At 36.9% G+C, this 144,179-nt stretch overlaps 1 pseudogene; it reads left to right on the forward strand.

Annotated features, from left to right (window-relative positions):
- Positions 1–17,500: 17,500 nt before the first annotated feature.
- On the forward strand, positions 17,501–108,473 carry LOC122739591 (annotated as a pseudogene).
- The last annotated feature ends 35,706 nt before the right edge of the window (positions 108,474–144,179 follow it).

Below are 144,179 nucleotides of genomic sequence, written 5' to 3' on the forward strand. Positions count from 1 at the left end.
TATGATCTTATGACCCCACAATTATAGCAAAACTAGGAAAATCAGGAAAGGCTTATTTTTTAAAAGTGGCATATGAGATGGATCTTGAAGAGAGTTTGACATTCTAAGAGGCAGGACTGAGTAGGGAGAAGTTTTCAGGCATGGGGGACAGTCTGTGCAAAGACAAAATGGTGGGAGCAGGCTTTTCTTATGTGGGAAATAATAGGGTATTTTGACTGCATATTGAGGTATATAAGGTAGAGGAACATGATATAAGTGTGTACCTGTAGTTTAGAGTTAGATTGTAAAAGATTTTAAATGCCAAACAAAGGAATCTGTATTTTATCCTAGGGGAAATAGGGAGATCTCAAGTCTTCTTGAACAGAGGAAGCAAGATGACTCAAGATGAGATGACCATTCTCGAGAATGTTGGGGACAGCTAGGTGGCACAGTGATTAAAGCACTGGCCCTGGATTCAGGAGGACCTGAGTTAAAATCTGTCCTTAGACACTTGACACTTACAAGCTCTGTGACCCTGGACAAGTCACTTAATCCTCATTGCCCTGCACCCCCCCCCCAAAAAAAAGAATGTATTGTACGAAATAGAGTCCACTTGTCATGTGGCCAATGAAGGGTATGCTATTGAAGTAAAAGAAGGGTTCTGGAAATGGTGCTCTCCTTGCCTTCTAAATTTCAGAACCCTGGATTACAATCCAAACTTCACCACCTGAGTTATGCCACTTACTGTCAGACTAATTAAACTACTTTTAATTGAAGCATTTTTCTAAAAGGAATATTATTAAAATTTAGCCAGCTGTTTTGATAATGATCAAGATAATAATGGTAATTTCACATCAACCAAAGGCAGGATTTGACATAATTTTTGAGATAATTGATGTCATTATTTTTGAGTAGTATTTCCCTTTATGTTCATTTCAAATATAATTGGTTTTTAATATTTTTTTTTAAATGACTAATAATTGATTCGACATAAAAATCAAAATAGAACTAGGGCAAGTCTTTTGTGGACCATAAGAAAGGTTAAGTACTTGGTTACCTTGAGTATTGGCATCCTTCATATAATTTGAATCTTCTTTTTTAATCCTTGTGACTTCACTTATCAGAAAGGAAGTGTTTTAGCACTAACATTCAGGCTTTTCTAGAAATTAGAAAAAAAGTCTGTTGTTGTTCCACCTTCTCCTAACTCTTCTGCCATGGATTGTGTCCTAGGAAGTTCCCTACCTTTTGTGTCCCTAGTCTTGGCTTTGCATTCAAACACAAATTCCTAATGAAGGTCATGCGACTTTAGGGAGAGGGAATTCTGTGTGTCCTTTGAATGAGATTTAAGGGTCTCCCTTGTTTCTTTTGAATAGGCTGTCCTTGATGCCAAGAATCCTTTCTCTCTTTATCTTTTACTCATGGGTTTCCTAGCTCCTTCTCAGGCTTAGGCTCAAGTATGACCTCCTTAAGAAGATTTTTTCTATTTCCTCCAGTTTTTAGTGTCTCTCCAAACAGGTTATATTAACATTGTATCTATCCTGTATTTGCTTATCTGTCAACAATTTGCAACATTCTAGTAGGATTTAAGTTCATTGAGGATAGGGAATATCTCTCTTTTGTAATATATACCCAGTGATTAGCTCAGTCCACTGTAAGCACTTAAATTGCAGAGGTAGAAGGGGCCTTAGTAGCCACATGAAAGTAACTATTACTCTTAAATACCCAACAAGTGGTTATTCAGCCATTGTTGGAAGATGTCCAAGGAGGGGGAACCCATCATCTCCAATGCAATCAACAAATGTTTGTTGACAAATTGATTGATTATAGTCCCTATCAGGATAAATTTGGAATATAAGATTCACACCATTTTCCTTGGTTCCCCTCTGGACTAACATTCTCAATACCCTTTAGAAATGGTAACTTACCATAGAAGTGTGTATATGGGTACCTATAGGGAGACATGAACATCTAAGGATCATAAGCTGACATCTCTAACCAGACAGACTGGCTGAAATAGAGAGGACAATGAATAGAAGAATGAGGAAAAGCAGCATAACTTTTTTGTTGTTGTTGTTGTTTTTGTGAGGGGCAATTGGGGTTAAGTGACTTGCCCAGGGTCACATGGCTAGTAAGCGTCGAGTATCTAAGGTCACATTTGAACTCAGGGCCTCCTGAATCCAGGGCCAGTGCTTTATCCACTCCACCACATAGCTGCCCCTAGCATAATGGTTTTGAAAGAGCCTTGGATTTGGAATCAGAAGGCTTGAGTTCAAATCCTACCCATGATACTAACTTCATGACATTTGATGAATTCCTTTACTTCTCTGTGCTTGAATTTTCTCCTCTGTAAAGTTAAGTGGCTGGAAAAGATGTTTCCTGACATCTCTAAATCTATGGTCATAAGGACTTGGAGTTGAAGTGGATCTCAGAGACCATACAATACAACCCATATCTGAAAAAACAACAACAATCACACATCAAAATATGCTCAACATGGAATAATAATAACAATAAATTAATAATGAATAATAAAGTTCTATATTTCTTTAAGGGTTACAAAGTATATACTTATATATAATGTGTATATCTATATATGCATATATCATACACATGCATATTAACATACAAATACACACATATGCATACACATACATACACATATATATACACAGTATACATGCATATACATATCCATAGTATATAAAACATATACAGAAATACAAATATGTGCATATACACACATACACTTATATATGTATATATATACACATACACACACATATACATACACACACACATATATACACACACTCGATCCTTACAACAATACTGGGGTGATATGTTCTATTATTATCCCTATTTTACATATGAGAAAACAGATATTGAGAAGTAAGGTGACTTGCCCAGTGTCACACATAGAAGTGAGACAAGATTTAAATTCAAGTTTTCCTGACTCCAAATAAGTACATTCATTGAACCACTCAGCAGTAGGCATCTAGTCTTTGTGTAAATAACAAACAGTGAAGAGGAACCCACTACTTCTTTTTTTTTTTTAACATATAAGGTATTTTATTTTTTCCATTACATGCAAAGATAGTTCCCAACTTTTGTCTATACAAGCTTTCCAATTTCAGATTTTTCTCCCTCCCTCCCCTCCCTCCCCCGTCCCCTAGACAGCAGGTAATCTGATATAGGTTATATCTATATATCTATTACATATACATACATATATATATATATATACACACACATATATATAGCCATAATAACATTAATCCTATTTCTGCATTAACACTCGATCTGCATACACACACTCGATCCTTACAACAATACTGGCAAAAAAAAAAAAAAAAGTAAAGAAAAAGATTGAGAAGAGATTTCTTATAACCTGGCAATCCTAGCCTTTTTTTATTATTATTATTTTGGTGAGGCAATTGGGGTTAAGTGAATTGCCCATGGTCACACAGCTAGTAAGTGTCAAGTGTCTGAGGCCGGATTTGAACTCAGGTACTCCTGAATCCAGGGGCAGTGCTTTATCCACTGCGCCATCTAGCTGCCCCAATCCTAGCCTTCTTAATATCCCACTTCTGAAGTTCCCTGCCACCATGCTGATGTCTTTCAGCCAAAGAGGAAGCATAGTCCCAGCAGCATTTCCTTCCTCCTTCATGTCCTCCTCCCAGAAATGGGAGACTCCTCAAGTTGATTGGCTGGTAGCCTTGATAGACAGTACCCACGAACAAATGTCACTTCCTGACACAAAGGAACTTGACCGCATGTCTTGCCCTCAGAGGTCTTCTCCTCATGGTGGAGCTTTTCTACAGTAACTCTCCAGCAGGTGGCATCATTCCAATCATCACAGATGTCCATTACATAGCAATCAGATCTCATTGCTTATCATGATTTGGAGGTGTGTTATATTGAAATGAGTTTGGGGATACATGACTCAGGTCACTCAACTCTTGGTAAGAATGACATCAGAGAAAAAATGCAAGACCCCCACCCAAGCAGATCAGAGCAAAAGAGTTTCCACAGAGGTGAGGTTTGCGCAGGCCAAATCTCATCAGTAAAGTCCTTTAGCTATCTAGACAAAAGGGATCCATCACCAAGACTCCTTTGTAAACTTTGGCTGGGTTGGACACAATTGAATAGTACTTTTTAAGGACAGATGTGCCTTTAGAGGGGAGGGGAAGGGATAAGGACTAAGGAAAGGAAGGGAAGAATATTGGATCCCCCAAGATATTGGTTATTTTATTACGCATTTCTCACAATTTTTATATGACATAAATCAAAGATTTTAATGTCCTTTGTAGCTCTACCTTCACAGATCTCCAGCGTACCATTAAATCCTTTCTAAAATGTGGTTCCCAGAATTGAATACAGTATTTAGCTGTAGGTAGTCTGTGGTAGAGTAGAGCAAAACGCTCACTTACTTATGCCTGCAGAATTATGGTTATGGAAGGATAATTGAGGACATGCGCTGAGGTCCCATGGTAAGGAATATTATCATGAAAACTAAATCACTGCAGACTGCATTCTCTGACAGTCTGGGGGACTGCAGCAGCCACATATTCACTCCCCATGGTATCAATGTTAATTTTGAGACTTCTTTCTCATGAGGATATTCCACCTATCATTTCATCTAGTTCTTTATACCTTCTAGCATCTGAGAAAATAATAATAATAATAATAATAATAATTTTGAAAAAATCAATGATCAAACACTTATTAAATACCTACTATGTGACAGGTGCTGTGCAAGGTGCTAAACCACTCCAGCGTCTTTGCCAAGAAAATCCCAAATGGTTTCAGGAAGAGTCAAATAGGACAGAAAATGATTGACCAAAAAGAATTTGTAAAGGGGTATAATGTGTATTTGCCTGTGAAGGTCTGTTGGGACCAGGTTGTGAAAGGATTTAGGGGCTAATCAGAAGAAATTGTATTTGATCCTAGAAGTAATAGGGAGTGACCACAATTTATGACATGGTTATGCCCATGCTTTTGGAAAATCACTTTGGCAGCTATGTGGAGGGTGAAGTGGATAGTGGGAAGACTTAAGGCAGGGAGACTAATTAAGAAACTGTTCAAGTTGTCTATGTAAGGGGTAATGAAAGCTCCTACTTGGTTGGTAGCTGTGTGAGTGGAGAGAAGAGGACAAATACTATTAATGCTGTGGAGGTAGAAACAAGATTTTGGCAGCTGATTGGATATGTGGGATGAATAACAACAACAAGACAAGGGTGACATCACTACATTCAACAAAGTGTTTAGAATCAATTTGATTTCCAATGACTACTGAAAAATAATACCTCCAGGGTAGAAAATAAATCTTGATCTTCAGCCATCACTCTGGCCTCCTGAAATGGGTTGGCGTTGATAGCTTATGCAAGTTTTCTTTGTGTCCTTCCTGGATGGCTCAGTGAACTCAACCTTCATAAAGAAAACCATTTATTCTTGCCATTTATATTACATGGAGTTTCCTTCAGGGTCACCAAAAGAATATATATATATATATATATATATATACACACATACACATACACATATATATACATACACATTTATAGTATACACACACATATCTATATCTATATCTATATCTATATCTATATCTATATCTATATCTATATCTATATCTATATCTATATCTATATCTATATCTATATCTATCTATCTATCTATCTATCTATCTATCTATCTATCTATCTATCTATCTATCTATCTATCTATATCTATCTATCTATATATATATTCCCCCCTTAGATCCAAGGAAACATCTGATTTGTTTGGCTGTTATAAACCTGTAGGCATCATGTACAGCACAATATCAAAATAAATTCTCCCTTTTATGAAAAGAAAAAGTGAGCTAGTCAGTTATCAAGGAGAAGACATCTGTCTGGATGATAAAAACAATTATTTTTGGCAAACGTTTGGCTTTATTTAATCCAACTATCACTTTAAGCTAGAAAGTGCTACAAGGAAATTTAATTAGAAAACACCAAAGGTCAGAGAAGGCCTAATAAATGGGCAACTGTCAGCAAAAGCACAGGAGCCCTTTATAATGGCTGTAAAGGCAGAAATGCAGTGGGGCTTGGGTTTCATCAATCTTGATACACAAATAGCTGAGGAGAGGCAAAGCTTTCTATAACTACCATGACTATCTGGCTTCAGCATGGTGCTAGATTCCATGGTTGACTGCTTAGATTTCCATCTTTCCATGGAGCTTGACCTGTGCTGTTAGTTGTTTTGTCCCTGGCAGCTAAAAACTTTAGTGGTGTTATTGTTCATGGATGTAACTATAAATTGGATTAATAATAGTAGGCAGCATTAATATAGCACTTGAAGGTTTGTAAGGCACTTTACAAAAAATATTTTATCCTCACAATGACTGTGGGCAATAGGAGCTATTATTATATGCATTTTTACAGATGGGGGTATTGTAGCAAGCAGAAGTTACATTATTTGCCTAGAATCACTAGCTAGTAAGGGTCTGAGGCAGTATTTAGTCTCATGTCTTCCTGACTTGAAGTCCAACATTCTATACATTATATTCAATTCACCACCTAACTGCCTAGGAGAGTATGACTCTAGCAATTTGACCTTGGACAAACCATGCCCTGGTCCTTAATTTAGTCATTTCTAAAATAAGTGGTTTGTACTTAACAACTTCTAAGGTGAATTGCAGTTCAGAAATTCTATGATTATATGTCCAACTGAGGTAGGCTTTTTGGCACGGAAGGTCCTCTCTATAGCTTTTAGCAAACTGAATCGCTGGATCATTGGAGCATAGATTTAGAGTTGTAAGGGACCTCAGTGGAGCAGCAGAAAGAATTCTAGACTTGAAGCCAGGAATACCAGAGTTCAAATACTGCTTTATATACCAATTACCTGTGTGATCCTGGCAAGTCATTTCATCTTTTGCAACTTCAATTTCCTCATCTTTAAAAAAATGAGGTGGGCAGCTAGGTGGCGCGGTGGATAAAGCACCGGCCCTGGAGTCAGGAGTAACTGAGTTCAAATCCAGCCTCAGACACTTAACACTTACTAGCTGTGTGACCCTAGGCAAGTCACTTAACCCCAAGTGCCTCACTAAAGAAAAAAAAAATGAGGACAGTAGTAGTACCAACATCCCAAGGTTCCTGTGAGAATCAAATAAAAGAATATCTGTAAAACAAATTGAAAAATCTAAAAGAATTTTATGAATCCATCTTCTGGTTGCTGTTGTTGTTGTTCTCCTTCCTTCTTCTCTTTCGTTTTTTTCTTCTTTGTTTTTTTTTTTTCTCCTTATCATCATCCCCCTCATTCTCATCAATCATTGATATTCTTTTCAACCACTCATTTGCCAGATAAGGACAATGAGACCACTATTCCATGCTTCCTTTCTGCCATCTCCTTCTTTCACAGATGAATACGAAGAGGCTTAGGGAATTTAGATGATTTTCCAATGTCCCATGGGTCATAAGCACAGAAAGCAGTGTAGCACAGTAGATAATGGTTGTCCTGGAGTCAAGAAGACCTGAGTTTGATTCTCACCTCTCATTCTTATTAGCCGTGACATCATGAAAGTCACCTACTGTCTCCATTCCTCAGTTTTTAAATCTAGAAAATGACTCTAATAAAAGGACTATTACCTAGCAATGGCAGCTAGGTGGCACAGTGAATAGACAGCTGAGCTTAGAATCAGAAAGATTTCTATTCCAGAGTTCAAATTTGGCCTCAGATACTTACTAGCTGAGTGACCCTGGTCAAGTCACTTTACTCCATTTTTCTAAGTTTCCTCATCTGTAAAATGAGTTGTAGAAGGACATGGCAAACCACTCCAGTATCTTTGCCAAGAAAACCCAAATAGGGTCACAAATAGTCAGACATGACTGAAAATGACTGAACAAGAACAAATATGCTTTAATACTACAAGGGTAATCCCAGGAAAAGAAAACTATTTCTGTAGAGACATATTGTGTTGTTATCATTCAGTCATTTAAGTTGTGAACACACGTTTGTGTGTGTGTGTGTGTGTGTATGTGTGTATGTATACCTCCGAAGCATTTTTATAAGCCTTATTGTGAGAATTTTTCAAAGTCAAACCAAAAACAACAACAACAAGAAAAACCAAATGCTGAAGTATTGAATCTTTATCACTTCAAAAACTTGTCCAAAATAGAAAAAAATGAATTTCTTTGAAAAAATTAGGGAATAGCTTTGTTCTCTGAAAAAATATTTGTCAAAGGTTAGCAGCCCCATTCCTTTATTCATGGATAGACATCTTGAACCCTCAAACAAGGGTCATTCCTGGCATAATTCCAAGAATGATAAGGGGTTCTTCAGGACTCTATAGTTTTTTTGCATCTCTTAATGTGAGGTTTTGCAAAGTCAAGTCAAAATAATTCAATCCTGTGTCCAGTCCTTGCCAATTTTCTCCTGCCAAAAGAGGGATTGTGAGAAATTAGGGAGAAATGTGGTCAATCCCTTCCTGGTATAACATTGATAAATCAATATAAGCTTATCCAAAATGTCTATAGTAATGTTTCAACATTACAACCTATAGTTAAGAATTTTTTAGAGTTTTCCTTATTTTCCCCCCAAGGGAATGTGGGTGCTGAGAAGCACCTTTTCTCAAAGGTATTTAAAAAAACACAACAACAACAGATAAATGCATTTCTTTGTAAAAACTGGGGGAATATTTTTGTTCACTGAGGACAGTAAAAAAAAAATTTATTAGTCTATTAAAATAAATCTGTAAGTGTGTTCCCTTAAAAACAAATAAAATCATTGATACATTGGTTCAAAATAAGTGTTCAAAGTACAGTAGCTCCTACCCCCTGAGAAGTAGACATCTTGAAACCTGGAACCCTTGGCACAAGGATCACTCTTGGCAGGATCTCAGGAATCATAAGGGAATTGTCACCCCACTATACTATTTTTTCACCCCTCAGTGTGAAGTTTTGCAAAGTTAAGCCAAAAGAACTGAATCCTGAGCTGAATCCTTGCCATTTTCTTAGTGCTAGGAAGGTCATTAATTTAAAATGAAGAGACTTGCAGAGAAGTTGTGGCCTGTCCAATCTGGCAAGGTATTTTTCTTGTTCAGGCTACTTAATGATATGGGTTTAATGTCTTATTTTATGATGTATTTTAAGAATTTTAATTTTTTCCCAAAGAGCTAGGAGTTCTGGGAAGTATTATTTTCAAAAAGTAGTTTAAAATAGAGAAATGCTTTTCTTCATATAAATAAGGGAATAAACTTATTTTCTGAAAAATAAATAAATAAATTCATTGAAACAAATCAATAAATTTGTTCATTTAAAATCAGAAATCAACAATCCATTGCTTCAAGGAAAATATTGGCAAAATACATCAAATGTTCCCCCCCTCCCCACTATCCCTTTGGTTTGTGCAATGTGGTTGAATATCTTGTGCCTTGGAACCCATGTCACAAAAGTTATTCCTTTAATCATCACAGGACTCATAAGCATAAGCCATAGCCGCTTAGTAACATCAATTTAATGATAAGTTTGGTGAGGGTAATTTTAGATTAAATGTGTTTCTCTATATGTATGTGTGTGTACATATATATGTGTGTGTGTTATACATGTGCATATATGTATATGTATACATACATACAAACACACATATACACACATATTGTTGTTGCTGAGTCATTTGAGTCATGTCTGATTCACTGTGACACAATTTAGAGTTATCTTGGTAAAGATACTGGAGTGGCTTGTCATTTCATTCTCTGGTTCATTTTATTGATGGAGGTTTGAGGCAAACAAGGTTAAGTGACTTGCCTAGGGTCACATGGTTGCTACCTATCTGAAGCTGGATTTTAACTCAGATTTTCTTTTCCCTAGGACTGACTCTCTATGCATTGTGCCACCTAGCTGCCCACAAATATGCATATATACTATATATATATATATATATATATATGTGTGTGTGTGTGTGTGTATGCACACATATACATATATGTAAATATATGTGTGTATATACACACATGCATATGTACATATTTTAATACATCTATATTATATGGACTGGCAATACACTAATAGCTGTTGGAGACAATAAAGATGATGTGGCCGGTGAATCTTGAGCTAAGTCTTCAAGGAGACAAGTGATTTGAAGAGGGAGTGCCTTCCAAGCCTTGAGGATTGTGAGTACAAAGCCAAGTGAAAAAAAAAAATTGCCATCCATTAGGAGCAGTAAAATGTTCCATTTAATGTACAGTATAGTGTGTGAGGAGAAGTAATGGTTAATGAAAGTTACAGAAGTCTGGAGATAAGTTGAGGCTTAAAGGAGTCATATATCATATAAATATAGTATATAGTAAAAGTATATACATGTATTTATATGTGCGTATACACACACACCATACATACATAAATACATTTATTTGTGGGTACATCTGTGTCTACACACACACATTTCAGATTTTAATAAGAAGTATCATCTGTCCATTTGCATTCATTAGTTTAGGGAACTTTCCACTGTTGCAAATAGCCATCAGTTCTGCTCTTCATAGGATTAGAGTATCCTGGGGCACAGAGAGGATATGTGAGGTCCTCAGTTTGCACAGCTAAGATGTTAAGAGATAGGACTTGAACCCATACCTTCCTGACTCAGAAACCATCATTCTCTCTGAAATAGCACACTTCCTACAGCTAGGTGCACATATAGATTTGGCATCTGTGAGGTTGGAGTTTGGAGAGGGGCAACAGACCTTTGGTTTTATTGAGCATGGGTAGCTGTGACAAAGTCAAGTAAAACCCCCCTAAACTGTACATACAAACCTTATATACTGCATATTTACTTAGTTTAAAATGTAATTTTATCTATGTCTTATTGTATTTTTATTTATTATTTATTTTAAATTTTTAGTGAGGCAATTGGGGTTAAGTGACTTGCCCAGGGTCACACAGCTAGTAAGTGTTAAGTGTCTGAGGCCGGATTAGAAGTCAGGTACTCCTGACTCCAGGGCCGGTGCTCTATCCACTGTGCCAACTAGCTGCCCTCTGTATTTTTATTTATTTTTTAAGAATTTCCAATTCCATTTTAATTTGGCTCTGGTGGATCACATATTTGACTCTTCTGGTAGAAGGAATTCCTTTTGAGGAAACTACAACTAACAAGGAAGATCAGTAAATTAAAAGCTCTGCAAATTATAGTCACAGAAAGTTGCCTTTGTCACTGAGAGGTTAAGTTGTTGTTGTTCAGTCATGTCCAACTCTTCATGACTCCATTTAGGGTTTTATGGGAAGAAATACTATAATAGTTTGTCATTTCCAGTTCATTTTACAGATGAGGAAACTGAAGTAAACAATGTGAAGTGACTTTCCTAGGGTCACACAGTGTTTGAGGCCAGATTTGAACTCAGGAAGATAAGTCTTCCAGACTCCAGGCACAGCAGTGTATCCACTGCCCTAGATGTGCAAAATCACATAGCTGTTGTGTCTGACAGAGGAATTGACAATGGTTCTTCCTGACTCTGAAGCCAACTCTTTTTCATGACAACGTGTAATTTCAAATGAGAAGGCTTGAGGCACCATAGTATCATCAATGGAGCACCAGACAGAATCAGGAAGAACTGGGATCAAATCCTGCCTTTGACATTTAATGGCTGTCTATGCTGGGTAAGTCATTGTTTCCTCAACTGTAAAATTAGCGAATCAGACCAGATGACTTTTAAGGTCGATTCAGACTCTCAATCTATAATGGAATGATCCTAAAATATTGCATGGAAGAATATTAGAGGTACAAAGAAATGAAATGGTTAATGTCTGTGAAGGAATTCCAAATCCAGAAAGACCATTTTCATATGAATTACAATTTAAAATGGGAAAATGAACATAGCGAGCTGTGGTCTTTTACAATAGGAAAGGAAGTCAGACAAGTCTATACCCAATATAACATTTTATAACTACTATCTATCTAGGGTAGAGACAAAGCACTCCACAATGTAATAAAATTTTTGCTCTCTCCCAGAGCTGGGGAACATCATTTTGTCCTCATTTTTTCCGTACACCGACATCCCCAAACGAAATCCCCCTTCTTATACCATTTCTTTTATCTGTCATTTCAAGTCTATTACCTGTGGTTTTGCACCTAAAAATAACCTCAGTCTCATGATAAGTTCTAAGGATACTAACAGATTGTATTTCTTCTCTGATCCAATCTTTTCCTTTGCCTTGATTGCTATTTCACAGGAGAATTTAAATTTTTTCCCTGTCATTTCTCCTTTTAAAACCAGGGAGGAAGCTTGGTAGAACAGAAAGAATTTTGCACTTGGACACAGAAGAGCAAAGATGAAGTCCTGACTATGCTACCTTTGTCCTTGATAAGACACTTAAACTTAATTAGATTTAATTTCCTCATCCATAAAATTAATTTAATAAATCCTGCAGAAGGAGGAGGAGGAGGAGGAGGAGAAGATCAATGAGATCATATCTACCTTGGAAATGCACATGGCTTTATATATCATCACCATCCTCATCTCTTGCGAAATAGCTTATGTTTGCACCATTTCCTAGAAAGCTAGGGGATTTCAGTTAGACTAGCAAAGGACCTAGGTGTTTCCTGCTGAAATCTGAATAGTTTAATGAAAGTTTCATTTTAAGAAGATGGCGAGGACTGGCAGGTGACCCTGCAAGCTCCAGATAAAGCATCCACTCACTCCCAAATAATGCCATAAAAAACCCCAACCAAACCAAACCAAACCAAACAAATAAACAAACAAAAACAGAGCAACCTAACACACATAAGAACAAGGCGAGACTATTTTTCAGCAAAAGATTGAAATTGGGATCACCTGCTGATCAGGCTGAGAGTGGAGCTCAGTGTGTAGTCCAGACCCAGCCAGGAACAGACAGTGCTTCCAGCACCTCAGAGTCTTCCCCACCTATAGCTTCTTCTGAGGCTCGGCTCTCAGACTTGAAGGGCTTTTGTGGTTGGCCTGGGTGAAGTAGCTGCAGTCTCTGCTGGAGTTGAGGCTAAGCACCCTGGTTCTGAACCAGTGGCCTGAATCAAGTGGTGGAAGCCCAGTGGAGGAGGGACACAGGCACGCCAAGCTTCTGACAATAGAGAATCAGATTTCAATCAGACATCTGCTTCCTGGCTGATATGACTAAGCAAAGGAAAAAAAAGCAGACAATAGAGAGCTTCTTTTGGAAAGGGGTAGACCAGAGTATACCCTCAGAAGAAGATAATAACAAAGTCAAAGTTCCAACATCCAAACCTTCCAAGAAAAATATGAATTGGTCTCAGGCAATGGAAGCTCTCAAAAGGGACTTTGAAGAGAAAGTAGGAGAGATAGAAGAAAGATTTAGAGAGATGGATGAAAGAATGGAAGGAGAAATGGGAGCAGGGCAGCTGGGTGGCACAATGGATAGAGAGAGAAATGAGAGCAATGCAGGAGAGTCATGAGAAAAAAGTCAACAGCTTGAAAAGCCAAATGTGAAAGGAGATAAAATAGTTCTCTGAAGAAAATAATTGCCTAAGAATTAGGATTGAACTAATGGAAGCAAGTGACTTTATGAGAAACCAAGACACAGTAAAGCAAATCCAACTGAATAAAAAATAAAGGGCAAAATGAAATATTTCCTTGGAAAAACAGCTGCCCTGGAAAATATATCCAGGAGAGATAATTTGAAAATCACTGAACTACCTGAAAGCCATGATGAAAAAGGAGCCTAGACATCATCTTCCAAGAAATTATCAGGGAAAATCGCTCTGATGTTCTAGAAGGAAAAGGTAAAATATAAATTGAAAGGATCCATTGATCACCTCCAGAAAGAGATCCCAAAAGGAAAACCTCCAGGAATATTATAGCCAAATTCCAGAGATTCCAGGTCAAGGAGAAAATATTGCAAGCAGCTAGAAAAAAGGAATTCAAATACTGTGGAGCTACAATCAGGCTAAAACAAGATCTAACAGCTTCTACATTAAAGGACTGGAGGGCATGGAATATGATATTCCAGAGGGCAAGGGAACTGTGACTATAACCAAAAATCATCCACCCAGCAAAACTGATTACAATCGTTCAGGGGGGAAATGGGACTTTAACGAAAAAGAGGACTTTGAGGCATATGAGATTAAAAGACCTGAACTGAATAGAGAATTTGACTTTCAAATACAAGATCCTAGAGAAGCATAAAAAGGTAAACAGGAAAAAGAAATCATGAGGGATATTAAGAGATTAAACTGTTTACATTCCTACATGGGAAGATATACATGGGAAGTCATAAGATCTTTCTCAGTATTATGTTTCATCAAGGAAACATACCGTTTCTTGAGGAAACAAAGCGGGGAACTGTAACGATTCGAATAACGCCACCTGCTGGAGACTTACTGTAGAAGAGTTCCGCCCATGAAGCGAAGATCTTTGAGGGCAAGACCAGGAGTCTTTTCTTTGTGTCAGAAGTGACGCGGGCTAGGTGGGAGGAGGAAGGAAGAGAACTGGCGCTCTTCTGACACTCTTTCCGGGGACTCTGGTGGAGAAGGGAGCTAGAAATGTGCTCTCTCTTAATAGATGGAATCTAGGGCCTTTCTCTCTCTCTTTACCAAATTCTTATTCTCCTAATAAATGCTTAAAAGCCTAACTCTTGCTAAAGCTTATAATTTATTGGCGACCACTCATTAGATATTTTAGATTAGCTAGAATTTTAGCCTTAACATTAGGCAGCTGAAAGGAATATACTTAGACAGAGGGCACAGGTATGAATGAATATGATGGGATTATATCTGTAAAGCATTTATTTTTTGTTTATCCTTGTTTTTGTGTGGGCAGTCAGGGTGGGTGGCTTACATCTGGGGCAAGATGTGGGCTTGGGGGCCTCCTGGATCCATGGCTGGTCCTTTGTCCACTGTATCACCTAGCTGGCCCATGATGATATATTTAAAATAAAGATAAGGTCTAAGAGGAGTGCAATGGAAGAAAGGCAAAGGGAGAGGTAGAAGAAGGTAAAGTAGCTCACATAAAAGAAATGAGAAAAAGCTTATGGAGTAGAGGGGAAGATGGGGAAGGAGCAGTCAAGTGAGTGAGCCTAACTCTCATCAGAATTGGTTCAAAGAAGGAACAGCATACACACTCAAGAGGGGATAGCAATATATCTTGCCAGGTGGGGAAGTGGGAGGGGAAGGGGATAAGGGGACGGGGTAGAGGCAGTGGAAGAAGGGCAAATTGGGGAAGGGGGTAGTAAAAAGCAAAACACTTTTGAGGACGGATAGTGGTTTTGTTATTGATATGGTTAATTATGCTGATATTTTTCCTAATATTGGACCAGCCCTGCATTCTTGGTATAATTCCCACCTGCTCATAGTATATGATCTATGTGATATATTTCTCTAATTTCCTTGTTATTATTTTATGTACATTTTGCATCAAAATGAATCGGAGAAATTGGTCTATAATTTTCTTTCTGTTTTTGCTCTTCCTGGTTTAGGCGTCAGTATCATATTTGTGGTAAAAAGAATTGGTAGGACTCCTTTGCTTATTTTTCCAAGTATATTATATGGTATTTCAATTAAATTGATCTTTAAATGTTTGGTAGAATTTACTAGTGAATTCATCTGGCTATGGGGATTTTTCTTAGGGAGGTCATTGATGGTTTGTTCAATTTCCTATTATAAAATTGGGTTATTTAAGTTTTCTATTTCTTCTCTTAAACTATCTTATTTATATTTTTCTAAATATTCATCTATTTCATTTATTTTGTGACACTTAGACTATCAGGTTTATAGGCATAAACTGGGTAAAATAGCTCTTAATTGTTTTAATTTCTTGTTCATTGATGGTAGGTTTACCTTTTCATTTTTGATACCAATAATTTGTTTTTATTTCTTTTAAAAATCAAATTAACCAATGGTTTATGTATTTTGTTTTTTTCATAAAGTCAGCTTCTAGTTTTGTTTATTAGGTTAATGGTTTTCATACTTTCAATTTTATTAATCTCTCTTTCGATTTTCAGGATTTCCCATTTGTTTTTTAATTGGGGATTTTTAATTTGTTCTTTTCCTAGTTCTTTTTAGTTGCATGCCTGATTCATTGATGTATTTTTTCTATCTTATTGATATAAACATTTAAAGCTATAAAATTTCTACCTAAGTACTGCTTTGACTACACAAATTTTGGTATGTTGTCTTACTATTGTCATTCTCTTTAGTAAAATTATTGATCATTTCTATAATTTTCTTTGACCCACTCACTCTTTTAGGCTTAGATTATTTATTTCTATTTATTAATTTTTGTTTCCATAGGTCTTTATTGAATGCAATTTTTATTGCATTATGATCTGAAAACAATTCATTTGATATCTCTGCTTTCCTGCATTTGCTTGTGGGGTTTTCATTCCCTAATACATGGTCAATCTTTATGCAGTTGCCATGTACCCGAGAAAAAGGTATTGCCCTTTCTATTCCCATCCAGTTTTTTCCAGAAGTCTATCATATCTATCTTTTCTAAAATTTTATTTGTACCTTCTAATCTTATTCAATGACCAAGATCGCTGAGAGATTAATGCTTAGCCACAGTTGGAAAGCCAGTATTTGTCAGAAGCAAAACTTGAACCTAGGTTTTCCTGGCTCTGAAGTTAGCTTTCTTTCCACTTTGCCAAGCTGCCTGTTGCTTGGTATTCTATATTTGACTATTGATAGACTGACTATATGCATTCATGTATTCCTTAATTACAGATCATTTAAAAATATTCTTCCCCTAATTCTTCTAGCATTATCTGATATTTCTGGGTCATCTGGCCAGTGGTGTTACTTGGATATAGTGAATCTCAATACCTAAATCATGGAAGGTTGATTACTAAGGGAATAAGCTTTAGAACAGTCAGGTAAACTCATTTGATTTCAGGGAAGTCAGGTAACAAGGCATAGTTTTTATTGTAAAGGTTCCATTTTATCTAAGGTATCTGTAACGGGGCAATATCAGGTATTAGTTTTCAGGGAGTGAATCAGCAAACATTAGACTTTGTGGATGTAGCAGTAAAGAGATGTTTTCTAGAGTAGTGGCTCCAATAGCTACACTGAAAGGTGCTATTGCATTTTGAGACAGGGTCAATTAGGAGTCCCCTCTCACACCTTCTTGAGCATGTTTTAAAATTGGAAATTCTGAGCTCTTCTCAATAGCTTATCTTGCTGTTGATACTCCTTTCTGAAACTGATAGGGAACCTGCCTAGAGGCCCAGGTGATTTGGGACCTCAGGCAAGCATCAATCTGCTGGCCTAGCTAAAGCACAGGATGTGGTTGTTATGACAGGAAGTTTACACATTCTTGAACGAATGAAATCCTTGTCCTCTTCACAAACATGGCGTATCGGTGAATATACTAATGTTTTCTTTGGTAAACAGTCCAGTGGGGACACTTGCCTGTCATAAGATGTAGTTGATGATCCTTACTCTTATGTTTCTTGATGTGTCATAGTAGACATGTCACTGGACCTCTTCAGGTGTCAATTTCCTCATGTGTAAAAGAAGCAGTTTGGGACTTTATGGCTTCTGAGGTCTCACTCAGATCTCATTTGAAATGTATGAACTTGCACACAGACAGGAACGTACTATTACTACCACTACCACTACTACCACCGCCACTACTACCACCGCCACTACTACAACCACTACAACTACTACCAATATCACTACCACTACCACTAGCACCCCCCACTACCCAACTACTATCGTAATTCCATATAGTGCTTTAAGGTCTGTAATGGGTTTTATAAGCATTATCTCATTTTTCTTTCATAACAACACCTGCAAGGTAGATGCTATTTTTTTTTGTGAGGCAATTGGGGTTAAGTGACTTGCCCAGAGTCACACAGCTAGTAAGTATTAAGTGTCTGAGGCTGGATTTGAACTCAGGTCCTCCTGAATCCAGGTCCAGTGCTCTATCTACTGCAGCACCTAGCTGCCCCAGGTAGATGCTATTTTTAATCCCCATTTATAGATGAGGAAACTGAGGTAAACATGGTTTAAATGACATACCCAAGGTTAGTGAATGTTAGCAATGTCTCAGGCTGGATTTGTACTCATCCTCCTGACTCTGAGTCTAGTATTCTCTCCACTGCACTACCTATCTGCCTGTAGGCAACTGCTGGGTTGCATGATGTTGTTGGCTCCTAATATTTTCTAGAGTTATCTATTGAATCTATATAATAATCCTTTGAGAAAGAGAACAAAAATAATTTTTACTCCCATTTTTGAATAGTGAAACTGAGTTCAGAGACAGTTTCACAGCTGTAAAATAGAATTCAAATGTAGATCATAAGATTACAGGGATTAAAGGACATCAAGTCCAAACTTCTCATTTTGTAGATGAAGAAATTTAGGTCCAGTGAGATCAAATAATTTAGAGGTTATTTTTTTGGGGGGGGAGCAGGGCAATGACAGTTAAGTGACTTGCTCAGAGTCATACAACTAGTAAGTGTCAATGGTTTGAAGTCAAATTTGAACTCAGGTCCTCCTGAATCCCAGGGCACCAATGCTTTATCTCCACTATGCCCACCTAGCTCCAGGTGATCTTAGATGGCCATACACAGCTACCAAGTATCTAAGGTAGGATTTTATCACATGTTCTTCCTGTCTCTATCTGGCAACTAGGTGATATTATAGTTCAGCAGTGCCAGGCCTGGAGTTCAGGAAGACTGGACTATCTAAATTCAAATCTAGTCCAGAAACTTACTAAGCTGGGTGACCCTGATATAAATCACTTCATCCCATTTGTCTTCATTCTCCCCATTTGTAAAATGAGCTAGAGAAGGACATCGCCAAACGATTCCAGTATCTTTGCCAAGAAACCTCAAATAGAGTCAGAAGTGTCAGACATGACTGCCTAAACAACTAAACAATGACAGCTTCCTGTTCCATGTCCAGTGCTCTATCCACCATACCATGTTGCCTCTGTGTCTTCTTACTTGAATAATAACTCCAGTCTAGAGTGCTTTATGCTCTACCATAATCCTAAATTTTAGATGAAGCAATAATATAATTCTTATTTTCCCAAGGTGGGAAAATGGGGACTCAGAGCAATTACTTCCCCCTTCCATGACCATACCCATAGAATCCTGATGTCTCACATCTGGACTCTCTAATGACCCTACAGTATACACCTACACATGTGTTGACAAATGCAACCTTCTCTCACTTGGTGTTCAAAGCCTTCCATAAACTGGTGCTACCTGACTGCTATATAACTTTCTCCAATAATTCTTTCTACAATTCTATGTTTCTGATGAATCAGAGTGCTCCCTGCCCCTACCACATTCTATCCCCTGTCTGCCACCACCCACAGATACATCTCGCACTGTCCTGGTTCAAACTAGATCTTTTGCTTAGGCCATCATCCCTTTCAGAGGGGCTAAGTGACCTGTCCACGGTCACAAAGATATACCTTCAAAGACAGAATTTGAACTCATTTCCTTGGTTCCTCCATTCCAGATCATGCACCATTGCTCCACTCATTTTTGCTTGGCCGAAACTCATCTTCTTTCATCACAGAAGCAGAGAGTTCAGGGGACAAGAGGTGATGAGGACTAAGCCGGGAAGTGGACATTATTGGAAAACCCAGGTGGACCTGACTCCAACATTGCCTGCTTTCTTTTTTTTTTCTTTTGCTGGCCTATTGATTTTTTTTGCGGGGTGGGGGGACAATTTGAAATGTTTCTCTCGAGTATGTGATTGAGAAGATTTTTGAGCAAAGCTGCAGAGAAGACACGTTTATAGGTGACACTGTGTCATTCTGTAGTTTATGGTACATGTTAAGGAAGATTTTTTCAACATCCCTTTCAGTGTTGGCATTTACCAGCCAGAGAGGGGCCTCTACGATGATGTGGCCCTCACCCTCCTTTTATGTTTTTGAAAGACAATAGCAGTTTTCAACAGCCATTTGAAATTAGAGCTCATTGTTCCTATTAATCATAGTGATTACAGGGGTATGTTCTTTCCTAACTCTGTCTCCCTGGAAGACCCTGGGAGATGAAAAGGTCTCATCTCCATGGCCGGGAACAATCTCGGGCCCTCTCAGACAAGGGCAGGTGACCTACAAGAGGAGACATAAGGTCTCTGCAATAGTTAATAGTTTCTTCAAACTGTAGGAGGTGGGTCTTAGTGGCCTGGACAAGTTCATCACTTTTCCTCAGTCCTCTTTCCCTTTCTGATGATTCTCACCTGGGAAATTAGAATTGTTTTTGACCCTTTCCCCCTCGATTCATCTTTCAAAGTTGCCTGTGATTTAAAGCATTCCTCCACTAGTCAGGGCTGCCAGACCTGTAATGTCTTTGACCAGGGATTGTGGAGAGAAACATTGCTCTAGGTGACACGGGAAAAGGGAGGGGAGGGGAGAGGAGAGCCAGTAGTATAGTATAGCTTCCTATCCTTTCCTCACCTCTTTATTGAAAAGTAGGCCAGTCACTGTTCTTATTCCAGTCATTTAAGCTGCTTCCTCTTCATGCTCTCCAAACTTACATGAGATGATGAACAGAAAGGGCTTCGAAAAACATGGATACTTATTAGCTGTGTGACCCTGGGCAAGTCACTTAATGATACACTTGTCTGTGCATCAATTCTTTCACTGTAAATTAAGGGGGTGGTTGTGGTGGTCCCTTTCTAAATCTAAACATCTAAATCTAACATCCTATGATAGGACAAGAGTCAGATATAATAATCACTTGAGTTTTAAAGTTCAATAGCTTAAAACTACACTAAGACTTTTGGGATGCCCTGTAGAAATGTCAAACTGTTATTATGAATAGCAGAGATGTTGGAACCCTGGAAAATAGGTGCTAAGGGTCATAAGATATTTGATATTTAGGATTAACTTCTGGGCCTAATAAGACTGGGGTGATTTTCCTTTCCCTCTCCACTGAGAACTTCCTTAGAGTTTTGGACCCATGTATGTGTAATCAAACTATGTATTCTGTCATAGGGGGTGAGTCCTAACCACCTTGAAGAAGATCCAGGCTCTCCTCACAATTATCTTTAAGACTTTGCCCCTTCCACTACAGAACGGTTGATAAAATCCCTTAAAACTTCAGTTTTGGTTTATTTCTAGAGTTTCCCCAAAAGTTGGAGTAGAAAGGTATTTGAGGGGCAGCTAGGTGGCACAGTGGATAAAGCACCAGCCCTGGGTTCAGGAGGACCTGAGTTCAAATTTGGTCTCAGACATTTGACACTTACTAGCTGTGTGACCCTGGGAAAGCAACAACTCTCATTGCCCTGAAAAAAAAAGAAAAAGAAAAAAAGAAAAAAATGGCATTCAATATACAATATAAATCAGGTATTTATTTCCTCCACACAAACGAAATCCTAAAGCACACATATACCCACACACACACAACTCACAACACACAGACAAAAGCTTAAAGGAGCAAACTAACTAATAAATAGCATTAGACTGTTCTGGGAAGTTGAGACTTGCACATCAGAACCTGAAATGCTTTTCTGTTCTATGGAGTAGGCATTTTGTATTTTATTTTGGTTCAGCTCTATATAAACAAAGTCCTACAATTTCTTCCTGTAAGCCAAGTGCAGGGACTGGGCTCATCCTCTGACCAATGGTCATCTTTTCCTTCGAGAAGATCTTAAAGGATACAGAGAAGGCACTTCCCATATTAAATAAGGGCTTAGGAACTTTGGACATCTTGAACTCAGCTCAAGGCAGCCTGCAAGGCTGGATGAAATGCATCCTGGGAAAACTGCTCCATCACCTGAAATCAGGAAAGAAATACTAAGTGGAGGAAACAAACAGAGATGCGGTTTCCAGTTAGTTGATGTAGGGCAGGTAGTTTAGTTTCCATGTGCTCATAGCTGGCATGTGGCTGTGCTGGGGGTGGGGGAGAAGTCCCAGCTCCTCCTACTTCAGTGATAGGTTCAAATGGTTTTACAATGATCTTCAGACACAAAGAAAAGAACCTCCATGGGTAATGTCACAGTCTTTTAAATCTCCACTGATGATATCAGGTCTCAAACAGTACAACAAAGAAAGCTGCGATCCTTAAAATCATCTGGTACTTGCTGTAAAAAAAATGGTCAGTAAGTGGGACAGATTAGGAATATAACAAACAGAAGCACACAGGAAGCATAGTGTCTGATAAACCCAAAGATCCCAGGTATTGCAGGAAAGACTATTTAAAGAAACAACACCAGGGGCAGCTAGGTGGCACAGTGGATAGAGTACTGGTCCTGGATTCAGGAAGACCTGAGTTCAAATCCGGCATCAGACACTTGACACTTACTAGCTGTGTGACCTTGGGCAAGTCATTTAACCCCCATTGCCCCACAAAAACAAAACAAACAAAAACGTGCGCGCGCATGTGTGTGTGCGCACGCGCACACACACACACACACACACACACAAAACAAAACAAAACAAAACAAAACCAAAAACATGACAATAACAGAAACCACAACCACCACCACCACCTCTGGGAAAACTAGAGGATAGGAGCCTGGAAGAAAGTAGGTTTAGAGTAACACCTTAGACCATAAGCTAAGAGAACTTCCAAAATGGATATGAAAGGCCACCCTAAAAACAAATGAGAGGAGCAAGGAATAAATTACCCGTTAGTCTTCTATTTTTTATTGTTTAATTTATTTGTACAAAAAATTGAAAATTTTAATATATTAAAATTTTCCAATTTAACTTTGTGCAATTATTTTTATAATTCATGGAACCCACTGATTTTTTGATATCTGTCATCAAAACTTCTACTCTCTCAGCAGTAACTATCAAACAATACGATTGCCCCAAATCAACCTCGCATGAGCTCAGGGAGTGCCTGTTCCAAGTCTGGTACCTGAACTAAGCTCTACATTGTGCTGACATTCACAGGGGTGGCTGTGAGCCTCCAGGGCAGAAGAGAGTCCCTGCCCAGCAGGCTGAGATGCATCAGAAAAGATGAATCTGAGTTGAAAGCCTTCCCAAATATTTCCAGTCCTTCAGTCCCTTTCCTTTGTAACAAACCTGTTGTCTTTTTCCTTGTTCGAATTTAGTCAGTCTGTTCAGAGTATGAAATGATTCTCCAGGCGAGGTGTGGTGCCAGTTATCTTAGATAATTAGATCTATATCAAGAAGTTAGTCTCTGGCTATCAATCCAAGTGATTTTCAAAGTTAATTACTTTTACATTGTATACATACATATACATATACATGCATACATGCACACACACATACATGCATACAAATGGGCATAAACCCTTCCTTCCTTCCTTCCTTCCTTCCTTCCTTCCTTCCTTCCTTCCTTCCTTCCTTCCTTCCTTCCTTCCTTCCTTCCTTCCTTCCCTCCTTCCTTCCTTCCTTCCTTCCTCTGTCTCTCTTGCTCTCATCATCTATCATCCACCATCTACTTATATATCATATTTCTATACTTCTGTCTATCCATCTATCTATCTATCATTTATATATATATATATACATATATATATATATATATATATATATATATATATATATATATATATATATATATATATATATATATATATTTAACTGAACAGGGCAGGGGAGGATTCGGCAGATAACTTCAAACCATCTTTAAATTTCCATAGCTTTTTCACCAGGATCTAGAATATAGTTGATGTTCTAGGTCAAGAATAACCAATGAGATCAAATCATCTAGTGTCTCTGGGAGCAACCATTTTTTTTTAGTAGATAGTTCTGTCACTTGTTAACTGTGTGACCTTGGGTGAACCCCTTAATATCCATAGACTTCAATTTTCTCATTGATAAACATGCTTCTAATATTGCTTCAAGATCATTTCTAGCTTGAAATATATGAATTTTTGTACTAAACATTTGCCTATGTACCCATTGCTGACCTTGATAATGGAAGAAGACAAAAAGGATTATCACAATGCTGGGCTCAAAGTACACCATATCCAATTGTGTCTGATCAGATCAATACAACCTTAGAATGTTCTACCACAGCTTGGGCACAAATAGTCCGTATGATCATCTGGGAGGGACATGTCTCTAAATTTGTGCATTTTCCATTCCTTTTGAACTGCTGGGATTTTGCTTTGCTCATAGAGCACAGGAGCTTCTTTGATAGGAGCACAGCTTGCTGAATGGTTGTGTGTCCATATTTCCCATGTCTTACAATTGATCCCAAGGTTCTTCAGAGAGACCTTGTGCGTATCCCTGTATTACTTCTTCTGATCTTTATTTGAGGTCAGAATGCACTCAGGGATGGATTGAATAGCTAGCAGTAATGAATCCAGGAGGGAAATGATGACTCAGGATCCCAGACTTAGAAGGAGGTACAGCAGTAATTCCCATTTCTTAAACATAACAAAAAACATCCATCCATTCATAAATACATACATTCCTCTCTCTCTCTCTCTCTCTCTCTCTCTCTCTCTCTCTCTCTCTCTCTCTCTCTCTCTCTCTTTCTCTCTGTCTGTCTGTCTGTCTGTCTGTCTCTGTCTCTGTCTCTGTCTCTGTCTCTCTCTCTCTCCCTTCTCTCCCCCTGTCCCCCCTCCTCCTCTCTCTCTGATTATTTAACTGTCCCTCCCACCAACCCCTTCTCCTCATCAAGCAAACAACCTGCCTCACCTCAAATAAAATCCTCAAGACATAGTTTCGTCACCTGGCAAAACAAATTCCCACTTAGACTATATCTAAAAATGAGTGTTGCTTTCTGAAATTGAGCTTCTTCACCTTTCTGCCAGGAAGTGAGTGTTGTTTTTTTTTTTTTTTAACCTCCATTATTTCAGACTCATGGTTTATCATTGTATTGATCAGATATCTAAAGACTTTCAAAGTTTCTTTTGGCTGTAATGTTATCATTGTACATTATTCTCCCAGTTCTGCTTATCTTGCCTTGCATCAGTCCATAGAGCCCTTTCTCATTTCTTCTAAAATTGTCCATTTCAACATTAATTATGCCACAAAATATTCCTTACATTCACGTGCTACATGAATGTAGCATCCCCCAATTGGAGGGAACATTCACCAATAGGAGGGAGCCTCCTTAGTTCCCAAATCTTGACTGTCATACTATATATCAATAAGAAACCCCTCTACAACTGGTCCAATGCTATTTCCCCACTCTGTGCTTCCCACTGGCTGTTCCTCATTCCTGGAGGGCTTTTTCCTCTCATCTCCACCTCTTAGTTTTCTAGACTTGTTTTAAGCCTAAGCTTAAATCCCACCTTCTACCGGTTATCGTTCCCAGTTCTCGCATCTGCTACTTCCCTCCTCCCCTCAGATGATCTCCCATCTACCCTATAAATTTGATGTACCTAGTTATTCTATGTGGTGTATCCACCATTAGAATGAGACTCTTTGATGAAAAGAGCTCTTTTTTATTTTTCTTTGTTTCCCTAGGACTTAGCAAATTGCCTGGCAAATTGGAAGTGCTTAATTATTGCTGACTGACTGAGGAATTAAGATGGGTCAGTCATGTTTTAAAGCAAAAGAGTGACCAGTGAAATATCCAGAATGCTTTTTTGGGTAGTGATTCAATACACAGAGACATAGAGTATACCCACTTATGACTCCAGGGCTACCTCTGTGGAGGATTTCCACCACAGGAACCCCCAGGCTAAGGGGGCACAGATGTGGTTTGATGTATCCCTTTGGAAGTAACACACATTAATGAGATCAACAGTTTCATCCACAAATAAGCAGAAAAATGTATAATTTAAATACTTATCAGGTTTGCAGAAGATCAGGAAGTGAGAGGGAACATCAAACCACTGAGTGACAGTCAGGATAGTAATAGGGAATAATTAGAATGTAGAAAGAGCTTTTATAGACAGCTAGGTGTTGCAGTAGATAGACGGCTGGACCTGGAGTGGGGTGATGTGAGTTTAAATTTGATCTCTGAAACTTTCTTGCTTTGTGACCCTGGGCAAATCAAGTAACCCTGTTTGCCTTAGTTTCCTCATCTGTAAAATGAGCTGGAGAAGGAAATGGCAAACCATTCCAGTGTCTTTGTAAAGTAAACCTAAAAAGGGATCAAGCAGAGTCAGACTTGATGGAAAAAGACTAAACACAACAACAATATATAGTGTTTTAAGGTTTACAAAATGGTTTAGGGGCAGCTAGGTGGTGCAGTGGATAAAGCACTGGCCTTGGATTCAGGAGGACCTGAGTTCAAATCCAGCCTCAAACACTTGACAATTACTAGCTGTATGACCCTGGGCAAGTCACTTAACACTCATTGCCCCACAAAAACAAAACAAAACAAAACAAAAATAAACAAAAACAAACAACAAAAACCCAAATGCTTTACAAATAGTATTTTATTCTCATAAAAACAAGTAGATAGTTTTTAATATAAAATTATACAAATTTTACAGATGAAGAAATAGAGGCAGACTGCAGTTAAGTCACTTGCTCATAGTTACCCAGCTAGTGAATGTTTCAGATCAGATTTGAACTCAGTTCTTCCTTATTCCAGGTCCAGTACTCTAAAGCTTTTGACAACTCAAACTATTGGGTACAACTCAATAATGTGAAATTTAATATTGTAAAGCCCTATTCTTGGATTCCAGAAATGAGTTTCATAAGTAAAATGGGGTAAGTATGGCTAGATAACAGTTTATATGAAAGAAACAAACAAAAAAAACCTCTGAGGCAGCAAACTCAATATGAGTCAATGATGTGAAATGGTAGCCAAAAATGCTAATGGGAACTTAATTTCAATTGGAGAAGGCATACTTCCCAGTCCAGGGAATGTTTTAGTCCTCTTGGGCTTTACCTTGAACTCAGTCTTAGTGATCTTAAATCTGGAGAATTGTGTTCAGTTCGGAGCCTCACAATTTTGGAAGGACATTGGCAAGCTGAGAATTTTCTGGAGGGAATTTTCCATGATGAGGAGGAATATGTTAGATGAGCACTTGAAGGAGACAAGGATGCAAAGTGTGGAGATAGAGGAAGAGGGAGCTGGAGGACCTGTAGGCCATGCACACACTGCATTGAAAAGATCGTTTTGAGTCCCTTCACTTCTCACCATCTAAGGACAAGGTTGTGAAGTCTGCACTCATTGGAAATTCAGGACATCCCTAGGGATGTGATAAGCAAGGATTTACTGATTCAGAGACAAGGTTAGAACTGTTTGCTTTCTCTTCTCTTCCCTATTCCTAACTTTTGGTAATTTATATCAACAAAAATCAAACGCTGAATTTGTGCATAGTCACTGAAGAATGTTGCAGAGAGGGACTGGGGAAAACTGGTTCTTTCATCAATGACTGGAAAGTTCTCACTTTCAGCTCTCTTTTTGCCTAGGATTTAAAATAAGCATCTTTAGAGAGCAAACCCCAAACAAAATATTTCTCTATTTCTCCCTTTCATTAGCCCTACAATCCCCCATTTCCATCCTAGTATTAGATGCCCCCACTATTCCCTCTTCTTAAGTTCCCTTCTTTTATGTTCTCTGGAGCCCCCACAACTAAGTGGTACTTAAGCTGAACCTTCAAGCATAGCTTCTAAGAGGCAGAGGTGAGGGAAAAGAGCATGCCAAACAAGGTTCAGACTATGCTGAGGCAAAAATGTGGGAGATGGGAGACATTCAGGAAACAGCAGGAAGAACAGTATTGTTAGATGACTATGTGGAAAAGAATGGTATGAAATTACACTTGCAAAGGTAAGTACAAACCAGATTGAAACGGGCTTTACATTTAAATGCAAAGTTGATTAGTTTATATTCTTTTCTTATCTTTTTTCTTTCTTTCTTTTTTTTTTTTTAGTTTATATTCTTTTCTTACAGTCAATTGGGAGCTACTAGATATGTATTGGCAGCTAGATGGATCTGGAAGACCTGAATTCATATATAGGCTTCAGGCATTTACTAGCTGGACAAGTCACTTAACCCCATTTGCCTCAGTTTCCTCATCTGTAAAATAAGCTGGAGGACGAAATACCAAATCACTCCAGTATCTTTGCCAAGAAAACCCCAAATAGGTTCACGAAGTGTCAGAAACAACAGAAGACAAAACAAAAAGTTGGAAGATTCTTTTTTCTTTTGTGGTGATGGGGGTTAAGTGACTTGCCCAAGGTCACACAGCTAGTAAATGTCAAGGGTCTGAGGCTGTATTTGAACTCAGGTACTCCTGAATCCAGGGCCGGTACTTTATCCACTGCACCACCTAACTGCCCCAGGTGGAAGATTCTTGAACAAAGAAATGATATGGTTTATGAATTCCTTCCTCATTCTCTGATTCAGTATAGAAAATGTAATAAAGAATATTGCCCAGCTCAGGCCCAAATAAATATGCGGTATTTACTCTGAAGCATCTCTAAGTGTCCATTCTACCTACAAGCAAGAAAAACCTGGGCCATTCCTTTGTTATTTGGGACTGGAGATGTCCAGGGTTTTCTGTACATTATAGGCATAGGATTGAATGCCCCTAGTTTCTAGTTATACCTCATCTTTCCAGCTGTTTGTAGTGAGTGGTCCATCAATTCCAATTTAAATGAGTATACTTGTTCAGCAACTTCTCGTGCCTACCATCTGTAAGACCACATTTTTCTAACCCTTTGTTGGCCTGACTCTTTAATCAATAGAAATATGTCCAAGGTCATCATTAATTCTCATTCACCCATCCCTCTTGGCTTCATTTTTCTTGTAAAGACAGCTTTTTAAATGAACAGCTCATGAGCTCAGCCACTTTGCATGATGGATTTAATCTCCTTCTACATTTATTAATGACCTTACTTTTCTTCAACTCTCTTCTGTCCATGAGAGGTCCATAAAAGTATGTAGCGATTACAAGAGCCACGTTTACAGAAATTTCCGTCTTCAGTTTCACTTTAGTGGGATTAATTATACAGCTATCTCACTTCCATACCACTACCCTAACCGTCCAAATGCTGAAAAAAAAGATAACCACTTCAGTCCTTCAGTCAATCAATAAACATGTATTAAGCTCTTCTTCTTAGCCAGATATTGTGATTTTAAACATCCCAGACACTTGGTATTTAAAAAAAAAAAGCAAAAGACAATTCCAACTCTCCATTTAATGGGTAAGACAGCATTCAAACAACTATGCACATACAAAATGCATAAATGATAAATTGGAGACAATCAACAGAAGGAAGGCACAGACATTAAGGGCGATCAGGAAAGTCTTCTTGTAGAATCTGAGATTTTATGCTTAGCCTGAAAATCAAAGCCTGATTGATCTGACACATATATGATATCCTAGCTTTATTTCTTAATGCTCCCCTATGTCAAACATATCTCATGAATTGGGAACCATAGGTTATTAGTTCAATTTCCCATATTTTAGATGACGATAATTGTCTCTGTTTTACTTAAGCGCCCATCTTAGAACTGATTAGGAACCTCTAAAGTCAAACTCAAACAGACTAGCAGACAATGCTAGTCAGAAATCAGAAAGCCAAGCATTTAAATGGGAAAGTATTATCAGGGAAATAAAAAAGGAAATTCAAAGAGGTTTTCTTGCCCCAAATATATAGATACAATTTCCCATGACCAAGTGTTTGGGAAAGGGTGTAGGTGCCAGTGTAGTCTGCTTTGATTTGCACTTAGAGCACATCTCCTTTATATAACTCTTAAATGTCTCTCTTAAATTAATTAGACATCTCCACTCATTTTTGACAAAGGCAGACATCATTCTACCCTCTCCCTTGAAGTGCCGTCTTCCCCTGGCTATATCTTGGCCCTCGTGTATAGGATGAGATGGGATGTCATATTCTGGGTGGTTACAGGAAAATCCTTACTTCTGTTATCCTATAAAAAATCCTGGGGCAGCTAGGTGGTGCAATGGATAAAGCACTGGCCTTGGATTCAGGAGGACCTGAGTTCAAATCCAGCCTTAGACACTTGACACTTACTAGCTGTGTGACCATGGGCAAGTCACTTAACCCTCATTGCCCCACAAAATTGAAAAAAAAATCCTTCAGACCTGTTTTTTTTTTTTAAAGCTTCATTTCATTCAAACCTTCAAGGAAGGTTTCCAAAATATTTTATTTTTTTGGGGGGGATAATGAAGGTTAAGTGACTTGCCAAGTGTCACATAGCTAGTAAGTATCAAGTGTCTAAAGCTGGATTTGAACTTAGGTCCTTCTGAATCCAGGGCTAGTGCTTTATGCAGTGTGCCACCTAGCTGCCCCCATTGAGGGGTTTCTACTTCACATTCATGATGAGGGGTAGAAAGTATAGAGCCGAATAGTATTCTTCTTAATATAATAATCTTTATAATGGAAGAGAGATGATTTAGAAGGAAAAAGGAAAACTCTGTGTCTGTAAATGTACATAATAAAGGTAGGAATGTAGTCTAGAGATGGAAAGATGGTGGTGCTGCCTTGGCTCTTATTCTTACTCAACTTCACTTTAACATTTAGAAATGGGGAGCTAAATATTCTTCTTGGGTCTCTAAAATTTTTCTGTGTGTTTCTTGTCAGATCCATGAAAGGGGTTTTGAAGGCATAGGCTCTGAATTAGGGGTTTAAAGGGTTTAAATCCTGACTCAGATACTTAATACGTGTATAGTCTTGGGCCACATCACTGAACTTCTAAACTTCAGTTTCATCACCTAAAAATGGGGATAATAATAACACGTACTTCCTGGGGTTGTTGTAAGGATCAAATGAGATACTATTAGCAAAGCATTTTTCAAACATTAAAGTGCTTTTTCTCTGTCTCTGTCCATCTGTCTATCTGTCTCTATCTCTGTGTGCGCACATGTGCGATATTATCAACTTTAGTCAGACTATCAGTCAGTCATCACAGACTTCAAATCCACTCTAGACATAGGCAGTCAAAAGAACAAATGGAATGTCAACCTGGAGAAATTTTCCTAGTTCTACTGATTGAATTTAATTAGGTGTGGGGACTGATAGAGCTAACTAGTGTGTCAAGATAATGTAACTCAGGGGTTCACCTGGAGATTCATCTGGGTTGATTGAGTTGGGGAAGAGTGACTGACTGGCATACTAGATTGTAATCATGTCTGGCTGGTACTTAAGGGTACTTAATGATTTTGAATGACACTAGCCAATCAGCTTGAGGAACCTCCCATTTCTGGGAGGGGAGCAATGAAGCAGGAAGCAGACACTGGAGGAAGGTTCTTCCTTTTTGGCTTCTAAACATCTGTGTGTTGGCAGGGAACTTCACAGGGGAGTTTAGGAAGACAAGGATTTCAGGCTATAAGAAACCTGTTCTCAATCTTTCTTTTTCTTTTCCTATCTTTCAATAAACCCTTACAAAATCTAAACTCATTTATCAGTGATTTTAGTCAGTTTCCCCCCAAAACAGGGGGACAGATTAGAATCTACATTTAGAAATTTAAATTACAAACTAGTAACTAAAACAGTTATGAACCCAGACTTTATAGGGAAAGATATGTTAATTATTCAACCATAACAAGTAAGAGCCAAAAGACCAGTAGATGACTCTGAAGAATGGAAAACAAGAAGATAACAGTAGGAAGAAGCTTGGTGATCTCAAGACTAGTGGAAAAGACTATCAGAGACCCTATTACATGCAGGACAGATAACATTCCAGGTGGAAAGTCATGTGACCTGAGATTATTAAGAGCTCTGCAATATTGGTAATGTGAATTGCATTTCCTTGGGTGTATGCAAGCCACATGGGCTCCTGGACTATGCTATTTACATGTATTTCCTCTCCACTTCTGTTCCTAATAGGTGCTTCTTCTCTGGTTATCTTCTTTCTGCCCATATATCCTCTTACCACTGGTGATATGATGATCTATGGAAGAATAAACCCCACGTGTGCAAAAGGGGACTCTTTTTTGTGGGGCAATGGGGGTTAAGTGACTTGCTCAGGGTCACATACCTAGTAAGTGTCAAGTTTCTGAGGCCTCATTTGAACTCAGGTCTTCTTGAATCTAGGGCTGGTGCTTTATCCACTGTGCCACCTAGCTACCACCCCCCCCCCCGGACTTATTATCTTAATAACTACATTCTTTAATTGCTATTTCCTTCTTTGAATTAACATGTGCTCTGGATGAAGGGTAAAAATAAACCCGTTGATAGTAGACAATGGGCTCTATTTTGTGGATGCTGTTCCACAGAATGTCTTCAAATGATGAAAGCTTTGGGAGGTGCATATGAGAGAGTGCCCTCTCTACTAAAAGGTAAAAGCAAAGAAAAGAAATGTGATGTGACAGAAGAAGAGGAAGACACCATGTTTATTATATCATTCCTTGCTAAGGACAATACATGTTCCTATTGTTTATTCCATCGTTTTAAATTCCATTATATGATTTGAAAGTTCTCCATAAATTTCCCCTATCCTACTATCTAAACTTATTTCTTATTATTTTTCAAGAAATACCCTCTTCTCTACTTGTTGTTATTTATTTTCATATGCTATAGTCATTTTTTTCCATGTCTATTTGGTTCTTCTCCTCTTAACTAGATTGACTGTTGTTCTGGTGTTCCAGCTCTCTAAATCCTATCTCTTCTACAGGATACAGGTCAAATTCTCTTTGCCACAAAGCATTTACCAACTTAGAACATCCCTCAGGACCTGGGACCTTCTCACCTCTAACCAAACAATCTTTCAATTAACCTTCTCACCATGTAATATCCCTCATGTTACAGAGGGATATCACCCATTGGTGATTATTAGTGATCATTTTGAGGAGGGTCTGAGGCTAGGCAATCTTCATTCCTTTCTCAGCTGTGCTTCATATTTTACTGATTTCAACACCACGATTTAGCAGAAGTCTTGCTCTTGTCTTCTATAAGAATCTATTGGAACATCTACTACTGCTTCAATTTTCCCACTCTGTAATTTTGCTTTTACAAGATTTGTGCTTTCTCCCATTGATCAGTTTCTCCTTTGCCTCCATTTTGGGGAACAGCTCAGGTGGGACAACCTTCATTTCTCTCTTGGCAATGCTTCTGACTTTCTGGACTGCAACTCCACATTCCTACATTGCTCACTTTCCCCCATCCCCTTTCCAGTAGTTTTTTGTGTGCTGTCTTTTATTCCCCTCAATACTATTTTTTTCCAATTACATGTAAAGATAATTTTCAACACTAATTTTTGTAAGAATTTTCAGTTCCAAAATTTTCTCCCTCCTCAGTACAGCAAGCAATCTGATATAGGTTATGCATGCACAATCATGTCAAACACATGTCCATATTAGTTTTGTTGTGAAAGAAGAATCAGAAAAGGGGAAAGCCACAAGAAATAAGAAACAACAGAACAACAACAACAAGCAACAACAACAACAACAAAATTGAAAATAGTATGCTTCAATCTGCATTCATACTCCATGGTTCTTTTTTCTCATATGGAAAACATTTTCCATCATGAATCCTTTGGGATTATCTTGGATCATTGTATTGCTGAGGAGAGGTATGTCTATCACAGTTGATCATCACACAATGTTGCTGTTGCTGTATACAAAGTTCTCATGGTTCTGCTCACTTCACTCAGTATCCATTCATGTAAGTCTTTCCAGGTTTTTCTGAAATCTGCCTGCTCATAATTTCTTATAGCACAATAGTATCCCATTACCTTCATACACCACAACTTGTTCAGCCATTCCCCAATTGATGGGCATCCTCTCAAATTCCAATTCTTTGCCACTGTAAAAGAGCTGCTATAAATATTTTTGTCCATGTGGGTGCTTTTCCATTTTTTATGATCTATTTGGGATATAGTGGTATTGCTTGACAAAAGGGTATGCATAGCCCCATAGCCCTTTGGGCATAGTTACAAATTGATCTTCAGAATGGTTGGATCAGTTCACAACCCCTATATGCTTTCTTAATCCATTTAACTCCTTCATGGTATAGGTCATCTTTCTTTTTACTTGTATTCATTTCCCAGGTGCTTAGCACAATACCCCGAACACAGTAAGCTCTTTGTAAATATCTGTTGCCTGTATACCTATCCAGTTTCCTCTGTATTACCCCTTCTTTCAGATATTATTGGACTTAACCAATACCACTCATGTTAATTATTTTCTAATTGTTTTTTGTATGTTAACTGTGTCTCTCCAGGTAGATTTTGAACTCATAAGGACAAGTACTGACCCCTGTACTTTTCTCTGCAAACATAATCAGAAACTCTATATATTGTAAAGGAAATAATAGTTGCCTGGATCACTGAGAACTCAGGCAACTTGCCTGCAGTCATAAGGTGAGTATGTGTTGGAGATGGGACTGGAGCCAGGCATTTTTCTTTAGAAGGGGGTTGCTCTGTGCATTATATCACAGTTACCCTTTAAGATAAGATTTCAAATGAAGTGTTAATTAATGTCACGAGTTCATCATCAGGAACTCCCTAACCTGATGACAGAATAGGTATATGAAATAACAATTGTGTTTTTGATTTGTATGAATTTCTACTTTTTAAATTACTTTAACATTTGCCACTTTTTAAAGATGATAATCATTAGCCCCAATTGACAAAATGGGAAGCTAAAATCCCCATTTTTTTTGTCTTTTTTTCTCTTCTTTAGGGATTGCATGACAATCTTATAAAGAAAAACAAAAAGTTCAATGGGACCCTTCCCTGAACAGAAATGAACAGATACTGAAATCCCCAGGCAATTGTGGGGACCAATTTTTAATTGGGGAGTGCTAGCTAAGCCGTTCGCCGCAATATTGGAGCAAGGAAGGAGACCAACAGCCTCCCTCAAAACAGAACAAGATTTATTTTAACAAGTACGAACTTAAAAAAAAAAAACAGGATCAGTAGGATCAAGGGAAAGGAAATAAAATGGGGAAAGGGGAATTATAATACCTGAAAAAATACCACTACCCAGGAATCAGCTGAAAAAACGCAGCAGAATGCCTGTCGCTTTCCAGCTTCCACCTAGAATGCCCAATTCTCCTCCCCCAAACCTAGAAACACCCCACACAGCCCCAGCCAATGGGATGGCTGCTCTGACAGTCACATGACTGCCCTCACTAGGCTTCCAATCATTATAATTTTGCCAGGCCCATGTAGGCATTGGATGGATGGATGGGCGGATGGATGGATAGATGATGATATATATAGATAGAGAAATCAATAGATAACGATAAACATATGTATACATACTTGGATTAACACATAGAATAACAAATATACAGACAGAAAAATAGATAAGTAAATTTGGTAGATAGATACACAGATACACACATACCTAGTTTGAAACATAGCTACACATATCAACAGACAGGCAGAAAAAATAACTAGGTAGGTAGATGGAAATGGATTAGATAGATAGATGGATGGATGGATGGATTGATAGATAGATAGATAGACAGACAGATAGATAAAATGGGCTCACTCTGCCAATTCCCATTGTCACAGAGAGATTGGATCACCAAAGAGCTATGACTCCTTTTCTCCATAAAAATTTAGGGTCACCCCTGAGGTGTTAAGATTGTTTTTAATACTATATATACCCAGACCATCTTCATTCTGCTGAACATGAACCCTCACCTGAAGTTCATATTATCGATTATTCAGTCATTTTTCAGTAGTGTCTGACTCTTCGTGACTGTAATTGGGATTTTCTTGGCAAAGAAACTGGAGTCGTTTACCATTGCTTTCTCCAGCTCATTTTACTGGTGAGAAACCTGTGTCAAAAATGGTTAAGTGATTTGTCCAAGGTCATACAGCTGGTAAGTGTTTGAAGCCAGATTTGAACGCAGGAAGATGAGTCTTCTTGACTCCAGGCCTGGCACTGTACCACACCACCTATTTTCCCTACATGGTTGATTAGCCAGTTGATATAAATTAGCCAGAGTTAATAAGTTTGTTTACATAAGTTTGTATAAGGAGAACTGCTACCAAACCTTCCCCTCAAAGACCTGTGATGGTCTCTCCCATGAGCACAGAATCCAGGGTAAAGCAAGCTCAAGCTTAGAAAGCACATGTGTCAAAAAGAAACTCCTGATTTCTGGTTGAATGGAAGTCCTTTTCTTACTTCTTGAAGTCCACAGGAAGTCCCTTTTTCATAGTGCTAGCTCTCATTCAGGCTCGAAAGACTGGGGTTTTTGTTAAGTTTCTCTTTTCCACAATGAGCTCATGTTCTTGAATCTGCCTTTCCTCAGGGAGTCTAATTTGTTCCCTCTCAGCTTCTACTTGAATACAAGGTTATTTAATGGTCTAATTTCTCCCAGGACATAGTCAATATGAGGATCTCCATTCTGGTTAAAACTATATAGCTTCCTTCACCCACCTTCTGCTGCCACCTGTTTATAAGTGAAAGGGTCTGGCTCTTTAAAGTGTAGCTCCATTTTAGCTGTTTTCCTGCTTGAAATTCTTCTTTGATCTACCTATATTTAAAGGTATGTATGAGTTTTTCCAGACAACCTCAATAATTTCCTCTCACCTGATTTCATCTAATGGCTCAAAACTTCAATCCTTGTATTTAGCTTAACTCTTTGATTAATAGATTCAAGAGAAGTGGTCTGGGGATTTTTTATATGTAATTCACACATTTGATTTATTGATTCTCTAATTCAAAGAGGCATCTCACTTAGGGAAATATCATAGCAAACTATGTTAGTTATATTAAATTCCTTTGGGAGGGGACTTAAAATATTCCTTTGACAGAAAGATGGACATACACATAGTGAGACAGAGAGAAAGATAGTGTGTGAACAATGACAGATGAAAATTGGCCATTGTTTGGCTAATAAAAGTAGTAGAGAGATGTTATATAAGGATACCTTGAGTGCATAGGTAGAAAGATAACATTAATAGATAAATGATGAATAGCAGATAGATAAAGAAATATATATTATGACTATGTCTTTAAATGTAGATATTTATATTGATAGAAATGTTTATATATATGTATATATATCTATATCTATATATACACACATTTAAAATGTATCTACCTACAGGTACAGATATGTTATATATATATGTGTGTGTGTGTGTATGTGTATGTATATTTATATGTATATATATATATATATACACACACACACACACACACACACACACACACATTTCTTCTAATAGGGAGAGTCCAGGGTTACCAACAATGAGCTTTTGTACTCCACTGGTAAAGATTTCCAGAATACTGGATAGAGAACAGACCTAAAGAAGAGAGTTAGCGAAGAGACCTAAAGGTCATCAGAATGCTAGGCAGACCCTCAAGGAAAGTATATCTATATATCTGTATCTATCAATATAGATAGATAATAGATCAACAGGTAGATTGATAAATTAAAACACTAGAGAAATTCTAGGTAATAAATAGATTTTTAAAAATCAGACCAATGATTTTATTATCAGTGGGATCTTACACGAAATTTCCTTTACCATTGCTGGACAGTGACATCTCTAAAACTGATAGTATTAGAGATGGCCTATGGCCCAGCTTTTTAAACTCTGCGTCATAACACTGAATGTGGGGGTCACAAAAAATTGGCAACAGTAAAATGTTATGTAATACCTACTTTATATACTGATATACATGTGGTTGCAAAAAATTTCTCTGGCAAAAAAGGGGCTATGAGCAGAAAAAAATTAAGAAGCCCTGGCCTTGGGTACTGAAATGTGAGAGAATTCCCTCAAAGTCACAAAGCCAGTATATGGAAGAGGCATGATTAGAAAACATTTCATTGAAATTATTCCTGTTCATTATATTATTTTGACTTTCAGATAGATGTTATGTGATAAATGGCAGATATATAAGTAGAAATATGAACAAGTAGACCCACTGACTGAGGGAAGATCTGTGTTCCATTATCTTTTCCTTAAATAAAAATGCATACATGATGGATAGTTCTCTCTGTCCCTGTGTGCATGTATTTGTATGTCTGTATGTGTATAAAAATATATAAAAGAGGGAGACAAAGATATCAATAGATATCAATATATTTTTTTTTTAGTGAGGCAATTGGGGTTAAGTGACTTGCCCAGGGTCACACAGCTAGTAAGAGTTAAGTGTCTGAGGCCGGATTTGAACTCAGGTACTCCTGAATCCAGGGCCGGTGCTCTATCCACTGCACCACCTAGCTGCCCCAATAGATATCAATATTTAACTCTCCATCTCCTCTCTCTTTTTTCTCTCCCCTCTCCCTATCTTTGATTTCTCTCACTGCTTTTGTCTCTGTCTCTTTTTTAATTGTTCATACTGAAGTATGCAACCTGCAGTTTTTCCCTACAAATAAGATAATCATGGTAATGGTTGATTAAAGAGGTGGTATCTCTGGTTGTATGAACTACCCTTATTTCAAAATTTCAGTGTATCTGTAATCTTATTGAAGTGGATGGTCCAAGAGATTAATTGTGTTTTCTTTGGCCTCAAAGGGCTGAACCAAGAGAGATGGAAGTAGAAAAGAGGAAGGTTTAGACTTAATGTTAGGGAAAGAAATTTTAAAAAGCAAATAAATAAAAATTAAAAAAAAACAAAAACAAGCTTGCTAAGAATTATGTATCCTAAAGTGGAACATTTTGCCCTTGTTTTCCTTTTCGCATTAGAAGTCTTCAGTGAGAGAATAGATCATCTTGCTGGACATCTCCAGAGGTTTCTTTATTTGGCCTTCACCTCTGATCTCTCTTCACCAGAAAGTTGGACTCTACCTCTGGAATAGCCCTGTGCTTTGATGGGCCAACTTTGGCCTTATTATGGTTGATTTCAGGCCTTCATAAAGGATTCTTTTTACCTGGGAATTCCCTCTAGCAATGAAATCATGGGTCTAGTCCCCTACAGCTTTGAAGACTAGATTCTAGTTCAGGTGACATGGTGGATAGAGTATTGGGCTTAGAGTCAGGAAGATCTGAATTCAAATCTGGTCTTACAAGCTATGTAACACTGGGCAAACCACTTAACCCTCTTTGTTTCAGTTTCTTAAAAAAACAAACCAACAAGCAAAACAACAACAACAATAACAACAAAACTTCCAAATGGGGACACAAGAACCACACATACAATTGAAATGAGTGAACAAGTGGTAGAATAGATGTGATTAATGAAGAGCATTATCCCTTGGTATCTTCTCCATTCCCTATCTTTTATGATACAGAGATCCATGTAAGCAATGGCTACATTAGTCATCTTCCCTCTGGTAATCCGTGATTATTCCTATTTAAAGTCAAACCCCACAAAAGGGGAGCAATCAGAATGGCGCTGCATCACATCACTGAATTTGGCTGGGCATGGGAGAAATTATATGGAAGTAGGTTAATGTCTTTTGATAGACAAATTATCTATGCAAATGAGGAGAATGGAATTGAGTGTGTCATTAGCAGAAACCTTTGATGTTGCTAGAAGAACTTAGGAGAATGGTTGTAATTTGTCTTTAGGAGCAAAAAGAACATTCAAGATGATGAGAATAAGATGATATGGGGATAAGAAGAGCCATTATATAGCACTTCTCATTTTAAGATGATCTCTAAGGTCCTTTCCAGCTCCAAACCCTAAACCAAACCCTGATAACATTAGTTGTTACCAGAGACAGGTTTATATGAAGACTGAACATGGGGTGTCAGGGCTTCCAGAAAGGGGCTGCACCACAGTATATAATCCCTACTTGTTAGCAGCTGATACCTAAAGTTCTCTCATTAGAGATTCATTCCTTTGAATTTTTCCTAGGCATTTAGCACAGTGTCTGGCCCATCATAAATACTTAATGCATGCTTATTAAAAAATAATATCTAGCATTTAAATAGGTTTTTAAGGTTTTGAAAAGTACTTTAGAAATTATCTCATTTTATCCTCACAACAACCCTGGGTGGTAGATGTTATTACTTTTGCCATTTCAGAGATGAAGAAAGTGAGGAATATAGATGTTAAGTGACAACCAGGGGTACACAACTAATAAGTGTCTGAGACAGGTTTTGAACTTGTGACTTGTCTATCACTCTTTCCAGTGCATCACCTAGCTGTCTTTTTTTATTAACTGTCTATTTTATTTTTATTAGTGTGAGACGCATATACAACCCTATTAAAATATGACAGACAATGGAAAAAAAACTCCTAAAAGATGCCTTGGAAGTAAGTTCTGATATTGGAAAGGGAATAATCAGAGAATGGTGGGAGGTGAGAGTTGGAAAGTCTTTAGAAGCCAATTAGTCCAGCCTGTGCCTGAATAAGACTTGAAAATAAAAGCAGACTTCAAATCTTTGAATGAAAGGACAACCCACTGTTTTATGACACAGCCCATTCTACTTTTGGATGGTTCTAGCAGTTGTAAACAATTTCTTTACTTCTCTATTTATTTTATTTTTATTTGAACGTTTAATGTTTTAAATTTTTTGTGGGGGAATTAGGGTTATGTGACTTGCCCAGGGTCAGACAGCTAGTAAGTGTCAAGTGTCTGAGGCCACATTTGAACTCAGGTCCTCCTGAATCCAGGGCTGGTGCTTTATCCACTTCAACATCTAGCTGTCTTTGCAGGTCTCCTGCCTAGCATAGCTTTTGTCACATAGTAGGTCCTGAATAAATGCTTCTTGATTGATTTACCTATATACATTTTGTACATCTAAGTTATAGGAATAATACATATTTTGTAACATTTTAGGTTTATAAAGTGCTTCCTAGATAGAAAGTCCAGTTATTATTATACCCATTTTAAAGATGAGGATAGTAGGGGTACGAGAGGCATCAGAATAGTGTAGTAGTGGTCCTTTGTTGCTTGGCTGATTTGGCGGGGTTGTATGGGTTGGGATGGATAATCATAAAGATCCCTTCCAATTCTGAAATAATGGGACTGTATCTTTACTTGTTCCATACCTAGAACAATTCTTGATATACAGTAAATGTTTAGTAATACTTTTTGAGTTGAATTGTATAGTGTCTGAGGGCAGGTTCCTCCACCTTTCACAGGTGAAATGGGAAATAGGATGGAGGGTAATTCTCTTTGTAGATGTCTCACAGTGAAGAAAAACATGTTGTTCATTTGAAACTTTCAAAGTTCACATGGGTGTGTGCCATATTTGGGAATGAGTTTCTGAGTCTTGCCAAACCTGCCACATTTTATAAGAAGTGATCATTTAAAGGGTTTTACCTTTAGTGGCCACATTATAAACACTTCCTATCTCACTTGTGCTCTACTTTCATGATTCTCATACTGAAGGACTTTCTATGTGTACAAGGAAAATACCCAAAGGCTTCCGGTCTATGCTGTGAGTAACATCTGTCAATTTTACCCAGTGCATTGAGGGAAATGGATCACCTGTTAAATTATCTTTAATGCTCTTTGCTTAATTACTAGTGGAATGATTCCAGGGTGCAATCGTTTGCCATCTGGTGGTTTCTGGCCATTTTTAACTTAAAACAGAAACTTTTATCTCATGAATTATGCTCCAAGAAAAGGATAGCAATTTCTCACTAGTTTTCCCTTTTCCTACTCCCTCTGTCTTTATTTCTCTGTTTCTCTCTCTCTCTCTCTCTCTCTCTCTCTCTCTCTCTCTCTCTCGCTCTCTCTCTCTCTCTCGCTCTCTCTCGCTCTCTCGCTCTCTCGCTCTCTCGCTCTCTCGCTCTCTCGCTCTCTCGCTCTCGCTCTCACTCTCGCTCTCGCTCTCGCTCTCACTTCCTGTCCCTTGATTCCATCTCCTCTATTTTGGACAAGAGGATGTTCGCTAAAGAAATTCCTTTCTAAGTAGTACAGCTCAACACATTAGAAGAAACTGCAGCCATCAAAAAAGAATCCTCCCTCTGCCACTTGGGTTGTCTTGAGCAAGCTACTTAACCACTTTAAGCCACAGTTTCCTTGGTTATAAAATGGGGATCAGAATAATTGTGCCAGTCTCACAGTTGAGAGCTCCTAATTAGATTGTACTTTAACTGCAGAAAGAAATTAACTTGTAGTATCTCATTTGTTGTATTAATTTTTTTGTAAATGTTGAAATATTATACAAATTATATGAATGCCTGTTCTAATCATCTTTTTTAAACATGATCTATTACTATGGAAAGGGAAGACTACATAGGGTCATAGAGTTAGAAGGGACCTCAGAAATAATCTAGTCCTGATCTCTCATTTTACCAATAAAGACAAGAGACTAGGTGGCTTTCCCAAGGTCACAAAACTAGTAAGCAGTGGACTTCTGCCTATAACATACATGACTATTGGTCACTCAGCCTTTGCTTGAGGACCTCCATTGAGGGAAAATCTCAAGTCGACACATTCTAGGACTTGGTAGACAAACACTGGACTTCAATGTTAGGAAGACCGAAGTTTAAATCCATCCTCTGAGACTTTCTAGCTATATGAACCTGGGCAAGACCAGGAAGAATAAAAACCAAATCCTTCTCAGCCTCAATTTCCTCATCTGTAAGAGAACATCATAATGGCACTTGCCTCACAGGTTTGTTGTAAAGATCATGAGTCAACATATATAAATTGCTCTTCAAACATTGGAAAGTTATATAAATATCCATGATGGAGATGATGTTAATGATGCGATCAAGCTCTCTCAATACCCCCTCTCCAAAACAACCTAAAATGTAGCAAAACAAATTCTGGCCAGGACAGGCAATTAAAAGTTATATGAGCCATTTTTCCAAGCCAGAGTAACTTAAGAAAAAAGAAGATACTTGATGACATTGGGTTGGGCTGATCAAAAGAATGTGGCACAGCAAAAGTATCACCAGGGGTGGTATCACTGGGCAAAGATAGAAGTGCATAGAGAATAGCCCAATACTCAGGGATGATAAGGAAACTGAATAGTTGGACAGAAAAAAGATCCCATACAACCCCTCTCCTAGCACTAATTGTGTAAATAGGGGCCCATTGGCAGCTCTATCACCCATTTTCCACTTCTGGGTCATATTTCCCAGACAGAGAGAAGTAAGCACTGTCATGAGGGAGCTAGGGCCCTAACTGGGAAAGGATCAGAGAGCAAATCAAGAGGGTTGTGACCAAGCCTCTCTCTGGGTCATACCACATTGAAAACATTGAAAACTTATACGTCTTCAGTACATAGATGAGATCTCAGTCCAGATATCTTCCTCACCCTCATAGGTGAACAGATCTCAAGTCGAACATAAAGTCCAAAATCAAGAAAGAACATGAAAAAATTATCAAAGAACAACAAAAAGAACTTGACCATAAAAGTCTTCTAGGGTGACAAAGAAGCTCAAGAGACAAAGAAAGGGGACAATGACTTGAAAACATCTATAAGGGCCAGCTAGGTGGCTCAGTGGATAAAGCACTGGCCCTGGATTCAGGAAGACCTGAGTTCAAATTCAGCCTCAGAAACTTGACACTTACTAGCTGTGTGACCTTGGGCAAGTCACTTAACCCCCATTGCCCTGCCAAAAAAACAAAAACAAAAACAAAACATCTCTAAGCAAAGCTTCAAAAATTGCAGATTGGACACAAGTCCAAAACAAATTCCTAAAAGAGTTAAAGAGACAAAAAAGAACAAAAAATAAATAACAGTAGAGGAAAATAGGAAAACAAATGATAGTAATATAGGAAAATTATGAAAAGTGAAAAGACACCTTTTTAAAAGAGGCACAAAAGAAAAGTGAGGAAATCAAGCCCTTAAAATAATAATTAATCATCACCTGGTAAAAGACATACACAGCCTCCCTGAAGAAAGTTACTGAGATATCTCTTCTACATGCTCTCTCATCCAAAATAAACATTCAATTACTTCAAATGATTTTTAATTTGACTTTTTTCTTAATTTCATTTTTCAAAATATAAGGGAAGTAATATGGATACTGCAATGCCAGACCTGATTCTGACTGGCATAAAATATCTGATTGCTAGGACAAGACAAACAAACGAATGAATGAAAAACCCAGGAACCTTGGGAGTCATCAACCTCACTATTCTAGAGTATAAGACTTAGCTGTGTAAAAAGGCAAGGTAGGAAAAGCCCTAAGGTGATGTTTGTCAATAATTCACATCTTTGTCATTTATTTGTTGTGGAAAATCTCTTAACTGACATGGACTACATTCCCTCTGTGTCTTACCAGATGGTCTTTCAGAATTGATGTTATAGAAATATTCAGACCTGCAGGTCACCCTGTTGATAGGCAACCCTGAAGTTAATAATTCATCATCTGATATAGCTACGTGATAGAGTGAATAAAGAGCTGGATTTAGAATCAGAAATAATAACTAGCACTTATAAAGTGTTTCTTATGGTTTACAAAGCACGTCACACATTTTATCCTTACAACAATCCTATATGGCAAGTGCTATTAATAACCCCATATTAAGGATGAAGAAACTGAAACATATATTAAAGTACTTTCCCAGGATTACAGTGTGATTAAGTGTATTAGGCCAGATTTGAAATAAGGAAGACTTCACTGAGCCTCTGGACCAGTCACTTAGCTTCTTGAAGCCTTAATTTCCTCATCTGTAAAATGGGGATAGTAACAGTTCCTACTTTGTAGGATGGTTTTGAGAATCAAATAAGATAATATAAATGAAGTATTTCTTACATCTTACTATGCCTGTAGTATATTATTATTAATTATAACTATTAATTTGGCACTAGACATACATTCCATCACAGACTAGGTTGGTATCTACCAACCCACTAGGAGCTTTCAAATATTGTTGTCTGTTAACATAGCTTCTGTGAGGCCAAGTTCACCTTCACACTGTGAGAAAATAATGGGCTTTTGGCACTCCCAGAAGCCCCTGCTCGAAGGCCAACCCAGAAAGCATTCCCTGAACTTTTAAGCCTGGCCCAGAATCAGTCAAGTTGGACTTTGGACTGTGAATGCAGACAATTGAAGTTACCTCATTCAAACACACACAGACCTGAAGGCATTTTCCCCTTGGAGGGCTCCATACTCTGACATCAGCATGCACTGAGCTGAACCACCCTCAAATGCAATAAATCAATAGATTTGAATGATGCTAACCAATTAGCTTTGAGCAATGTGTAAGGATGGACTCTTCTCTGGCCTGCAGGAAGCTTAGACAGTCATGGGCTCTCTTGGCTTGGAATGCTCAAGGAGGCAGGACACAGATGATTCTCTCCCTTCTATCCAAGATAGGCCTTCTGATCTTTCTAAGCAATGTGTGCTCTCTCTCTCCCTCCACCGCCCTCTCTCTTTACTAATATTTAATATGCTTTAATGAATTCTTAATGCCCCAAACTGGTACAGTAGCCTCTAATTTCTAAGTAACAAATATATAATAAACCCCAGCTAATTTTCCCTAAAACATGGGACAATAGTAGGACAATCCCATTTAATTTTAATCACCACAACATAATGGTGAGGTATTAGAATATGACTTCTGGGGCAGCTAGGTGGCGCAGTGGATAAAACACCGGCCCTGGATTCAGGAGTACCTGAGTTCAAATCCGGCCTCAGACACTTGACACTTACTAGCTGTGTGACCCTGAGCAAGTCACTTAACCCCCATTGCCCTGCAAAAAAAAAAAAAAAAAAGAATATGACTTCAGTGATCTTAAATTAATAGAACCATAGTAAGCAAAACATAGAAACTTATCGTCTGGCTATGATGTACCATTCACAGAATGCATGTGAATTTTGATATTTAGTACCAATTGCCATGTTTTAGGAGATATATTGTTTAGCTAGAATACAAGAGAGTCAGGATGTGGTTAGTAAAGTGTAGGTTGAAACATGTCAGTGAATTATGTCTTTTGATAGAATTGGAGTCACTTAACCTGGATAAGAGAAAGTTTAGGAGGAGAATTAGATACGTTCAAATATTGTAAGGGCTAAAATGTGGAAGATTTATTAAACTTTTTTTCATTTTGTTCTAGAGGGCAGGAATAGGAACAATGGTTGGAAGATACAGTCAAGATTTGTTTCAATGCTACAAGGAAAAAGACAATGGTGGCACAGAAAAGAATTGCTGAAATTCAAGAATGAATAAATGAATGAATGAATGAATGAATGAATAAGATGCTTATTAAGTGTTTATTCTATGCCAGGAGCTGTAGTGAACACTGGGAATATAAATACAAACTATCAAGATGATCCCTGACCTTAAAGAACATGATTTTTTTTTTTTAGGCAATGGGGGTTAAGTGACTTGCCCATGGTCACACAGCTAGTAAGTGTCAAGTGTCTGAGGCTGGATTTGAACTCAGGTACTCCTGACTCCAGGGCCGGTGCTCTATCCACTGCACCACCTAGCTGCCCCAAGAACAGGAATTCTAATGAGAGAAAAGAACAAATAAAGGAACTGGGAAGTACGTGGGTAGGTCTAGTGGAATGGTCTGCTAATGTCTGGGAAGTAACTTGAAAATCTCATTCTGGGCAAAGAAAGATGCAAGCTTTGCTAACTAAGGCAAGGGATTCTGGGATGGAGTCCAGGATTTGGTAGGACAAGGATGAAGAAGATGAGAATGTCTGGGATACAGGAAGATTTGGTTCAAGTGACACCACTCCTATATACTTTCTAGATGTCACTGGATAAATCAGGATTTCACAGTGTACCAAGCTTTTCTCTAAAATTATAAGGTACAAAACAACTGTCAGTTTATGTTGAGAAAAGGAGTTTCTTCCATGGAAGGTCTGTATACTATTGAAAATATGAGACCACATTCTGCCTCACCAAAACAACAAGAACAAAACAAAACAAAACCAAAAACAACAAAAATACAAATAAAAAATAAAGAAAAGAAAAGGAGGAATAATTGAAACAATTATAGAACATTTAAAGGTTTTCAATGTGTTACACACACACATAGAATCTCATTTAAATCTAAAACCAAATCTCTATGTTAAGTGCTTGTGGTGTCTAAATATTATAAATGGAGACATTGAGACTGAAAGAAATTTATAATAGAAGTACCCAGAAGTGTAAAAGACTTCTTTAGAAGTGTCCAGTGGTGAGTTCCTTAACAATGAATGTCTGTAAGTAGAAGTTAGATGCCCGTTTATTTGGTATGTTTTACCAACAACAACAAAAAAAAAAGTACAACTTTAACCTGGCTAACATTGATTACCCTTCAGTTCTGATATTTGATAAATTGATGTCTTCATGCCAATAATCTCTGCTCTCTAAAATCAAACAACAACAAGAACAAAACAAAAACAAAACAAACAAAAGCAACCATTCAAAGAACAACAACAACAAACCAACCAAAAAGAAGCAACTAGCCAATGGTGATTTCCATTTAGCAGAGGTCTTGTTGTGCTAGTAATCATTGACGATTCGTTTTGGTTTGGATTCATTAGGGGAAGATTGTGTTTTAGTTGAGTGAAATTCAAGTTTGTGAACGTAGGCTTTAAACAAAAAGGAGCTAAAGATTCCCAGATGGTGTAGAGTTACACATTAGACATATAACTGCCACAATCAAGCTGAGCGCTTTAAGATAATTTTATAGGTGACGCATTCCCCACGATTCATGAGAGATAATCGACAGATGTCCCATCAACTTACAGGCCTCCCCTATTCTTCATCTGTAATTCTCATGGCTGTCAGTAGGCATTACAAGAAGCAGGGCTCTGGACCAGTCAAGGAATGAATGCAACAGTGTGTTGAGTTTGCATTTCTCATCAATCACCATGGACAGATGGCTGTCATGCCTTGGAAAATATATTGCATTCCTTTCAAATTGCAAGAGAATGTAAATTAGCTCGAAAATCATCTAGGGCAACCATGGGTAACAAATGGATTTTAGGGAAGTCAGCTGATTTGATACAAAGGAGTACTCAACAGACTTTACCTCTTCTACTTCATCCACATACTTTCCATTTTATTCATAATAATAATCTAATCTTTGCATGCTCTGAAATACATTTTCCATGTGTTATTTGATAAGTTGTCAAATTTATAATCCTTCCTTCCCTGCCCCTCTTCTTTCCTTGCTTCTTCTCTACTTCTAACCCTTGTTTTTCCCTCCCTCCATCTCTTTTTCTTTTCCTCCCTCCCTCCCTTCCTTCCTCCCTTCTTTCCTTCCTTCCTTCTTCCCTTCCTTCATTCCTTCCTTCCTTTGATCCCTTCTCCTTTCCTTCCATCCTTTGTCTCTCCTTCCCTCCTTCCACCGTTACTCTTACACTTCTTCCTTCTTTCCTTCCATTCTTCTTTTCTCAATTTATTACTTACCAGTTATATGAAGACTACTGTGTTAGGCACTGAGGTGATATAAAAATAAATTAGAAAAGTTTTTGCCTTCAAGGAACAGACAATTTAGCACAATCCTAATATATAGTAGAGAACATATTATCTAATTAGGACTCTCTAATTGGTAGGGAAATAAACCTCTCTTTAGGTAGAGTAGGCATCTGTCAAACATATGGATTTGCAGTTGTGCTCACAGGTAGGGGACTGGCCTCAAGAAAAGCTTTTCAGATGTAATCCATGGATTACTGCTTGTATTAAAAATATAGGAACTTTGTAGTTTACCTAGACTAAGCCTTATTCAGAGCATTCATCCCCTTTTCAATATTACTAATAAGTATGTTTGTAAACTCTGGTTTACTACAAATAGTGACACACAATTTCCCATCCAGTGAGGCAGCTTATTCCATTTTTAGAAAACTAATTGTTGGGAAGATAGACATAATTTGTTTCCCTCTGGTTTCAAGTTATTGTTCACAATTCTGAAGCTAAAGAAAATCAGATTTTTCATCACTGTCTTAAACAAAGGTTATAGATATCTGTATTTTTTGTCCCCAGTACCTTGTACAATATATTTAAATGTAATAGTATTTGCTAATTGCTTGTTAGATTGGACTGCTTGTGGCTGTAAGTGGTGTGCAGAGGATATACCTTATTGGCATTTCTTTCACTGTGATATAACACTCTAATTCTGGATAGGTGAGAGATGAGGATATTGAAAAATGGTAGTGGGAACAAAAGATTATCCTTTGTTTATTTCTAATTTGCCAAGGGGATCCAAAACTGAAGCGAAAATAATAATTATCCCATAATTAGATTAGTAAATTGAATTTCCACAATTTAGCAAACATCCTTCACATTTGCTTTGGCTCTGCCTAGATGGTGCATGTCATCTCCTCTCCCCAATCTCTTTACTTCCTTCTGCTATTCTTCCTATCACTGTATTAGAGAACACAGGAGATACATCAGAAACAAAGAGCTCTGAATTTCCCTGTAGGGCATTTTGTCCATAGGCATGAAAATAATAATTACTTACAATATGAATAATTATATATTCTGAATCATAATACATAGCATTATATCATGTTTTACGTTTTGCCAAGAACTTTAATGCATTTGTGATAGAGGGTAAGAGGTGCAGTGACACTGATACAGTCAGGGTCCCTTATTTAGGAAGTGTCTGAGGTTGGCTTTAAACTTAAGTATTCCTGACTCCAAGACCAGACCCATCTACTTGAGCACCTAGCTTCCTCTAGACCAAGAAGAAAAAGTGGGTTTAATTTAGAAGGTCTACGTTTCATTATATTCAGACAAGTCCCTCTTTTTTTAAGGCTTCTTTATTCCCAACCTTCCCTGCTCATTTTCTTACTGGATTTTCTATATTATGTATGGCCATAGAGCAGCCCTTGCAGACTCTAAGACTGTCTGACACATGGCATTATTTAAAATGGAGTTATTCTCTGGTTTTCCATGTGTGTTCTTTCATCTATATTTGAGTCAGAACTGTTGATTAGAGACATTCATTTCCTCCAGGCCAAGGCAACTTTGGTCAGAATTTAAAATCCCACAGGATTTTACAAAATCAATTTACAATAGTACAATGATTTCAACAAACTTCAGGCTGTATGAGTGATGGTATATGTCCTCCCAAACATTCATTCCATTTAGTATATTCTAAATAAGAGAAACAGAATAGTATACTGTCTAAAGAATTGATCTCAAAGTCACAAATGATTAGGTTTGATTCCTGCCTCTGTCACATACTGGTAACCATTTAACCCCTCCATCATCTAGAAAACTCTGTATGACTATGTAAGTTACAGAAAAGATGCTGACTTTCATTGACAGAGTGATTTTCCTCCTCTGGGAGATCTCTATACAATTGAAATCACAGGAAAAATCCCTAACTCCTTCTTCTACCCAAGAAGTAATAATTGCCTTCTTAAACCAAGACTTTCAGATCATGCGAGCAATAGGATGACAGATTAAATGTTTTCTCTGATGTTCATGACATATAAAACATTCCCAAAGTGGAAATTATGCACCAAAGATAAAGCACTTTCAGAACTTTGCATGGTAAAACAAGGTAAAAAATAGCCCAAACCCAAACCCAGAAACTAAAATTCACTGAATTGGAGCTGGCTCTTCACCCTTCTCCCACTTCCCAGGCTATGAGCAGTAAGGTTGCACCAGCAGACCCAAGGACATGACACAGACTTAGATCAAAACTCATTCATTTTTTTCCCCTCCCTTTTCCAGTCCTGTAGAGACCCTGGATCCAAAGTGAAGAAGTTTTATTGGGCCTTGATAGCTAGTTTGGTTAGAGCTCTTCAAGAGGAACAGTCTACCAAGGGCTGCAGCCTGGAAGCAGCAACAATGAAAAGTCCTGCACTGTCAATGGCTCTGAAATTGGCTCTGAACTCCATCCTTCTGTTTCCAGTCCTTTTTTTTTTTTTTTTTTTTACTATAAGGAGACACCTTGTTTTCTAGAGCTAAGGCCCAACAAGCAAGCTGTGCATAAAAACAATCCTTTGTTCTTACCTTCTGAAGGAACTCTGATACAACTAAATTACAGAACCAGTGGTCCCTGAGCTTGGGCAAGCTAGACCCAGTTATGAAGCCTTACTATAAATAGACTTTTTGTCACTAGGCAACCCTGCTTCACTATAGCTGTTGTGCTTCACCACTGTTGTTACACCTTAGTATTGATTATTTGTATAGCCACACTTGTGTGTGTGTGTGTATGCCAAAGTTTAGCCTCACTGCAGTGGGTCTCCTCAGAATTAGAGCAGCCACCAGCACATGTATCTAGTTTCCCCCCTCCAATGCAATTAAAAAAATCTTTTTGCTTATAACTACACTTAGCTCCTTGGTTTTATTTTATTTTTCAGAATTAACAGTTAGGGTATTAATTGTGTGAACTCTTTGGAATTTTTAGAGTTAATGCTGGTCACATAACCTCTGTGACTCTGTAGTCATTTATTTTCAAGGTTTGAATCAGAAGGAAAGGAGTCAGAAATGAGAAGGAAAATAATTGAGAAGGGAGAAGACTGAAAATACAAGAGCTTCCTTGAAGAAGAAATCTCAAAACCTTGAACATAGAGATATAAAGCAACAGGAAAAACAGTAACAACAGAAGGAAATATGGCTTTCAGATCAAGTAAATGAGTTTCTATGAATAAATACTGCAAAATGAAAGAAAATGATCTAACAGTTGATGAGACAGAGGAAGTGGAAGCTGAGGAAAACATAGAACCACAACATGCTGTTTCTGTATAGTTTAAAAGAGAAACTAGAATTATGAAAGCATAATTTATATCCTGTACAACAAAAATAATGAGCAGAACCCTTGAATCTGCAGTGGTAAGCCTCATCAAAGAAACAAAAGACAATAAATTGGGAAAGTACATTCACCAAAGTGAAAGAAAATCTAGAAGGGAAGAAGGAAAGAAGAGAAGGGGAAAAGAAGGAAAGAAGAGAAGGAAAGAGAAGGGATAAAAACCAAGAATATTTTTTTAAAAAGTACTTATTGTGCAAACAAAACATATAGATCTCAAAGACAGAAAGCACAGAGACACCTTAAGGATCATAGAACTTCCAGAAGACCATGACAAGACAAACAAACAAATGAACAAAAACTCTTGAAAACATAAATTAAAGAAATAATAAGAGACCTGCCCAGAATTTATGAACATTAACAATGAAATTCCAATACAAATAATTCACAGATTGCTTTAGGGGGGGAAACAGAAACAAAAGCCAAGGCTGCGAACTCCCAGTCACATAGTCATCAAATACTAAGGAAAGGACATTTGAATAATTCAAGACTATTTCATACTCTGTAGAAAAAGGATGGAATGGAATAATGTATTCTGAAGTACAATGGAGTTTAGGATGTAGTCCAGAGTAGCCTATCCTGAAAATCTGAGTATAATCATGCAGAACAAAGATGGGACTCAACAATAAAGAATAGTTTCAAACTTTTTATAAGGAAAATTAGAACTGAAGAAATTATCTGTATCTTTAATACTCCCCCCAAAAAACAGGAGGTGTTGAATAAAGGCAGACAGTAACATGAACAGAGTAACAATAGAAAGAACAATAAGAGTCTTCTTTCTAAATTTACACAAGGAGACAGTTTTGAAGGCAGAAATCAGGGAGAGACATCAGTGAAGAGGTGGATAGAGGGCATGATGGATAGGACCTGGAAACCCTGACTACAAGTGATTATTTCTTTTGTGGGACTACATCACAATTTGGTAGCATACATGAAAAGGTGGGAAAGGAGTAGGGGGATAGAAAAAACTGAGTGATGTGCTGGGATTAAATCAAGGGTTCTACTGAGGGGAAGGCAATCTTTGTGGTCTCAGAAAAAAGAAGAGTATACTGGGAAGTAAGTGAAGAGGATAGAGAGAAAGATAGAAAAGAGGAGGAAAGGAAGGAGGCATTTTTTTTTTGGCAGTTGGGGGCTAGGTGTTTCCATTGAGGAATATTCCTATTCAAGGGAAAGTACTTTATACTGGATAAAACTTAAGGATTTTGGTGCCTGAGAGGTCTACTTGTCCCTGAGGGAAGTTGGAACCCTTGGGGGTCAATAGACATCTGGAGGAGTAGGAGGACATGGACCTAGGGAGGAAATATACCAGCAAATGTAGAAAAAAATCAACTAGAGAGGGTATAGATCAATGATAAATGTGTGGGGGATACCTTTCCATTGGGCTGTGTCCTCTCTGAGACTTGCAATATTTGCTACTGTTCTAAGAGTGAAAAAATAAAAGAATCCATGGGGTAAGTCATACAAGGCAGTGGCAGAAAGTATCTAGATGGCAGAGCCTAGAATGGATGCATTGGAAATTTCGATTATACGAAGAATAGAGTGAAAGGGGAGACTAAATGAATATAAAGGCCATGAATCAAAGAATAAGAGTCTGGAACAAACTGAAAGAGTATATGGGTAAAGAGCAGTAAAAAAAAAAAATCTTTTTCTGAAGAGGTAAAAAAACACAAACCAAACAAACCTAATGAATAGGACTAGTAATAGGGGAGAAGAGGGAGAGGGAAACTTTCTAAAAGGAAATGATTGGGTAGAAATTTATAACCAGATAAAAACAAGGGAGAAAAGCTAATTGACCAAATCTTAAAAATAAAGGAGTAGCAAATGATTACGGAGGATGAGGTGTGAGGGGAAGAGAGCCAGAGAGTAAAGGCTACTTAAAAAAAAAAAAAAGATTAAAGTAACTGGAGGATCATAATACTATATTTACAGTAGAAGAGGGAGAAAACACAACTTGAAAAAAATTAGAGATAAATAGAAAAAAATATAAAACTAGCTCCTAACTTTAAATGTGAATGGATTAAACCATCCAGTAAAATGAAAAAAGTGACAAATGGGATAAGGAAACAAAACCCTACAATCTGCTGTCTATTAGAAACACATTTGTAAAACAAAGAAATAAACAAATTAAAACTGATGACTTGGAAAAAAATATTTACTAGCATCATATAACTCTAAAAAGCAGGAATCATCATTATCCTAGCAGATAAAGCAAAAACAAACATTCAGAAAATGAAAAAGGATAAACAGAAAAATATACTGAAAGAAACCATAGAGAGTAATACAATAGTAACAGGAAACTTCAATATCAAACTATCATTTTTGAATAAGTCTAAGAGAAAAACAAACAAAAATGGAAAATATGAATGTGACCAAATTTGTGAAGAAATGTAAAAGACTTATGGTAACTTTTAAATGGAAAAGCAAAGGAATATAAATATTTATTTATGCACATGCCGCTTTTGTTTGTTTGTTTGTTGTTTTGCTTTTGCGGGGCAATGGGGGTTAACTGACTTGCCCAGGGTCACACAGCTAGTAAGTGTTAAGTGTGTGAGGCTGGATTTGAACTCAGGTACTCCTGAATCCAGGGCCAGTGCTTTATCCACTGCGCCACCTAGCCACCCCCCACATGCCATTTTTACAAAAATTGACTATATACTCTAGTGCAGAGATATTGCAAACAAATGTAAGAAGTCAAAAAATAATCAATACATTCTTCACAGACTATAAAGCAATAAGCATAGAAATTGCATTCAAGAGAACACAAGCAAAAGATACAGACCCAAATGAAGACTTAGCAATGAAATCTTATACAATGAATGGGTTAAGGAACAAATAGAACAATTAAGTACTCTGAGAAAGAAAATGATAATGATGAAACAACATACCGCAAATTTCCAGATGCAGCTAAAACAGTCTTCTGGAGGAAAATCATAACCTTTTATTCATACAACTGGCCAAAGTACAAAAAAAAAACTTTTATACATTGAATTCATAGTATTTCTTAAAGAATTAAAAATGTAGAGGGCAGCTAGGTGGCTCAGTGGATAAAGCACTGGCCCTGGATTCATTAAGACCTGAGTTCAAATCTGGCCTCATACACTTGACACTAGTTGTGTGACCATGGGCAAGTGGTCGCTTAATCCTCATTACCCCCCCACACACACATACACAAAGAATTAAAAAGCAACCTAAATAGCTAAATGACATTTGAGTTTTCATGTCTAGGGCATATCAATTGAATAAAAGTGACAATACTGCCAAAATTAATTTCTTTTTAAAATACTACATCAATCAAATTAAAAGGAGAACACATAAACACATTACATCTATTTTCTCAATGTATCCATCAGTTATACTGACTTTCCCCTCCTTTCTAAACAAAAAAAACTATATTTGTCAGAAAGGATGGCTGTTAAGGAGAGGGAGAGATGCATGTGAAACCATATTGATGTAAGAAACAGAAAGCAACGATAAAGTTATTTAAAATAATAAAACAAGTATTGGCGCTAGTTTTCTCTGTTTGTAACTGATGCAGTTAAATGTCAGTGGGTAGAGAATTGGATATGTAGTTAAGGAAATCTGACTTTAAATCCAGTGTCAGACATTTTCTAGCTGTGTGATTCTAGGCAACTCTCTTTGCCTCAGTTCCTTCAACTCTGAAATGGAAATAATAACAGCACTCACCTCAGGGTTCTTGTGAGGAGTAAATGATGTAATATTTGCAAAGCACTTAACCCAGTGATTGGCAGAAAGGAGGTATTATTTAAATGCTTTCCCGACTTCCTTCCCTCCCTTTTGCATTTATATCTACATAAGAATTAGTTGAAGGAAGCAGGGACATTTTTCCCAGAGAACACATAGTGTACATATGTTAGCTGTCTTCAAGTGTTTGAAGAATTGTCATATGGAAAAGACATTAGAGTTATTACTCTTGTCCCCAGAGGGATGAACAAGGAGGAAGAGATGTTAATTGCTAGAACATATCATGTAATTGAGCAAGAATTTATTAATACTTGTAATGTGCTAGACTCTGTACTAAGTGATTGAAACTGAAAGATCAAACCAACAAAACAAAAGAAAATGAAACCAAGAAAAAATAACAACAAAAACACAAACAAGAAAACAAGGTCTTATACTGAATGGATTTACTTTTTAATAGAGGAAAACAATATGAACATGACTTCAAAAAAAGGAATACAAAAGGATTTAGTTGGGTAGGGTGCGGAACATTAACTCCTGGAGGAATCAGGAAAAGCTACTTCTTGTAGGAGGTAGCACATCAGCAGACCTAGAAAAGATCTAAGCATTTGAAAAGGCCAGTGTCCTTTCCTTTTTGGTGGGGAAGGGGTGAGTGGCTACTCCCTGTGATTTCATTGTTTCAGGGGGGTCCAGATGAGGACAAAAGCAGATCTACCAAGACAGATAAGCAACTGATCTATAAAGTATAGCCTCAGAAATTTGCCTAAGGGTACTGATAGATTATTTTGTTTGCCCAAGGTCTCAAAGCCAGTATAGGTCAGAAGGGGGATTTGAAACAATTGTTTTCTTGATTCTAACATTGATCATCTCTATCTCTGCTCCACCATATTGCCCTGTATGTAGTGAGTACTTAATAAATGTTTGTTGAATTTAATTTAAATACTTCATAGATGTGTGACCCTCAGTAAATCCTTTAAACTCTGTCTCAATTTATTCATCTATAAAATGGGGAAAATAATAGCACTTACCTCCCAGGGTTGTGAGGATCATGTTTATAAAGCACTTTGCAAACCTTAAAGAACTGTGGAAATCCTGCTGCTCCTGCTTCTTCTTCTTCTTCTTTTACTACTACTACTACTACTACTACTACCACCACCACCACCACCATTACTACTACCACATCAATTACTGTATCAATGTAGATTAATTCCCACCTTTAGATATCATTGAGGGGACAAAGTAGATGTACACATGTAACTGCTTTGCAAAGCAGATTGTGGTAAGTGCAAAAGTCTTATAAAGACAAGGAACTCTGTGAGTTGAGAGGAGGGTAAGACACTGGGACGTGACAGATAAACTCATTTCAAATCTGACCCCAAACATGAGGAAGGATGTGTATTTAGGTGTGCTCAGGCAGTTCTGTCAGAATCTTGGCTCTTAAAGTTCTACATGGGTCACCTTCACTGATAACCTCTTGTATTTCACTAGGGGTTAAAGTTGTTACAAGTATATTGGTTTTTAAATAAATTGCTTGAGTGAATTCAACATCAGTCATGGATTATAAGACCTTGTAAATTCACCCCCAGCTCTAAATGAGAATGTAGGATTATGAAAAAGGAATAAAATATGAAGGAAAAAAATGAACCATGTGGAGGAAGGGAAGGGGAAGGAAGGAAAAAAAAAGAGGGAAAGGAATAAACATTTTTATAGTACCTACTATGGCTTAGGCAGTGTGCTGTGTTTTACAAATACCCTATTTGATCCTCACAACAACCCTGAAAACTGGATGCCATTATTATCCTCATCTTACAACTAAGAAAACTGAAGTAGACATAGGTTAAGTGAATTGTCCAAGGTCACACAGCTAGTAATTTGTGAGGCCAGATTTGAACTTGGGTCTTGCTGATTCCAGTCCCAGAACTCTCTCCACTGTGCATCAAAAGAAGGTAATATAATGGACTTGAGGTCAGGGACACATGGGTTCCAATCTTGACTCAGGCATTTATTCAGTCAGGTCATAGAGCTAGAAGGGAGCTTAGATCTTATATAGTCCAACCCCCTCATTTTATCAATGAGGAATACATTTTTCTCATCTGTCCATTTCACCAGACTAAGCCTTCACATGCTTGGGGAAGACAGCTTTCTAATTCACCCTCATAAAAGAATAACAAAAATATTCTAATTAGAAGGAAATAGAAGGGTTGGAAATTATAGACCTGTTTATTTCTTACTATCATGAATTTACAGCTTGCAGGGACTTTAGAGATCACCAAGTACAACTTCTTCATTTCACAAATGAAAAAACAACAACAGAGGGCCAGAGAGTTTGAGCAATTTTCCAGGGCTTATTAAGTAATGTCTGAAGTAGTATTTGAATCCAGGTCTGTCTGACACTAAGACCAGTCCCATAGCCTCTACACTATCTTGCAACTCATAATTTGTGTATCTTTTATTTCAACAAATATTTCTTATTCTTTTGCTGTGCATGTATGAAGAGTTGTCTATAGTATGTGCAGAGGCCGTATGATGTAGTGGTTAGAGAGTCAGCCTCAAAATCAGGAACATCTGGATTTTGAATCCCTGTCTTTGAAACATATTTGATTGTATGACCATAGGGAAGCCACCTAATGTCATTGGCCCATGGCCCCTCTCTTAGAATATTAAATTACAGAGACGGTACTGATTTGCATTGTTAAAGAGAATTACCTATACTCATGAAGGTATAGGTTCATTTGTTACATATATACATATATACATGCATAAGACTATGCTAGACTTTGGGAAAAATTTGACATTGTACAAGTTATTTTACTTCGTGAGCTAGGTTTCTTTACTCATAAAATGAGGTTGTTTATAGCTCTGAAACTCTTTGATTCCTTGTTATCAAGATACAGAGCCATATCCAGCAGTTTTGACACATGTGAGAAAAGCACAAAAAATGACTCCAAATGTCCTCACCTTCCTCGTTGTTAAAGCCCCCTTCCTCATGAAATCACATCACATTTGTTTTGATGTTTAGATGCTATTTTCCTGTAATACAATGTAAGTGACGGATCATTTATTAAGGCTTACTATGTGTTCCGAACTGCTAATTAATAGGAATATAAATACAGAAAGAAAAATAGCCTCTTCCCTAAAAGAACTTGTATTTTAATGAGGGAAGACATCACTTAACCCCAATTGCCTCACCAAAAAAAAAAAAAAAAAGAATGAGGGAAGACAATTTATAAAAGGAAGCTGAAAGTTTGAGGGCAGGAGATGGGAGATGTGATATGGTAAAACAACTTGAGAATCAGAAATGCAGCTAGAATGAAGACATGCCTGGATTGGACATTTTCCTTAAATCAGAGGTTCTGAGATGAACCAGTTGATCTGAAGAAATATATACATCTTCATAGTAGGACTGAGATTTTCTTTTATCTTCCTATTCCTGGCATGTTGCACATCATGGGACACATAGTATGGGCTTAATAAGTGATTATTTAATTCAATTGAATATGGATATATTTAAGGATGATGAGAAGGATTATGGGTTTCAATGACCTCAAGGGGGAAGAGATTTTTGACCCCATATTGAGGGGAGGGGCTTCGGTATCTTGAAGCAATGATAGGGAGTAGAAGAAAAAGTCAAGGATGAGCCCACCCAGAGTACAGACCCAGGGAGATGAAGGAAGGAAGAAAGTAGATAAACCATTGGGTAGCTTCCTCTTTTAAGTCTTTTTTTTCATGTTTATGAGGTGCCAGACTCAGTTCTTTCTATTTGCAAAAGATCTTCAAGTGAACTCCCTAATTGTTGATGACCTTAACCCTCATCCCATCCAAGTTACTTTTAGTTGAGATAAATGAATGAGTTAATGAATTAATGAATGAAAGTGCTTGTCCTTATGGACCCAGAAGACTTCATTTCATTTAGCACTAAGTCTTTAGTGATAATTCTAAATTACATGGCAAATTCATGAGAAGTATAAACTATTAGGAGAGTTTATGGAAGAGACAGATTGCTTTCAACTGAAGAATAACAAGAGGTTTCCTAGAGGATCTAGTCTTTGCTCAGGTTTGGAATAATGAATAGGATTTCAGTGGGTGAAGATAGCAGGGGAGACATTTAATATTGACAGAACCATGTGAGTGATGGCAGGCCAGCAAAATGTATACAGGTGGGAAGTTCTGGGGGCAGAGCCAAAATGGCAGAGAGAAGCTAGGAACTTTCCTGAGCTTTCCTGTATTTTCCTCAAAAACAACATTAAATCAAGCCTCTAAACAGATTCTGGAACTAGAGAACCTACAAAAAGAGAGACAAAATCCTGCTACATGAAATAATTTAGAAGACTTCAGAAAAGGTCTATCTTACCTGGGGTAAAAGGGGAGGGTGACTCAGTGTCCCAGCTGGCAGCTTACCTCAGCAAAGCTCAGCTCAGTGGGCAGCTCAACACTGTTGCAACTCAACACAGCTAAGAGTGGGGCAGCTAAGAGCAGTAAGAAGCTTGCAACCCTGAACATTGTGCTCCAGGAGCAGACTTCAACTTGAGAAGTTTAAAAATAGCCTACAACATGATCAAGAAACCAAAAAGGACCCTTACCATTGACAACTTCTATGTTGAAAGTGAAGATCAAAATTCAAACACAGATGAGTTAGTCAAAATGCCCACAAGTGAAAACTCAAGAGGGAAGATGATCTTGTCTCAAGACCAAAAAGCCCTCTTTGAAGAGCTCAAAAAGGCTTTTAAAAACCAAATAAGAGAGGTAGAAGAAAAAATGGAAAAAGAAATCAGAGAAATGAGAGCTACATTGCAAAAAGAAGCACAAAAAATGACTGAGGAAAACAATTCCTTAAAAAATACAATTGGCCAAATGAGAGAAAAAATTAGCCAAACAGAAAAAGAAGTACAAAAGCTTACTGTGCAAAATACGGCCTTAAAAATTAAAATTGAGCAGATGGAAGCAGATAAATCCAGGAGACAACAAGAATCTGATGAGCAGAATCAAAATTCTAAAAAAAAATAGAAGAAAATGTGAAATACCTCATTGGAAAAACAACTGACCTAGAAAATAGGTCCAGAAGAGATCATCTGAGAATTATTGGACTTCCTGAAAGCCATGATCAAGAAAAGAGTCTATTTATTTATTTATTAGTGAGGCAATTGGAGGTTAAGTGACTTGCCCAGGGACACACAGCTAGTAAGTGTTAAGTTTCTGAGGCCAGATTTGAACTCAGGTCCTCCTGAATCCAAGGCCGGTGCTCTATCCACTAAACCACCTAGCTGCCCCCTAAGAAAAGAGTCTAGACACCATATTCCAGGAAATTATTATGGAGAACTGCCCTTAAATTGTAGAATCAAAGGACAAAATCATCATTGAAAGAATCAACTGAACACCTCCTGAAAGAGACCTCAAAAGGAACACTTCAAGGAATATAGTAGCCAAACTCCAGAATTATCGGGTGAAGGAGAAGTAGCCAGAAAGAAACCATTTAAATACCATGGAGCCATAGTCAGGATTACTCAGGACCTAGAAGTTTCAACATTAAAGGATCGCAGGGCTTGGAATATGATATACAGGAAGGCAAAGGAGCTTGGATTACAACCCAGGATCAACTACCCAGCAAAACTGATCATTCTCTTTCAGAAGAAAAGATGGACATTCAGTGAACTAGGAGACTTCCAAGGATTCCTGAAAAAAAAGACAAGAAATGAACAGAAAATTTGATCTCCAAATATAGGACTTTAGAGAAATATAAAGAGGTAAACAAGGGGGAGAAAAGGGTTGTTCAATGACGTTAAACTGCTTGAGTCCATATAAGGGAGGATAATACTTTTAACTCTTGAGATCTGTATCTCTATAAAGGTATTGTTATTAAATCAACTTTGATGTGATGATATAAAGAAACTTAAGGGACAGAATAAAAGAAGACTAAGGGGAGGAGAGGAAGGGAGAGGTGGAATGGGGTTAATTATATCATAGGAAGAGAGACAAAAAGAACCCATTAAAACAGAGGGAAATAAGGGAAGGGTGGGTATTGTTGCAACCTTACTCTCATCAGACTTGGTTCAGGGAGGAAATAAAATACACTCCCATTTGTATAAAGCAACTTAGCCTACTCTGTAAGGAAACAAAAGGGGAAGGAGAAAAAGGGTGATATTGATAGAAGGGAGGGCATAAGTGGGGGAAAAAGGGGCAAGTAAAAGAAAGGCAGCTGAAAAAAGGGAGGGCAGATTGAGGGAGGCAGTGGTAAGAAGCAAAACACTGGTCAAGTAGAATAGGGGGAAAGAAGGGGAAAAAGAGTCCAAAGGGGAAAAGAAGATGGAGGGAAATAAACAGTTAATAATTTTAACTGTGAATGTGAATGGGATGAACTCTCCCATAAAACAGAAGCAAATTGCAGAGTGGATTAAAAACCAGAATCCTACAATATGTTGTTTACAAGAAACACATATAAAGCAGAGAGATATACACAGAGTGAAGGTAAAAGGCTGGAGCAGAATATATTATGCATCAGCTATAGTGAAAGAAAAAAAAAAGCAGGGGTAGCATTCCTTATCTCAGACAAAGCAAAGGAAAACATAGATCTCATTAAAAGAGAAAAGGAAGGAACCTACATCTTGCTAAAAGGTACTATAGATAATGAAGTAATATCAATATTAAACATATATGCACCAAGTGGTATAGCATCCAAATTCTTAGAGGCGAAGTTAAATGAGTTACAAGAGGAAATAGACAGTAATACTATACTAGTGGGGGATCTGATTCTTCCCCTCTCAGAATTAGATAAATCTAGCCATAAAATAAATAAGAAAGAAGTGAAAGAGGTAAATAGAATACTAGAAAAGTTAGACATGATATATGTCTGGAAAAACCAGAATGGGGATGGAAAAGAATATACCTTTTCCTCAGCAGTACATGGCACATTTTGAAAAACTGACCAGGTACTAGGGCACAGAAACATAATAGGCAAATGTAGAAAGGCAAAAATATTAAATGCATCCTTCTCAGATCATGATGCAATAAAAATTAAATGTAATAAAGAGCCAAGGAAAGGTAGACTGAAAATCAATTGGAAACTAAATAATTTCATTCTACAAATGAGTGGAACAAACAACAAATCATAGAAACAATCAATAATTTTATCCAAGAGGATAACAATAATGAGACAACATACCAAAATCTATGGAATGCAGCCAAAGCACTGATTAGGGGAAAATTTATAGCTCTAAATGCTTACATGAATAAAAAAGAGAAAGAGGAGATCAATGAATTGGGCATGCAACTTAAAAAGCTAGAAAAAGAACAAATTATAAATCCCCAATTAGATAATAAACTAGAAATCCTGAAAATTAAAGGAGAAATTAATAAAACTGAAAGCAAGAAAACTGTAAAATTAATCAATAAATCTAAGAGCTGGTTTTATGAAAAAACAATAAAATAGATAAAATATTGTTTAATTTGATTAAAAAAAGAAAGAAGAAAACCAAATTACCATTATCAAAAATGAAAAATTTGATGTTACCACCAATGAAGTGGAAATTAAAGCAATAATTAGTAACTATTTTGCCCAACTGTATGCCAATAAATTTAACAATCTAAATGAAATGGATAAATATTTACAAAAATACAGACTACCCACGTTAACTGAAGAGCAACTAAAATCCTTAAATAAACCCATGTTAGAAAAAGAAATTGAACAAGCCATTAATGAACTCCCTAAGAAAAAAATCCCCAGGGCCAGATGGGTTTACAGGTGAATTCTACCAAACATTTAAAGAACAATTAATTCCAATATTATACAAATTATTTGAAAAAATAGGTGAATAAGGAGTTCTACCAAATTCATTTTATGGCACAAATATGGTGGTGATACCAAAACCAGGCAAAGCAAAAACAGAGAAAGAAAATTATAGACACATTTCCCTAATGAATATTGATACACAAATCTTAAATAAGATATTAGCGAGGAGATTACAGTAAGTGATCACCAGGAAAATACACTATGACCGGGTGGGATTTATACCAGGAATGCAGGGCTGGTTCAACATTAGGAAAACTATTAACATAATCAACCACATCAATAGGAAAACTAACCAAAATCATATGATTATCTTAATAGAAGCAGAGAAAGCTTTTGACAAAATACAGCACCCATTCCTAATAAAAACACTAGAGAGTTTAGGAATAGGTGGAGCTCTCTTTAAAATAGCAAGCAGTATCTATCTAAAACCATCAGCAAGCATTATATGTAATGGAGATAAGTTAGAGGCCTTCCCAATAAGATCAGGGGGTGAAACAGGGATGTCCATTATCACCTATATTATTTAATATTTAATAGAAATGTTGGTGTTAGCAATCAGAGAAGAGAAAGGAATTAAAGGAATTAGAATAGGCAAGGAGGAAACAAAACTATCACTCTTTGCAGATGATATGATGGTATACTTAAAGAATCCTAGAGAATCAACTCAAAAATCCCTTGAAACAATTAACAACTTTGGCAAAGTAGCAGTATATAAAATAAATCCACATAAATCATCAGCATTTCTATACATGACCAATAAAGTCCAGCAGCAAGAGATAGAAAGAGAAATTCCATTTAAAGTAACAGTAGATAATATAAAATACTTGGGAGTCTACTTGCCAGGCTAATATCTTGTCCAGGAACTCTATGAACACAATTACCAAACACTTTTCACACAAATCAAATCAGATCTAAAAAATTGGAAAGATATCAATTGATCATGGATAGGCCAAGCTAATATAATAAAAATGACAATTCTACCTAAATTAATTTACCTATTCAGTGCCATACCAATCAGACTACCTAAAAATTATTTTATGGAGCTAGAAAAAAATAATAAAAAAATTCATCTGGAAAAGCAAAAAGTCAAAAATATCAAGGGAAATAATGAAAAAAATGCACAGGAAGGTGGGTTAGCTGTACCAAATCTAGAGCTCTACTATAAATTGGCAGTCATCAAAACTATCTGCTACTGGCTAAGCAATAGAGAGGGGGACCATTGGAATAGACTAGGCACTGGAGACACAGTAGTAAAGGACATTAGTAATGTACTGTTTGATAAACCCAAAGACCCCAGCTTCTGGGATAGGAGTTCAGTATTTGACAAAAATTGCTTGGTAAACTGGAAGATAGTATAGCAGAACTTAGGCATAGACCAACATCTGACAACTAATACTAAAAGAAGTTCAAAATGGGTACATGATTTAGACATAAGAGGTTATACCATAGGTAAATTAGGAGAAAAAGGAGTAGTCTAACTTTCAGAGCTTTGGAAAGGAGAGCAGTTTTTGACCAAACAGGAGATGGAGAATATTATGAAATGCAAAATGGATGACTTTGATTCCATTAAATTAAAAAAAATTGTACAAATAGAAGCAATGCATCCAAAATTAGAAGGGATGCAGAAAGCTGGGAAACAATTTTTATGGCCAGTACCTCTTTTCTAAAATATATAAGGAACTAAATCAAATTTATATGAATCCAAGTCATTCCCCAATTAAGAAATGGTCAAAGGATATGAACAGGTAGTTTTCTGATGAAGAAATCAAAGCTATCTATTGCCATAGGAAAAAAATGTTCTAAATCACTATTGATTAAATAAATACAAATTAAAACAACTCTGAGGTACCACCTGACACCTATCAGATTGGCTAATATAACAAAAAAGGAAAATAATAAATGCTGTAGAAGCTGTGGAAAAATTGGAATGCTAATGCATTTTTGGTGGAGCTGTGAACTGATCAAACCATTCTGGACAGCAATTTGGAATTATACCCAAAGGGCTATAAAGCTGTGCATACCCTTTGACCCAGCAATACCACTCTTGGATCTTTTTCCCAAAGAGATCATAAAAAAGGGAAAAGGACCTACATATACAAAAATATTTATAGCTGCACTTTTTGTGGTGGCAAGGAATTGGAATTTAAGGGTATGTCCATCAATTGGGGAATGGCTGAACAAGTTGTGGTATATGGATGTAATGGAATTTTATTGTGCTGTAAGAACCAATGAGCAGGTAGAGTTCAGAGAAATCTGGAAGGACTTGAATGAACTGATGATGAATGAGATGAGCAGAACCAGAATAACATTATACACAGTATCATCAAGATTAAGTGTTGATCAATTGTGATAAACTAGATTCTTCTCACCAATCCAATGGAACAAGAAAGTTCCAAAGGACTCATGATGGAAAAGGCTCTCCAAATCCAGGGGAAAAAAAAAGGAAGTGAGAAATATGGATGCTGATCGGCCCATACTATTTCATTTGTTTTTGGTGCCGTTGGTTTTCTGATTTCAGGTTTTCCCTTTGTGATCTGATCCTTCTCATATAACATGACTAATGCAGAAATTTTTTTAATGTTATTATGTATATTTAACCTATATCAGATTGCCTGTTCTCTAGGGGAGGGGGGGAAGGAGGAGAGGGAGGGAGAAAAATTTGAATTTGGGAATCTTATATAAACAAATGTTGAAAATTATTTCTGCCCCTTGAACTCATGACATGACCACTCCAAAAAAACATCCAAATAACACCATAGGAAAATGCCTGGAGCAGCAACACTCATAGAAGAATGTGCCGAAACTATCTTCTAACCAAGAGCAGCTTGTAAGGTCAGAAGGAGCGAGCTGCTGTGCTAATGCAGGAGTCGAGCCCAACCCCAGAGTCACCCTGACACAGATCCAGTCCCAGGAAGGCCTCACCAGAGAAGGAGACCCCCAGAGCCTCTGAATCAGCTGAAGCACCAGTGTCATCTGGAACTAAGGTCACAGTATGGTGAGTGGGATGAGCCCTGCGCAGGGGGGAGACTACAGGGGTCTACGCTGGTGCTAAGGCAGAACTTGGATTTTATACCCCTGCTGAGAACCAAGAGGTAGGTTTGAATAGCAGTGGCCCAGGTTGGGGAGGGGCACAGGCTCGTCAGAGCTAGCAACCGCAACACACAAAGCTGGTTGATTAGCAAGTTGGTCTGGGGTCATCTAAGGACCAGGGAGCAGGCAGGTGAGGGAAGAACCTGATTCTCCTTAAATCATACCACCTGGGACTTCTTAAATTTGGGATACTACAGCCTGGAAACAGTGCCCCACTTTAAGGAACTAAAAGTCAAGTCAAAGAAAGGCAAGATGAGCCTACAGAGAAAGGTGAGGACCATAGAAAGCTCCTTCAGTAGCAAGGAATACCAAGGGGCACCCTCAGAGGAAGATACCAACATCAGGACCCCTATATCTAAAGCTTCCAAGAAAAATATGAATTGGTCTCGGGCATAGAGGTGCTCAAAAATGACTTTGAAGGTAAAGTTAGAGAGGTAGAGGAAAAAATGGAAAGAGAAATCAGGGAGATGCAGGAAAGACATGAGAAAAAAGTCAACAGTTTGAAAAGTCAAATTGGGCAAATGGAAAAGGAGGTACAAAAACTCTCTGATGAAAATAATTGCCTAAGAATGAGGATTGAACAAATGGAAGCCAGTAACTTTATGAGAAACCAAAACACAATAAACCAAATCCAAATGAATAAAAAATATAGAGGGCAATGTGAAATATCTTCTGGGAAAAATTGCTGACCTGGAAAATAGGTCCAGGAGAGATAATTTGAAAATTAGTGGTCTACCTGAAAACCATGATCAAGGAAAGACATTCTCAGGGAAAATTGCCCTGAAATTCTAAAGAAGCTAAAATAGAAATTGAAAGAATCCACAAATCACTTCCAGAAAGAGATCCCAAAAGGAAAACTCCTAGGAATATTATTTATTTGCTTATTTATTTATTAATTTTTTTTTTTTTGCAGGGCAATGGGGGTTAAGTGACTTGCCCAGGGTCACACAGCTTGTGTCAAGTATCTGAGGCTGGATTTGAACTCAGGTCCTCCTGCATCCAAGACCAGGTCTTTATTCACTGCGCCACCTAGCTGCTCCTCCTAGGAATATTATAGCCAAATTCCAGAGCTCTCAGGTCAAGGAGAAAATATGGCAAGCTGCCAAAAAGAAAGAATTCAAGTACTGTGGAGCCCCAGTCAGGATAGCACAAGATCTATCAGCTTCTACATTAAAGGACCAGAGGGCATGGAATATGATATTCCAGAGGGCAAAGGAAATGGAATTACAACCAAGAATCACCTACCCAGCAAAACTGAGCATAATCTTTCAGTGGAAAAAATGGGACGTTAATGAAAAAGAAGACTTTCAGATATTTGTAATGAAAAGACCTGAACTGAATGGCAAATCTGACTTTCAAATACAAGACACTAGAGAACCATAAAAAATTGGAGCTGGGGAACATACCTGGGGTCATACAATGGGCGACTGTCTTGTGTCTGAGGCCGGGTTTTGACTGGGATACTATTGGATCCAGGGGTGATGCTTTGTCCACTGTGTCACTTAGCTAGGTGATGACATCTTTAGGGTTAAATTGAGGGGTGAAGGGAATTCACTGGGGGAGGGGGAAGGACAGAGGTGAAATTCTACATGAAAGAAATAGGAAAAGGCTTATGGAGTGGGGGAAGAGATGGGAGAGGAGCAGGGCAATAAATGAATTTTACATTCATCCGAAAAGGCTCAAATACCTTAAACTCATCAGAGCTGACTCAAGGAGGGACTAACAGACACACCCAACTGGGTGGAGTAATCTATTTAATCTGGGCAGTAAATGAGGCTAACACTCATCAGAATTGGCTCAAAGACCTCAATCTCATTAGAATTGGCTCAAGGAGGGAATAATGTACAGACTCAATTGGGTGAAGTAATCCCTCTAACCCTGCAGGAAAATAGGAGGGGAAGGGAATAGAGAGGCCAAAAGAAGGAAGTACAAAGTCGGGGAGGGGACAGACAGAAGCAAATCCCTTTTGAAGAGTGATGGGATGAAAGAAGATGAATAATAGAATAAATATCATGGGGAAGAGAATAGGATGGAAGGGAAACAGTTAATAATTGTAATAATGAAAAAGAGAAAAGGGGGAAAAATTGTACATAAAATATTTATAGCAACTCTTGGTGGATGTTAAGAATTAAGAATCAAGGGAATGTCCATCAATTGAGCAATGATGGAAAAACCTGTGCTATATGATTGTGGTGGAATGGTCTTGTGCTACAGGAAATGACAAACAGGGTGCTCCCCGAAAAACCTGGAAAGACTAATGAACAGCGATGTATAGTGAAGTGAGCAGACCTGGAAGGACATTGTGCATAGTGACAGCAGTATTGTTCAGTGAGCAATTGTGAATGACTTAACTACTCTCAGCAATGCAATGATCCAAGACAAACCCAAAGAACTAATGAGGAAGCTTACTATGCATCCCTATAGAAAGAACTGATAAAAATAGCACTTGTGGATTGTACATATATAACCTTGTTGCAATATTGTAGAGGGGGGAGCAAAGGGAGGGAGGGAGAAAAATTTGGAACTCTAAATCTTGTGAAAATGAATGTTGAAAACTACCCTTACATGTAACTGTAAAATAAAATAAATGTTTGTTGCTGAAAAAAAAAAGAAAAGAAAATTATTTCTACATGTAAGTGGAAAATAATGAAATAATTTTATTTAAAAAATGTATGCTGGTGATGACAGTGTGATATTCCTTTCTTTTCTGTGTTATCTTCAAAGTGATTCTTTCCTTTTGCTAATTCGTTACCTAATCTGGGTCCAGCTCTATTCCATTTCTTGCCCCTGCACAGTGGGAATGTGCTCTCCATCAGTGCATTCATTACAACAAATTTCATTACAACAAAACAGCTTGCGTGTCCTGTGGGGTTCTTCATAATGGGATTTCAACATAACAAGAAAAGAAATCTATGGCAGTTAGGTAGCCAGGGAGAGGAAAGTTGCTTCTTATGCTGCTACTACTGAATGAAAGACAGACAGAAAAAACAAAAAAATGTAAACCCTGAGGGGCAGCGCATTGTACAACCTCAGTGTACTGGAAAACAGGAGAGAAGGGTAATGGAAAGCACATATCTTCCTGCTGAAGTCAAAGACACTAATCAGAGTCCAGGTTGTGGTGGCGAAACAATAAGCTTGAGCACAGAGCTGCCTGAGAGAGGGTGGCATTGGGACAAGAACCTAAGCAAAGAAACCAATCATTGGGATTTGAAATGAATTTCTAGACTTAGGTACAAGCATTTCCAAACAAATCCTATTTTTTTCCTGTTAAAATGGTCCTTGAAGTGTGTTCTTCTATTGTTCTTACAGTGGCTATGGGGAACTGCTTCTAGTGGGGGTGAGCAGTTACACATAAGACCAACTAGCTGACCACAGAAGCCTGGATGAGCAAATTGACCCCCCCCTCCCGAAATACTAGGGCCAGTGTCCTTATTTCTGTGTGTCTGAGGCTTGTCTTTATTTGGTTATAGGATTTAGAGTGGGTGGGAGATTGAGAGATTATCCAGTCTAATCCTTTCCTTTGAAAGGAGAGGAAACTGAGGTCCAGAGAAGTGAGATCATTTGTCTTTGGTTACAAATCAATTACCAGACATGGAGTAAAGCAAGTTGTTGGGCTACATAACTGAGAAATGTCTTTCTTAAACCTCCTGGGTTTTAATAGCATGTGTATAAAATGCCTAAATCTGGGAAAATCTGCAGACACATAGCCTAAGCTATAGTTTTAAAAATGTATTGAATAGGGGCAGCTAGATGGCGCAGTGGTAAAGCACTGGCCCTGGATTCAGGAGTACCTGAGTTCAAATCTGGCCTCAAACACCTAACACTTTAGCTGTGTGACCCTAGGCAAGTCACTTAACCCCCATTGCCCCGCAAAAAAAACAAAAACAAAAATGTATTGAATACACATAATAGAAATACAAAGTATGCAATGATTAAAAAAAATACCTGACCTCAAGGAGTTTACATTTAACTCAAATAATACAGTATTGTAACATATGACCATAGGTCTGGAGTTGGCAGACCATTTTCTCCAATATTTTGTCGTAACAGACAATTTCATGACAAAAATACTTAAAGTTATAAATACTCAAGTTAACCATAAAGGATATATATGAAGAAAGATGCTATCTGTATTCAGAGAAAGAACTGATAGAAGTATGTATAGAATAATTTGACTTAAGCATATGTATATATACACACGATACACAATCCATATATGTATACATATACAGTACTGCATATATACATGTGCGAAATAAAATATATTAAGCATGCAAATATGTGCAAATATTATGTATGTAATGTGTACATATGCATGTATATATGTGCATGCATGTTCATATATTTGTGTCTAATGGGACTCTCTAGGGCAGGGGTGAGGGAAAATAAATTTATATAATAATTCTGTTGTATATATTAAAGTCATAGCAAGTTGTGAATTGTTCATAAGTAGATTTGCAGTTTCATGTGCAATCATCTTTTTAGTGAGCTTTGCTGTGGAAATGCTTGTTTTATTCCAGACATTTAAAATAAAATTTAAAAAATACTTAAATTTTATATAATCCAGTCTCTTTATATTACAGATGTGGAAACTGAGGCCAAGAAATTGAAAATTAACCATGCAAAGTATTAAAACAGTAATGCAAAAACATTTGAAGAGGGAAAGACTCCTAATCATGGGTCAGAGGTAGATACACCCACACACACACATATTTACATATACATATATAAATATGTTTATACAATAATGTAAATATAATATTTGTATAATATAAATATATAATATTATATATAAATATAATATATAAAATAAATATATAAACAGAAATATGGTAGATTTATAGATGTTAGATAGAAAGATATATAGATGATCAGTAGATTATAGTTACACAGATGATAGACAGGTAAGTTGTATTTGAATTGGTATTGATTTGACAACAATGTGGGAGATCAGTGGTTTCAAAATAAATAGAAAAAGAAACGTGAGGGCAGCATATTGACTTAGAAAACCATGAATTAACATTATGTTATGTTTTTATTTATTTGGTTAGACATTTATCAATTTCCTTTTAATTTTTTTCATCCCACTTAGAAGTTTGCAGGCAATGGGCCAAGAGTAAGACAACTTTGTGGCAAATGTGTTGAAAATGGCAGGCACTGATGGTAAGGAGAAGATGATAATAATCTGGGAAATAAGTAGCAAAAGTTAGAACAATAGCAGATTTGTTAATAGTGAATAAGGAATAGTGGCAGATGATATTGTATACTTGAACTTGACATGGTTTGACATCTGATTGGATATAGAGTTCGAGCAAAAGGGAATAGAAAAAAATAACTTCAAGAATAATTCCAAATGTGAGTTATTGAACAGAGACTTGTACTATGAACAGAAATGTGGAAATTTAGAGGAAGGATTTCAGAGGAAATGAGTTCTTTTTTGAAGTGTTGAAGTTGTGATGCATCACTGAGATAAGCTTACCACAACAGAGAAGGGATTTTGGAGCAGGAAATAATTTAGGACTTTTGAAAACATTGGAAAGCATCATCCAATTCAATGTATTCCTCTTCTTGAATTTTGGGCACAGTGTCCACAAGCAGAATATATCAAAGATTAAGATTGTAGCCCACTGGGTGAGCCTCATGTCTATGTCCTCCAATAAATTTAACATAAAGAATCCACTCAAAAACCTAGGGACCTTCCCGAGTTTCATCTGAAATTAATTCCAATAGGACATATGGGCTAGTCAATAGTTACCCCACTAGTAATGTTGCCACATGACCAGCCTATTCCATTTCTTGCTGATTTTCTCCAGATGACATCCTTTAATCAACCTGATTTCACCCATCATGCATTTCTCCACCATTTTCTATGTGACAATTCTCAAATTTCTCAGTGAGGTTTTTTTTGTTGTTGTTGTTCGTTTGTTTTTGTTTTTGTTTTGCAGGGCAATGGGGGTTAAGTGACTTGCCCATGGTCACACAGGTAGTGTCATGTATCTGAATATGGATTTGAACTCAGGTTATCTTGAATCCAGGGCCAGTACTGTATCCATTGTGTCACCTAACTGCTCCTCTCTGTGAATTTACTATACTATAATGCATAGTAACTTAGTGACATGTGGAATGCTACTATTAAAAAAAAAAAGATGAGCCCTTATTTTTAGGAGAAGTTTGGAATTATTAAAGGAACTGTATATTTTCCTAAGAGCAAAAGGGTCAGTTCAATAGTAATAGTGACCTGCCTATGCATTTTCATGACATGATGTTTCCTAAGGTAGCTTCTCATGCCCTAGACTTTTCCATTCTCCACTTTTTACTGTCCCCAAGAAAAGAGGGGAAAAATGCTTTCATGGTTACTCAGGGCTTTGGTCTCTGCCTTCCCTGTGACTTAATGAGAACTGATATAATTACTAATAGCTTATAATAGGTTAACATATTACCACTCCACATGTATTCTTGTATTGCCACAGGGGACTCACAAGGTACAGTGCTTTTACCCTGATTACTTTTTTTTTTTTTTTTTTTTTTTTTTTAGTGAGGCAATTGGGGTTAAGTGACTTGCCCAGGGCCACACAGCTAGTAAGTGTTAAGTGTCTGAGGCCGGATTTGAACTCAGGTACTCCTGACTCCAGGGCCAGTGCTCTATCCACTGCGCCATCTAGCTGCCCCCTGATTACTTTTCTATTGAATTTAACAAATATTTATTAAATTCTTACCATGCACAAGGCACTAATTCTTTGTTTATTCATCTGTGAAATGCAGATACTAATATCTGTAATACTTACCTCATTGGGTGTTTGAAGATCAAGTTGAGACAATATTTGCAAAGCTTCTTGAAACTGGTTTTTACTTTGTTGTTATTTTTAGGTATGGTTTTGCCTTTCAATATGTTGCATTGAACACAGAGTCTAGCATGTAACTTGTACTTAAATGTTGACTCATTGATTAATTTCTTTGGAAACTATATAACCACAGAGAATCATTGATTTGGGGGTCAATTCCTTTGGCTTTGTGAGTAACCTCTAACCTTTGCAAGCTACATGACATATAAAGTCCTACATAAATGCAATTCCAATAGGATTTAAGCTTCTAAGTGGCAGTGCCTTTATTTCATGTTATTTTTGTATCTCCCATACCTAGTGCAATATCTTTGATATAATAGTTGCATGATCCATGCTCGTTGGATTGCACTGGATTAGAGGCTCCCGGTTGGTAATGACCTTATCCCTCAAACCTCACATGACACTTTGTATAGGAATTCTACATTATCCTAGTTAAGTAATATCAACAATTAAACTCTTCTTGTTGGTGTCTCATTCCCAAATCTATGAGACCCAGGCTTTTGTTTTATCTAAACCTTGCAGATAGAAAGAGATTTTCTCAGAGAAGATGCATTAATTAGACAATGTTTATTTCCTTGTTTTAGATATGTAAACCCCAAGTTACTTATCAGAATAAAAAATGAATTTGCATGGCCCTTAATGACAGAGATTTTATAGCTTTTAGGGATTGAATCATGCTAGAATATAAACTTTTGGGGGACAGGAACTTTTTTTCTTTTTTGATATTTATATTCCTAATGTTGTTTCTGACACATAACCAATTCATAAATGCTTGTTGATTGATTAATTGATGGAATTAAATGACTAATTATAGAATTTGGTGAACCAAAAAAGACCAGTGCAACAAGTCAATAAATGGAGATGCTTGGATCAAATCACTTTTTCCTGTGTAAGCAGATAGCTATAGGGTAAATCAATCAATGAAGTAAAAATTAACACAAACACATGTCCTTCATTGTAGCAGTGGAAAAACACTGTTTTTTTTCCCAGTGTTTATATGTAGTTTTAGACATAGTTAATGTATCGGTTAATTTTGGTAAAATGCATTTTCTTTCCATTTTCCTTTCATTTTTCATCCATGTTTCAAAGATGGCTCACTGGATAGGAGAGAAAGAAAGGGTACATTGGGAAGTATGTGGTACAAAAGAAAAAGGTAATGATAAAAATATTTCAGAAAGAAAATGTCACATTTCCATAACAATGATTTACGTATGACAAGGCATTTTCTTCATGCAACTATCCTTCATGGGGAAGTATTATCATTTCTATTTGACAGTTAAGTTAATAGTTTCAGAGAGGTTAAGTGATTTTTCATAGGGTGACTCAGCTTAGAATTGTCAGTGATGTAGCTTTAACCCCATTCAGTTGATTCACTCCAAGACCAGGTCTCTAACCACTACAACCACACCTCTGTAAACTCCACTGTGCTGCCCCCGACCTCACTTTTTCCCCTACTATCAGACTAGAATCAAACTGTATCCTTGGAAAGTGAAATTTGGTGGAAAATATTTCTGAATTCAAGACACTGTTTAAAGTGAGGAGCCTTTTAATAGTCTTTTTAGTATCAGAGACATGATTTCAGATCATACCTCATTGCATGGTCCCATAAAACTTTTAGTTTCCTATAGTTAACCAGGTTTCATAAATGGCTGGGATAACATAGGGTGGGATCTCCCTGAAAAGGAGAGGTGGGGTTCGTGTGCATTTGCATGCATGCCATTGTGTGTCTGTGCATGCATGCACATGTGCATGAATGTGTATGTTTCTGCATGAATATGCATGCATGCATGCATGCGTGTGTGTGTGTGTGTGTGTGTGTGTGTGTGTGTGTGTGTATGTACCCTACTGGTAGTGCACCAAACAGGAGGAGGAAATGGAGGAGAAACCAACCTTTTATAAATTAAAGTGGAAATGCATTGATCTGGAGACTAGAGAAGAGTTCTCACAGAAGCAGTGTGCCGCTCTACAATGATCCCCAGAGACTAAAAAATTATAAGACCATCAATTTGCTTCCAAAAATATTACTAGGGAGCTTCAAAGTGCTGACTCATTGGAGTGCTATTTTACCAGAGAGCTTTTGTTTTTCCTAAGAGGGAGTGGGGGAACACTTAGGCCAACAGATACTCAAAAACTTCATGTTTTCCATTGGAACAAAAAATAAAAGAGGCAGACTTCTGTTTTACAAAGATGAAAACCTTGAACCAGTTGGCACCTATGTTGCAAGGTAGCATGCTATTAAGTATTTAACAAATGCCTGAAACACTTTAAATGCTACACTTATTAACATTTTCCCCATCACTTGCTTACATCTAGATAATTAAAAAAATAAATCAAATCCTGATTGGTAGCCTTTGCAGATTTCTGTGGTAGAAATTCTCATACAGAAAACTGAATACCCACATGCAAAACATCATTGGAGGTGGATGCAGCACACAATTGAATTATTTTAGAAACAGACAATGCTCCTTTCTAAGAATTGTCTATTCTACTCTTCCCCCCAACCTGCTTCTGTCTGTCTGCCTGTCTTTTGTCTGCCTCTCAGTGTCTCCATCTGTCTCTTGTTGTCACTCATTCTCTATCTCTGAGGCAATTTAGTAGACAAATGGCAGACCTATTTTTGCTGGAAGGTAACCATTTTACAAACTAAAAGAAATATTTTCTGTCTCTGTTTTCCTGTATGTCTCTCTGTCAGTCTCTGATTCTCTCTGTTTTTCTCTGTATATCTCTGTAGTTCTGTCTCTATATCTCTTTATCTGACATATAAAGCCTTTTTTTGTTTTGTTTTGTCTTTGTGTTTAAATTTAAAAGTAAAATTCAGTGGCCATAATTAAGTTTGGAAAATTTTGAAAAGAAGAATGAAATTATTGTACTCAAAAGGAAAGGACTTAGTCCCTGAGGTTACAGGGGGCTCTCTGAATGCTTATCTCCCTTAGGCAACACTCATAGATTGCATTTGTGTTGTGCTTTATGCATTAAAAATCCCTTTGTAAGGGTCAGCTAGGTGGTGCAGTGGATAAACCACCGGCCTTGGATTCAGGAGGACCTGAGTTCAAATGTGGCCTCAGACATTTGACACTTACTAGTTATGTGACCCTGGGCAAGTCACTTAACCCTCATTGCCCCACAAATAAATTAATTAATTAAATTTAGAAAATATCCCTTTCTACCTGTTTTTTGAACCTCACACAATCATTGTGAGTTCCACCTATTAGCTACCATCACCTCCATTTTACACTGGAAGAAAATAAAGCACTAAGAATTCAAGTAACATAGTTAATATCCATTATATTGTAAGGTCTTTGAGGGCAGAGATTGTCTTTAAGTCATTTTGTGTTCTCAGCCCTTGGCATAATGTCAGTCACATAAATACATAAATGTTTACTGACTAACTGATATAATGGAAAGAGCAGTGCCTCTGGAGGCAGAGAATCTGAGTCAGATTTTCACCTTGACACTTAACAAACACTTAACTTTATGAGTAACTTTATCTCTCTGGAACACCTCGGAGATCCTTCACGGCTATGAAACTATGCTAAATGTTACCAGCCATATTTGAGCCAAGTGCTCTCTCTATTGCATTCTACCATCAGATGTTGTAAGAAGCACTGGTACTTTATGATTCAATTCTTTGAATATTGCCAGGATTCGGTTTGTGTTGTGATCACTCATCTTCGTTATTATTTTGCATTTTGCTATCTCCCACTCTCTTTCAGCAAGGGTGTATTTATGTACAGGCCATAGTAGAGACAGGATAGCTTTGTGGATAGAGAATTGACCTCTGAGTCAGGAAGAGCTCTGTTCAAGAACCACCTCTGACTTATACTGTCTCTCTCACCCTGGAAAGATCAGTCTGACCCCAAAGGCAAATTTTCCAGGCCTAGTCTCCTTGGGGGGAATGCTTATATAAAGTGAACGTAGTAAGACTTGTGGAGAGATATGTTTCAAGGGATAATTTGACTGAAAAGGCAATGGTGTAAGTGTAATGGTTTCAGTGTTTTACTCAAAGTTAGTAAGACCTGGTTCCAATCCCACCTCAAACACATATATTTGTGATCCTGAGCAGATTATATAAACTCTCTATGCCTCAGTTTCCTTATCAGTATAAGGAAAGTGTTGAATTCAATGGACTTTAAGGTTGCTTTTAGTTCTAAATTGTTGATCCTATATGTAACAAGTTGCATACCAACAACCAACAACTTACATACAAGAAATAATTTTAATGAACATCCTCAATATGGATGGCTGTTATATGGACCCATATTCCAATCAGTCAAATGGATCCGCAAGACAAGATTAACAATTAACAGATGAACATAGGCAAGCTACATTGGTACCTTTAAGAAAAGTATTATATTTGCAATCAAGATATACCTAAATTTGAATTCTGCTTCTAATATCCACGTGCTGATTGATCCTGGTCAAGTCACTTTCTCTCTCAGATCTTCAATTTCTTCTTCTATAAAGTGAGTATTGTAAAGTCTGTAATGTCCCAGGAGCAAACGAGACCATATATAAGAAGTTCTTTGCAAGGCTTAAAGTGTTATACAAAGTAGTATTTTGCCTTTTTCTGTGGAAACTTAAGGAATGCTCAATGTTGAATTAAATGGAACTGAAAGAATAAGAGCAACTCTACCAATGAAAGTGTCATCTAGGGATTATTTAAGGTGCTACTTGGATAAAAATTACATAGAAAAGAAGGCTTGAAGGATTCTCTGCTTCAGGGCAGAGAGGAGAAGACAGATTTGTCACAAACTCTGAATCAATAAAAAGGATCACAAGGGCTATGAGATGGGGGAGAAATAACTTCCAGGTGGGAGGATTACAAAGAGTCAGTATGACTTCATCAAGAACAAACCATGCCAGACTAAACTTATTTTTTTTTTTTAAAGGTTACTTAGCTGGTAAGGAGGACAATGCTGTCCTGCTATTGCTGTGGAAATGATAGAGAGTTGTGGACAAGACAAGGGCACAATCAGATGGATTCCAAATTGATTGGATGACTGTGCTTCAAGGGTATTTTTTATGGTTTGATACTGACTTGGTATGAGATCACCTGTGGGCTACTTCAGGCACCTACATTTTTCTCTTGTACTATTTGTAAAGAATTAATTGTTATTGGAGGTTTTTATGCCTTGGCGCACTGGCCTGGGGCTCCGCAAAACTGCACCCACTGGTTGTAGACTGTGCCATGGTGCTGGCATCTCATGTCATCACCACTCGCTGACGCCTACATTGGCCTGGCAATATTATAATGATTGGAAGCCTAGTGAGGGCAGTCATGTGACTGTCAGAGAGGCCATCCCATTGGCTGGGGGATAGGGGGTTTCTGGGATTGGGGGAGGAGAATTCACCATTCTAGTTGGATGCTGGAAGGTGACAGGCGTTCTGCTGTGTATTTTCAGCTGACTCCTGGGCAGTGGTATTTCTTCAGGCTGTATAATTTCCCTTTCCCCATTTTATTTCCTTTCCCTTGATCCTACTGATCCTGTGTGTGTGTGTGTGTGTGTGTGTGTGTGTGTGTGTGTGCGCGCGTGTTTTTAAGTTCATTCTTGTTAAAATAAATCCTATTCTGTTTTGAGGGAGGTGGCCCGTCTCCTTCCTTGCCCCAGTATTGTGGCAAGCCACTTAGCTAACACTCCCCAATTAAAAAATTGGTCCCCACATATTTGAATTTTTTATTAATGACTTGGGCAGATATGTTGGTGCAGTGGATAGAGCACTGGCCTTGGAGTCAAGAGGCCTTGAGTTTCAATCTGGCTTCAGACACTCACTAGTTGTGTGACCCTGAGCAAATTATGTAACCCTTTTAGGTTCAGTTCCTCATCTGTAAAATGACCTGGAGAAGGAAATGGCAAACCAAAGCAGTATCTTTGCCAAGAAAATCTCAAATTGGGTCACTAAGAGTCGGACATCACTGAAATGACTCAACAACAAAATCAATGACTTGGATTGAACAGACATGCTTATAAATTGTCTGATGATGCCAAATAGGAAGTGCTATATGAGACAATGGATGCCATAGTTAGTCTCCAAAAACATCTTAATAGATGTTTTAATAATCTTAAAATATGAAAAATGTTCTAAAAAGGAGAAATTTAATGAGGGTAAATGTTATCTTATATATAGGTTTAAAAATCAATATTACAAGTACAAATATGGTTAGACAATGAATTTCCTGAAGCAGATTTGGGGGATTTAATGGAGGATAAAGTTAACTTGCATAGATATCTTACATTTCTACAGTATTTTTTTCTTTTTTAGATTGACTCTTCCTATCTCAAGCAAGATGAAATTACAATTGCTACTTATATCAAGATCTCATTGCTGATTGGCATGGGACCTTTGACTAGTTTATTTTTGATCTGATACAGTTAGCCCATCCCTAAGCAGCCTCTTGGATCTCTGCTTTTAGGGGTTCACCATATGGTTCCAGAATTAATGAGGACCCCCTTAGGCTTAGCTCATTTCAGCCCAGACCTCCTGAGTTCAAGTAGTAGACCAATCTCAGCTTCCCCCAGGAAGAGGGATTACAAGAATATGTCATCCCACTTGTCTTTTCTGTAGCATTTTAAGAATTATAAAACTCCTTCCTCCTTGACAAGTAGCATTGAAATGAAAAATATGAGTCAACAATATAGCCTAAAATGCAGAAAAGGTCATGCAAGCTTGAATTTCTTTAAGGAGAAGCATAATTTCAAGAAATTAGCAGGTGATAATACCTACATATTCTTCCCTAAACATACTACATATGGATAATATATTGAATTTTGGTTTGGGTGCCACAGTTTAGGAATTTTACTGATAAACTAGAGAATGTCCAGATTAGGGATAGGAGGGGGAAAGACCTTGAGTCCATTCCACAACCTATTAATGCATAGACTAGAGAATGGAAAAGGTATCAAGAAGGGCAGTAAGACCATGAAGATTACAACTGTCTTCAGTTGTTTGAGAAGTTGTCATGTGGAAAAGGGATTAAATATATTATGTCTGGTCCTACCTGCCTTGGGGATCCTTTTAAGGGTATGAAATCAACTAGATATCCCTTCCAACTCCAAATTAATGGACTTTCAGGGACTAGAATTTTGGTGGTATTTTATACAATTCAAATTTCATTTAAATCCCTTTTCTCATTTGATTTTCACAAGGTCCCTGTATGATACATGGGTAATTAGTTAGTATATAGTTGAAGAAAAATCAATGGATTTCTCTGTGTGTCATAAACTTGAATTCCCTTCAATTGAATATAATAATAATTTTTTTCCAAAAGTTACTGGACACAATGGATAGACAGGTGTTCTGGAAGTCAAGGAAATTGGGGTTCAGGTCTTGCCTCTGACACATGTATGATACTGGGCAAGATACTTAATAGCTCATTGCCCCCAGACAATTCTCTCAAACTATAAATTGAAGCAAGAGAAAATATGCATCAATAGACTTTCCACAGTGAAATATCTCTATACCAATGCATATTGATAAATATTTATGATGATGATTCAAAAATGATCATGACTACCACTTCTGCTGCTGCTGCCAGTGCTAGTACTACTTGTACTTCTTCCTTCTCCTCTTGTCCTTGTGGGTAATTATCCAACTATTGTTATCATTGTTATTTACCATCCTTGTGATTTCATTGGTGTTGGGGGCTTTCATTATGAAAACTTCCTAATAATTGATTAAGGGGATAAATATACTATTAATAATTATTTCATCCACTATGTGTAAAGATATGCTAGGAACTAGAGAAGATATTGGATGTAATCCCTTGCCAAATTCACCACCTGCTGAATGCCCCTCTGTATCCAGTTATATGTGTTCTTGAAAGGAGATTTCAGGTGTCATTTGTATGTCTTGGTGTCCCTTAACCTTGGAAAACCCTGATTTTTACCTCCACTTCTCATTTTATCTGTCTTCTTTAAAAAAATCAACTCAATTCAACTCTTCCCTTTTGAAGGAGGTCCTTCTGCTAGCTCCTTGTACATTCCCCTTTCATGTTGTCTTCCATTTATTCCATGTATAGCTTATTTGTACCAAGTTATTTACATGTTGTTGGTTTGATTAGAATGTAAGTTTCTTGATGGCAGAACTTTTTTTTTCAATTTTCCTTTGTATCCCTGGTGCTTAGCACTAGGGGCAGCTAAGTAGTACATTTAATAGAGCCCCTTCCCTGGATTTTGGAAGATCTGAGTTTAAATCCATACTCAGACAATTACTAGCTATGTAATCTTAAGCAAGTCTTCCTCAGTTTCAACTACAAAATGAAGATTATAATAACACTTACTTGCCAGGTTTGTTGTGAAGATTAAATGAGATAATGTTTGTAAAGTATTTAGCATAGCACCTGATACATAGGAGACATTGTATAAATATTATTATTATCAGTTGTGAGAAAATAATTTTTTTTTTTAGTGAGGCAATTGGGGTTAAGTGACTTGCCCAGGGTCACACAGCTAGTAAGTGTTAAGTGTCTGAATCCAGATTTGAACTCAAGTCCTCTTGACTCCAGGGCCGGTGCTCTATACACTGCAGCACCTAGCTGCCCCAATAATTATTAATAATAGGTTTTGGGGGATACATTTATCTCTACCTCTCTCCATTTCAGTGGTCAATTTTTAGGAGGGAGCTCTAATCCTGAGCAGGGCATACATGTTGTACAATAGAAATAGAGAATAGACTCTTTGAATTGATGGGGTTTAAGCCACACCCATATCTGGACTTTGACTTTGCCCTTCAGAAGGTTCTGTCTCCCACTAGACCCTGATGTCATTAAGTTAGAGCTCATTTTAATATGGGCCACCCTCGAGTCACTTCAACCAATGGAATTGAATGATACTAACCAATTAGCTTTGACCAGTGTGTAAGAGCCACCTCTATCAGAGGAGGAAAAAGACTGAGACCATGAGGTAAATGCTATTTTTGGCTCTCTAGGCACAGAAGGATGTCTTGTTGGTGAACACTCTTCTCTTAGGACAGTATAGGTAATGTAGAGACAAAATGGTGCTTTTTTTAAAAATGCCAGAGTTAATTCTTTATTAATATTTAATTTACTTTAATAATAAGTTCTTACTGCTTAAATGGGTGTAATATCAATTAATTTATAAGGAACAATATTTTAGAAAAACCAAGTCTGGCCCCCAATAATTTAATTAAAACAGTCAGCGTCCCAATAATTTAAAAACACACACAGCACAGAGTCTGACACCAGTAAACATTTGTTATTGTATCATTTTTCATTTTTTTCTGACTGTGTCTGAGGTAAAATTTGAACTCTTGAAGATGAGTCTTCCTGACCCCAAGCCCAGTGCCCTATCCACTATGAAATCACCTAGCTGTCAAAGTAAATACTTCAGAAATACTTGTTGATTGAATGGCTGGATGAGAGGATCCATAATCTTGTTCCCCTGGGTATTCTCTCCATTTGTTCCAATCTGAATTTATCTAAGCCTTCTGGTTCCTGGTTGTCCTTGTTTAGTGTCCCTGTAAATTCTGCAGAGGATTAGCCTAAATCACCAGAGACCTTTGTCTGATTAAGTTTATCCACTTATTATCCCTCATGCTTACCACCTGATTGATCCCCCTCTATTTCCAGGTATCTGTGTTCTTGAAGATGTTTGAGGGTCAGAGAAGTTATGTGATTTCTCTGAGGTCACATATGAAATTAGCAAAAGATATAGAATGGTCTAGATCTCCTAACTTTTAGGGAGTTCTTTTATTGCCATACTGAGACGTATTGTGTACAGCGGTGTACTTGGAGACAGATCATGCTGATTCAAGAGAATTAATTGTGAAATTTTCAATGTGAACATTTACACATCAGAAATTAGCAAATGTTACAAATCAGGATTTGATTTATCATATTCTTTTTTTTCCCTAGACTTAAAGGGATGGATAAAATGTCAATAATACAGATTAAATTTAAAGATCTCTTATGCATTTTTGGAGAGGTGGTTGTTAAACATTCACCAGCATAACCTTGATTACATATACCTAAATTATTCCAAAGCATCAAAGTTTGTTGTGTATAAATTATGATTTTTGAGTGACCATTCTCTCTATTAAAAATGTCTTTATTCCTAGCTCACATTGTTCATATAGAAATTAGTAAACATGAAAGTAATTCTATAATTCCAACAAATGGACTTTTCTTCCAACATCCCTAAGAAGGATTTTTGTTTTTCTGAATATGAGAGAATTCAGTGCATCATTTGTCAAGGCACCAAAGAAATAGTCCATTCACTAAGTCTTGGGGAAATTGCTTTGTGTGCCTTTGGCTAAAGTTTTAAATTTAAACTTTATTTTCAGGATTTGTAGCAGAGGGTTGGGGGGAGGATTGACTGTGGATTTCACTGCTAAAGAAATTAGACATAGGAAAGATCTTTTAAGCCATCCCAGTTCATTGTTTGTCCTGAGCAGCATAATTCTTTATATGATAATGAATCTTTCTGTTTGGGAATTTTTCAAAATGTGATAAATTTTCATCCAAACCAGGTGGTTCAAGGCAGGTTTGCCTAGAGGCAGAAGAATGGACTCAATGACTTTTCAAAATCCTCTTGAGCAATAATTGCACAGGCTGAAAACAGTTCATAAAATAGTAATAGACTGTTAAGAGCTGAAATGCAGGAATGCAGAAATTCTAGAGTCCAAACCACTTATTTTACAAATTAGGAAATGGAGGCTCTATGAGAAAATGATGTGGCCAAGATCAAACTAGGAGTTATAGCCAAAGCTAGAATGAAAACTCAGGTCCCTATATTGTCAGGTGAGTGTTTGTTCCACTATACCTAACTACTATATCCAGATATCTTGAATCAGTTTAACCTACAGAAATCTAATGTGTTGCTTCTCTCTCCTACAATGCAAGCTTCTAAAGGTCAAGATTAAAAAAAAAAACAAGCAAACAAAAACAAACAAAAAACCCCAACGTTTTTCTTTGCATCTTCCTCCCCACCCCATCTTCTCCAAGCTCAGTAACACTAAATAGAACACTAGTCCTGGAGTTGTGATGTTTAAATTCTAACATGTGTCCTAACCTGCCCTCTGCCCAGTTTTGGGGGGAAACTGGCTAATATTACTCATAAATTCAGCAAGATTTTAGGCTTTTAAGGATTTATTAAAGTATATAAGAAGTTAGTGAAGAGAGAGAAGTTGAGAAAGCCACCTTTATTTAGCTATCTACGCTTCTATAGAGAATATGTGGAATAGATCTTTCTACTCTGTTCTGCCCCTACCACCACCACACCAAAATCCCGGATGAAAAGAGAGAGATCTAGTGAGCCAGCCTCCACTTCCTACTTCCTATCTCCCTCTACAAAAGGGGAGGTCCTTCAAGCAGATTGGTTGAGAGTGGTTTCCTGTTGATGGCGTATCCACAGCCTTTGAGAACAACAGGCCACTCAGGGCCAGCCAGGCATGGTCTCCTTTTTTTTTAATTTTTAAAAGTTTTTATTATTATTATTTTTCAATTTTTTGCAGGGCAATGAAGGTTAAGTGACTTGCCTAGGGTCACACTGCTAGTAAGTGTCAAGTGTCTGAGGCTGGATTTGAACTCAGGTCCTCCTTAATCCAGGGCCTATGCTTTATCCACTGCACCATGTAGCTGCCCCCAAGGGCAGTCTAGAGCCTCTGAGAACAACACCCTACTCAGAGTCGGTGATGTGTGGTCTCAATTTAATCATTCTTAAGTAAGTTCTCAGTCAGTTTTTCAGTCTCACCCAATTCAATCAATTCCAAATCAATCTTCAGGTGGGACCCCGGGGTGTCTGCCAAATACCATTATCTTATCAGAGTCAAGAAGACCTGAGTTCATATCTGGCTTCAGACTATTTGTATGATTGATCAAGTCACTTATTCTGTCTTCCTCAGTTTCCTCATCTGTATCATGGTGATCATTATAGCACCTACCACACATGATTATTGTGAGGATCAAATGAGATATTTACAAAGATCTTAGAAAAGTGTCGGACTCGTAGTAGGTACTATATAAATCCTTGTTTCCTTTCCTTTTCTCCCTCCCCCACCATGCCTAACACAGATTTTGAACTCATGTTTATTGAATTGAATTTCAAGCATAACAGGAATTAAATGAATAAAATATTTCAAAATAAAGACCCTCCAGGGTTCTGCTTTAATGAACTTCTAAGAAGGCCTCAGAAATGAGCATAAATCTGTATTTTTTTTTACTCTATATGTTCAGGCTTTATGACTATTTGTGTAAATGAGCCCATGAGATTACTACATACTGCATGAAATGCTCATGCTTCCTGTTTGTCCCAAATTTACCTTTCTTATAATCCAGGGGGTGTCCCAAATTCTAGTATTCTGAAATGCATTGAACATGTCCATTCCTATCCTGTCCCCACTCATCATGTTTCCTTAGATTTTCATTCTATCCAATGAAAAGTTATTAGAGGGGGGTTGTTGGGGTGGGGGAGTCTCCTTAAATGCAAGGCCAATTTCATGATTTTCTTTTTGTATCCCCAAGAAATAACACAGCGACTGGTATACAATAGACATTTAATAAGTGATTGTTGGATTGAAAGGTATGTATGATCCTTCCTTTCTCAATAATTCAAGCTAAGGAGATAATCTTTTTAATTTGCCCTTTCCCACTCCTAATTCTATCACTCATCCCTTCAGTGACTCTCCTATGCTTCTCTGGACCTTTCCCAGTCCAATGATTTTGTTCTTGAGGCTCAGGGGATAGAATTGTGCATGGCATTCCATGTGTAGAGGTGCTGTTGTGCTTTTGAAAAAGAAGAGGGCTGTGTTTTCTGTCCTGTTTCCATTCTTCTTCTTGATTATGCAAAGGGTGAGTCCTGCCCCCTCTTTATTGCTCTGAACACATGGATGAATGATGTAGAACTCCAAAAGGCTATTAAAGCAATTCATGATGGGACTTGGAGAAAACAAATTGAAATTTGAACTATTCATCCATAATAAAAGAGAACCCTTAGATCCTGAAGCTCTGGGTTGTTTTACACCCACTTTTCAATGTTGTGAGGAGCAAATGACTGTTAGTAAGCAAAAGTGGGATCATTAGAAATGTCATACTTGACATAAGGCAAACCCAATAAGTACTGCTTGAGAATGGTACTGAATTAAAAATAGGACACTTACACAATTATTCATGAAATCATTATGGAGATACTGATGGCTTGCCCTAGACTTGAATGCTTTTAAGGAGAGTTGAACATAATCACGTATACACACTCAAACACACGCAAGCTCATATACATCATGAGTTGCTGCTAAAAAGGTGATAAATTTGATGCTAATAAGCCTTCTGAATAAAATCAGAGGGCTAGATTAGATGGCATATGAGGTTCTTTCTAATTCTAGCATGTTTTATGATAGCATGAAATAGGTAAAATGTTGTATTTTGAGACATGAAGACCCACATTCCATCTGTCTTTGAAAATTGCTACTTTTATGACCCCAAGCAAGTCAATTGACTGCTTTCAGCCTTGGTTTCCTCATAAATAAAATGAGTGGATTAGAGATGATGACTTCCAAATTTCCTTTTAAATGTCAATTAGTCAATAAATATATATTAATCATTTACTATATGCTAAGAACTATGGCAAATTTGGGAAATGAAGACAGGAAAAAAAAGACAGTCCCTATGTTCAAGGAGCTCATAATATAACATGTAAATGACTAGGTGTTATTGTCTAGTTATTTAAGTCCTATCCAACTCTTTGTGACTCCATTTGGTGTTTTCTTGGTAAAGGTACTAGAATAGTTTGCTATTTCATTTTCCAGCTCATTTTATAGATGAGGAAACTGAGGTTGACAGTGATAAGTGAGTTGGCCAAGGTCACATGGATAATAAGTGTCTGAGGCCAAATTTGAACACATGAAGATGATGCTTCTTGACTTTGGCCTGTCATTCTATCCACTGCACTGCCTAGGTGACCCAAACAACTGTGAAAAATAAGGTATATAAAAGATAAATAGAAAATAGCCAACAGAGGTAAGGAATTAGAAATCAGAAAGATTGGGAAAGGCTTCCTGTAGAAAATCAAATTGTAGCTGGGACTTGGAGACAGTGACTTATCTATTACTAAGTCATGAATAGGATGCAATCTGCATTGATGATAGCCTGAGGGCTACATCCCTCTGCCTGATGGCCTTAGCCTGAATCCCCAATCCTACATTCTAGACTCACTATCAAAGTATAAAGACAGAATATTAGAAATGAAATTAACCTAATAGATTATTTTTTCTGGGATCCTCATTTTATACCTGAAGTAAAATATATCTTGGAAGGGTTAAATGATTTGTTCAAGGTCACCCAGATATTTTAAAGGAAAAATGGGATGAGATCTCCTTATTTGTAAATCAGTCAGTTTTCTACTACTGTAGATAATAGTAGTTTCTGACTATTTGTTGCCCTGTTATCCAGTTATTTTGGCAAAAATAGTGTAATAGTTTGCCATTTTATTCTCCAATAGATTAAGGCAAAAGGCATTTAAGTGATTTGCCCAGGGTCACACAGCTAGTAAGTATTGGAGGCCATATTTGAACTCATGTCTTCTTGACTCCAGTTCTGCACTCTATCCCCGGTGCCCCCTAGCTCCCCTACCTAGGCAGCCAGCTGGTACAGTGGATAGAGCTCTTGGCCTGGGGTCAGTAAAGCCTGAGTTCAAATTCAGCCTCTGTCACTTACTATGACCTATTTGACCCTGAATAAGTCACTTAACCCTTTTTACCGCAGTTCCTCATTTGTAAAATAAGCTGGAGAAGAAAATGGCAAACCGTGCCTGTATATTTGCCACAAAAAGCCCAAATGGGTTCACAAAGAACAGGATTGAAAAGACTGGAAAACAACAAACATTACAGTGATTCATAATAGGTCAGAGATCTCATTTTGTCCTGGAAAGTCTCTAAAATTCCTTTTTCAAATGGATAGATTCTTAAAGGTCACATAAGGAAACTCCTTTAGGATCTAAGGATCATAGACTTAAAGCTGGAAGGGGCCTTGAAGGCTGTTTAGTCTAAGTCTTTCATGTTACAGATGAGATGATTGAATAATAGTGAAGCTAATTGGAACCTCTGTCCTTCCACTCCCATGTCTTTCTACTGCTTTCCTTTATTATTTTATTTCATTTTATTTTTTGGAGGGGCAATGAGCTAATGCTGACTTGCCCAGGTTCACACAGCTAGTAAGTGTCAAATGTCTGAGACCGGATTTGAACTCAGGTTCTCCTGAATCCAGGGCTGGTACTTTATCTACTGTGCCACCTAGCTGCCCCCTACTTCCTTCCTTAAGAAACGGTATTCTAAGGATCTTCAAGAGATCCTGAAGTCAGACTATGATATATCAATTTTTTCCCCAAATATCTCATCCTGAAATCTTCTAAAGCATATTTGAGCAAACTTCCACCTATAAAATGAATCCCACAAATATTTCCAATGGAAGGATTGCCTAATTGAATCTAAATCCAGTCACATCATTTAACACACTTAACAAGATTTTTGTCACTGGCATAGAAATGGGCTGAGCGTCAACATAGACCTTTGAGCCCAAGACTGAGAATAGAGTCCAACCCACTCTCCATACAATTGACAAAATAATCTTCCTAAATCATGGGCCTGATCATATCATTCTCCACCTCTGAAACTTTTAGTAATTTCCTATTGCTACTAATATTAATACAAATTCATTTATCTGAAATTTATAGTAACTATCTCCACCTTCTGGGTCTAGCTTTCATTTGCTAATATTTTTTATGACTCTGCTTTATAATCTCTACACTCTATCCAAGTTAGATTATTAATTGAGCCTTAACCTTGACATTTCATCCCCCTACCTCAGTGTCTTTGCACCAGCTACTCACCCACACCTGACCTATGTTTTTTCCTCATCTATGCTTACTAATACAAATTAAATGAACTGACATTTAGTAAACACTTATTATGTGATAGGTATTGGACTAGGCACTGGCAACATGAGGACAATAATTTCTGTCCTCAGAGAGTTTCTATCACAATTGGGGATATACCATGCTGAGAAATAAGTCACTAATAAAGCTTCTGGAAAATAATGAAAGAGAGAGGGCGTTAAGGGAGAGAGAGAAGGGAAGGGAAGGGAAGGGAAGGGAGAAACCATTTGGGGTTTTGGGGTTTGGGGGTTTTTGTGGCAAAGATACAAGAGCCATTTGCCATTTCCTTCTCCAGCTCATTTTACAGATGAGGAACAGAGGCAAACAGGGGGGAGAGAGAGCGAGAGAGCGAGAGAGCGAGAGAGCGAGAGAGAGAGCGAGAGAGAGAGCGAGAGAGAGAGCAAGAGAGAGAGAGAGAGAGAGAGAGAGAGAGAGAGAGAGAGAGAGAGAGAGAGAGAGAGAGAGAGAGAGAGAGAGAGAACTAAGAACTCTAGCAATCAGGAAAGGTTTAGTTAAGATGTGTCATCTGAATTGTGTTTTGAAGGAGGCTGGGGGCTGTAAAAGGCAGAAGTGAATGGGAGAATATTCAGTGAATGAGAAGCTAATTGGGTAAAAAGCAGAGAGACAGGAGAATAGATGTCATGCAGAATCAGTTTCGTGGAAGACACTTCCCTCATATCCATTGCAGCAGTTGGAACTCACTGCTGTGCAGAACTGCAGGCCTTTTTGATAGAATTATTAATTTTACTATCATCTTTGTCTTCCTCTTTTTTCTACTTTATTATAAAACTAGCTACGAGGCATAGGAGGAAAGACATAGGGAAGAATATAGGTTATAAAAACTATATATATGAATGTAATGGAATACTATTGTGGTGTAAGAAATGATGTGCAGGCCTATTTAAGAGAAAACTGGAAGTACTTACATAAACTGATGCTGAATGAGAGGAGCTGAACCAGGAGAACATTGTACACCATATCAACAACATTATGTGTTGATGAACTGTGATAGACTTGATTCTTCTTAGCAATACAGTGGTCCAAGATGGTTCCAAAGGGCTCATGATGGAAAATGCTGTCCAAATCCAGAGAAAAAAAGAAATGTGGAATCTAGATGCAGATTGAACCATACTATTTCTATTGTTTTTGTTCTTCTTTCTTTTCTTTTTTGAGGTTTTTCCTTTTTGCTCTGATTCTTCTTTCACAGCATGACTAATGCAGCCATGTTTAATATGATTGTACATATATAACCTATATAATATTACTTGCTGTCTTGGGTAGGAGGGAGGGGATGGAGGGAGAAAAATTTGAAACTCGAAATCTTATAAAAAACAAATGTTGAAAACTATCTCTACATGTGACTGGAAAATAATAAAATACTTTTATGGAAAAAAACATATATACATATATATGAATATGGATATATACCTATATAGATGTGGATACATATGTACATGCATATGCCTATGTATATAGCAATAGCTATAAGTATAGATATGACGTAGATTTGATAAATTGATAGATATTGATGATATTAATATGGATAGAGAGAGCTCGAGCTAGACATAGATATGGTTAGTATAGATGGATATGTCTATGTTGTTCATCCTTCATACTTGAAGAGGACCAATGACATCATGATGTTGGGATCAAGTAGAATAGGTTAGATTGTGGCTAATCAGTAAAATACTAGCTCTGAAGGCTCTAACACAGGTTGGATACAAATAGTTCATTTGAACATTTGGGATATAGAAAGAACCAGCCAAACATGAGTGTTAGAGTGAAAGAAGATGGGAAAAATTGACATATATCCATAGATTTCTCTCTATATCTATCTATCTATCTATCTATCTATCTATCTATCTATCTATCCATCTATCTATCTATCTATCTATCTATCTATCTATCATCTATCTATCCATCTATCTATCTATCTATCTATCTATCTATCTATCTATCTATCTATCTATCTATCTATCTCTATGTTTATCTTTCTCTATCTCTACTTCTATCTCTACTTCTGTTTCTACCTCTACCTCTACCCCTATATCTATCTACATCTACATCTCTATCTCTCGATATATATATGGATTTTAAAAATAAAAATATAATGATTCAATGCTGGGACAGCTCAGAGAACTGGTTTTGCAATATCAAGGCTTCCTTGTCCCATCCTTCCAAGAAGGACTATAATCAATGTATGTGTCCAAATGCTATCATCAATTTGGAAGGTATATGGAGATTGATGAAAAAAGTTTGACTTAGCCCCTTGAAGTCAGTAGAAGGGAAGGAAGAGAGGAAGAGCTTGGGAAAAGATGGGTAATTCAAATGAGGGCTGAATTTCATTAATTTAAATTACCTTAATCCCACTCTGGCCAGTGCCACTCTTCCTTTTTTGCCACATTTGATCCCAGATCTTCTGTGTCACTGAAGTATGGGAAGGACAGGAAGGAAAAACCATTTATATAGGCCTAACATATGCCAGTTACTGTGCTACAAATATTATTTCATCTGATCCTCTCAACAACCCTGGGAGGTAGGGGCTTTTATTTCCCCCATTTTTGGATTGAGGAAATTGAGTTAGAGTTATTTATGTGAGTTTAATTGTTTGAGGCCAGATTTGATCTCAGGTCTTTCTGACTCCAAGCTTAGTCCTCTACCCACTAAGCCACCAGTTCCTCATTCTATATGGAAGATAATGTTATTCTCATTGAATTAATTCTCACCTCCATGCTTTGGTACAGGCTCTCTCAGTATTTGGCATGCTCTCCAGCTTAGTTTTTGCTTCATGGAACCCTTAATTTCCTTCAACACAGTACTTAGGTGGTATACTCAGCACGAGGCCTTTACCAATGGTCCCAGCTGTCAGCATTCTTCTCCTTCATCCCAACTCATCACTTTATATTTAACGTGTATACATTTTGTCTTTACTTATCTATGTATAAGTAGTTTTGTCTACTAGAATGTAAGCTTCCTTGTGACTGGTGAGATAGTGAAGAATGAATGGTGACTGGAACATATATTTTTGTTGAATTAAATTGTATTGAATTGGATAGATGAAACAGAAACACCATAAGGTGAAAGGAGTTGCTGAGGTCAACCAGTCAGGAGCATTGATTAAGCATCTGCTTGGTGCCAGACATTGTGCTAAATAGTAGAAATACAAAAATAGATGGAAAAAAAAACCTGTCCTCAAAGAACTTCCATACTGATTGATGAGACATACATATCTAGCTATATGTGAGATATATACAGAGTCATTAGAAGTTAATCTCAGAGCAGCTGGAGACACTGTGAAAGGCCCCCTGAAAAAATGGGGTATATGTTTGTTCTTTTTTTTTTTTTTGCAAGGCAACGAGGGTTAACTGACTTGCCCAGGGTCACATGGCTAGTAAGTGTCAAGTGCCTGAGGCCAGATTTGAACTCAGATCCTCTTGAATCCAGGCCCGGTGCTTTATTCACTGTGCCACCTTGCTGCCATATATGCTTATTCCTGATGAAAGCCAGGGAAACCAAGAGGTGTCACTGAGTAAGTATCAGACCAGAAATGAAAACCCAGATCTCTTGATGTCCAACTCTGTGTGCTCTTTAATGCCCCAAGGAAGGCAGCCTAACTCCTAGCATTTTCTCCCTTATCTGAACTTCTATACATGACACTGATTCTCGGTAAGTATAAATGGACCTTCAGAATCTGGTTTCTTGCACATTGACTTGACATTGAACTTGTACTTCCCTCATTTCCCAAATTAGACTGTAACTCAGCGATCTCCATGCTGGGAGGGGCCAAAGTCTTTATATCTCATCCATTATCAGAGTGTACACTGGGACCCAATCATCCCTTTTATTTTCCATTAATTTCTTCTCCATATTGGAAAAGATCATTGGGTTGTAGATTTAGAACAAGAGCTATCTTTAGCGACTATTTAGTCCAAATTCTCTGTTTTACAGATGAGAGAACTGAGGCCCAGAGAGGCAATATGTCCAAAGTCACCCAGATTGCAGGTAGCAGCATTAGGATTTGAATGCAGGGCTCCTGATTGGAAATTCATGGCTCTCTTTTCACTCTAGCACACCACTTTCCCAAGATTTCAGTGCTTTTCAATTAAGACTTATGAGAGATCCTATTGGGAGTCTGTCAATTTTAAGAGCTTTCTTAAAGGAATTGAAAAAAAAAAAAAACAACAGTCCTTTCTTTTTTTCCTCCAAGTTTTCCCTCAACTAATCAGCAGGGGACTTCAAAACAATGCAAATTGGTTCTTATGCTCTTTCAAAGGCTGGTTGTAAGGGTTTTGAACTGACTCTCATCTGAATGTTCCTCAGGGACATCTTTGATTTCAATATTGTTCTCCTGATCACACAGTGTGTGATTTTCCACTGTCTCTTTCTCAACCCCATTGGGCTTACAGTTTAGGCAGAAAATCTGTCTGGCATGGGAGGGTGCATATCAATGCAGTTCTTGGTTCTTCTTTTCCAATCCTACTGTTCAAGGACACATGCCTGGAATAATGATAAGGAAGCCGGGACTGGCTGTTCGTGGCTTCATTTATTTTTTACATACTTTTGGCCTAATTTTATGCAAAATATAGGCTAAGATTCACAGAAGGGCAATAAAAAATGCACAGAGAAAGCCAGAACCGTGGAATTGTCAAACATATGCTACCATGGTATATAGTGGGTGGGATGGTTTGGGTGGTGGTGGGAGAGGTTGGAGGAACTTACTGGGAACAAAATGATTAGACTGTTTCAGTCCATAATGCAGCAGTTTTCCTTTCTTTTCTTCCTTTTCCATGTTCCCTCTTTCCATCATTATCTGTGCTTGACCTTACAGAACTTAGATTAAATCTAGGCTTAAGAGATGCGAAATCTGTTGATCATGATATGATTGTATCCAATAATAGTTCACATTTATACAGAATTTTAAAGTTTGCAATATGCTTAACATTTATTGTCTTGTTTGAGCCTCACAGCAACTTTGAGGTATGTAATATCTCCATCTGGGGCCCATTTGACAGATGAAACAGTGGAGGTCACATAGCCCATAGTTTTTGAGGCAGGATTTGAATTTTCTTTTTCTTTTTTCTTTCTTTTTTTTTTTTTTTTTTTTTTTTTTTTTTTTTTTTTTTTTTAGTGAGGCAATTGGGGTTAAGTGACTTGCCCAAGGTCACACAGCTAGTGTTAAGGGTCTGAGGCCGAATTTGAACTCAGGTACTCCTGACTCCAGGGCCAGTGCTCTATCCACCACTGTGCCACCTAGCTGCCCCGCAGGATTTGAATTTAATTCTTCTTGACTCCACTTTTAATACTCTATCTGTTGTGCCACCTATCTGCCTCATATACAAGATAAGAAAAAAATGGATCTTAGTAAGCAACAATTGATAATGCCAAGAAATTTCACTAAGGGGCATAAGGAATGTCAGACTAGTTTAGCTTCCCAATCCCTTGGACTCATGAGTCTGTTTTAGGGGCAGCAAAAATCATTTTCAAGGAATCACAGGAGTAATGAATGACATTGATGCAGTGCTTTCAGAATTGAAAATCATAGTTTTAAAATGCACAGGAGAGAACAGAATAAAGGTCAGAGGGAAACACAGACAAAGAAGATAGCTTTTAAAATAACATGTTGAGTATATTAAATACTTAAAACAAGCAAACAGTTCAGAATATTGACTCACAGCTTTGTGTGAATTTCTATTCTACTTTATAAAAAGAAATGATCATATTATTTGGTAACGAGTAAGTTCAGAGTTTTCTAAAAGAATATAACCAAAATAAATGCTTAACATGCATTTCTTTTTTGAAACAGGATTTGAACTCAGACTTCTCCCAAAACCAGTCCAGGGTTAATACATTATGCAGAATATCAGAGCTGGAAGGAAGCCTTTGTAAACACTCAAAAACTATTAATGAGATACCAGAAAGGCAGCATAGTAAAATGGAAAAAAGCTTTTCTTTTAGAGCCAGGATGCAAGTACCTTTATTTCTCTAATTCTTGGTTTCCATATTTTTAAAATGAGAGGGTTGGACTAGATGTCCTCTAAAATTCCTTCCATTTCTGAACTCTATGATCTAAAAGTACAATCTCATTATATTAAGGTGAAGAAACCGAGGTATAGAGAGGTAAGATGACCTATCTGTGCAGAAGTAATCTAGGTAATTCTCTATTCTCTATCAGGCACTCCTGGGCTATGTCATCTAAACTGCAGCATATTTAGGTCAAAGAGAACTCTTTGTTAACCATCAGCCACTCTGCTTGTTTTCTGCTCCATGGGCCATTATGTCTTTCCTGCAGGCTGAGCAGATCACCTGAAATGTCATCATCTTCCATACTAATTTTGTTTTTGATACTCAACACCTTGTCAACTCCCTCAGTGGCTTCTTTCTTCTGAGTGGTGGACTTGGAGGGTGGAACAGTAAAATCCTCTAGGTTCTAGACTTTCAGAACTTTCCAAGTAACTCTTCATTCTCTAGCTAGGTGGCATAGTGGATAGAGCATTGGCCCTGGAGTCAAGGGGAGGTGTGTTCAAATCCAGCCTGAGACACTCAACACTTACTAGCTGTGTGACCCTGGGCAAATCACTAAACCCTGTTTGCTTTAAACATCTTAGAACCATCTCTAGTCATTCTGATGTATATCTTGCCACTGGACCCAGATGGCTCTGGAGGAGAGAGTGAGGCTGGTGACTTTGTGTAGCCCTCCCTCACTTAATTCCAATTCACTTCAAGTCATGATATCACCTCCTGATGTCATGGTCTTCTTTGAGAATGAAGGACAGGGGCAGCTAGGCTGCACAGTGGATAGAGCACCAGCCCTGGATTCAGGAGGTCATGAGTTCAAATTCAGCCTCAGACACTTGACACTCACTAGCTGTGTGACCCTGGGCAAATCACTTAAACCCAATTACCCCCCGAAAAAACAAAAAAGAGAATGAAGGACAAACAACAAAACATTCTCTAGCAGCACTCTGCTTAGTTTCCACTCCATGGATCATCCTGCTCTATAGTGGCTTTCCACATACCCACTTTGTCTCTCTTTGTCCCTTCCTCATTTCAGTTTTCTTTTGAATATTAACTTCCCTCATTAGATTGTAAACTACTTGAGAAGAGGGATTATCTTTCTTTTTCTTAATTGTGTCCATAACACTTAGCACAGTGCCTGGAACATAGTAGTTACTTAATAATATTTTTTATTGAATTTAATTGAACAAGTACTCTATCATATATTGTGGCAGTTATAAGTAGATACCATACAGCCCCTATCTTTAAAGCCCTTGTGGATTAGAAATTTGTGGATTAGAAAACAGAAACAGACTACAAGGTAGAGTATGAAAGAGTAGTCCAAAGAAATTTGTTGACTATACGTAGTATAAAACCCGATCTCCCAGTCTGTGCCCTCCATTATATTCAGAGAATGGAAGACTTCATGTTAGACTCTGAGGACTTCATTTACTTCAACCTCTCACCACCTCCCAGAATCTCTTTTCCAATATTTCAGACCAAACTTTCCCAGTAAACTTGCCGATTTAACTAGCAATTATGTCACCTGTTAGAGCTGACTTCACCAGAACGCAGTGAGCAGTCATTTCCCCTTTTTCCATATGCAATTCATTCACCCACCAAAACAGTTTTCCTATAGGCTCCTAAAAATCACCAGACAAGCAAAAGTGCACAATTTAAAAACAAACAAACAATCAAATGCAGGGTTTATGGGGAAAGTAGGATTAGGGGCACAACAGACTTGGACGGGTGTGGGTGGGCTAAAATGGCCATTACAATGGAGTGAGGGGAGTATGACCATAAATGAGAGACTTTGGGTGTGGCATCTTCTGAGAGGTGCTTAGGGACCACTCCCCTTCAGTACTGCCACAGAGGTAGTGCCTCATCCATTTCCAGCATGGGTTTCCCAGGCAGGCGGTTTGAGTGTGATAGGCGTCAAACTACTTCTTAATATATCAATTGCATTGAGACAAATTCATGTTTTCAAAATGTCTTATATTAGAACTGACTGAATTTATTAAGTACCTACTGTGTACCAAGTACGCTGTAGGCATTTGGGATGCAAGAAGGGAGGAGAGAACAAGCATTTATATAGTGCTTATTGTCTACCAGGAACTAAGCTAAGGGCTTTACAAGTATTATTTCATTTGATGCTCACAACAACCCTCCAAGTTAGGTGCTGTGATTATTTCCATTTTACTGTTGAGAAAACTGAGGCAAAAAAAAAAAAAAAACAGATTTAAGTTACTTACCCAGGATCACACGTCTAGTAAGCGTCAGAGACTGGATCTGAACTTGTCAGACCCAACACTCAATCCACTGGCACCCTAGCTGCCTGGGAGAAGAATAAAGATGAAATAGGTATTTCTCTCAATGACCTTAAATTCTATGGAGAGGAGAACAGAAAGGATGGATAGATGAAATGGATAAGAGCAAATAAATACAAATTATCTAAAAAGAAGCAGTTAGATTGGCCTGAAGTCAAGGAGAATCATCTTCCTGAGTTCAAATCCAGCCTCAGACACTAACTGTGTGACCCTGGGCAAGGCACTTAACCCTGTTTGCCTCAGTTCCCTCATATGTAAAATGAGCTAGAGAAGGAAAATGGCAAACCACTCCAGAATATCTACCAAGAAAATCCCAAATGGGGCCATGAAGAGTTAGATACGATTGAAAACAACTGAATAACAAACCTACACATAAATACCAAATTGGATATTGGCAAAACCTCTCATCATCTTTGGCACTCCTCTTTGGACACTCTGAAGTTTGTCAATCTTTGTATATATTACAGAATTTAGATCCAGAACTAATGTTCTAGATATGGTCCATCCAGTTCAGTGTAGTGGCCCCAAAAGCAAAACTGAAGTATGGAAGTAACATTATACAACTTACCACTATGAATGTAACCTAAGGTTGTGTTATATTGTGCAAGACATTTGGCTAATATTAATGTTTTGGTGAAATAATGTTACTGAAATAGTTGTCAAATGCTATCAAATCATTCTTTCCCATCCTGAACTGATGCCATTGAGGTATGTGACTAGTGACCACGTAAGTACTTATGTTTATACCTGTCAAATTGTAGCTCTTTGGTTGCAGTCCAAGTTGCCTGCTTGTGGAAAACATTTTGGATCTGTTATCTGATGTATTGTCCATTCCTTGCAGATGTGTTGTGTCTTGAAATTTTATCATATCAATGTCTTTATCAAAGGCATTGATAAAAATGCTCAACAGAGCAAAACTAAAGATTGAAACTAATTCCACTTTACTAGTAATTCCCATTCCAGTTTGGCTAGTCAACCCTTGTTGGCTATGGATACATATCATTTTCTTTTTTCTGAACCTCTGTAGGCCTCCAAATTCAATAACATGGTAATCCCCTACACTTGTGCTGATTATATCCCTCCCCCCCAATTTTTCTTGAAGTTTATCATTCTTGTCCAGTTGTTTTCACAAATGGAAGGATGTTTTGATGAGTCATATATCAACTCTGACCACAGTGAAAGTTATATATATATATATATATATATATATATATATATATAAAATCTATATAAATATATATATATATATATAATCTATATAAATAACTAAATCATATCTGTCCTTATCTCTATCTTCTTGTCTATCTCACCAATATTTATGTCTATGTCAGTGTCTATCCATATCTATCTTTCTGTCTGTCTGCCTGTCTGCCTATCTGTGTTTGTATGTGTCCATCCATCCATCCATTCATTTATCATCTATTTATCTATCATCACTTATCATCTATTGAACATGTGTGTGAAAATATGTTTTTGTTTATATATGTGTATAAATTCAAACATATATACACACACATACTAAAGGCACACACATACATATAGTGTGTCCCCAAAGACTTAGTGTAATTTTTAAGTCTTACTCTTCTAAAATTTTGTTTATATGTATATATTCATGAATACATTCATGTATATATTATAAGAATTTATATATAGATATATATATATATACACACATGCATATACACGTGTGTGTTGCTTTTCAATAATTTTCAGTCATGTACTTTAGTGCTGAACTTATTCATGTCCCCAGTTGGTGTTTTCATGGCAAAAATACTGCAGTGGTTTGCTGTTCCCTTCTCCAGCTCATTTTGCATGTGAGGAAACTGAGGCCAACAGGTATAAGTGACTGAGGCTAGATTTGAACTCATGAAGATGACTCTTCCTGATTTCCAGCACTCTATCCACTGGCTACCTTGCTGCCCTATATGCATCTGCATAAAATAATAAACATCCTTGGAACTTCTATCCTGGGGCTGAACTGTTTTGAGTGTAAATATATTTAGCCCAATATACCTAACCAGCCCCAAACCAGGCTATTTTGCGTTTCATATACCTTTTAACTCTTTGTTCAGGCCATCATGCCACCTACCCAATCACTGCTTTTATCGCACTTCTCCACAACAGGACCAGAGACATTTAAAAATGACTTAAAAATCCATTTAGGAAGACTTTCCTTCTAAACATTGCTTCCCCTCTCTCTCCCCCTAATATCAATGTCTTCCCTATGTTGATTATCTCTTATGTGCCCTGCATATATCTTAGTTATGCATAGTTATCTGCATGTTTCATCTGATGACTGAGACTTCCTTTAGGGCAGGAATTATTATTTTTTCCTCTGTATTCCTAGTGCTTAGCATAGAGCTTGGCATATAATAAATGAGAAATTCTTATTGACTTGATTTTACTTGAATTGAGGAAGGAAATAAAAACCTGAATTCAAATGATGATGATGAGAGATCCATAGGGAAACCAAATGGCATGTTCAAAATATTCTTTCCCATAGCAACGACATACATCAGTCAATGCATAATCAATAAGCAAGTAATAATACCGAGTCTTCTTTTCTGTTTGGTGGGGACACTCTCCACTATTTTATGTTGTCTCTTGAATTTTTATTAGTGATATAACCAATTCAAATTATGTACATGAATTTGAGAGTTTACTCTTGGTCTGCCCTTGACATATTTCAACCCTTTAAAGAAGGAACTGGTAAATAAAAAAAGCAATCTAATTCTAAATATTTCAAATAATATTTCAAGTATTAAAAATATTTAGAATTCTAGTATAATATATGGGATAAATTATAGTAGTATAAATATTTATAGCATAATTCTACTATTCTTAATATTTATAACAATAATTCTAAAATAGAGAGAGTAATAATTCCAATATTCTAAATATTTTATCTCTCATACCTATTAAAAAGCAAGGGAGAGGGGCAGCTAGATGTCGCAGTGGATAGAGCACTGGCCTTGGAGTCAGGAGTACCTGAGTTCAAATCTGGCCTCAGACACTTAACACTTACTAGCTGTGTGACCCTGGGCAAGTCACTTAACCCCAATTGCCTCACTAAAAAAAAAAAAAAAAGCAAGGGAGAAACAAAAGTTTATGCAGAATCACTGTTCTCCCCAAATCCATTTATTTCCTTTTATATAGACAAAGAACACCAATAACTATCATGGAGAGGAAATAAGTAAAATCAAAAAGCAAGTCAACAAAATATTTATTATGTCTCTCTGTGCCGATCCCTGTGCTTAGTGAGTACTGTGATTATAAAGAAAGGTAAAAAAAGCCTTGCTCTCAAGGAGCTTACATTCTATTGTAAGAGACAACATCAAAAACTTTTATATAAATAAGTGACATACATGTATATGTGTCTAAACACACACATATATACACAGATATATACATATACATTCATGTATATATATATAATACATATTTATGGATATGTAGGATAAATTGGAGATGATCTCAGGAGGAAGAAAATTAGATTAAGGGAGATCAAAAAAGATTTCTTACAGAAGACAGGATTTGAGTTAAGATGTAAAGGAAGCAGGAGGCAGCTAGGTGGTACTGTGGATAAAGCACTGGCCCTGGATTCAGGAGGACCTGAGTTCAAATACAGACTTAGACACTTGACGCTTACTGGCTGTGTGACCTTGGGCAAGTCACTTAACCCTCACAGTCCTACCAAAATAAAAGATGTAAAGGAAGTCATAGAAGCCAGGAGACATAGAAGAGAATAGTGAGAATTCTGGGCATAGCAACAACTAGAGAAAATGTCCAGAGTTGAGAGCTGGAGTGTCTTGTGTGAGGAGCAACAAGTAGGACAAAGTCATTTGATCACTAAGTATGTGACATGGAGAAAAGTATAAGAAGATTGGATAAGTAGAAAAGGGTAAGGTTATGAAGGGCTTTAAAGATAAACAAAGAATTTTATATTTGATCCTGAAGGTAAGAGGGAACTATTAGAGTTAGGTGACATGGGTTAGGGAGGTGACATTGACATAGTCATACCTGCTCTTTAGGAAGAATGATTTGACAGTTCGTTAAAGAATAGATGATAGAAGGAAAGAAAGAAGGAAAGATGAAAAGAAAAGGAGGAAAAAAGGAAAAAGGCAAATAATGAGGGAAGAAAGGCCTTAATATGTACATTGGTGGCACTGTTTCCTCCAAGTATCTTTATTTAGGAAGTTGGTAAGTTACTGAAGGGGAAAACAAAAGCAATGTATTGAATATATTATCAATATTTAAATTTGAAGATAGTAAACTTTCTTCATGTTGCATAAAAGGAAACTGAGACCCACGGAGATGAAGGGATGCAAAAGTTCACCAAGAGAGTAAGTGGCAAAAATAGGGTGGTGGCCTAGGTCCTTCAGCTCTGTAGTGCAATTAATATTCATGTCATTTTAAATCCTGAATGAGGATCAGAATATTTTTATAAATTTCCAGGGTCACATAGGTGGGATCCTTGAGTCAAGTGCAGGAAAGAGAGCATAGTAAGGGAAGGATTAATTTGTTTTTAAAATTATATATATATATATATACACACACACATATATATATATACACATATACACACATACATATATACATACATACATATATACACATATATACATATACATATGTATATATGTGTGTGTATATATATAATTCCTAGCCCAGCTATAAATTCAGCTACAAGCATACCAATATAAAAGTTGTTGCACCTGAGCATTGGAGTCTGGAAGACCTGAGTTCAAATCTTTCCTCAAAAAATTACTCTCACATATGAGAGTTGTATTTAATGATCTCTAAGGCCCTTTCCACCTCTAAATCTAGAATCCTGTTACTTGAGTTCCAGTTCTGACTCTGACACTTTCTATCTGTATGACATTGGGTAAGTCACAACTTCTGTCAGCCTTTGTTTCCTCAACTGTAAAATTAGGATCTTAACGGCACTCCCAAGATTGTTGCTGAGGATCAAATGGGATAACATTTTAAAGTTCCTAGCACACTACCTGACATACAGAATGTGTTTAATAGATACCTATTCTTTTTTTTTTCCCTTGGACAAGTTACTGAAATTTTTTGGACCTCAGTTTCTTCATCTCTAACATAATGCCATTGGGGGAGTTTTCCTCTGAATTCCCCCTCAGGTTTAGATGCATGGCCATAAGTACATGTTGAAGTGGTTTTCCCAATACTTTACACCCCCTAAGTTTTAAAATTCATATTAATCTTCAATCCCCAGATTACAAATCTATCTATCTATCTATCTATCTATCTATCTATCTATCTATCTATCTATCTATCTATCTATCTATTATCATCTGTCTTTCATCTATCTATGTTTCTTTCTTTCTTTCTTTCTTTCTTTCTTTCTTTCTTTCTTTCTTTCTTTCTTTCTTTCTTTCTTTCTTTCTTTCTTTCTTTCTTTCCTTCTATACCTGGTGTCTGCCAGTGTCTCCTGATCTTAGTTCTAATAAAAGTTAGAGCATTATGAGAATCCATTGCAAGATATTATGTCCTATAATTACCCATTTCAAAAGAGAAATGACAATAAAAGGAAAGCACGGCTGTATGCAGCTAATCAATCCCTTTTAACAGACTCTTTTCTCCCTTTGGACTTTAGAAGCCAGACACATACCAATTTGAGTCTGCCAGATTGGGAGCAGCAATAATAGGGAATGCAATTCAATCATTTATTGATTAACATTTCAGCTCTGTGGAGCTGAAGCCATCTGGTGGGAGGATGTTCTGGCAGATTGTGAGTAGTGTGGATAATGGTCATTGTAGATATGGCCCAATAACAGAGGAATGAATCTCTTCCCCTGCCATTAGAGGTAGGCATCCCATCAATCCCTCACCAGAATTTGCACACAGAGAAGAGGCAGGATATTACTGATATCCTTCCATCTCCCCATGGAGATGTTGGTTTCCTGGGGAAAACAAGTGCCTATCATTCTGCTAACATATTCAGTGAATTGATAGATAGATAATTTCTCTTATAATCTGGGATGTAGGTTAGGAAAAGGTAGAATCCTATTTCTCTTATTTTCCTTGAAAATTCAAAGGACTGCCTTACCCAAAGGAAGCATTGAAAATGTATTGTTTGAAAGACTTGGCTCTGTGTCTTTCTGGCCTGTCTGCTGTTCTGGTGAGAATATATAAAGAGAGGGGCCTTGCAAGAGACTCCAAGGCCATTTCCACCTCTAAAGGTAGTATCCTATAACTTGAATTCAAATTTGAACTCTGACACTTTCTACCTGTATGACCTTAGGTAAGTCACATAAACTCTGTAGGCCTTAGTTTCTTCAACTGTAAAATTGGAATCTTAACAGCACTCAATTCACTCAACATGTGGCCCAGGGATATAGAACTCAGTTCCTTTCCTTTTTGTAGTTGTTATTTCTTATTTTGGGTGAAAGAATTTGGAGCTAGATATGATCGTCTAAGTCTTAAAATATCAGGAGAATGAGTTACCAGAGTATGAGAATTGGAGGAAATACTGCAAGTTTCTTGAAGTTCAGACACATAGGAATGCAGTCCCAAGCCTTGAGAAGCAGTAGCAGAGATGCATATTAATCTATTGATCATTCATGCCATGTGGAAATGAACTTGATTGGGCTAATGCTAAGTAGAAACAGTGTAAGAAAACAAGGGATGGAATGTTGTGTTAAAAGAAGTGTAAGTAGGTATTGTAGATAGATTATAGAGGGTGTATGGAAAGGAGTTAAGTGTAAGGAAACCTGGAAAAGTAGGAAAACCAACAACAAAAGCAACAGACTAGCAAAATTTAGTACTTTAGAGTTTGCAAAGCTCTTTCCATATATTATTCCCTTTGGTCCTCACAACAGCCATGTGAAGCAGGTGATATTATCTCCATTTCAAAGACGAGGAAACTGCGACTCACAGATTTTTCTGATTTGCCCATGGTCACATGGTCAGTAACTATATGTGCAAAGATTCTAACTCAGGTTGGCCTGACTCCAAGTCTAGCACTTTATCCACTATGCTACCTAGTTTCTAGGATCCAGGTTGGGACATTCAAGAGGATTTGTTCTTGTTGGTTAGAGTACATCTTTGAAAGACCTTTCCAGCTCTAGGAATATATGCTTTACATTCTATTGAGATGGTTTATCTTCCAATATTTAAAATGCTTTTACATCCTCCCAGATTTGGTTACTGCTTTGTGGGAAAGCATTTATTAAGTGGCTATTGTGTAATTGGCATCATTTTGCAGCAGATGGACAGCTGACTCTAGCAACAGAAAGACTTGGGTTCAAGTGTTACCTCTGTTGTATGTTTCCGGTGGGATTGGGGACAATTCACTTAATTTCTTAATTCTCAAGGCAACTCTCTGAGAACATAAATTACAAAGCAGGTGGTGAGATAAATTGGCAAAGAGAAATTCCTGGCTGGGAATTCCCTATATTGATGCAATTATATGTATGTTGTTGTTCAGTTGTTTCAATTGTATCTTACCTTTCATGACCCCATTTGGGGTTCTCTTGGCAAAGATACTGGAGTGGTTTGCCATTCCCTTCTCCAGTGGATCCATTTTGTCAGATAATCAGAGGTTAGGTGACTTGCCCAGGGTCACACAATTAGGAACTACCTGAGGCTGTATTTGAACTCAGGTCTTCCTGACTCTAGGACTCCATCCACTGAGCCACTAGCTCCCTCAATCACAGGCATAGAGCAAAAACGATCCTGTTTATGGTAATAATGATGATGACAATAGTCAAAGTTAATTTTTATTCATATCCTTAAGATATACAAAGCCCATTACATATACCATTTCAACTGAATTCCATTACAGTGAATTTAAGGTGATTCACTAATTGCTAAATGAATGTTATGGAGAAGAAAAGTCATGCATTCAGAGAAGGAACATGTCTCTGTAGTTTCAGATGTTTTATGGTTGTTGATTATTGCTAAATTCACAATCATTTTTAATGATCAAAATATGAACCTAGCTGGTTGCATGGAGGAGGTAGGTCTTGTATCAGGACTCAAAGGAGAGTAAGAATTAAACCAAAGGCCTTTTTCCATCATCAACTTTCCATGAGATAGTTTCTTATGCAGCCTGTCAAGGCATGTTGCCAGACTACATAGTTACTACTAACAACAAAACCTACTTATTACAATACTTCTGAACCTTTCTTTTGTGCTATCATTTCAGAGACTATAGGAATGCTCAGGGACTCTCTATTTCTTCCTGGGTAAGTTGCTTCTTTACCGGAACATCTTAATATTCAGCTCTTAGCAAAGTGCCTTACTCAAAGAAGTTGTTTGGATTATATTTTTTATACCTTTATTAAAATCATTATTTTCCATCAGAAAATTGCAATATATGTCTCAGTATCAGATGTTCAACTTAACTGAAAATTGACTAGCAGATATAGACAACAGAACTGGTTTCCCTGTTCATTAAATTTCACTTTTGAAATTATTTTCTTCCTTTAAGACATCTTATTAGAACTTTCTCAGAAATTCATTGAAGCCTAGACTTTCAGATGGACATATCTAGGACCATGTTACCATTTAATTGTTTTAAATAAACTTTTATTGATGGCTTTTGTTTTTACATAATTTTCACTTCTGGAAAAAGTCTCCCCACAAGAGACGTTTATCATACAACTTTCTCTTGTAACAAAGAAAAATAATATTTAAGGAAAAACACCTGATGTGATTGCATTTGACAACAAATAAAACATTCTCTTCTAGTAGTCCCTTTATGAAGAAAGGTAGAATTGTCTGTAAAAATGGAATATTTAATGTTTTGGGAGTTAGAGTACTTAGGATTATATTCTAACTCTACCACTAGATAGCTGTAAACTTGGACAAGATTTTATTTTTTTCATTGCTCTTGGAGAGTCTGTGTAGTATAGTGGCTAGAGCTCCAAGAAGATCTGGATTCTTTCATATATTTATCCATTTATTCATTCATTTATTTACTCATTCATTTGTTTGCTTGTTTGCTTGCTTATTTTTTTGTTACACGATATATTGTTGTTTAGTTGTTTAGTGGTCTATGACTCTTTGTAATTCCATGAACCATAGCACACCATGCCCTTCTATTCTCCATTATTTCTTGAAGTCAGTCCAAGTTCATGCTCATTGTTTCCATGATAGTCTCTATCCATCTTTTTTTTTTTTTTTGGCAGGGCAATGAGTGTTAAGTGACTTGCCCAAAGTCACACAGCTAGTAAGAGTCAAGTGTTTTAGGTCAGATTTGAACTCAGGTCTTCCCGAATCTAGCACTGGTGCTTTATCCACTGCGCCACCTAGCTGCCCCCTCTCTATCCATCTTATCCTCTGTTGTCCCCTTTTCTTTTTGCCTTCAATTTTTCTCAACATCAGGGTCCTTTTCAATGAGAACTGTCTTCTCATTATGTGGTCATGGTATTTAAGCTTCAGCTTTGGTATTTGACCTTTTGATGAATAGCCTGAATTAATTTCTTCAAGTATCAACAGATTTGAATTCTTTGCTGTCCAAGGAACTTTCAAAATTCTTCTCCAATGCCACAATTCAAAATCACTGATTCTGTGGTGCTAAACTCTCCTTATGATCCAGACTTCACAGCTATACATTGCTACTCACAAAACTATACCTTTCACTATATGGACCTTTGTCAGCAAGGTGATGTCTCTGCTTTTTGGTATGCTTTCCACCTTTGCCATAGCTTTCCTTCCAAGGAGCAAGCATCTTTTAACTTAATAATTGCAGTTATTGTTTACAGTGATTTTTGAGCCCCAAAATATAAAATTTTATACTGCTTCCATTTCTTTTCCCTCTATTTGCCAAGTAGTGATGGCACCAGGTGCCAAGATCTTAGGGTTTTTTATTTTTTATCTTAAGTTCTCTTCTCTATCCCCTTCCTCAGAAGACTTCTTAATTCCAATTCATTTTCTATCCTTAGAATGGTATTGTCTAAATGTATGAATTTTTTGCTATTTATTTCAACAACCTTGATTATATCTGTTGAATTGGTCAGTCTGGAATTTTGTATGATGCACACTGCATGCAAATTTAATAAACAGTGCAATAATAGACAGACTTTTATTTCTTTCCCAATATTTCAACAATCAGTTTTTTCCATGTTCCCCAGATGACATGTAAGATGATCTGGTCCTCCCATCTCTTTGAGGGCTTGCCACATTTTGTTGGGTCTCCACAGTTAAATTCTTTAGTGTAGTCAATGAAGCAGTTTTTTTTTTAAACTCCCTTTATTTTTCAGTAAATTAGACAATGATGGTAATTTCATTTTTAGTTCCTCTGCCTCTTTGAAAACCAGTATGCTCTTCTGGTGATTCTTGGTGCACATATTACTGAAGCTTAACTTACAGAATATTAAATACCTTGCTGGTGTGTGATATGCATAATATGTAGCACAATAGAAATGGGCAAGTCATTTCTCACTGTTGGACTCTGTTCCTTGGATCTGTAAAAAGAGCTGGTTGTACTAAACAGTGTATAAAGACTTTTCAACTCTAACTCAATAAACCCTGACCCTCTGATTATTTTTGCCCTGCTATGACCATATTTGGAATATTTAGTCAGGGCTTATTTTGGGGGGAGGTGCTATATTTGGGATAGAAGCAAGGTAGGTGGGTTCATGTGGGTATGTGTGTGTGTGCATTTGTTTGTGTGTATTTAGGTGGAGTGGGGACAGCAGCCCAGCAATTAGGTAAACACTTTTTACAGAATTATGAGTCAAGAGTTGGAGCCCTAGCCATAGTGGAAGGACACAGGAACCTTAGGAGACATAGAGGGATAGTGGGAGTGAGGGTGCAGGCATGTAGGTATGCCAGTGAGCAGTGATTTGGGGAGGGTTTCTGAGTCTCTATGAATCCACACTTGTGGACATCCCTTTCTCTGTCTCTTCTTTCTCTTCCTCCTTTTTTTCTTCTTCCTCTTCCTCCTTCCCTTCCCTGCCTCATCCTTCTCCCCCTCTACTTCTCCCTTCTTCTTTATCAGCCCAAGACAGTAAACAACCTGCACAGAGTGATTCCAAGTCCATCATCTAAGATACCCACTGAAGGGCAGAGTTGAAGACAACCCAAGTACTAGTGGAAGAAGTTCTGATGGAGAACAGTGTAAATAGTTCAGCAAGAACAAGGAGGACAAGTTCAACTCAAGAAAAAGCAAGGCAAGATCTCTAGTAAGATTGCTGACAAATTGTCAACTAGTACAAAATTTTTCAGAATGAACTTGCAATAATTACATTGGATCTTTCTTCAAACTGTAGTACTGGACCGAAAAGAGACAACATTGTGAATGGCAGTCAACTATCTTGAGATCAATAATGTCTGTCTATGAAGGAAGGGTTTTCTTGATTGACAATACCTTCTCACCACACAGTCCATTTAAACAACCTAAGGTTACATTAAGAACAAGAGTTTATAACTCTAATATTAACAGTAAAGGAATGATCTGTCTGTATATTCTGAAGGATTACTGTAGTCCAGCTCTCACTATTTCTAATGCTTTTCTCTCCACCTACTCACTTCTCACAAATTACAGCTCTGCTGACCCCCTGATGGGAAGTTTCACCAGTCAGTGCATGACCAACAGAGCAGAACATGACAGAATGGCCAGACAGTGGACCAACAGATACATGACACAGTAACATAAGAACCTCTCACCATGGCCTCTGGACAGAGCTCTCAGCAAGCACACTCACCAAATGTATCAATAACCCTTTCTTCCTTGGTGGTCTTATTTTTAGGACATTTTAAACCATCTTGTGACAACATATCCCTTCTTTTTATTATATTCCTTTTGTTCCTCACCCCTTTTCAGTTCGATTAATTTGAAAATTGCTTCCTTTACAAATAGATGATGATTTTGGGTTTGCTTTTATTTGTTTGTTTTTGTTTGTTTTGTTTTCAGTGCAAAGAATGTTAGATTGTTAATAGTATAAGGCTTTGTCACAAAACTTTGTATTGATGTTTTTCTTCCTTTTATGTAATCTCTGGGGAAAAATTGGAATTATAAGTTGGTTCTATTTCAATGTAATTTACAGGGTTTTTTATTTTTAAATTTCATTTATTTATTTATTTATTTTTACTGAAGTCTTTAATGGTAGGTGAATGCTATTGGGATTTCTTTTTTTTTTTTTTTGCAGACACTAAGCATTACTGAGACTTTGTTTATCGCTAATAGTCTATGTCTGACACAAATGACTATGTACTTGTATTATGAGAGCACTCAATAAAACACTGTGTCAGGAAAAGAAAGAACAAAGGAAGGAAAGAAGGAAAGAATGAAGGAAGGAAGAATGAAAGGAAAGAAGGACAGAGGGAGGGAGGGAGGGGGAAGCAGACTTTTTAAAAGCATCTGATTTTTGCCAGGCACTTTATGGATATTATCTCATTTAATCTACATTACAACCTTGGGAAGTAGATACAATTATTTTCATCCTTTGACCACTGAGGAGCCTGAGGCAAACAAGCTGAGATACTTGTCCATGGCCACAAAGTCATTGACAATCTGAAGACCACAAAAAAGCAGGCTACCAAAAAATGGTGAGGAGATTTGAGATTATGTCATTTGGGGATGATGATTATGTTGATAATATTAGGAGCAATAAAAGCAAGACTAGTTCATATGTATATTGTTCCCCTAAAAATTTAACCACTTGGATTTAAAGAGAGAAATGTTAGATTGGAGAGAATTAATTTCTTCAAATATTTGAAGAAATGACAAGTAGACAAGGAGTTAAACTTCACTCATTTTGTCCAAGAAGGCAGAAATGAGGATATTAGGTGGAAGACTGTATCAAAGTAGACCTCTGTGTAATGTAAAGAAAATCTTACCCAAATGGGAGGTATGCCAGAATGGGCCACCACAGCAAGCCTGAATCTTCCTCTTTCCTCAACGTCTTTGATCTTAGGCTTGCTGCTCACAATTCGGGGATATGGCAAGGACACTTGTAGGCATAGTGTAGGCAAGATAAATTATAGAATATTGTTGTCAATCTCTTGCCCCCCCAAAAGTCTCAAGTGGGACCCAAATAATTTTAAAGTATAATTGTTGAATATTTAATGAAATACATAAAATACAATGTAACATAATATTAATTTGTGACTAAGTCAACATATGGCAGCAATATTAATTTCCTATTATAGAAGACCTTTCAATTCTAAAATATTTTGATTTTATATATCAGTGAAGGCACATGGCCTTTCCACTTCTCAATCCTTCACTTTCTTATGGAAAGATGAAGAGTCATACCCCATCAGAATTTCCTGGGCATAGTAGCAAAGAGAAGCAAAAACTAGATGTAAATTAACATCTCATATCATATGCCAAGATAATCTTCAAATGCAAACATATATTTCATAAGCAAATTAAAGAAGCAAGGGATAAATCACATTTCATATCTGTGGTAATATGGAGAGTTCATGAACATACCAGGGATAGAGATAATTACAAACAATAAAATGAAAAAAAATGTCAAAAGGACAATTTTGCTTATGTATTTTTTATAAAGCTTTTACACAAACAAAATTAATGCAGTTCAAATTAGAAGAGAAACACGTAACTGGAGGATAACAGAAATTTCTCTGGTAAAAATCTCCAATTTGTGTGTGTGTGTGTGTGTGTGTGTGTGTGTGTGTGTGTGTAAAACTGATTCCAAATTTTAATAATAAGAGCCTTTCACCTATTGATAAATTATCAAAATATATAAATAAACAATTTTCAGAGGAAGAAAGCTAAACTATTAATAGCCATGTGAAAAATGCTCCAAATAACAAATAATGAGAAAAATACAAATTAAAGCAACTTTAAGATTTTACCTCATATCATCAGAATAAGCAATTTTGACCAAGAAGGAAAATTATAAATGTTGGAGAGGCTGTGGGAAAATAGGTATAGTAATATACTAGTGATGAAGCTGCGAACTGGTCCAACAATTCTGGAGGGCAATTTGGGACTTTATCTTAAAATGATATTTTAAAAAAATCTTTACCCTTTTTTATCCATAGATACCACTAATTGGTCTAAATGTTAAATAATTTTTTAATGAAGGAAAATGAATCATATGTATAAATAATACATATAGTAGCTCTTTTTGTTGTGGCAAAATACTGGAATTAAAGGAGCTCATGTCAATTGTGAACTGACTGAAAAAAATTTGGCACATAAACATAATGGAATACTATTTTGACTTATGAAAGTATGAACAGGATGGTTTCAGAGAAGTCTGGGAAGACTTGTAAGAGTTCAAGCTGATTGAAGGGAGAATAGAAGAACAATTACTTAGTAATAAGAACATTGTATAGACACAGATATTTGAATGACTTCAGGATGGTGGAGCCAAGATGGTGGAGGAAAGGCAGAAACTTCTCAGACCTCCCCATGCGATCAGGTCAAAAGCCTCAAAATAATGACATAAGACAATTCCCATAGCAGCAGAAACCACAGAAGGATTGCATGAGAACATTTTCCAGCCAAAGACAGCTTAGAAGTTTGGCAGAAAAGGTCTGTTGACCTGGAGTAAGAGCAAAGCACAGCCTCACTGCTGTGCAGGCAGATTCAGCTCCAAGATGCACAAGAGAAAGAGACTCCCCCCACCCCAAGCCTCAGAATTGGCTGCCATGGTGCCTTCTTTTGAAACTAAACTCAAGGTCTGGTGACAAGGTTTAGTGGCCGGCCAAGGGAGAATATAGGGTCTCTGCTGGTACTGAGGTGGAATGTATTTGTTTTGCCTGTGCTGGGAATCAGGAAACAGTCTTGAGTGGCAGAACTAGGTGGGGGAGGGGTGCATGCTTGTTTTAAGTTTCCAACCACAGCAAAACAGATTTTGGTTTCCAGGTTAAAGAGCAAGTAGGCCTGTTATTTACAGAACAGCTCACAGGCCAGGTGTGAATTTTTAATTGTATCACCTGGGACTCCCTCATACTTGGGACAGTGCATTCTGGAAGCAGAGCCCCACTTTAAGAAGGAGTTAAAAATCAAGAAATAGGCTAGCAAAATGAATAGACAGAAAATGATGCAGACCATAGAAAGTTTCTTTAGTGACAAGGAAGATCAAAATATACCCTCAGGGGCAGCTAGGTGGCACAGTGGATAAAACACTGGATTTGGATTCAGGAGGACCTGAGTTCAAATCCAGCCTCAGACTCTTGATGCTTAGTAGCTGAGTAACCCTGGACAAGTCACTTAACCCTCATTGCCCTTCAAAAGAAAATACACCCTTAGAATTAGATAACAAAATCAAATCTCCTACATCCAAAGCTTCCAATAAAAACATTAATTGTTCTCAGGCCAAATAAGCACTTGAAAAGGACTTTGAAGAGAGCTAGAGGGAAAGGTAAGAGAGGTAGAGGAAAAGATGGAGAGAGAAATGAGCGTGGTTCAGGAAAGCCATGAAAAAAATGTCAACAGTTTGAAAAGTCAAATGGAAAAGCTCTTTGAAGAAAATAATTACTTAAGAATTAGGATGGAACAAATGGAATCTAATGACTGTATGAGAAATCAAAACAGAATAAAGCAAATCCAAATGAATGGAAAAAAATAGAGGACAATGTCAAATGTCTCTTTGGAAAAACAGTTGACCTGGAAAATAGATATAGGAGATATAATTTGAAAATTATTGGACTACCTGAAAACCATAATCAAAAAAGAGCTTAGACATTATTTTCAAAGAAATTTTCAGGGAAAATTGCTCTGATATTCTGGAAGCAGAAGGTCAAATAGAAATTGAAAGAATCCACTGATCACCTTCTGAAAGAGATCACAAAATGAAAACCTCTAGGAATATTACAGCTCAATTCCAGAGCTTCCAGGTCAAGGAGAAAATATTGCAAGCAGCCAGAAATAAACAATCCAAGTACTGTGGAGTGACAGGCAGGAAAATTTAAGATCTGGCAGCTTCTACATGAAAGGATCAGAGGGCATGGATTATGATATTCTAGTGGGCAAAGGGATTGAGATTACAACAAAAAATCCCCTACACAGCATAATTTTTAAAATCTTTCAGAGGAAAAAAAATGGGACTTCAGTGAAAAAGAGGACTTTCAGGCATTTGTGATGAAAAGACTGGAACTGAACAGACCATTTTACTTTCAAATAAAAGACCTTAGAAAAGCATAAAAAGGTAAGCAGGAAAAAAATCATGAGGGGTATTAAAAGGTTAAACAGTTTACAGTCCTATATGGGAAGAAGATACATCTAACTCATAAAAACTTTTTTCAGTATTAAGGCAGCTGAAAAGAATAAATTTAGATGGAGGTCACAGGTGGGAATTGATTATGAAGATATGATATCTGTAAAGCATTTATTTTTTGTTTAACATTTTTTGTTTTGTTGTGGGGTGGTTAGGGTGTGGTGTCATACCCAGGGTTGAGCAGCTGGTAAGTGTCTGAGGCTGGATTTGGGCTCAGGTCCTCCTGGGTCCTAGGTGGGTGCTTTGTCCACTCTGTCACCTAGATGCCCCATGATGACATCTTTAAAATAAATTTAAGGGATGAGAGGGTTGAATTGGGAGAAAGGGAAAGGGAGAGGTGGAATGGAGTAAAGTATCTCACATAAAAGAAACAAGAAAAATCTTATAGAGTGGAGGGGAAGATAGGGGGAGTGGGGGAATGAATGAGCTTTACTCTCATCAGAATTGGTTCAAAGAGGGAATAACATACACATTCAATTGGGTATAGTAATATATCTTGCCCTGCTGGGAAGTGGGAGCATAAGGGTTTGTAGGGGGAGGGGTGAAAGAAGAAGAGGCAGATTGGGGGAGGGTTAGTCAGAAGCAAAACACTTTTGAGGAGGGAAAGGGTAAAAGAAGATAGAAAATGGAGTAAATATAATGGGGATTTAGTAGCATGGAGGGAAACACAGTTAGCAGTAGTAACTGGGAAATCATTTTGAAGCAGAGGCAAGAACAATGTAAGATGAGGATGAGGATGAGAATGGTGGTGGTGGTGGTACTTACTTTGTTGGGCTATTGTGAAGAAAATTCTTTTTCAGGTATAAGGTACTATATAAATGTTAGCTATTATTGTTATTGTAATAATCACCCTCATGGGTGTTCTGTGACGAAATCTCATTTTACAGTGCTATAAAAAGAAAGTTTAGTATAAAAAAAAAAAAAAGATGAGCAAGATGCTATCAGAAAGCCCTGGAAAGACTTACATGAGCTGATGCAAAGTGAAATGTACTTTATACAAAATAACAGCAATATTATAAGATGATCTGCTGTGAATGACTTAGTTAATTTCAGCAATGCTATGATACAAGACAATTCTGAAGCATTTATGAAAAATGCAATTCATCTATAGAGAAAGAACTGATGGTATCTGAATACAGATGGAAGTATGTTTTTCTGTGGTTGTTGTTCCTTTTTCTAAAGATTTTTTATCTGCCATGTTTTGCACAACTGCACACATATAGCATATTGAATTGTTTGAATTCTTAAGGGGGGATAGGGAGGAAGGAAGATAATTTGGAACACAAAGTTTTAAAATTTGATGTTACAATATGTTTTTATATGTTAGGCAGGGAAATCATAAACAAACAAATGAATGAAAAAATGAATAAATAGGTAAACAAAAACAATTAAATGAATGAATATATAAATAAATAAATAGATAGATACATAAATGGATAAATAAAGTTTAAAAATAAAAATAAAATAAAATATGTATCCCCTGCACTTAGCTTAGTACTTGACCAAAAATTTAAAAAAAGAAATATTTCAGAACTCTGATAAATGCAAAGGCCAAGTTGTATTCCAGAGGATTCATGATGAAACATACTGCTCTCATCCTTACAAAGAAATGATGCTCTAATATGCAGGTTGAAAAATATCTTCTTTTAGATGTGGACGGCGCAAATATTTGTTTAGCTTGCCTATTAATTTTTAGTGCAAGGTTCTTTACTTTTATATTTTCCTTCAGTAGGGTGGGATAAGGAGAGTAGATTGATATTCATTGATTAAAAATAAGATCAAGTTTAAAATATTAACACAGATTCACACATTTTATTTGTTTTACCAAGTGGTGATGCCAATGTATTTATGTAACCTCTGAATATGTAAAGACTGAATTTAATGGCATAATGGCAAGTGACAGTAATTAGTGAGCAGACTGTAATATTCCAGGTGGGATCTTTCCATTTCCCTTCCCTTCCCCATATTTTCTTTTTTTTTTACTTTAATTACTGTCAACTTCCAAAGAATATGAAGCATTGATTTTCATGATTTCTTATTTATTTTTGTTTCTTGTTTTCTAATTAGGCAGGAATGGGAAAGGAAGAAGGATAGAAAAAAGTATTTAGGAAGAGCCTACTTAGTAATTTCTTATGCCATTTTATCCTCACAACAACCCTTGTGTAGTAGATGTTGTTTTGATCCTAATTTTATAGTTAAGGAAACTGAGGGAGATAGTGGTTAAATGATTTGCTTAGAGTTATACAGTTAGCATCTGACGCTGGATTTGAACTCAAATCTTTTTGACTCCAGGCTCAGTACTCCATTTTGACACTTTAAATGACCACTGAAAACATCCACAAAAGAAAAAAAAATACAATCTACAAAACAACTATTCATTGTCAAACAAAGCAAATTTCTTTAGTGGGCATGTCAAAAAATGTATATCTCATTCTGAATTTTTAATCCATCACCTCTTTGACAGAAGTGAGTAGAAAGCTTCATTGCCAGTCTTCTGGAATCAGGGATTGTCATTGCATTTATTAGAATTTTCAGGTCTTTCAGAGTTGATTTTCTTTATAACATAGTTAGTATGTAAATTATTATGGTTCTTCTCACTTCACTTGGCATAAGTTCACAGAGATCATCCCAGTTGCATTAACATGATTTCTGTCAGTGTGCGTATTTATTTAGGCTTTTAATTTTTTATATTTTGTCATGACTCCTTCCCAAAGGAATTGAGAATGCTTACAGGATAAAACACAACAAAGAGAAGTAAAATAAATATGATAGAATACATATAATTTAAAAGCGTGCCAGGGATTTTGATGCCACCAGGCCTCCAAGAAGAGCAATTACAGCAAATTCTTGCTCAAGTTACTTCTTTGGGTTTTGGCCACTAACATAAAAGAGAAACATGCCATCTTATGAAATGTTCATCACGTGATAAAATAAGTATAAACATTCCATGGGACCGACAGCCTTTTTTTTTCTTAGAACTAATTTCATTTGGAAGAAAGGACAATTTTAAGAAAACCCCACTGTTCTTTTGATATGTGAAAAAATAGCATGCCTGTAGTCATTAAGATTTTGAAAACACAACAAATATATTATCATTTTATCCTTATGCCAGCCTTGGAAGGTAGGTGCTTCTATTGCCCACATTGAATAGATGAGGTTATTGAGAATGATTGTGCAAGGACATATAGCCAATAAGTTTTTGAGATGGGATTTGAACTCAGGACTTCTTGACTCTAAGTCCAGCACTCTATCCACCATGCTACCTAGATGCTTTGAGAAGATGAAAAATATCATAGTAGGGTGATATGGAGGACAAACCCTCTTGACTATTTCTAGCACTCTATTTCATTTCACCATGTTGACCCAGATGTCAAGAACACATTGCCTTTGCAAGTTTTGTGAGTAGTCTCAAAGTCCAGTTATTCTGCTTATTTCCTGAGTGATCCTGAGCAAGTTATTGACCATGGTTTGCAATGTGTGAAATGAGGAAGTTCTCCTCTTGGAGTCAAGAGCTGATTTCAAATTCTACCCTCTACATACAGTTAATGTGTAACTATGGACAAATCATTTCTCAGAATTTCAATTTTGATCACCTATTTAATGAGGATAACAATTGTCTTGAGGCTTCAGTGAGTTAATGTTTGTTAAGTGCTCTGTAAATTTCAAAGTACTACTTATATGTAAATTGCCATGATTTAACTTCTCTAGGACTTAGAGTCTTTAATTGTAAAATGAACTTTAAGACACATTATAGTTCTAATCCTATTATCTTATAATCCTCTTTGCCCTCCTTAAATAGCCTAACAAAGTCACATGAGTCAATATGAACAAACATTCTACTATCATAGCTACAGAAGCTAGAGAACTCATTGTATACATTAGGAGAAGCAGTTTCCTAGAATAAGGAGTTGATGATTTCCCTTTCCGCTATCCTGACCTCTACCATCTGTAATAGCTTGTTTAGTTTTGACTATAAATACACAGGGAAAAGACACTACAATTAAAGAAGCTATCATTGTGTGGCTGAGAGGGAGGTAGATCAGACATTTCTAACCTCTTCATCCCTCACTGTTCTCCAAAGTAGACGTTCATTCTTCTGGTAGAAGAAACAGGTTTTGGGGGGCAGAGGCCACTCTGTTCTCTCTCTCTCTCTCTCTCTCTCTCTCTCTCTCTCTCTCTCTCTCTCTCTCTCTCTCTCTCTCTTTTGTGGGGAAAATGATGGTTAAGTAACTTGCCCGGGGTCACACAGCTAGTAAGTGTCAAGTATCTGAGGCCAGAATTGAACTCTGTTCCTCCTGAATCCAGGACTGGTGCTTTATCCACTGTGCCACCTAGCTTCCTGAGCCACTGTTTTCCCATCAGAGAGATGGGGTATCAGGCTAGAATTACATATATATGCTGCCTTAGATAATATTAGTTTAGGGGATATGACTGGATTCAATTTAATTTTTGATCACTTTGTCATTCTTATGAGAGACAAGAGCGACCCCAAGCTTTATATCAAAAACTTATTTTCCCAATAAATACCAGTTTGATAATGAGCACATCTAGTGGCTAGCCAAGAAATTAATTTATCCAAGTCATAGCAGAACAGAAATCAGAGAAGTATTACATAGGATTATATTTACCAGACAATAAAGAATGAAATAGCAAGATAACTCCAATCAGCCATGAGAAAATCCTGAATGTCATTGAAAGGGATATTCCCCACGACTTCTTGAGTAGTAAGCTGTAATAAGGACATGGCAGACTGATGACTCTTTTCATGTCTTATAGAACTGTTTCCTTGAACAACCAAAAGTGGGGTTGGTCTTTTTCATCTCCTCTCTTGAAACTGGAAACTAGAAGTGCCCACAGCAATAAACAGAACTTGAAGAGTCCAGAAGAAGTTTTGGCGCTAGAAGAGTATGGAAGGGGACTGGTGATGGCTAGAATTCTCTTGCTCTTTTGAACTTTATGCCCTCCATCACACATGGCAGGAATTAATCTCCACCAATAACATAATGGGCTTTGGGAAAGGGGTTACATATATTGTACAAAAGACATAGATAAGTAAGAGAGTGTCCATAAGAGGATAGTTAATTGGTTGGTTGGTTAGTTGTTTGGTTGGTAGTTGTCCTTTATTCTTGAAGTGGACAAAAGTGATATCACTATGTTAGAGTCAAGTTACAGTGTGTCCAACTGTGGCTGATCAGGCCACTACTATGAGCTCAGAATGCTCTACCTCAGGTTGGGCACAAATAATCCATATGAACATGTGGATTGGATGCTCTAAATTTGCTCATCTCACATTTCTTATGAACTACTTTCATTGTGCTTTGCTCATAGAGCATACCTTCTTTGATGTGAGTATGCCATGCTGGGTGGTCCTCTGCCAGTGTCTCTCATGTTATGCAATCAATTTCAAAGTTCTTAAGACCGCCCTTGTGAGTGTCCTTATATAATTTTTTCTGACCACCATGTGAGTGCGATGTGTGGGTTCTCCATATAATAGTCTTTTAGGCAAGCATACATTTGGCATAAAAAGATAAACAAGATGATGAAGGGTCAGGAATTAATACAATAAAAGCTTTATTTGGAAGTCTGGGGGATTTTGTCTAAAGAAAATGAAGGAAGATACATATATGTGACTTGGGAGTTGGAGAACATGATAGCCATCTGTCTTGCAGTCTATGAATAGCTGTCAATGAAGAGAGGTATTGCATTTGTTCTAATCTATCCAAGGGGCAGGATAAAGAACAATGGAAGCTGAAGATGCAGAAATTGGCTCTTTAACAATTAGAGCTATCCTAAAGTGGAATGGTCTAGCTCAAGAAGCAGGATTATCATTCTAGACTTTGTAGGGAATTCTAGTAGCTATCTAATCCAACATCCTTCTCTTTACCAAAATTAGGAAGATGGTACCATAAATTGAGAGTCAGAATACCCTTGGAGGTCATACATGCCAATCCCCTCAGATCAAAAGATTCCATTAGGATCATAAATTGTCAATTAGATTATTACTTAAATGTCATCTCATCCAAACCAATCATTTTACATATGAGGAAATGAAGTGAAATACTCAAGATTAATCATGTAGGAAGTGAATGGTTGGGATTCAAACTCGGGCATCATGACTCCAAGCACAGCAGAGACATTGAACATTCTTTCCATTGTACAGTGCTGTTTTCCTTAAAAAGATGATTTAAAATAAATGATGTAATGAAAACATTGTGTGGATGTTTTCGAGACATTAATGGTTCAGATACAGATTATAGGAGGTTTTCTTTAAGTTCCCTTTTGACTTTGAAATTTCCCTATTCTCTTTAAGTAATATTGGGAATTCTGTCATAGGGCAATGGGAGAGACTGTATTCTTTTTTCCTCAAGTCCTGCCATTTGTGTTATGCTCTCCATCTTTTATTAATGTTGGTCCTGAGATTTCTAAGTATGTAAAATTGGGTATGATTCCTTAACTCAATATTGTACATTTATATTTTGGGTGTTCATTCTCAGTATAATTTGGGAAGTCCCTGGATAAAAGAGGATGGCAATTTTTGCCTGGGTCATGGGTGGCAAAGCCTGTGTCTTTAGAAGAGATGTATTCTGAAAACCAGATTACAATTGTCCCACATAAATCATGTACACCATGTTTTCAGAACAAGGTGAGTTGATTGTCTATCAGAGACTATTGACGTAAGGGAATCTTCTAGTACATGAAATTTCTGGCTTTGAAGTCAGAAATATCTGAGTTCAAATCTTACTCCAGACACTTATAAACTGTGTCACCCTGGGAAAGCACTTTATACCTCAGTGTGCTTCTTTATCTATTAAATAGAGGTTACAATAGTATCTTTTTTTTATAAGTTTCTTCTGACACAAATGAGATAAAATATATAAAACTCCTTGAAAAACAGTATGACTTTCATGATAGATTTTGTTATATTGTTGTTATAATTATCATTTATTTTATTCATATAATTCATTTGTTTTAACTGAATTTTGAGCCAGAGGACTTGGATTCAGATTCCAGCTCTGATATTTACTCCTTAAGTGATTTTGAACAAGTCATTTATTTTCTCTGGGCTTTTGTTTCCTTATCTGTAAAAGCAGATTATTCCTGGCCAAAGTGCCTTGCAGTTCTCAATCTGTTATCCACATGTCAAAGAAAAGAGAATAACAGCGAATTGATACTTTGCTTCTTCAAAGCTTAGTTTCACTTTATTTTGAAATGTTAGAAGTTTGCTTGCCCTAATTATTGCTTATGCCTTAAAGGTCTTGGTTGGGACCTCTCCCAACTCCTATATTGAGACACAGCAATGAAATCTAGTTCCTAAATTGCAAGAGGCTGATATTTTCCAAGAAAACAATGTAGGGTCCAAAGTTTATAGAATTTGAATTCTTAATCTGGTTTCAAATTCCAACTCTCTCCTTAAGATTACTTATAATTAGGTAGAGACTCAACTTTTCTGAGCCTCAGGTTTCCTATCTGTTAAATAAGAAAATTGAATTCAATGACCTCTAAGGTCCATTGAAACTTAAAATCTTTGACCCTTTGTTGCTCAGATGCAATTGAGGGAGTATTTCCAAAGGCATGCCAATTGTCAAGCAATCTATTGACATCTTGTATGCACACATATATGGCACTGTAATGATATCTGATATTTAATTCCTTATCCATCTTACATATGGAGGGGACATTTGTATATTGGGTGTTTATAAATTAGGGATTTCTCATAACTAAGAAGGATAGTTTGTTGTTTTTCCATCATTCTTGAAGAGGACTGTGACATGGGGGTAATATCATGATTTTCACTGGATTGGATTTAAGTGAGGGAGAGTTGTGCAATGTTATCAGCCTCATCCTTTCCTCCAGAGACATCTGAGTCCAGTGGCAAGATATATATCAGAACAACTGGAGATGGCCCTGGGTGTTTAAGGCAATTAGGATTAAGTTACTTGCCCAGGGTCACAAAACTAGTAAGTGTCTGAGGTGAGATTTTATCTCAGGCCATCTTGATTTCAGGGCCAGTGGTCTATCCACTGCACCATGCTTAAGAAGGGCAGTTTAATTGGCATGTTATGAATTAGTAAAATAATTGAGAAGCTGACTTTGGGGTTTTTCCTTAGACTTTTAGAAATTAATCAATCATCAAGCATTTAGGAAGTGCCTACTCTCAGGGACATGGAAAATGCTGGGGCTACAAAGAATAGCAAAAAAAATCCAAAACACTGCCTTCTTGTTTTTCAATACTTTTTCAGCCTGTGTCACCTGATTTGGGGTTTTCTTGGAAAAAGTATTAGAGTGGTTTGCCATTTCATTCTCCAAACCAGTTTAGAGATGAGAAAACTGAGGTAAATGGGGTTAAATTATTTGCCTAAGGTCAAACAGCTAGTAAATGGGATCAGATTGGAATTCAGGAAAATGAGTCTTCCTGTTCCAAGTTCAGCAATTTATCCACTGTGCTAACTAGCATGACTTCTAATGGGACATGGGGAAAACACTATGCACATAAAGTCCATACAACATACATACATGATACATGAAAATATATATTATGGGAGGGAAAGACATTGGCAGAAAGGAGAAGAGTTAGTAAAAGCCACTTGTAGAAGGTGAGGTTTGTGATGAGTCTTGAAGGAAGCCAGGAAAATGAAGTGGTAGAAATAAGCAGAAAGAATCATAGGTGTGGGAAACACCTAGTATAAAATGGGAGATAGAATATGGAGAGAAGAAAAGCAAAAATTTCCAGTATTTCATGATGATAAAATGCATGGATTGGAGTAAGTTTAAAAAGACTGGAAAGGGAGGAGGGGGCCCAGTCATTGTTCTCTGTTGTGGGGATACAATCATAAAGGGGAAATAATCCCTGACCTCAAGGAGTTTATGGTTCCATATAGGAGATGATATCACCCTATGATCTTATGATCCTATGTGCCTACCAATACAAATACAAAATATATACACAAATAACTAGAAGCTAATTCGGAGTTGGAGATAAGAAAGTAGTTCAGGACCTTGGAGAATACTTTATACAATCAAGGATCTTGGCATATGGATCACGATTCAATAAAGAGAATTGAGAAGGAATAGTCAGGCAGGTAGAAGAAGTCATATTGAACTTTAATTCAGTTCTTGCCCTTGAGTTCCACCTCCATAATTTATGAACAATTTGGCTTTGTGCAAATCATTTAACTTCTATTAGCCTCATTTTCTTCATCTGTAAAATTATGTTGAGATTTATCATTATGTACATAAAGGGCAATTGATCACATCTCAGAATCTTAGTTGGAAGGCATATCAGGGACACTGAATTTAATTCAATTCAACAAGTATTTATTAAACAACTACTGTAGCGTAGTGACTGTTTTAGGCACTAAGGATAAAGAGTCATATCAGAGGTATGCTGGAGACAGCTAGTTTGAACAGTTTTCAATATACCTCAAAATTCCCTACATATACATAGGGAAAGAATTCATGACAAAACAAGAAGTAGAAAACATTATGGGATTAAAATGGATACTTCTGATTTCATTAAATTCAAAAAAAAGTTTTTGCACAAACAAAGCCAATGCAACCAAGATCAGAAGGAAAGCAGAAAGTTGGGAAACAATTTTTGTAATCAGTGTTTCTGATAAAGACCTCATTTCTATAGAAAACTGAATCAAATATATAAAAAATATAAATTATTTCCCAATTGAGGAATGGTCAAAGCATATGAACAGACAGTTTCCCAATGATGAAATTATAGCTATTTTTAGTCATATAAAATATTGTAAATCATAACTGATCAGAGAAATACAAATTAAAATAACTCTGAGGTACCATCTCACATCTATTAGATTGGCTAATGTGACAAAAATGGAAAATGATAAATGTTGGAGATATGGGGATATTGGAGCATTAATGCTCTATTGATGGAGTTGCACATTCATCCCACCATTCTGGAGATCAATTTGGAATTTAGGAGAAAGCATTCTAGGTGTGGGGTTTGTGTGTAGGCCAAAGGTCAACAAAACCGTGAATACCATTGTAACGATTAGAATGACGCCACCTGCTGGAGACTTACTGTAGAAGAAAGAGTTCCGCCCATGAAGTGAAGGTCTTTGAGGGTAAGTCTCCAGCAGGTGGCGTCATTCCAATCATTACACCATTTAGTCAAGCACTATTAGGTACGTATACAAAAGAGATCATGAAAAAGGAGAAGGACCCACATGTACAAAAATATTTATAGCAGCCCTTTTTGTGGTGGCAAAGTATTGGAAATGGAGTGGGGAATGTCTGAACAAGTTTTGGTATATGAGTGTAACTGAATACTATTGTACTATAAGAAATGATAAGTAGACTGATTTCAGAAAAAAATCTAGAAAGACATATAAACTCATGCTGAGTTAAGTAAGCAGGATCAGCAGAACATTATACACAACAACAACAACATTTTGTGATGATCAACTTTGATAGATGTAGCTCTCTTCAGCATCCAAGATGATTCAAAAAGACTTATACTGAAAAATGATCTCCACTTTCAGAAAAAAAGAAATATGGCCTCTGAATGCAAATTGAAGCATACTATTTTCACTTTGCTATTTTTTTCTTTCTGGTGTTTTTTTTTACTTTTATTGTGAATTTTCTTTCACAACCTAACATGGAATTATTGTTAAAATACTTGTAAAATATAACCTATATAAGACTGCTTGCTGTCTTGGGAAGAGGGGAGGAAAGGGAGAGGGAGAAAAAAAATGGAACTCAAAAATCTTACAAAAATGAATGTTGAAAACTAAATAAAATATAGTATTGCTTATAAAAAAAGAAATTCTCAAAATACAAATCAGAACACAACATATTGTTTTATTGATTATCTAGACTTAAGTATTAGTTATTAAGAACAAATTTTAAAGTGCGATATGCATACATATATTCATGAGGAGCTAGTTGTTAAGTATATTATTGGTCTACTCCTGAATTTACCTAAAAAAAATATTTTCTTCAAGGAGCTTATATTTTTTCTGGTTTTGGGCAAGTTGCAGAAAGGGGGAAACACATTTTATACTGAAAAGTATAAATAAATATATACACATAAAAATAACAAGTATTAAAAGGGATGCTAACAACTGGAGAAGAATCAAGAGATGCCACTTGAACTGAGCCCTGAAGTGATGTTGGATTCCAAAGGGAGAAGGAAGTACATTTTAGATCTTTAGTAAAGACTTTTACAGAGAGAAAAGACAGTATGTTATGTAGAAACAATCACACGTGGACTCATTCAATTTGCCAGTTAGAGCTTTTTTCTTCTGATTATTATATAAGACAATACTGAATTAGAAAGACAGTACCTGGTGACTACATGCAGAGGCTTTCAAGTAAGATACATCCATCCATACAATATTTGTAAGTATTTACTGTTTTCTCAGTTGCACCAAGCTGAAGACTCCCCACCAGGGATATGTTGATCAAAATACCACCCTCCTCACTTCCAGGAATACATCTCAGAGTATGGATTCAACAGTGGGTTCTAAACTTGGGCTCTGCTGTCTGCCAGCTAACACTTGTTTTAGTCACTTAGTGCAATGATATGCTTAATCTAGCATGGTGTTTTCCAACATGCTTGTCTTCTTCCCTAACATTCTGAGTGATCATTTGTTTTGCTTTCTCAAATCCCAGCAGGAAATTCTGCCCCAGATGTTCATTGCATACTTAGAAGATATTTTTCTCTTCCCAACTGTGATTGAAACAGAAATAATTCACTCTGAAGTTGAGATGTGAATATAATATCATTAGTATTTTTCCCCTTGCATGTAGGGGAGATTTAAAAAAAGACAAGATTGATGACTGTTCATTTCTATCACCTGTTTTGTAGCTGCAAAATAGGGTGGTTGGAAATGAAAAAATTGGAAATACTTTCATGGACATTGCAGAAACTGATCTTAAAAGGTAGATTCTCCTACCCCCGCACGCCCCATCTGCTGAGTAAGGTAGTGGTTCTGCATTCTATTTGCCATTGAGAGCATCTGAGCTATATGAGAACACCAATTAACCAGTAAGTATTTATTAAGTACCAAACACATTCAAGTGATAAGCTAGGTGATACAGATACAGAGACAAATTGAATAATCCTTGCCATTCAGAAACTTTAACTTTGGGAAAATAAAATGTGCACTTTAAACTATATACCAATTCTATCCAAAAAAATACAAAGTAATTTTGTGAAGTATATAACCAACTGAGGGAAGGTTCCATTTATTTTTATATATGTTTAGCTGCCAATTTATTTATTTAATCACCTCTCCATTTATTTAGTTATTTATCTGTTCATTCATTCTTTTATCTATCATCTATTTATTTATTTGCTTATCTATCCATCTACTTACTTATTCATTATTTATTCATTCATTTAATTATTTATTCATTTATTTATTAATTTACTTGCATATTTATCTGTGGAGTAATGAGTGTTAAGTGACTCTCCCAGGGTCACATAACTTTTAAGTGTCAAGTGTTTGAGTCTGGATTGGAACTCAGATTCTCATGAATCCAGGACCAGTGCTTTATACTCTGTGTGACCTAGCTTCTCCCAGAAGGTTCCATTTCAGTGGCAGTATGTGAGCTGAATTTTGAAGAAAATCTTATTCCCTTATGGAATTCTCTGAGTTTCCAAAGCATGATTCCTAAGCCATTGACAGTCCATACAGGTTCTCTACAACAGAGGTAGCAAATGTCTGGCTCATAGACCATGTGGCCACAACATTCCTAAGTGCTGGTCAAGGAAATTTAAAATGTAAGTGGGAAATTAAAAAAAAAATAAGAATACAATAGAATATATATATTAATATGTTATATATTCACTATATATGTCCCAGAGCAAGACTTATGTATGATTTAGTAGCCCCTCCCACCCCCATTTCAATTTGATTTTGATACCACTGCTCTACAAGATAGGGTAGACTAGTCCAAATTTTTGGACTGACTTCCACCATCCCTCTTAATTCTGGTGCCTTCTTTCTGTTAATTAATTCCTATTTATTCCATATAAAGCTTGCTTTCTATACATTTGTTTGCATATTGTCTCCTTCATTTCCCTGAAAGTTCCTGGAAGACAAGGCCTATATTTTGCCTCTTATTTATTTCCAGTGATTAGTTTAATGTCTGGCACATAATAGACATTTAATAATGTTTATTGATTGATTAATTGATTTGCTGCTATACTTGTATCTGTCTGAATTCCCTAGATAATAATAAACTCAAGGGAGGAGAAACCTTATTATTCCTCATAATTTCATGTTGAAGAATCACAAATTATGAGTCGGGAACACAGACTGATTCCTAAGGGACTTTTCCCCTGTCCCCTCTTTTCAACCCACATTATGGCTGCACTTCTTCTACTAATTCTTGCCAAAAGATGTAACATAGATCAGAAATGGAAGAAAAAGATGCAAAAAAGGGAAGAAACAAAAAAGAAAGGGATTTGTTCAAGCTATATTTTATTTAGATAGAAGCATTTTCAAGGAAAATAGAACTTAAGTTGTTTTTCACAATACTTCACTCAATAACTTTTTTTTTAGATGAGGCAATGAGGGTTAAGTGACTTGCCCATGGTCACACAGTATCAAGTATCTGAGGCCAGATTTTAACTCAGCTTCTCTTGAATCCAGGGCCAGTGCTTTATCCACTGTGCCACCTAGCTGCCCCCAACACTCAATGGCTTTCAAAGAGTCCCACTATCTTTAAGGTGAATGGAACCTCAAAGGTCACCTAGTCCAACCCACTCCTGAGTAAGAATCCCCTCTTCAACACCCTTGGCAAGTGGTTTTTAAAGTCCCTCAATGAGGGAAAATCCTCTTCCCTAGGCCTCACCAGCTACTTTTAGGTAGTTTTCATTATTGGGGAGTTCTTTACATCAAGAAAAAATTTTATTCACTGCAATCTGAATCACTTTTCCATAGTTCCTCCCTGTGAGGCCAAGAAGACCATGGTTAAGACCCTTTCCACATGATAGCTCTTCAAACATTTGGAGAAAGGTAATATCTTCATGCCCAACCTAGTCATATATTCTCTCATTAAAACATCCCTAATTATTTCAAATGATCATATGGAATGAACATGTGGACTTTCCCCACCTGCATATCCTTCCCCAAATGTATCTAGGTACTTATCTTTGAGTAAGCATAAAATAATAGAAATAGTTTTTTAAAATTCTTGAAGGGAGCAGCTATGCATTAACTATTTTGATTCCCAGCAGAAACTTTGTGGGGTAAGCACTGCAGGTATTTGTAGTCCCATTTTATAGGTCAAGAAAATTAATCTAAGAGAGTTTAAGTAGCTTTTCCATGACTTCATAGCTAACAAATGTCAGTCATTATTTAAATTTTAGTTTTCTTTCTTCTAGATTTTCTATACCACACTGACTCTCTGAATCTTTTATGAGGACTTCTCATCTAGTTGTTTCATTTGTTTAAATGTTGTTTATTTAGTCTTTGATGACAGAAGCTATGTCTTAAATGTCTTTTCACTCTTGCCTATTCATAATGGTAGCAAGTATTGGGAGACAAACAAGAAAATTTTGAATTCAACTTAGTATCCACAGAGCCTGCTACAGAAATTATTTTCTGATTTACCCTGTGCAGAAGATCCTAGAATCTCTATTACAATGGTGTGACACAGGATAAAGGGGCCTGGTTTTGATTTCAGAAGACTCGAGGTCAATTTCTGGCTCTGCGCTTTACACACGTTGGAACGTTAAACAAGGTACTTAGTTCTTCGAAGGTCAGTTTCCCCATATATAAAATAAAAAAAGTTGGCTGAAATAATTTTAAAAGTCTTTTCCAGCTATGAATCTGTGATCTTATGAAAGTTAGTAGGTTTTCAAATATTATAGCAAATGATTGTCTTTGCAACACAATTCTCGATTTTGATTGAATAATCATGTCCAAAGGGTTTAAAAGGAATGTTCAAAGTCACAAAACTCATTAGCCATAATTGTAATTCCTTTTTTTCTCCTTAAAGCTTGCCCAGAGTTCTTCTCATGGCACTATATTAAGTCCAAACATAACTTAATGCTGTGGGAAGATGAGTGATATGAAATAATAACTACAGTTCCCAATTCCAAAGCACTTTACACTTTTTCTGTAGCTTTCTTCAGAAAAACAAAAAACAAAAAACAAAAAACAAAAACCTTTAAAGTAGGGAATGGAAAAGTGGAAGGGATAAAAGAAGGAGGGAGAGAAAGAGGGAGAAGGGAAAAAGAAAAGGAGAAAAGAAGGAGGGAGAAGAGGTGAGAGAAAGGAAAGAGAAAGAAAAAATAATAAAAAGAAATAAATTAAAAAAGAATGAACCCTTCTCCACACTTTCAATATGTCTTTTATTCTTAACTTTCCATCCCAGTATCTTTTTTTTTTGTTCAGATGAGATACTTTATTTTGATTATGAACCTTTTCCTGCTGAGCTCTGCTGAAATTCATTAAGTGGAACTTTGTCCTTGTGCTGTTCCGTCTTTCACACTTACTTTTAATTTCTTCCTCTGGACTATGTACAAATGAAACTATATTATATATGTAAAACACTTAATAACTATTATGATCACGATGAACACTTATTTCAGTCTCATCATCATCATCCCCACATCATTATTATTCACTTACTTCTCCCCCCCCATTAGAAGGCAAGATCCTAAAGAACAAGAATTCTTTTCTTACAGTCTTCATATTCTTAGCACTTAGCACAGTGCTAGGCATTTAGTAAACACTTAAAAATGATCCATTCATCTTGTCCTCATTTGTAATGGGTTTCAGATAGAAATAATCATAGGAAAAGTTTAGCTATTCTTTTAAATTTAATTTTATGTTTAAGATTTATTGTAAGATTGGATAAAATACTACTTTTGCTACTGAATATAGATATATAGAGAGACAGATATACAAATAGGATTTAATATTTCTCCTGTAGCTTTACTAATGGCATCATTATGAATTACAGCTGCAGTTAACAATATAGGAAAAATATAATCCTAATATGATAGGAATAATATATAATAGGAACAATATAACGTTTTCTTGTTCCCATGTTATTTTTTCTTTCACAAGCCATGTGTAATGACTAAAATCTTATGTGTATGTCCTTACCTGCCCCCCAATGTTGTGGGGAAACTAGCTAGGAATTACTTATAAATTAGGAGCTTCAGTTTAGGCTTTTAAGCATTTATTAAAGTACATTAGGGGTTAGCAAAGAGAGAGAGAGAAAGCCGCCTTCACCTAGATATCCAAGAGACTGAATTCCCCTCAGTTCCACCGGAAGCCCCCGTCTAACCAGAATAGTGTGGTCCCCACACACAGGTCCAATCTAATTGGCTGGTAGCATTCGAGTCCATTGATTGATATGACTTACAGGAGGTCTATGAATAGAGGCAACTTCCATGATGCCAGTCTTACCTTCAAAATCTCTGAAAGGTCACCTCATGCTTTCTCGGTTTTCACACCTGTGTGTGTGTATATATATACACATATACATATGCACATATATACACATGCATACATATACACATAAACATGCATATATACACACATACATGCATGTAAACTCTTCATTCCTAAAATCCTAGTGATCGTGAAAATTCAGTATGGTGATATCTATTGAAAGTATTTAATTTAATTGCTTATTGATCCACATTACTTCCAAACATAAAAGGTATATGGAACAAATTAGAGGGTAAAATAAATTGGTAGAGTGGTTTGATCAGTGGGGCAAATTGGTGAAGCAAATAGGAAGTTGGTGCAAGGGAGTAAGGGAGGTGAGGTTTGCTAATAGATTTGGTAGACCTAAGAAAAAGAAGTATGCCAACACTTTTGCCTGTGATAATGGAAATGTAGCCTTCACATCTAGTATGGTTTATTTGTTCTAGCATAGTTTATTGGTAGAATTATTAAGGATATTTTGAACTCTATCTTTGTGGTATGAGATTTGTCATCTATTAGTTGATGAAAAACAGAAAGGTTTTGTAATATAATCTCTACTATTAGATATCTTGCTATGCATTTGGTAGGTGCTAAAGTTTTGCAACTTGCAGTTATGTGTTACAGTCTTTTTGCCACTTCCATGAACATTCTGAATTTATCATTAAGTCCAATCTTATTATGAAGACTCCTTCTGTGATTTCTGGAAGCAGTGATATGCTTCAGATTTACCATCACAATTGTCACCATTTTCATGGCGCATCCATTTGTTTCCTGGTCCTCCATCACTATAACTTTGGTGGAAAGCTGATGGGAATGCAACCAAAAGAGGGGTTAGTGATTTCAGTTTTGATATTAATCATTTCATAAGCAATATTCAGAAGTAAAATATTGTAGTGCTATTTGACAAATCCAGTATGTTATTTTTTCAATGAAATAATGTCAGACTTTCAAAAATATTCTCAAAGTTTCTAAATTGTTTGGCATGTGATCCAAGAATAACTATCAATCTTCTTGATCATTTTAAAAGGGACATATTAATATTTCTATTTTTGTTATGATAGGTCCTATATTTCATTAATATTGCATGAGGTTTTATAAAGGTATTTTTAAAATCTCATATTGTCCAATTTTAATTCTAAAAGTATATTGCAATTTATTAACAACAATAACAGGAGTTATACTTATTTTTCTTATAGTGTCCCCATTGTACTATCCCACCCCACTCACACTCATGATCTGGGATTCCTTCAGGGTTAATAATGCAGTGTTCAATGCAATTTATGCACCTGCATTACCAAAGCTATTCCTCATGAGCCTCCACCCATGATTAAATGACAGGGCATGAATAATAGCAAAAACTCACCTCTCTCATAAACTCAAGCTTCACATTTTCATAAATATACAATATATAAGTAGAAAGGGTAGACACACATAGAATTCACAAGTGGAGAGATATACACAAAAGGGAGACAGATAACAGAAGTCCATGTGAAAAGGGCCAACATAAACCATCCATTTTGCATGTTTTCAGGGCTCCTAAAGTCTCTTTTCTTCATGACTTGGCTGTAAACCCCAAGACTCTCTTGGCTTTTCTAAAATCTTGACCTAAGGTACTGCGATGCTCATAGTCTCTCAGAATAACTTAACTGTGCTGCTGGATTCCCTAGTACACCTATCTCCTCTTTAAAAAATATTCAGTATCTACTGCTGGCACATGTCAGAGTAGGTAGATGGAAAGAAGCATGGGAATAATTTCATGTTATTTTGCATTTATTGTTAATACTTGCATTATTATTTTGCATTTATCATTTTAGTCTAAGTAAGGGTAAAGAAGACATAAATCCACCTTGTCCAAAATGTAAAAACCAAAAACAGGTCCGGGAGAGATAGTGAATTAAGAAAACACAGATATAGTCCTATATAAAACAAATACAAATAGCAGAAACATAGAGTTGTTGGGAAAGACAATAGAAACAAAGAGATTAAGCAGGGGTTCATAAAGAAAAGACACTTGAACTAGTCAGGATAGATATAAAGGATTTCAAGAGCTTGGAATGAGACATGATAACATCCCAGGCATAAAGAAACAGCAAGGGGGGGTGCAGCTAGATGGCGCAGTGGATAGAGCACCAGCCCTGGAGTCAGGAGTACCTGAGTTCAAATCCGGCCTCAGACACTTAATACTTAACTAGCTGTATGACCCTGGGCAAGTCACTTAACCCCAATTGCCTCACTTAAAAAAAAAAAAAAAAGAAACAGCAAGGGCAAAGGCAGAGAGATGGAAATGGAGTGTTGTATATAACAAATGGTAAGAAGGCCGGTATGATAAGACTGTAGAATAGATGAAGGGACATTATGTGTCACAAGACTTGAAAGATAGGATGGTGTCAAGGTATGAAGAGCTTTAAGTGACAAATAGAGAAGCTTATATTTAATCCTCTGGGTAATAAGGAGGAAATTATTCTTGCTGTTTTTCCACTTTAATATCTAAGTTTCTTGAGATTAGAGATTGTTTCCCCTTTATCTTTATCTTTCCAGTGCCTGAAATATAGTGATAAGTATTCATTGATAGCTTTATTATTAAATGTTGTTGAGATACATTTATTTATTTATTTATTTGTTTGTTTGTTTATTTGTTTGTTTTGGGCAATTGGGGTTAAGTGACTTGCCCAGAGTCACACAACTAGTAAGTGTTTAGTGTCTGAGGCCGAATTTGAATTCAGGTCCTCCTGAATCCAGAGCTGATTCTCTATCCACTATGCCACCTAGGTGTGTGACCCTGGGCAAGTCACTTAACCCCAATTGCCTCACTAAAAAAAAATTAAAAAAAAAAGTAGCTCCGAAACCTTTTCCACATAAAGCTGGAACACACTGTCTCACAAATACAAGCAGGGTCTATTGAGAGATAGGGCATACACATTGAGTGCACTAATAGAACGTTCTCATGTAGGGAACAAATATAATAAAGGTAAATGATCCTCCCCTGTGCCACTGGGGCCTAGATATTTCTTGTGATATCTCTGTGGCTGCTCCCTGCTGTTTTGGCCTTGTCCTCTCCTGTGAAGGTCTTCCTGCTATGCTCAGTGTGCTGCTTCTCTGCTTGGTGCAGCATTTCTAGTTTTCAGGTGTGTTTTTTGAGCTAGAGATTCCATAGGGAGTTTCCTACTAGAAAAGGTACTCCAACATAGGATGGCACTACCCATTGGTTAGGAAACCTAGGTTACATTCTCTCCATTGTGGGAAAATGCAGATTTACTTTTCAATAAACAGTGATTATCTCTAAAAAGCTGGGTTCTTTCATTCTTTCCCAGTTTTCTGTTTTCTTAACTGCCAGGAATTTCTTTCATTTGATTATAGAGCTAACCACTTCAATCATTGTCTCTCTGACTCTCTACAGACACATGTACATAAGTGTGTGTGTGTGTGTGTATATATATATATATATATATACACACACACATATACATACATATATGTATGCACATCAACATATACAATACATATGCAAACACATATGTAATACTTAATACACATGTGTATCTCTATGTATATACATGCATACATTCAATCCTAAGAGAACTGATGACTGACCCATTTACCTGATGGAAAAACATCTTCATCCATCCTAAAGAAGTAAATAAATCTAAGTGATTCTTTATATTCCCTTGTGATGTTTAAAATCTAAATTGTAGTCGCCTTAAATAAGAAGCTTCAGCACCAGTCTAGCCTACAGTTCCAGCCTGGTTGGGTTCTTCCTGAAGTCCTCCTCCACAAGCCTGCTTTAATCAGGAACTCTCCAGCAAGCTGTTTGTGGAAGCTTTTTATAGATCTGGAACAGAGGCGGTCCTTACACACTGCTTCAAGGTGATTGGTTGGCGTCATCCAAATCCATTGGTTTTGACGGTGTTCTCAAGTTGAGTTCACAGTCTAGTTTCTGAGAACAATACCTTCTTAAGGAATAGCCAGGTGTGATTACAATCCAATTAACTTGAAGTAGGCTTAATCAGCAGTCAATCACTCTCACTTGATTCAATCAGTATAGATTAATCTCCAGGTGGGTCTTTGAGTATCTGCTAAATCCCATTATTTCATCACACCCTTTACCTGAGCTAATCAAAATTCAAGTGATGAACCCTTTATAAGGTCTTATTGTGCTATTATAGTTTTGAACCCTGTTAACAGGTCACACAGGGCATGTTACTTAGGATCCCAAGCCTTTCATAGGGTGTAGATGCAATGACTACAGAAATGAAAGAGACAAAACCTACAACCATACATTTATAATTCTAACAAGTGACTTGAGGGAGGACTGGTAATTTGTCAGGGGTCTACTGATTAATATCCTGTTTTCCCAAAAATATACTTCCTAAGAAAAATAGTTTATATTGGAATCTAGCAGTAATAGATAGTCTCTGGTATTTCCCAGGAGTAGGGAAGTGACATGGATAGAGATTTATTAACAAGGGCAATCACTTGCATATCTGTGTGAAGGATATATTAAAGTAGGTAGAAATGAGTCAAGTAGACCCATTAGGTTGCTGTTATAACAGCATAATGAGATGTGAGTCATCTATGTTGAAACCACGTAAAATAGACATTGAAGGACCCTTTTTTAATGTCATCAGAAATATAAATATAAAATCAAGAGTCAGTATTATCTACAGTGGTAAAAACATAGGAAATTTTCACAGTGTATATAGGAAGGAATCCCCCTCAACAACTATTTGCTATAGTTTTAGAATTGATAAGGTTAACAATAAAATAAATTTAAATTAAACTTGTAAACATTGGTAAAACTGAGAACAAATTAGCCCCATTTGCAAATGCTATGGTGGGTTATTTGGAAAATGCCAGAGAATTAGTGAAACAAATAAAAACAAAAAATCTGTAAAATAAAAGGATCTGAAATAAATGCCCAGTAATAGAAACATACAGCGCTAGCAAAAGAACATGACTAAAAGAGAAAATCCCTTCATAATTATTACAAAGTGAATGTAATATCTTGATTTTATATGCAAAGATCCAATTGAGGTAGAAGAAGGAAGGAAGGAAGGAAGGAAGGAAGGGAGGAAGGAAGGAAGGAGAGAAGGAAGTAAGGGAGGGAGAGAGGGAGGGAGGAAGAAAGAAAAGAAAAAAAAGTAAAGGAAAAGGAGCAAATATTAATTGAGCACTAACTATGTTCCATACAGAGAGATGAAAGCTAGCTAACTAGATAGTGGATAGATAGAGGAAGTCTTTATTAAGCTTTTACTCTATTTTAGGTTGTTGTTGTTGTTATTGTTGTTTTTGTTTGTCCTTCATTCTTGAAGGGGGCAGTGACATCACTAGGTGATGTCATGCCTTGCAGTGAATTAGATTTACATGAGGGAGGGCTATTCGAAGTGATCAGCCTCACTCTCTCCTCCAAAGACATCTGGGTCCAGTGGTAAGGTTTACATCAGAACAACTGGAGATGGCCCTGGATATTTGAGGCAATTGGGGGTAAGTGACTTACCCAGTATCACAGAGTTAATATGTATTAATTGTCTGAGGCTGGACTTGAACTCTGGTCCTCCTGATTCCAGAGCTAGTGCTGTGTCCATTGCAGGTACTTCGGTAAGCACTAACTATAGAAGTTCAAACAAGGAAGACAATCACTGATTTCAAAGAGGATCATTCTGTCTAATGGAGAATATGGGCTTGGGCAAGATGAGAAGATAGCCAGGTAGTGGCTGATAGGTCTACCTGTTCCCTGGAAGGATGAGGCAAAAGATCATCTACAACTGCCAAAGGTTGCAGGTTCATTATTCAAGAATTCAAGGCTCTGATAGGAATGGGATGATGGATAGAGAGTGGAGTCCATAGTGAGGAAAGGACCAGAAACACTCTTAATAGAAATAAAGACAAAAAATGGGAAAAGATTAATTATGCGCAGTTAGTCTACAGAAACATAACAAACATCATTATACTACTTAAATTAATTATGTATTTAGTGCTATACCAATCAAACTGCCAAGATTTTTTTTTAACTATACAAAACAACAAAATGTATTTAGAAAAACAAAATGAGTAGAATCTCAAGGGTGTAATGCAAAATAGAGATAATGAAGGGGAGCATAAACATACCATCACATTTCAAGCATTATTTCACAGAAATAATCATCAAAACTAGATGCTATGGTTTATTCAATAAATAATAATAAAAAGAAACAAAAGAAGAGACTAGATAAACATGCATAAGAATCAAACTTGAAGGAGAATGGAAGGAGGCATCTTTCAAAATTATGGTTAGTGGAAAATTCTTACGCAAACAAACAAGAGAGGGGATGATTTAAAGTAAAAATAAATATTTTATTACATTTAAAATATGATTGAACATTTGTTATCAGCAACAGCTAACTGGGTAGGGGAGGTTAAGAGGGATATATTTGGGAAATAAATTAATATGAAAGAAAAACATTTAAAAATATTTCCACAAAATGTCACTTGTCAGTGTCTCCCAATCACTTTAAAATAATTTCGGATAAAACTGAAATTATTAGTCCCTCAACATATTATATTCCTACCCAAACTTCTCAACTCCCCCTCCCACAATTCAATTTTCTTGATGACAAGAAAAATATCACTTTTACATTTTTATATTTAACATAATAATTGGCACATAACAGGTTGTTAATAAATATTTGTAGCTTGATAAATTGAAGAGAAATGATCAAATTGGAAAAAAAAAATCTTTGCAACACAAAAGTCCCCATTTTCCCAACCACCTCTTTTTTAAGATAAGAAAAATTAAGCACAGACATGTCAATGACTATCTCAGGGACACAAAAATATTAAGGATCAGTTATCAATTAAAAATACTACTGTTGGGGCAGCTAGGTGGTGCAGTGGATAGAGCACCGGCCCTGGAGTCAGGAGTACCTGAGTTCAAATCTGGCCTCAGACACTTATCACTTACTAGATGTGCGACCCTGGGCAAGTTGCTTAACCCCAATTGCCTCACTAAAAAATAAAATACTACTGTTGCTTAAAGAAGTGTATCCAATGGAGTCTTGAAACCTCTCAGCTATCAAATACTTGATCTCTGCCAAATCAAATTTTGGCAGCCAGGAGCAACATTAATTTAGAGTTCGAAGACATTTAGTAAAATCTTCAGAGAGAGAAAAAAATAATTAATGTGAGCATTTCATTATAAAACAGCAAAAAAAGGAATAAAGAGATAACAAAATAAGTTTGTTTAAATTTTGAAAAGAGCAAAAATTAAGCCAAATCAAGCCAAGAACATTTGCAAACAAAACTGGAAGGAAAAACAACACACAGAAAAAAAAAAAATGAAAATAACTGTATGCTCCAACACATTTGGACATGAACATAGTAGTCCCCAATGTGTTAAAGAGGAAATGGAATACAATAAATGAATGAAAACAAAGACTAAAAGAGGCAATGCACTACGACAAATATACATAGGAAAACTTTGTGGGAAATGCCAATTTTGATGGCTTGATGGTCTAAAAGATTAATTGTCCAGATAGAAAAAAAGTGAAAGATTAAAAAATTTAGGCCTTATTATTTATCCCATCTATGTGCTTCCTCTCTCTCTCTCTCTCTCTCTCTCTCTCTCTCTCTCTCTCTCTCTCTCTCTTTATATATATATATATATATATATATATATATATATATATATTTACAAGAATAATCTACAGACATATGAAAGAATAGAAGCAAAACATATCAGATTCAGAAGGAAACCGAGTAACCATCTGGTACAACGCATACTTGGAAAAATAAATTCTTCTGAAACATATTAAAAAAAATAGTCATCCGCTCTTTTCTTGAAGAACTGTATTGAATGGATAGCTCATTATTGTCATTGACAGCTCATTCTAATTTTAATAACTTGGCAAACAGTAAGCATTTAATAAAAATTTTTTGGCTTTGCTGCTTTGCCGCCTCTAATTCCTAGGGATTTTTTTTTTCTTTTCTCCTTGACATCATGTATCAAATTGTTTTTCTGAATCTGCCATCCATTGATCCATTTTTTGCCCTCTTGGATCAAATATATCAATTCTAGACTCCCTCTTGCAGCCAGTGGAGCCTAGAAATCATGTCAGTTAGCAAACACTTCATCTCTGCCAAATGAAGATATGACAGCATGGAGCAAAACTGGTCTAGACTAAAGAGTCATGAGTGAGGTCTTATGGAAAAAAATGATTATAAAAATTAAAAGTTGCATCATATTATAAAACAGTTAAAACAAATTAAAGGAATAAAAAGGTAATAAAACACATTGATAGAAAGCTTGGAAAGAGCAAAAATTAAGCCAAATAATGCTAACAATGGAGATAAAACTGGGAGAACAACACAGATATTGATCTGTGAATTGAAAATAATTTTCAATATCTATATAATAATTATTTACTTCAACATGCCTGGCCTCATCCTCCGAAGCCCCACCTGTCTTTTCTTCAAGTTAGGAATATCAAGGTTCTGCAATTGATTCTCAGATATTATGAATTTTCCAACAGCAGTTCACTGTTCCGGTTGCATTCTCTTGATGCCTAGTCCTTTCTTGGCTGTGATGTTCAAGACTGTACTCTAGAAGTGATATGAGAAGGCAAATAATAAAAAGGCATTATCAGGTATTTATTCCTGGAACCTATAATTATCTATACACATCACTGTGTCCAAAATGACATTAGCTTTTTTTTTTTGGTTGCCATATCCCACTTCTGACCAACTGTGACTTTATTATTATCTGTAACAATTCCCAGCTTTTTCATACTACCTGCTATCTAACCATGCTAGCTTGTATTGATGAGTAATTATCTTAAATTCAAACATATGACTCTAAATTTATCCATATACTATTTCATTTGATTAGATTCAGCCCAATATGCTGGCTTATAAAAATTCTTTTAGACTCTGTCCCTAATATTTTGTTTCCTGTAATAATAATTCCTGGAATTTCACCATCAAATTTGATATCCTATGAGAATTTATCCAAACCACTGATAAAAATACTAACTCATACGAGGGAAATATTGAACTATTTCCCAATTTAAGTAATTATACTCTAGCCCACATCTCTCAATCTGTTTCAGAATAATTTGACACATTTTATCAGAACTTTGCTATAATCTAGTTTACAATATATCTATAACATAATTCACCTTGTCTACTGGTTTGGTGGATTTTTTTCAAAGGAATATCATCTACTGATGCGTTCTTCCTACTATCCCCATTTGTGGGGGAAGGGGGGCCTGACTGCTTATGCTTCATTCCCTTTGTTCTCAGTTTGTGATGCTTAGTTTTCACTACCCCTTTCCCAATTTTCAGCTCACTTTTGTGTGTTGCCTTCCTTCATTAGAAGAAAGGAACAGAATACCCATTTATATAATATTTGCTATGTACCAGATATTATGCTAATTTTGTTTAAAATTATATTATTTTATTCTTACAACAACCTTGAGAAGTATGTAATGTTATTGAGGAATTAGAATGCATGCAATTGAGGAAACTGAAGTAAACAGAAGTTAAGTTACTTGCCTAGGGTCACTCTTCTTGTAAGTGTTTGAGGCTGGATTTGTGCTCAGGTCTTTCTGATTCTGCTTCTGGCACTTTATCCACCCAACTACATAAAATATAAGCTCTTTTAGGGCAGAAACTGTTTCTCTTTTATGCCTTATATTTGTATTCCCAGTGGTTAGCACAGGGTTACATTGTTGTTTAGTCATACAGTCACATCCAATTCTCTGAGACCCCATATAGGATTCCTTAGGCAAAGATATTGGAGTAGTTTTCCATTTTCTGCTCCAGCAGATTAAAACAAACAGAGGTTGAGTGACTTGTCCAGGGTAAGATTTAACCTCAGTTTTTCCTGACTGAAGCCCCAGCACTCTAGCCACTGAGCCATCTAACTACTTTATCCTGAAACATAGTAAGTACTTATAAAATGCTTCTTTCCTGCCTATTTTGATGGAAATTTGCCTAGTAACTACAACTGGCATGGTGCCTAGTTCATGGGAGGCACTGAATAATTGCATGTTGATTGGTTGATTGATAAAGCAGAACTCGTTGCTTGTGATCTCTGCTTTTTATAGATAATGTATTCTTCATAAAAATATAAAAGTGAAGAAAGCAATCTTTCACAAACTATTCACCTACAGACTGAAAATTACAGAGAATATAAAATTCAACAGTGATTATTGTTGCTAGGATGCTGGAAGGTGTTTATTCATTTGGTTTTGCTTTGTTCACTTGTTTCAGGGATGTCTGACTCATCATGACCCCATTTGGAGTTTTCTTGAGAAAGAAGCTGGAATGATTTTCCATTTCCTTCTCCACCTCATTTTACAGATGAAGAAACCAAGGCAAAGAGGATTAAATTACTTGCCCAATGTCACAAAGCTAGTAAATGTCTAAGGATAGATTTTAACTCAGGACTTCCTGATTCTAGGCCTGGAGTTCTACCCACTATGCTAGATGGAGGCCAACATGTTTAACACTCTCATTTCACAGATTTGGAAACCAAAACTGAGAGAATAACTGATTTGCTCAAGGTGACACAGGTAGTATTTGATACAGGATTTAAACTTAGGCCTTCTTGACTCTAGACAAAGCTTTCCATACCTTACTTTATCTTATTGACTATGTTAAAATCAATTGTCAAATTTTCAATCAAATTGATGTTGACAAATTAAAGGTTCATATAATTAAAGGTTCATATAATTAAAGGTTCATATAATTAAAGGTTCATATAATTCTTCTCCCAAACAACTGGTAAAATCAAACAAGAGTTTTTGAACACTGGGACAGAGATGTCTTTTTTCCATGTCTCCATTATTATTATTAGAAAAAGCACAAACCGGAAACTTTTTCTCTTTTATGGAGAATGTCCATTACAAAGTCCAAATCAAAAATGGATGATCCATTGTGAGATTTTCAAATGCTTCTGTGCATAGTGTAACCAGAATGGGAATGTAACCTATGACTCCACATACATATGTAAACTACCTCAAATAAATATACGCCACACAAGAAACTCCAAAAATCCCATGGGAAAACTTGCTCATGACTCTGGGCCATCCTAGTACTATGCCTTCTTTATTCTGTTTCTATATAATACCTCACCTAACCTGTGGTTTTTGTGGAGATCCTTTGCACCATTTTTTCCTGTTGTCATGCAAAATGAGTAAACTCCCTTAAACAACACAATTAGGGGCAGCTAGGTGGCACAGTGGATAGAGCACCGGCCTTGGAGTCAGGAGTATCTGAGTTCAAATCCGGCCTCAGACACTTAACACTTACTAGCTGTGTGACCCTGGGCAAGTCACTTAACCCCAATTGCCTCACTAAAAAACCCCCAACCCCCCCCCAAAACCCCCCACAATTAATTCTAATAAATCTACATATAATTACTACTACCAAGCTGACATCTGCCCGTCTTTCTTTGGTATCTCAGTATTCTTTTAGAGGGTGTTTATCCTACAATTGGAATATCAGGCATATTAGCTCCCTTACATGTGGTCTTATAATTGGCATAATTAGCAGGCTAATCTGTTCTCTTCCCCTGCTATACACACACACACACACACACACACACACACACACAAATCGTGTGTCCTTACTTTCTAATAGCAGTTCATTTTGTGGTGATAGAGTCAAGAACTAAAATAGTAGTGCACAAAATGTGTTTCAACTCTCTAGGTTATACTTGTTAAGCTACAAGGGGCTTCAGAGTCAATCAGTTGGGGTAGCTAGGTGGTACAGTGGATAAGGCACTAGCCCTGGATTTAGAAGGTCCTGATTTTAAATCTGGTCTCAGACACTTAACATTTACCAGCTGTGTGACCCTGGGAAAGTCACTTAACCCTCATTGACACCCCCCCACACACACACACACAAATCTCAAACAGAGTCATCCAATTAATAAGCACTTAAATAGCTCTTAACTATATGCAAGACACTGTGTAATAAGAGCTGGGGTTAAAAATAGAAGCAAAAATAAAAACAGTCCATGCTTTCAAGGAGTTTGCATTCTCATTTAGAAATAAACATATTGAAAGAGTCCATTGAGTTTCACGTTACAGATGAAGAAAAAAAATGCCTAGGTAGTGTAAGTTGTTTGTCCAAGGTAGCCCAAGTAGTGGCAACCATGATTTTCACTTTTGAATAAGAATATGCTGAGGTCAATTCTCTTTTCACTCTACATGCTTACTTACTCTGACCTCACAATTAACCCAGTGGTGGTGAAGCTGGGTGGCAATTAGATAAAGGATGTCTATTTTCTGGGCCATGATAAGCACTTCCTTAGATTGTTCATCAATACAAATATTGGTTAGACACTGAAAATAGATCAGAAGATAGGATCATGATGAAATAGGAGAAAATACTGGGATGAATTTCTTGTCAAAAATACTAAGTTCTTTTGATGACTCCAAGACTTTTCCTGAAACAAAGGTCCATCTTTTTAATACTATTTTTCTACTCACTATAACTCCCCATATAACTGTGAAATGGTAAACCCAGTATCTCCAGAACTACAGTTGAGGATTATCTAAAGGAAAATAGTGAGGTAAATGATTGGCATATACATCATGCACCATATTGAGAGACAGACCTGACACGATTTATTTAGTATAGGATACTTCCGTATAAAATATTCCTACACCCCAGCATTTTAGATCAACACTGCCTCTACAATTTACAGTCAGGATCTTTCTTAGAGGACTTTTCTGGGGTCACATAGCCAGCATAGGTTAGAGAAAAACACGTTATTTTTCTTAAAAAAGTGAATTATGTAAAAGAAGTAATATAAATAATATCTCCAGAGCAACGTATTGGCAGGAAGAAAAAGAATTTCTGTTCATATATTGAAAGTAGAGGATAGCTAGTGATCCATCAGTCTTAATGATCTAAAGGTATATATAAAGAGGAGTAGTGGAAGACTCTAGGATATTGAGTGAACTCCCAAGTGTGGATTTATTGAAGGACTTTGACAAGAATGACAAGAAAGGACTGAGTGGGGAGGGTGGGGCTGTCCTCAAATTGAGAAAGACCAAGGTTTGACTCCTGCTTCTAACATACAATACCTGGGTAAGACCCTTGATGTCTTGTACCTTCAGGGAATTCTTTAGGAACATAAGTTGCAGAGAAGATGCCAACTTGAACTAGAAGAGAGACTTTACTCACTTGAGTATTTCATTTACCAAGAAATAATAGATGGAGTTCTTGTCTCCATAGTCAAAAGTTGTATGGGATGAGTAACATGTGTGAACTACAAATAGCATTGTTGGAAAAATACTTGTACATCTCAGACCACAGAACCATCAAAGTCTCATTGAAATAAATATATTGCATTACAGCTATCTGTGTTGTAATCTTATCTTTTTCCCTCCCCCTAACCAAATCATGGCTGCTGAACTTCCACCAGGTTAGTGATCATGTTATCCATCTATATTCTTTATCTCATTTTGCTTCCATTATGGGACTCTGAAGATGTCAAGTACTCAATAAATATTTGTCAGCATGATAACTATTCATAACTTGTTCTTTGTCAGAACCCCTCTTAGATTGGGAAGACCACGGTTTTATCTTTTATTTAGATTTTAATTTAACTATTTTTTTATTCATTGGAGGCCACAGTCACAGTAGACCATGCATACCACCAAAGTAAAGGAGAAAGCACCCTTATTTTCCTTTTGTTGACACATGTATTCTCATGAAACCTATGAGCTATTTTTCCTTCGAGCTTTTTGTTATATGATGACATTAGTCTTGCTGTGAGTCATTTATATTTCTGTGAAGCCATGAATCAATGATTATGTGGTGGATTTATGATACTGATGGTATTTCATTGGCTTCAGAGTCATCTAATGGTGAACCTATGCATTTAAATTACAAAATGCTTGGCCTAAATTCCATAAAACTCAGGTAATATCATAAATTGAATGGTAGTGGTAGGGGTGGAGTTATCACTACCCATAAAATTCTATCTAGCTAGGACTGGGCTGATTTCATTATCTACTTGGAAACTCTACATGGTTCATTGACAATGTCAGTGCCCTAAAGGAGAGTTAGAAAAAGGCACAAAGAGGCATTCTGGGAGAGATTGGAAAATTGTCCTCTGTGGATTTCTGTTAAACTACAATGAATGTAACATAAGAGATATGGCATTATACCCGTGTGTGTGTGTGTGTGTGTGTGTAGGTGGGTATGGGTGTATAATTACCAATAATCTGCATTTTCTGGATCAAATTTGTGTTTATCCTAAAGAACAACTTTATTATATTCAGAATTTACTGTATATATTCATACTTTCAAGTAGTATGCTAAATTTTAGGAATACAAAGACAAAAATATGAGACAATGTTGTCAAGGTTATCTCATATTGGGCAGAAATAACATGTACTTCATGAATAAATAAAAATAATAATAAAAAGTAAGTATAAGTTAATTTTGGATGAAGAAAACTAACAAATATAAAGATCAGGTAAAGCCTCATGTACATGGTGGCACCCTTGAAATGTTTTTTTTAAAAAAAACTGTGGATTGGAGGTGAGTAGTGGGTGCATTCTAGGTTTGGAAGACAGCCTGTGCAGAGGCACAGTATTAAGAGATGATATGCTATATACAAGTAACAACAAGGTAGCTAATTTGATTGGAAAGTTAAGTGAATGGCAAAAGAGAGAGTAGTGTTTAGTCTGTCTAGAAAGATAATCAGGCATGAGATTCTAAAGTGTTCCTTTGGTAGAATGCT

Source organism: Dromiciops gliroides, chromosome 2, assembly GCF_019393635.1.
Source record: "Dromiciops gliroides isolate mDroGli1 chromosome 2, mDroGli1.pri, whole genome shotgun sequence".
In the NCBI taxonomy this organism is placed as follows: domain Eukaryota; kingdom Metazoa; phylum Chordata; class Mammalia; order Microbiotheria; family Microbiotheriidae; genus Dromiciops; species Dromiciops gliroides.